The following is a 139892-nucleotide window of genomic DNA, read 5'->3' on the forward strand; positions in this document are numbered from 1 at the left end:
AGAGAGAGAGGGAGAGAGAGAGTGCCAGGCCTCGACCCTGACATTGACGCCGTCGTGCGTTTGGCGTACGCGCACGCAGTGGACGACAGACACACATGACGTGGCGCGTCAGTGTCACCTGCCTTGTTTTTGTTTTTGCAGTCACTCCGATGCCAGACGAATACCAGAGAAAAGGCCGGGCCTCTCTCCCATGTGAGGCACAAACTGCCGTAAAGTGCAATAAAGTCACTGTAAACGCTGTGCGCGGCCCCGGAGACGCAGTGTATCCGCCTGCAGGGATGCTTCCAGAAGATTGCAGCGATCTTTCATCTGGCACTCTTTGCTGCTGTCTTGGGATATTTGCAGCTTGGCACTAGAAACACCAGCAGGGCTCTAACTATTCGCGTTTATGGCGCCTCATTAATTGTAGCTGTAGTTAACAGGGGTTCCCGTGGCACGGGTAGGATCAGGCCATAATATGTCTGATAATATGTAATATAACCGTCACTCCATGAACCTTCCACGCACTTTTCAGCTCGTAATAATCACAGTCACACACACACACACACACACACACACACACACACACACACACACGTGCCTTCACTGGGCAGGAAATAAGTGAAAACACGTCAGTATGAGGAGCCACAAGAGTGAGGGCGGCAGAGAGCGAGGGGGTCTGTGGAGACAGAGACAGAGACGTTGCCTTGTTTGTCAGAGATCAGGTGTAATGGAGCCTCAGCTCTGGCTGTTGTTGCCCTGCTTCAGGATTACAGAGGAAGCCCGAGGTGCACACAAAGCACCTGATCAGGGGAAGAAAAAAACAAAACAAACCAAAAACACATGTGCAGCTGAAAACATGCGTAGGCCTACACGTTTTATTTCTAGTCACATTCCAGCGCTCTGTGGTACCACTGTAATATTCCTACTGGGGATAATACACACGCGTGGCAGTGATTTTGGGGGCTGTCTTGCCCTCCTGGAATGTATTTCAGTCTCTTACATAAGGACCATCACAACACCTCAGCCCCATTATTTGAAATGCAAGTGATGGCCTGGCCTAGATCGGAGTGGCTCTGGGCGCACTCAGTCTTCAATAACAGTTTACCTTCACAGCCCTGGCACTCCACCCTCACAGACCCGTCTTTTTGTATCCTAACATCCCCCGGTCCGGATATCCTCCCCGGGGCCGCCGCCGATGATGCTCCGGCGGCTGCGGCGGCGGCGGCGGCGGCGGAGCTTCTCCTGCTCTTGTGTCCCTTCGCCAGCGTCCTGCAGCACTGGTAACACACCGCCCAAGCCTGCTCCTCATTGATGGGCTGGCTGTAAAGCCTCAGTATCTCCTCCAAGGAGAGACACTCTCCTCCTGCTGCTTCCTCCGCGGGATTCATCGCGTTGTGACGCCGCTTCTCATCCCGGCGAGTCGCTGCAGCAGCATCCGTCAGCCCTCCGTGGTCCCCGCATCGCTGCTCGGCCATCCTTTCATTATCTCAGCGCAGGAGGCCCGATGGTGAGAACAGGTCCAGGCCGGTGATCTGTGAGAGGCAACCTGGAGGCATTGATGCTCCCCTCCTGCTCCCCGGGGCAGCAGCAGCCAGCAGCAGACCGGTGGTCGTTCCCAGGCCGCCCGACGCCTCGTTCAGGTTCAGGGACCAGCAGTCATGAGACGGTGTGTGCGGTTTGTGTGATTACAGCCGTGTGAGTGTGTCTCACATCACAACCCAGCGAGCCAGGCTCCCTCTGTCATCACATGATCTCTCTCTCTCTCTCTCACTCACTCACACACACACACTCACTCACACACACACACACACACACACAGTGTGCCTGCATCTATTTCCGGGCTTTTGAGAGATGGATGGATTGAAAGACTTCTGGTCAGGCATTGATGCAAGGTCCTCTAATTGGAGCGCAGGGTGTGCTTGATTGACATCTCTCTCACTCTCACACAACTCCCATCGTAGCTCCGCCCACCCTCAGCCTGAGCAGAGGTCTTTTACCAACTCTATGTTTTCTTGGAGCTCGCCATTAATATGAAGTATTTAGTTTCTATGACTCTGACAGCCAGCCCAGCCCTGCAGCGATTGGTCCAGTGGATTGACTCGTAATCATGTAGATGACAAACACCTGGGTGATGTGTGTGTGTGTGTGTGTGTGTGTGTGTTCACTAAGACCTTTGCTGGATCAAAACATTGCACTGTTAAATTACATTTTACTGTGAGCAGGACCGTTTGTGGACTTGCGGTATGCATACAACCGCAGCTAAGTACATTCACTCATGTACTGCACTTAAGTGCACTTTTGAGGTACTTGTACTTTTCTTGAGTATTTCCATTTAATACTACTTAATACTTCCCCCCCCCCCCAGTTAGTCACCAGTTACTCTTCAGATTCAGATTTTATGCACGAAACATGTGATCACTTTGTAAAACATGATGCATTCTTGACCAGCAACAACATAAAATAATAATAACCAATAATAATAATAATATAACAACAGCACTGGCAGGGGCACATTGCATAACGAGTACTTCTATAGTTTTACTTCCACTACTGCATACATACAGTATGTGCTGGTTCCTTCACATGCTTACATTTGGATAGCAGCTTGTGCGAGGCAACAGCGGGCACCACAACACTTGCGGACCTCGTCTACAGTGTCTGTTTGGCGCCCTCTGCCGGCGGTTGGTATCCCCGGCTGTCCTCCATGTTGAAGCTGGAGTGTTTTTCTTGCAGCTATGTGGATTCCAAATGGTTTCTGCTTAAAGAGGAACTTTCCTTGAAATGGCCCGCGGCTGTGCATATGATCATGAGTCATCACAAGGCTTCACACAGGATCCCTCTCTTTACTCCGCACACAATGTCTTTTCTTCATTTTCCCTCACAAGCACGTCACCATGCAACACCCCCCACGCCATGTTCAGAAAGTAGTCTGGGTTCTGTTCAATCTAAATACAATCTGAGGAGAAATGATATACATACGGTGGTTATTTATAAATCAAATCACACGCATTTGACGCGATTTTATTCATCCAATCATATTTATTCAATCAATGGCTTACACAGTACTCTGATATAGATCTCTTTCGACACAAATATACACAACATGAGACAACAGCACGCACTCATACAACATCTTTGTTACACAGCGTCTGCAAGGGTGAGCCCACAATCTCAGAAACACATACCAGATCTGGTTGCCGTGGGCACAGTGATAGCATTGCCCGTATGTAAACACAAATCTCTGAACACCAATACAGAAGATGCATCTATCAATGCACACCAGCACATGTGGAATGACACAGTAAATATACAACTCTCCAGAATGATCTCTTTATCCATTTCACATCAAAAAAAACGCTAATTATCTGCGCGGCTCGAGAAGAAAAACAAACTGTAAACAAAAGCAATATTTAAAAGTCTTTTTGTCCCTTGGTTGTAAAAGTGGTGGAAGCTTGCTGATGAGCCTTTTCACCACAAGGAATGAACATGCAGCGTTGTCATTCAAGCAGCTGATGGGAAGAGGGGGGACAGTGGGGAGACGGACAGCGGGGAGGAGGGGGAGGTTTGTGCCGAGAACCTAACTTGATCAACACTCAACACAAAGACAAAATGGGCAAAGTTGTTTAAACTTTAAAGTCAAACAGGTTGCAGTCGATCTTGTAGTAGACGTAAGGATAATACTCCTGCTGGCTCAGGTTTAGGCCTGGGATGTCCATCGCAGACTGAAAGCAGACAGCACAGGCTGTTAGTGTGTGTGTGTGTGTGTGTGTGTGTGTGTGTGTGAGCGGCCGTTTCCAATACTAAGAAGAGAGCACCACCTATATGAGCTCTGAGGGAAACACCACCGCATTGAGTGCTTAGAGGAAAAAACAAAACAAATCAAATTTAATCTTAAAAAAGGCTGCGATATTAATCGATACAGATTTTTACATTCATTATTTGTTCACAGCATAGGCTGCATATAAAGAGGTTGTAGTTGTTGTCTTCATTTGCAGTAACCAGCTATGGCCATGAGAAGGAGCACCTGTTATTCTCTGACACTGATGGAGGAGAAGCAGAGATTGCAGCAGTAGAGACTCATCGGTATGTCCCAAATCTAAATTACTGTACATACTAATTCTATATAGAATGTACTACACATTATCGCCATAGTATACTGTTTTTGCAGTTAGTATACAACAAAAAAATCAACATACTTTACCATCTTATACTAATAGGAAATGATTCAATATGAGTCTTTGGACTGTGACTGTGACTTGGAATGTCAATTCAATGTTTCTTTTCCAGCTGTGAGAAGCTCCCTCCATTACCTTTGTGCATTGCATTGTGGGAGAATAGTGCCCAACGACAGCACACTCAAATCTAAAATAACTGCAAAGGATTGTATTCATGTATATTGGAAAAGCCAAAACACATTAACGTATTTTCGCATAAAGAAGTAAAAGTTTGAGATACTTAATATCATGTTTTTATATAAGTCATGGAGGTATTGTATGTTATAATATGTTGTAGTGTATTTATCATTTCAGTTATGGTTTAAATACTTACTGAGAAAATATATTCTGCCATGATAATCATAGTAGGAGGTTTTTATAGTTGCACACCCTGAAGCAACATAGACGGTGTTTTTCCTGATGCTATGACTTTGCAGTAAATGCAATAGTAAGAACCTTCACACAATATTATCAAAGTACTCACATCAATGATCGCTGCTGCACTGCTGTCCAGATGTTTGTACAGATCATTGAGCACCTCGCGCAGCTTCTTCAGGGTCTTCTTGTTCGGCTGCAGGAGCATGGCCTGAAAGTTCACCGGCAGCCCGTATCTGGAGGAACGCGTTACATAAATACGCTCATGAAAAATCTTTGAAACCACCGCTGCCAACAAAAAGGAGGCAAGCACTGTCAAATGATACTTCAGCTCAAATGCTGTCGTAGGTGTGGTTGATATAAAAACTGTATTTCTGATCACAGTACCTTAAAACAGATTCCACGAAGACCCTTAGTGCTTTGATGTGGATCCACGCGATGAAGGCTTCACTGAAATTCACTTTCAGCCATCGCACGAGTGGGCCCTGCAGAGAAGTGAGGCACGTCACTGTTACAGCAGGAGAGGAATGCGTTTGCGACCAACAAGATAAAAACGTCCGTTTCTTATCAGACAGGTCTTAAAGAAAAGGAAAGAGCTACATTTCTCTTTCTGTGCGAAACAAGTTCGTATTGTGTGACACCACCGAAAGATTTGTGTGTGCTCAGCGTTTTCTGACTGCTGCTGGCTGCACAGCCAACACAGTCTAACTATTCTTCTTGTACACAGCACAGTGTAGGGGGGGTGACCTCCAGTCTGCTAAAAAAAACAACCGTTGTAATTTGAGAAACTTCTAAATGTACGTCATCCTACTGAAAACAGTGCTCGTTCGGTAATTTACCACATGGAAAACCTTTGAAACGGACGCCATTACCATGACAAAAAGGTCATTTTGACAAATAAAAGTAACATCATTAAAAAATAAAGTGACTAAATCCTCCCTGAAATGGATTACCTATCTCAGGCAGGATTTCAATCTTCACAATGTACTCAAAATGAATCCAATGGCTGAGAAAACTACACAGTACCTACTTACATTAAGTACAATACAGTATTCGCAACTTGAAAACAATTTCCTGTTCCATCACTTACAAACTGCTTCTTCTTATCCGTGGAGAGCCGCGTCATCTCCTCTTTGTCGGCCTTCATCTCCTCTTCGTTGTACTGGAAGTCCCTCACGGTGAACCTAGAAATCCGACGTAGCGGGCAGAAGTCAGCTTCACTTGATCAGGAATACTTCTGTTTGTATCGAAGAGAACTGGCTCAGATTCTTCTCACACTTGAAACATGTGAGAAGAATCTGCCCAGTTAATATATTTAGCGAGAGCCTTGCAGTCTGGCTTCTTCTGGAATAAGCTCATCTTCTCTTGGCGCACACGTTTCACACCTCTCGCCTGTGATTCGTTCAGTCCTGTGCAATGATTGTGTGTGTGTGTTAGATCCGTAGAGCAACTCTTACTTGTTCTCTCTGGCTTTGTGTTTGAAGTCATCGATGGCTTTCATAAATAGAGTGACACTGAACAGTCCACTGTCATTGTCTTCAAACAGCAGACTGGAGGGAAACACAGGTACTTGTTATACTGCTGTAATGATGGATAGCAAACTGTAGATGAACCTCAAAGCACAGTGGGAATATAAATACTCAATATAACACGTTTGAAAAACAATACAGATGAAATCAAAATGTGTTTCATCTAACTCTTAATGTGACATGACGACGTCACTTACTTTGAGGATCGAGGCACCACCATCTCAGCCAGGGTTTCGTACGTTTTCTGCCAGTCAGTGTATGCCGTCCTGCAAGAAACAAAGGACGAGGAGATACTAAGACAGCATTTCATTCAACTTTCTCCTGTATTACGCTGCCACTTGTTTCTCAATCCAATAGTTTGCACCCAGACATGCTTGCAACACTTGCCATACCAGAGTAGTAATACTCACTTTGGTACAACTACCAGCAGAGTGATGAGGTACTCTGAGTCAAGTACAAAGTCGTCCTTCTTGACGATGTCAGCCAGGCTCCTGGTCAGCAGGCTCCCCCTGGTGGCACGCGACAGTGTTACAATAACATGGACGCCACGCAGAGGAGGTGCCCACAGCTTTGACAAAGCATTTCAGAGTCACAGTAACTTTTCAGAGCATGCTAACGTGGTCGTGGAAACATGGGCAGCGACCCTTGAAGCTTGACTGACATGAATAAGCACAAACAAACAAACAAACAAAACACCACACACCTCCTGACACACTGCAACACGCTTCCTAAATTACTGGAAAATCTCTCTTTAAGTTCCCTAAACCAATAAAATAAAGATACAAGAGAGGGATAAGTTCAAACCAAGCAGGTTTGTTTGATCAATTCTAGTGTGACAGTGCAGTTACAGGGGGAGCTGCCTGGAATAACCAAAGGGACAAGAAGTTAAAAGAAGTTGATATATTTTGCTAAAAGGCGCTTTGATGAGAGTTGAAAAGGCCGTGGAAGACACATTTTGGTCTAACTTAGATTTTCCAAACTGTTCTTCGTGTTTGGTCATACCTACTACGTTACTGCCTGTGAAAAACTCTTCAGCGTAAATGTAGATTTAGACTTGCACATTTTGTTACATCTTCGTGATTTACTTACGCATTCTTCCTTTCCAAGTTCTGCAGGTTTCCCTTCAAGTTGTTATAAGCTGATGCTCTGGTCTTCAAGTCATTGTCAATCTGGGTTACTTGCTGTAAAAGGTGAAGAGCATGGCTGAAATGATGTATGAATGACAAATAAAATACAGCGTAACGTGCTCTTTAAAGACACAGGGCATATTAGAGTAGCACAGGTGCACAAAGGCTGAACAGGCCCAGTGGGAAATAAAATCCTAAAAGCCCTCTACTGCCCCCCCCTTTGGGCTACACAAATATCGACAATTTACACAAATATGTGTACAAATATTGACAAACACAGTAGAGAGACCTACCTTTGAGATGATTTCAGAGATGTTTTTAAGTGACTGTTTGATGGGATATTTTGCCATGTCCCACTGAAATCTTGTGATGTAGGTGACAAGATCAACTGAAAAAGAGATAACAAAAGAACTGTCAGGCTATTATCTGCGTACTATCCGATTATAGTCAGATAGAAGTGGGGCAAAGCTACAATTTTATTACAGTGATTTGAGATACAGCTAAAATGGTAATTTCAGGCTCATGTTGTGTCCAAAGCACAGCAAAACAGCGTCCCTGTTGGATAATCCACAGATCTCACTGTACAGTATTCATTAGAGAGACGTTCTACTAAACAAATAGTCCCAATGAAAACTGTTGCAACCTGTGTCTCGGACAAATAAAACCGAATTATCTGGTTAGATAACACAAGAGGTAAGTGGGAAAATGTGTTTTTTGGTCATTTGGATTATCCATTTGCTCCATCAACAGTTGTCAGTTCTTTCTCAAGATTGTAAAGAATATTTAACAACATGAGTGTGCATAAAGTTGTTATTAGCATTGCCCAGTCAACCTTGTATTGCACTATCCACCTTACAAAATATAATAATGGGGACACACTGTGTTGTAGCAGTCACCGTACCTCCGTTGGCCAGCAGGTTCTCCTGTACTTTGTCTCGACTGTCTTCCAGCACGTCGGCCATGTACTGAGCAACCTTCTTCACCACACTGTGAACAGCCGGGACACATCAAAACACGCCCCGCCATACACAAACTGCATGCACAAAGCCAGCGCAAACCGCACATTCACCCCGCACACCACCGCGACCTCATCCCCCAAATTTAACACAAACATACACACAGACCAAAAACTTTCACGTGTTCCTGTCAAGGTAATTTCCTGACACAGCAATTCATAATATGGCAGACTTGCAGAGTTCAAGATTTTTTTAACCACACCGTTCAGCAGCACATCAAAGCAGAACTGTGTCTACAGTAGTGAAGGAGAGACCGAGAGCCAGGTCACATCTCATGCCTAAAAAGTTCATCTGACACCTAGGTTTAATTTTGACTACCTATAAAAAATGTTATTGTTCATATAATGACAAAGGACAACAAAATAATCCAATCAAAATTGAAATAAACACAATAAATGCATTCATGGGTGCAATTTTGAAGAATTCAGTAGTTTAGGTGTTCTTTCTTTCCCCAGATATGCTGGACGGAAACTGGATTAAAGGCTGTAGTCAAACAAGTGAAACCGTGTTGCCAGACTGGTCTTTCTCACAGTCTTGGAAATGTCTACAGAGGAAGCAAAGCAGAGCTCAGCCAGTAATGCCTGTGTGTGAGTTTTGGATGTCAATATTTCCAAAAAGACTGCTCAAAACACACTCGCGGCGCATAAGTCATTGGGTATAAATATGACTAAAGAAAGAGCTGCTGGTGTGTCACCCAACTGTAAATTGCCAAGTTTAGACTGCGAGGCCCGTTAGCCTCAGGCCCCTGTGAAATTCCTCATTGTTACAAGGTAAGGGAAGGGATTACGGAACGGTAAACCGGCTACATCAGAGAGTCTGCAGAGCTGCACAGGTTAGAGGAGACGTTTTTTAATGCTCTTTAAAACACAGACTGTACTGACCATGATTATCAGAGCCCTATAGAATAACAATTTAATCACTAAAACAGTAATTCCCCAGAGACATACCTTTCAACAAAGGAGTCTAACTTGGCCAGTTCATCCGACAGCCCAACCAAGACATCTAGTGTCCCCACCTGTTTTCGAACACAAAAAGCAAAACGTCAATCAAATCGGAGTCATCAGTTCTAACATTTGGGTTGTGTTTGAGTGGGGTCAGCAGGGTTGTGTTTAAACAGTGACATCTGGGGTTCAGTCCGCCTACAGTGACACCCAGGGGGCCCTATGTGCTTAGGATGGCGCCTCTTTGTCCAGAGCCGCTCATGCGTCGCTAACAGTTCCAGGAGAACATTACAGCCCCATGTGGCAGCAAGGTCAGCGGGGTTACTTCACCTTCAGCTCAGAGAGGAATCGAACCAGACGAGCTGAGCTGCTCGGCGGGTGAAAACTTCCCCAAACCAACGCTTCAACATGCAGCCGACGGATCCGTGTAGAGACTGCTTCCCGTACACACAGTCAGCTTATTCTTGACAGTGGATACAAAAGGTGAGTCTCCTTTTACATGTCAAACCATCAGATTACTTCTTTTCTTTTTTTTAAATTGATGAAAAATAACTCATGCAAAAAGTCATGCAGGAAAGAAAATGCCGCCCACATTCTACTACTTGAGTCCATCGATGAATCACCGCAAAGTAACGCCTCTGTGCCTGGGAGAAAATATGTGAGATTGTGACAAGCAGGGAAGCCTGTGGATCCATGCTAACCTTGAGGTCTGGGATGTTGAACTTGTGGTTGGTGGAGAGGTTGTTGGTGCGCGTGGTGGCTGCCATCATTTTGTCCCATGTTTGCTGGCAGGTCTTCTCTCCCGGTGCAGAGATCAACCAAAACTCTGTCATGGTTACGGCACTGGTGCAGCTAGAGGAAACTGACAGGGAAACTGTATTTAGACTAATGTGTGCTGCGTTATAATCCAGCTCAACAGTTAATAAACCACTGACAAACACTGGGTCTGACTCTTTATCAATAGCACCACTGAAGTAAAGGCAAAGGCAAAGGTAAAGGTAAGGTAAACCACTGTGTTCACAAACCTCCTGTCTTTAGTTACATTTGAGCTCCACAAAGCTGCTAGTGCTGTTCACTGTTTACCACTTAGCGAGCTAATGAAATGATGCTACACTAGCAACAGGAGCTCATGCAGTGTTTATCACAGGCTGGCGTTACTGTTGTTGCCAACACTGGTTACATGCCTTCATTTCCCTGACTGCTAAATAACGTTACACAGACATAAGTAAGAATTAAACGGCGCTGCATACAAACCGAAGCTGGCAAAAAAGGAAAGATGGTTAAGGTCAGACAGCAGGGATTAGCTACCGTTAGCCAGTTAGCTTTGCTCACAACAACAACACAGAAGTTTATGGCTGTTGTTTAACAATTTCACTCACCTGTGAATACAAAATGTGGCCGTTAACAGTCAAAAATACAGCTGTCAATTGCGTTTCTATGGCTTGGTAATTTTCATAGTTGCCATTCAGAACAGCTGGTGAGGTCTCCTGACAGCAGCATCAGAGTCAGCTGATCTGCCAGAGGAACCGGAAGGCCTCTCTCACACACACTCTGCTCCTCTGCTCACCGAGGAAACTCAGCAGCGGCCACAACTGGTGGACAGCGGGTACTGCAGGGCAAGTCACTTGCAGTGATGGCTGTGTGGTTCTGGTTCTTGTGGCTGAGTTTGATGCCCAGGTTCAAGGACACTTCGGTAGGGCAGATGGTTGCAAACAGATAGAGGCCAGGTCCTCCAGATAAAGGAGGGTCTCGATGACTAGGCCACACTCTACTTAAGTCAAGATTGTTTGAATGTTACGCAACAATACATAGCTCAGTAAGTGGAATGAGTGAGGACTGTATTTTGTAGAATGGGGCTGACATTTCCATGCCACCGTTGATTTTGCCAAGACTTATTTAAGTGAAGTGGAATTTAACCAAATTTTTGGATTTACAAGATGCAATAAGAGCTCCACCCCAGACTTGAGCGTCAGTCAACATTCCAAGCGCATTATTACCTTATTGGAGAAGGAGACAGGCGATCTTGGATGCCAAGTCAGCAGCATGTGAGGCTTTAGAGTTACTAAATTTGGAAAAGCCGGGTCAGGTTTCCTGACATTGGGTGTCTCCTGCACAGAATCTGAGGAAAACGCCCCCAAAGGGACATGTTTATAGTTCAGTGGGTCTGGGGTTCATTGTTTGGGACACAATGCTTGGTCTGCCTGGAGCCAACCCTCGACATCAAACGGCAGGGTGAGCTTGCCCATGGCTGGCTAGAGGCCAGTCTGCCGGGATGTTATCAGGACACACACACACACACACACACACGCCATAATTAGTCAGTCTGCAAAACGGAGACTACCGCTGAGAGTCTGGTCTGATCTCCTCATGTTCAATAAGAGAGTAAAGTGAAGTGTTATTTTAGCAACAAATAGCATAGAATTGATAAATAACTATTTACAAGCTTAATGCCACCCCCTCTCACGCACACCATTCAACACTTTGTCCTTGTATGGATAGCTCTCTGGAAACAACCACCGCTTCTCACGCACATGTCCTGTGACTTGTCTTAAAATTGTGTTTATGGTAACTGACTAAGGCCTGGAAGAGTTAAAGAATTGTAATGGAACAGAAGCCTTAAAATAGTGACCGCTGCCATCACATATCCTATTCCTCCATTTCTTTAGAAAATGCTCCCTGTTGTTCATCTAATACTATGAAGCACAGCACAGGTTTGCCCACTGGTGTGTTCCAGGAATTAAGGTCTGCTTTGTGTACACTGTCTCACTGTGCACTTCACCTGTTTAATCTTTAAACTACCTGTGCTTAGTTCACCTGGATTACAGTGACCTATTGCTTTCAGAAATGCAAGCATGCTCACACACACACACACACACACACACACACACACACACACACACACACACGTTTGTATATAGGAGTGTGGATAGGTTGCAATGTGTAGGCTACATCTGTGCAGGTGCATGTCCACACACATATGCAGATGCGCCGCTAAGGGCATCCTCCAACATGATGTACTCGCAGAATATCATACACACTATACACACAATAACATGAAGTCTCTAGTTTAATTGATGTGGTCTTCCCGATGGTATGATTTTGTCAGAAACAGCATACTTTTACAGTAAACCACATGCGATGATCTCAACTATTGACACAGAGTTTATTAAGAACTTATCATAAATACCTATTCAGCAATCTATCATGGCAGAAAGGAAACAAGGGTGAAATGTGCATCATTTTTTAGATTGTGTCATTGTTTCACCATCATGGTATATCTCGCTGTATCTCTCCAGCTTTGACACTATTGTTGAAAATGACATGTCCTGGGAAAGCCCAGAGATAAACATAGTTCCTTTTAGGAGGCATGTTGTACAACCAAAAATGGAACCATTTTACAATTAATTTTTGAGTGTGTTAAAGAAAACTGCTATTTTCAAAAATATGTATGTAGATAAGCAACTGTCAGAATAGAAATTCTTGGATCAGGTCTTTTAATGACATTGCTTTGGCATATTTGCTATATCCCTGCAGCCTGCTGCTTTATATTTCCCTGCTTAACATTCAGGTCAGCGTGAGGAAAAGTTTGTTTGGAGTTTCCTTTTACTTAGCAACATTCTTTGGCAAAAAAAAGAGCTGCTGAGTGACCTGACAACACGTACAACACTGGAGTCTGTTGCATAAGACCAATTCATGGTGGGTTTAAACAGTCACTCATGTCCATGTAATGAGTGAATAAGTTATTGTCATTCAAATGTGCAGAGATACCGTAGAGTTAGAGATTGATCTGATTGATTGTGTTTGTATATATAGAAAAAAAAACAAAAGAGGGTGATCAATTTAGTTGAATTTGCTATTTTGTTTGATCTTTTTATTGTTGGAATTTGTTGTTTATTCCTCTCTGACTGGAGACTTTTGGTCAGTCAGGGTTAACCTATGCTGGGCCTGTCTAAATCAGTGCGCTGATGTAATCTGTTTGCAATGTTTGCAAATATGAATTCCTGCTGCACAATGCAGCCACTGGAGTATTGGCCCTCACAGTGGGTGGTACACATGTCCCGCTGTCGCATACCCAATGGCTGCGATGGCTATTCTGATCCAAACAATGGAAATCAAACATTGTGCGTTACTGGAAGCCACTTTAGATGCTATGTGTGATTAGCCTTATATATACATAATCTCATTTAGTGTCGGAGAAAACAGGCACAAAACACGGAACAGCTTTTGTGTTGCAGTCCGAGGAAAATACATAGCCTCTGCAGCCTTTACAATGGACTCCAAGCAATAGTTTTATTAGCGAAACAAATGCTGCTATTGTTCATTTTTCCCTGAGGGGTGCTCAAAGCTCATCTAGCACTAAGATTTTCACAGTAATGTGAAGTCATTACTTTTCTGGTTAGTTGATAAATAACAACACATCATGCAATGTTATATTATGTGTGTAAAGATTTGGGTGATCTCGCTTTGTTCTTGGTCAACATATGATCTCCATGGAAGAACAGGGCTTCTGGATGGACTGGAAAAGGTGTATTCCAAGGATACACATTTTGGTGTGTTTATCAGAATCAGAATCAGAATCAGAAACTGTTTATTGCCAAGTAACATACATTACAAGGAATTTGCTGTGGTCTGAAGGTGCTATTGTTTTGATAACAAATAAGTAGAATATAAAAGCTAAAATAAGAATAAAAATAAAAATAAGATAAGATAAATAACAACAGTGCAGTGACCAGAATAAAGTAAAGTGTCCAGATAAAGTGTCCAGTAGGGGGGTGAGTGCGTTAATGTAACGCAGTGGGGACAGGGGTGATGTACGTTAATATAACGTATAGCTTGTGTTTGTGTTCTGGGGGGGGGGTCAGTGAGAGTTTGTCAGGTTATTAGTTAATAACAGACTGTACTGTATGTCCCTGTCACCCTGTAACAATTCAGTGAAAACACTGAGCTAAAAGAACATTGACTGGCCAAAGACTGCACAGTCACTGCTGAAAATGGACTTTGACTCCAGGATACAGACATGAGTGGACCATTACAACAAAGACAGACTCAAAGGCAAACTTGCCGTACATTTTCATAGATATATTTTCTAAAAAAAAAAAAAAATCTGCAAAGAGATTCTATTGATAAAGTTTGCTAACATGCATTAAAACATAAAAAAAAAAAACATGTGACGCTGTGCCATTAGACACATGGAGATTTGAATTAGGGATTTTATGCTCAGGTCTTTGATTCTTCAGACCCAAGATGATGTCAGTATCAACATGGAGTCAGAAAAAAGCCCCAGAGAAAACACTTCCCTTCTGTTTAGCTAACAGTAGCTACGATTTCCTTGGCACCCTCCTCCTCCAGTGTTGAGGAGGGAGACATGCAAATTTATCTCCTTGGGAAAAAACACACTGCCCCAGACCCAGCATTTTCAGAGGCAGGCACAACTTCTCAAAGTCACAACAACATAGGCAAAGGAACGGGAAAGTCCACTCTGAGCTTGAACTGGAGGCAAAGGACATGCATGCATCCACTTATTACTCATGGGACTGATGCTTTGCAACAGTTGACAACAGAAGGAAAATTCTGCAAACTTTATTGGACAGCATTTTGTCCCTATTACTGAGCCATGGGAAACACAATGACGACATAACACAGGTAATTATATGCTGAAGATACATTTGACTGTCACTGCTTCTGGAACATTTCTGAATGATTTTGGAAATTGTATGGAAAAACGAATATGACAACATACCCATCTTCTTCATCTAGACTATTATTGTTAATATTAATATTATCGTCATTGTTTTTGTTTTTGTTGTTGTTATAATTATTATTACTATTAATATTGCAAGTTATTGTTGGGGATCAATTATTGTAGTAATCTATGGCTTTGTAAATAAATGCTCCACATGTCATCTATTATCGTGTTGAAAACCTGAGGTCGTTGTCTTTGGTTTTGACAGCTCTTAACTCCGCCCATCTAAAATGCGTCAAACTCCCCACACTTAGCTGAGGGGAAGCAGACCGAAAATTATGTTTATATGTTTTTTAATTCTTTCCTGAAAGAAACATTTCCTGAAAGATGCCTTTATTAAATCAATATTTCTGGCATAGTTTTTCCCCCCATTGTTGCTTTGTATTACTTCAAAAAAACAAAAAATACGTTGCAATGTGCTCTTTCATGTAGATTTTATTTTGATATTTTAACCGGATATGTGACTGTTAATTAAGGTGTCTTGACGCTACTCGACCTCCACTGATGCCTTCCTCGTAACAAACGATCCGTACTTGCTATCATCTACAAAACCTCGAACGACAACAATCGACCCAATCCACCACGTCCATGGCAGTTAGCCTTTTCTCTTTTAGTAAACCCACCACTCTTTAAAAATTCCGCCTAAAAAGAAAAAGCGTTCTGTCCCCTCTTTTGGGTTTTCAGCAGACGTAAGTAATGTTAGCAACCCGCGTTGTTAGCTCGCTAATTAGCATGTTGTTGAATTAACATACTAACGTAGCGTTTGTTTGCATACATGCTAGATACGAGAGATTAAAGACAACACAATAGTTGGTAGTATTACTACTGAAAGAAATAGTAACTCACTCAAGCAAACAAACAATGTTTGCATTGTATGTTGCTAGGTAGCTAGCGCTAATACCGTATGCGAACGTTACCACTGAATGCAAAAATGACCTGTTACAATAGCAAACTAGGGTCAGGTAACTGAAGTTACACTATGTTAATAATATTAAATGTAGTTTTGAAGTGGTAGCACGCAGCTTGGTATTAGGCCTATCACGTTGGGCAAGATTGTAAAAATACTGTTTGCCGTTGTGACTAAACATAGTAATGTAAGCTAAAACTGTTAGTCATGATTGCGTCAGCTCAGTTTACTTTATTACGAATCAAACTGGTGCAAACTAGCAAAGGGTAACATTTGAAAATATTCAAAAATTGCTATTGCAGAAATCATTCAATCATTTTTTTTTTATTATCCCAATGTGCAACTCTCGTGCTCTCCTTCCATTGCCTTTGAACACTTAACAGTGTGCCTGCTTAACTGCTTAACAATGTTTCCTCTACCACTTCACAGATTAGATTGTACAAACCCTGCATAAATGTTAAGGTAGACTGGCCTCTCTGTCGGGGACTGATTCCTATGTCCCCTGTCCTCATCTGTCTCTTTGCAGGTGTACAACAACTATCCAGAGGATCTAGGGGCAGCTCTATACCGAGAGCCATTTGACTTTAACGCCGAGCCACCTTGGGATCCTAGCTGATAGTGGGCAAGTTCATCCCAGGACTTGTCCATGTGAGTAAATTGAGGAATGAATGTATCCTCTTTGATCGTTTGACTGGGGATATTTTCATACTACAAACATATGCAAAATAAAAACATGTTTGCTTTTGCATTTATGTATGTGTGCTTGTTTCAGTAGAGTGGTATCTTTGTTTGTTAATGCACTGTGACAAATAGTTTCACCAAAACTCTTGACAGAAGGAATAAAAAGGTGCATTTACAAGCTGCATGCCCCAGTTAAATCACAAACAGCCGGTTTTTATTTTTGATCTTGCATTTCAGATCTATTTTCAGCACTTCTATTAAAATAACAGGACTTTTAGCGGCAGTGAATTTCTCTTGCTCTGATTTAGTTGCAATTAAAGAGAGAATGATTTGGTTGTAGATATTAATCCGGCTAATAGTGACTAAATTTTCAATGTAGTTCTGTCTGCAGTGTAATGTGAATATAATGCATTCACTGTAGTAACTGTATGAGCCCATTGCACATTTTGTTCAAGAGGGCAATGTTATGAGTGACATAGCTAAGCATTACCTAACTTACATAAAGTCTTGGTTGATTTTTAAAGAGATGGTAGGGTTGAGCCATTTACCTTTTTTTAACCAGTGTTTCTGCAGGGGACTAGATAATTAAAGCCTACACATTTTTTTTGAATTGCATTAATAACATTTTCCTTCGCAATGAAACAAGGAGGCACTGCAAATCTACCCTCGTCCCTCCGTCTGTCATACACAGTATCTCATGTACAACGGATCACATTTCACAGGGTTTGGGTTACTTCCCCTGCTCCCGTCTGTCAATAACTGCACTTTTTTGGAGCAGTAGTCCCTGCCTTGTCACAGTTGTCAGCAATACAGCAGGCTTTCTAGGCACATTGTTGGTCTCCCTGTTTAACCTCCCAAAGCTACAGCCACGTCACATCTGGTCCAGTCCAGACTACTGTACTGAAAGTAAAGTTGTGACACCAATGCCGCCAGTATTGTACCTTGTTTAATGCCATCAAAAAGAACCTTTACGGGTCACCAGCTCAGGGATTAATGGTGATTGTTGGGAGTAATTGATGGTAAAGTAAATGAACCCTGTGCCCCAGACTCTGTGTTTTCACAGCGGCTTTTCAGAAGAATAGGCCTCTTCCACAAAGCTATCCTGTAACGTGGAGCCTGCTCTGTGCTCTGATTGGATGCTCACTGAAAGTGACTTGTTTGATCGGGAGTCTCATCAGAAAGGTTTAAGTTCCAGCTACTGAATAAACTAGAAAAGAGTTGGACAGCGTAGATGAATATGCCTTATCCAAATATGATTGAATTGTTGTATGTTGCTTCGTGAACTTTGTGTCTTATGTTGACTTTTCTCTTTTTCTTGTACAGTTTGTTGCATAAGTCTAGGACCCCAGGGGCTCGAGAGGGAGCGAGCAAGACCACTTCGGACTAGCCACATTCTTTATGCCTGTCGGATGAGAGGAAAACGTTAGAGAGGATGAAAGGAATCACTGATGAACCGCAGTATTCTGTTGGCCTACTGGAGGGAGGCATGGCCCTCTGTGACGTGATTGACAATCACATTTATGAACAAACTCTGGTAAGGGGTCTCACTGCAACAACATTTACATTTAGTACATACTTATAAACCTGAATTTCTTACCGTTTTTTTAATTTCATGTGGTAAGATTACAAAAGCTTGCGGTGTGTATTTTTTTCTGATTCGTCAACGTATGTTTCCTTCTTTTGCAGTCTGAGAAGAATGCATTCTTTGTAGCGGATCTGGGAGTCATAATGAGGCAGCATGTTCGCTGGCGAACCCACATGGCCCAAATTCGACCATACTATGCTGTCAGATGCAACAGCAGTCCAGCTGTTATTGAAGTTCTTGCTGCCCTCGGCACTGGATTCATTTGTACCAACAAGGTACTCTCTCACAAACGTGTTTGAGCAGAAAATGACTACCCTTATTTGAAATAGAGGCACCACCAAGTGGTCAGTGTACCTCAGTGCCTACCTTTTGATATATTGTTTATCATACATTTTGTCTATAGTAAACCATGCAGACAGGACTTGGCATGATGAAACTAGCCCATATACAGTATATTAATGGAATACCGTTCTGTCTGTGTCTCTTTTGTTCAATATTTCAGTCTGAACTTGAGCTGGTGCACAGCCATGGTATTCCCTCTGAAGATATCATCTACAGCGGTGTTTGCAAACAAGTCTCCCAGATCAAATACGCTGCTAAGAACAGCATTGACCTCCTGGTGTGTGATAATGAAGCGGAACTGCGCAAGATTTCTCGCTGTCACCCCAATGCCAAGTAAGCGCTTGATAAGCATTAGTCCTAGTGCCAGTGATCACATGACAATGAGAGCTGCTATTTCAATGTCAAGTAATTGGCTTGGTGCAGTTGTGCCACTACAAGTCATTCGATACCATCCACCTTACAGGATTTCACTTGAAATACAGTATGTTGTTTCCCGTCATAGGCGGATTAGGATCGCCAATAACAAAAGTCTCAGCTGCAGACATTTTGTGATTTAATGTGCTCATTCTAGTTGTGTGTACCACTTTTATTTAACTCCTCTTGTTTATTTATTTTTCTCTGCAAACCCGTAACCAATCAGGCTGCTGCTACAGGTTTCAACAGAAGCATCCAGCCCGGACGATGAGATGAGCATGACATTTGGATGTTCCCTCAAAGACTGCAGGCATCTGCTGGAGAGGGCTAAGGAGTTGGGTGTGCAGGTGGTTGGGGTCAGGTGAGGCCTACAGAAACGTGTACTGTGACTGGTCATGAAGCACTTTGAGGAAACATACAGATTGTGTATAAGGACCACAGCAGCTCTCCTCTCTTCATTAACCGCCTCTTTTTCCTCACCCCCCACCCCCCAGGTCTCACATTTCCAGCTCTTGTGAGGATGACCAGGTGTACGTTCACGCCATATCTGATGCCCGTTGTGTCTTTGATATGGGAGTAAGTAATGTTAAAAAGTCTTATGTTGCTAGTTGCACTGTTCAGTTCTGTTACAAGCATTTGCATTGCTCTCTATCACACACACCCAATTATGTTTTGCATACTGTAGTGCTTTGGTTACACATTTACAAGCCTTTGTCTGCCTCAGGAGGAAATTGGCTTCAACATGAAAATCCTGGACATTGGAGGCGGCTTCAGTGGCTCTGAGACCCAGCTGGAGCTGGTCAGTATCTTATCTTCTTTTTATATGATATAAGTAAGGACACGGGGGCTATATAACTGTATAAGCAACACTGCTAGAGAAATGTGTCACCATATGGATTTGGCTAGACCCTTTGTCCTGATCTAGAATGGATTTTAACCGTCACAATAAAAGTGTACTGCGAGCATTACCACAATGTAACTTGTACTGCATTTAAATGACATTTTTATGACATGACATTTAAATGAATGGTCATCAATCTTCAAAGGCTGACAATGTGATTAGATTAGTGATGTCTTAAATGTGATTTCTTTTTTTTTTAAAGGTCTACCCATTTGACTTTTTACCACTGTCATCTCTATTGCAGATCAATAGCGCAGTCATGTCTATGGTGGAACTATACTTTCCCCCGTCCACTGGAGTTTCCATCATTGCTGAGCCTGGCAGCTTCTTTGTGTCCTCTGCTTTCACTCTGGCCGTGAACGTCGTCTCCAAGGAGGTGCTGGCACGCGATCGCCAAGACCAGGCACATGGTCAGTGTGCATGACATTCATCTATATTCATATTTATTCGCAGACAAGAAAACAGAAAGGAATATGACAGAAACAATGTTACATTCCAGAAGTAACCAAACTCCAAGGCTGACTCTACATTGGACAAATTTATAAATGTATATGGCATAATGTAGGACCATGAGGAGGACTACCATTTGTATTGTCCAGGAATTGGCAACATCACAACTGACAAACAAACCGTGATGTGACATCGCACATTAACAGCCAGTTTAAAAATGAATCCGTTACACTGATAGATTTTGTCTACCATCTCTTTTAACAGATGATCCATCTGCCGACGATGAGCCAGAGTTCCAGTACTACATGAATGAGGGAGTGTATGGATCATTTGCCAGCAAGCTCTCTGAGACACTGATCGCTGCTCCATCTGTTCACAAGGTGAGTCTCAAAGATTCTCTAGGGGTCAAGATGTCAAGAAACTTCTCTTCCTTCTTTCGTTTCTCAATAGCTCTACACATTTTTCTGTTTGATTAAGTAAACGTTTGTTAGTTAAACATCGCATCCTGACCAGTAGGTGGCTAAATTTACTCACTGTATAATAACTAAATAATCACCTTGATGCCACCTTCTTGTGCTCTGACTAACTAATAATAGGTTATGTAATCAATGGGGCAAGAAACATAAAGTTAGCAATTACACTTTTTATTATAATGAATCAGAGATTTCAGGAACACCATTTTATAGTTTTGCTAATATTGCATTTGACTTGAGGGATTTACTGATGGTGGAATAACTGACTAACAAGGGTAAAGGTTGGGAGTCAAGACAAGTGCTTGAGTTAAACTCAAAATCAAAACATTTTCATTTTGTGGGATTTGTATAGTGAGTTGCATTAAGAATGAACACATTTGACTAAATTGCCTCGTATAATGTCACAGATGTGTGTGATCCTGAATTTCAAGATGTGAAAACCAAAAGTCACTTACTGTTTGATGTTCAGTTAAGAGGTTTACGTGCAACAGAAGTTCATTGAAGTAAAAAGGCCAGTCTGGTGGCCATGTCTGTGTGCTTTTTAACTGGCTATGATAATTAGATCTGGTGACCCAAACCCGATCCCAGTTGAGTAAGTGTTGTTATGATTGTGTATATGGATTACTAAATAAATGATCTCTGCCCTGTGTGTTAGCAGAACACAGTCCTGGATGCTCCAGTGTTCAGCAGCAGCCTGTGGGGTCCCTCTGGGGATGACCTGGACCAGGTAGTGGAGCACTGTCTATTGCCTGAGCTCAACATCGGCGACTGGCTCATGTTCACCCACGCGGGGGCCTACAGTCTGGGTCAGCCACTCTGCACCGCCACTGACTCACCACCACCCCCTGTATACTACGTCATCTCCTCCAGAGACTGGTAAGGAGCTCAGTTGGGGAGTGTTTTTTTAAATTTGGAGGGTGTTGCAAAGCTCAGATTGAGATTTTGTTGTGTGTGTGTGCAAAAATGTGCAGGTTTCACTCATGTTCATTTTCCTCCTTCAGGTTTGAGATGCAGGACACTGGCGTCACCCACGAGGCCACACTGAAGAACTTCTCATTGGTCCCTTATTTCCTCAGTTGCTGCCACACAGAGGCTGCGCTGTCTGTCCCAGCTTAGCAATCATCAGACCAGGAGAACTTTCAACTTGCCTTCACTGGTTCCTGCTGCTAGCTTCCTCTGGCCTACATTCTACTGGGATGAAGTGAGCCGATTGTGCAGATAGTGCTTGAAATTGCTGGGGCCAGACTGAATTCATCCCACAAACCCCAATGTAAAGTGTATTAAGTGATTAGACCCAGGAATCCCAAGTAGATAGTTCATTAGTATGCAACAAAATGGATGACTCCTAAAAGACGGATGCATTCTTCCCTTTGCTTTGGACATCCCACAGCACCACAGTTTACACTCATACAGTAGACATTTAATGATTTTTAAATGATAATATTTGACAAATGTATTATCTATATCTCCATTGCTGTTGCCAGTCTTGTAAAGTAAGATATGTATTCCTGAGTGAAGCAGTGTATTTCAACGGAAACACACTTCTGAGATGTTGTAGGCTGCTTTGCTACAAGATGTGTATTTATGATTTTTAATTGGTTGTATAGTTTATTTTGTGTGATTTTTGATTTCATTATTACATTAAAAAAAAAACAATCTGCTGTCCTTCTGTTTTTGAAATGGGGGGGCTTGCATATGGAGGTGCATTTACTCATCTGTCTGATGCAGTAAATGAAGCCAGTGTGATCAATGTGCCGTGTCTCCACTCCTGGAGGGGAAAAAAACGACGTGCGGTTGGGAAGCTAATGGCTCCGTGTTCGCCTGTAAACTGGTGTTTCAGTGCTGAGTGGCTCGCTTGCAGACTGGTGAGGGTCCGGCAGGTGACATAGCAGATTTCCGCAGGTTTATTAGACAGCATGTGCTGCAGATGGAATAAGGGAAGTGTTGATGGATAACGAATCAGCTGACATGAAATGGGTTCTTTCTTTTTTTTTTTTAAAGCATCATTTATAATGCTAGAACCCTTTTTTGCTATTTTTATTCAATCTGTTTAAAAATGTTTTTTCAACATTTATGACTGTTGAAAGAATATTATTTACCAACCGTGCAGGTGTACTTATCTGTGAAATTGTCTCCCACTCTGTGTCTGAGGCTGATGAATATGCTTGTATCTGTGCTTGTCAACATGAACAGTAATAAACTCCTCATTGACTGGACTGTGAATCACTGTCCCCTTTCTTTTTTCATGAACAGATCATTCATTGCATGTCAATGACAGCGGCACTATTAGGAGATCTGGACCCAACTAAAAAATATATATAAATACCAAGAGAAATACATGTGTTCAAGTTTAATAAAGATTTTTATTTTCCCTTCAAGAAAACAGCATTGTGCAAAATAGTTTTATAACAAATAGATTCACAGAACAACATTCTTTGGTCAAATATCACTGAGAAGTAAACATACATTCAGCATTCATTTGGAAAAGTGTAATGAAAATGACTTGCAGGACAGTATCCTCAGTAGTTTGTAGTGTAAACAGTCTCATTACCTCGTTCAGCAAAGACTTTACATGCAACTTAATTTAGTGTTCGGTTCAACCGTTAGTGAGTGTGTTTCATTTGAGGCTCAGCTACACAAAGCCTCGCATTCAGTGTCACAGTCTCACAGTTTGTACTTTGGTGTCTCATCGGGATGCCTCGCGTAGAGTTTGTTGAAGATTGTGTGTGTGTTGTGGGAGCAGTGGGGTCAGCAGACTGGGTGGGGGCCCCCTAACGTCCAGCAGGGCGTCCTCCTCGCAGCCAGGTGTCGCCGGGCGTGCTTGGCCAGATGGTCGCTGCGCATGAAGCGGCTGAGGCACATGGGGCAGGCAAACCTTTTCTCCCCCGTGTGGGTACGTCGGTGGCGAGACAGCTCGTCGGAGCGAGCGAATCGCCTCTCGCAGCCCTCCCACTTGCATTTGAAGGGCCTCTCACCTGTTGGAACGCAGACAGAGAAAAGGAAACTGAGGCTTTTTGGGGGGGAATTTGGTCCTACTGGGGTGTATAGAAGGTAGAGCTCATTTGTTTTCGTGACAAAAATAAGACCACACTTATGCCACCCCTTTTGCACATGGCATTTGGTTGCTTTCTAAAATGTCTAGGAGTATCTAGAAAAAGGTGTCAAATCTCTTACCTGTATGTGTCCTCATGTGGGCCTTGAGGTGTGAGCTCTTGAAGTAGGTCTTGCTGCAGTCCCCACAGGGACAAACATGACTGCGTACGCGGGACACTTCTGGCCGCGGTGGGCTCGGCCTTTGCTTCACCAAGGCTTGACCAGGCGCGGGGGCGATGGCTGGTAACTTGGTGCCACCAGGGGTTACCAGTGCTGGCTGGACGTAGAACGTGGGAACCGCCGGCTGAGGGACAAAAAACATTACGGGACCTTTTGCCACCTGTCCCCCTAGGAGAAAGACCTGGGTGGGAGAAGCTGCTTGGGTTTGTGGTTGTGCCTGTAGTTGTTTGTGCTGCTGCTGCTGTTGTGGTGGTGGTGGTGATCTGTGCACAGTGGTGGAAGGAGAAGAGACGGGAAGAATCTGGCAGTAGACAGGCACAGGAGAGACCCCGGGGCCACCAGCTGAGTTTGATCTATCCTCTGGGCCTAAAAGACTCATGTGCGTCTGGCTGGCTTCCACGACATTTGGCAAAGTCACAGTGAAAAGTTTCTGTGGCGTGGCTGCAGTAGAGCCACACTGTGTTACAATGTTCCCCTCAGAATCTCTCCCCTTCAGCCCGTCTTCAGACCTCCGATCGGTCTTAGAGTCTTTTGTAGGAACTTGAGTGAACGGGTCTTCCCTGGAGACAGGACGGACGTCACTGGAGAAGTGCTGGCCGTCTGAAGTGTGGCGGATTACGCTGGTGCACTGGAACTGTTGCAGAGAAGCTGCAGTGTGCGTGTTCAGATGAGTCTCTTCTGTTGGCTGCCAGCTTGGACTTCCAGCGGCTGCAGGTTGGTGTAACAAGGCTGCTGCTGCTGGGGGTGAATGGGTGGCCTCAAAGTTGGGTGGACTGTATGGCGGTGTCATACACTGAAAGGAGAGGAGGGGTTCAATTCAAGAGGATGCAAGTAGCAGAGCATAGAAAACCCTACAAAATAATCTTGTCCCTAATGCCATATTCTAGACCAGATTTCGCAAAACCCTCATGCTTGTTCTAAAAATGCTTAATATGACAACTCTCAGCCCATATGGATCACCTACCAAAGGAGAGCCCTGTAGCACAGTAGACCCAAGGGGGGCAGAGTCATCTTCTGAGCAGTCTGAGGACGGAGTCAAGGGTCTGAAGTGTCTGAGCCGAAAGCTCCTGGTCTTCCAGTGCTTCGTCATGGACATCAGAGCCTCCACAGCCTCCATGTCACCTGCACCCAAAGGAGCAGGCTGGATTTCCCCCTGGACGTCCGGGTAGAGCTCCTCAACTTCCATGTTGCAACTCTGGTAAAAGGGCAAAAATGAGTTTAAGACAACACTATTTGATTTTGTTCATACATTTTCAAGATGTGACTCACTGTAGTCTTTCGCTCAACTTTTCTTCCAAACTGTCCAGCTGTAACTTTGCTGGATTTAAGGACAGACACGCACATTAACCATACATTATGTAAGCAGACATACGCAGTCCACTCTCAAGTCCCAGCATGTTCAATCAATGCTTTAAAGCGTATTGATTTGGCCATTCCTCAACACATGCAGAATATGTAAAGGAGCATGTGAAGTGAGCATGATCAACTGCTGCTCTTCAGCACTGGGGCCCTTTCACCTACTTCCCTGGGAGGGGGGGGGCAAAAGCTCCAACTGTGCTGCTTACACAAACAGTCAGACAACACTTAGCAACCCCTCCCTGACCTGCCCAGCACACACACACACACACACACACAGAGGTTTCAGACATTGTCATACTCCTGGATAACCATCGCTGGTGAAGCTGGTGGTAAATGAATGACCTATGACCTAGATATAAGCTGGCATCATCAGAAATAAAACAAACAAAAGCAATTACACTATCTATAATGTGTCGTGTAATTTAGATAAAGCACGTCTCGTTATCAGAAGAATAAATGAATGCCAGAAAAATGTACTTACATCTTATGTGGGTCTGTGTGGGGTGTTCAGGGACCCGGGTTAACTGCTGAGTCCGTTGCGTCTCCTGTGAGCACCTCAAACCACACTTGTGGCTTCTGTTTCCCAGTTTTCTCCTCGGCCTCGTTCCCATTCATCGTTTTCAAACGCGGTGGGGAAACGAGCCCGGCTCCGCGTCTCGCCCAATGGGAGGCAAAGGTGTGTTAGGCGCCGGCCAATGGGGGAGAGAGTCGCTGCGTGATCGGGGGCTGACGGCACCGTGGAGGCGGCGTGGTACACAACAGCATGGGCGTGTGAAAAAACATTCTTGTCTACACTCTCCGCCACCCACCCCCAATACACACACACACACACACACACACACACACTATCGCCTTGGATGAGTCACTTCACCCTCTTCATCAGCCGGAGCAGACACACACACACACACACACACCCTCTTCATGACGAATCAAACTTCGGAGTGAGGAAACTGAAAAACAGATGCTCTGACAATCACTTAGCAAGGTGGAGGTTCCTCCACCAGACTTAATGTAATATTTTTAGCATTGTGATAAAGTTTGAAAATGTAACCATTTCCCCCAGAAACGTAGTATCTAATTGACTGAAATAGAATCTGGAGTGCAGGCAGGACAAACTTTTCCTTCAAGTCTGGTGTGTAATTGATCGCACAGAAATGTGTTGTCACTAGTCATTGCCAGAATTTTGCTTCCAGAAATATTATGAAGTGGTTTGGAAGTTTTGGCTGTAAATGACATTGGATGTTTGCTGAAGGTCTGGAAGAGGCAGCTAGATGTCTTTAAAGTCTTTTATTGCAAGATGGATCACATCTGCTCTGAGGTTATCAGGCTATGTATAAGGCCATTTCTTCAGAGAGATGAAACGCAACAACTTTATTCATTTGGCAAGTTCACAGAAGTCACAATAATATAACAATACTTTAACAACCAAATGACAGCAGACCAAAATAACTACTGTAGGTATGTAAAAACACTACTGTAAGGCAAACAATTGTTAAACTATGTGACATAACAGCAAAAAGAATATATATTTCAAGTGTTCGGAGGGTGGCTCAGCTCTGACATTTTGAACTTATTTAAACCCTAAAAAACACTTCTAGTGAAATTAATATATTAATCAGTTCATGTGAAAGGGACAATGTTTCCTCTTTTGGAATTTCTTCTGAAAATCCATTTCCCATTTGGTGAATTGGAAGGGGCATCGACTAGCTCCAAGTGACCAAATTCTTGAAGTTCCTATGAAAAAGTAATTTGATGGCTGTTTGAGGGCTTCTTGTCCTTTGTGGGAGAAAGAGGTCAGCAGGCAGCAGGAGATGGCCTCGGGCAGCCCTGTGGATTAGGTAAGTGTCAGCTGTCTAGACCGTCCTGCAACAGCACAGAGGACCAGAACAAAAGGCCGGCTGTAGACGCACAATGAATAAATACACACACAGGCACAAGGCACTTTGACTGAGTCTGGCACTGTGGGATGTTCCTCAAAAGCACATCCAGGAATGAGTTGCTGGAGGAGAAGAGAGTCTGAGCGCAAGTGACATAAAGAAAGAATTCAGGGTTTTTTTGTTTTGTTTGTTTTTTAACAATTCATATCTCCTTATTTGTTTGATTTAACTTCTTGGATTCCGGCTTCCAGCAACCTAAGTTTAAACTGAAACCCCTGTTCACACTTGTGTCCTGCTTGCTTGAGGAGGTGCCTCTTATCAAAATACGTAGGCAATTTATCCACTATTCAATATGTACCTGATTAATATTTATAGTGTGCAGTACTGTGCATTGTGCAGAGAGCTTATCTTTTTTTTAATGGAAAAAGTGTGCTTTAATGCCTTTTTTCCACTCCAACAACATAATTTACAATAAATTAAACAATACAAGATCAATCTTTTTGGGAAAAGTTGCACTTTTACCTTTTTTCCTGCTTGGAACATAACCCACGTTTTATAATAGGGCAGCTAATAGTTCACAGTTCATAACTGGAACAATATTACCATTGCTGTTCTGTACCTACTATATGTATAGCTTTCCATTACTTGTATTGTAAAACCAAAAATTAGAAAGGATTTCACATTTTTATAGTAGGGGGTCGTGTAGAGGAGAGGAGGTTGTTCATCTCTTTGGCGACACCTGAAGTGGCTCAACGTCCTCCCGGATCCATATTCATTATGTTTACAACTTTTCTAGAAGTTTGTCATCCTGATTGTCCATAGTGTCATGTATTTTCATGTTGGTCTATTCTGTACACACAACATATATTGCATGTCTGTCCTGGCAGAGGGATCCCTCCTCTTACTGAGCATTCTTTTTCCCTGTTAAAAGGGTTCTCTGGGGGATTCTTTCCTTATCCGGATCAAGGGTCTAAGGATAGAGGGTGTTGGGTACTGTACAGATTGTAAAGACCCTTGAGGCAAATTTGTGATTCGTGATATTGGGCTGTATAAATAGAAAATGACTTGACAAACTGATACTTTAATGGTGGGAATGATGGGAATCATTAAAATGTCAAATGACTTTGTCTCTACTGAAGACAGACTTGACCTGCATTAAAGAATTCTTTTTGGCCACTTGGGGGCAGCAGACCAAGCTGAAAACAAAATATTGACATCTTTTCATCTTGTAAAGGTGCCATGGCAAGTGTTTGCAAAGAACTACCTATTTACACTTCTGGCAGACACAGAGCAACATGAGCATGTGGAGTTCTGTTTCTGGCAACCAAAACAATGATCCAAAGTAGACTAAGGCTCTGCTACCCAGCAGAGTTGGGTGATTATTCTCTGTGGGACTTTGACATTTCAGTTATTTAATCTATATATGTGGTCTGTAGTCAAGCATGGCTCAGTCTTTTATCCATCTCGACATGATTATCCAGCTCCTATAACAGTGCAGAGTGAGAGGTCATGGCACAGAAGAACACATTTTTTGTGGGTCCTGAGGTCCAGTGCCATGTTACTGGTCTTTGGCCAATCAGGTTGCCCTAGTTTTAAAAGCATGATGCAATGGAGACCCAGATTCTTGGCCAGTGTTAACTAGTTACAATGGTCACGCTCTTTAGAGCAGAACTTTACAACATCCTCATGGTGTTGTGCAATGGACAAATGGATTTTGTTAGATTCTAGTGGCAGCATTGCCCCAGATGTTGTAGCTTCCCACACAATATCAGCCAGTTTTCAGGCAGTGTTGGGTGGCTAAGAGAGACTAGGCCAACAAGGGCTCACTGTTCTCTTTTGCTGTTACAGAAGTTGATGTTTGTCTTAAGACAGTGGAATAGCTCCTTACTTCTCTTTATTCCTCATGTGCATGCAGGCCAGCATAGTGTTTGGAGCGGAGGGTTTGCGCCCGAGGCTTGGACTGACCTGTTGTTAACAGGCAGAGTTACCCCCTCATGGTCAGTCCTGCACCGGACCCGTAAAGATATGTCGCAGCCAGCACTAAGAGGAGTTATTTTAAAGTCTTACTCTCCAGCCAGTGATCGTGTTACCTCACTGGGAATAACTTATACTCCTGGTTGGGGCCTGACTGACAGGAGCTGGTGCTGGTCCACTGATCTATGAATGAATGTGGAAGATGGTTCAATAAGTTATCAGTGGTTATGGTTTAGCTTTGGGTCTCTCTTGGGGGATGTAACACATTCAATTCAATGTCATAAAAGCTCAAACACTTTTAAGTTAACTTCATTAAGTTGACTCTATTGGGTCTTTTATGCATGTTAAAGGCCTACTTTAATTAAATGACTATTTTCTGCATGAATTTATTCATTTTCTAAAGCTATAAACCCAATAACCTTTATCTGATGATAGTGCAGTTTCCTGGCTCTGACTCTTTGTACCCTATTTAACAACACCAGAGGCCATTTGATAACCCAGTGCCCAATACCTAAAAATAGCTCTGGAGGTTTCTGGGGTTTTGTTTGACTTTACTCTTGAAAAAGATTACAGGGTTTTTTTTTTTGTAGGGCAATGGAACTGGCTGCATTAACCTCAGTGCTGAAGTCAGTAAACAGATCCTTAACTTGTGTCACTGCTGGTTACATGACATGTGGCATTTGTACCAGAACGTAAGGCCAAATGATCAAATGAAAATATACAGCTGGTATCTGCAGTTTTGTCCATTGTGTTAACATATTATTGATAACATTAACACCATTTTAACATATTATTGATGTTATTAACACTGCTCACCTCACAACAATAACAATGTATAGCACTGAAGTATTGTGTTAGCAAATAATACAAAAATTAAACTATAAATCAATAATAATCTATTAGTGACGTGCAGTTTATGTGACATTTGTCTTGTTTTATTCTAGACGTACACCTGATACTTTACTGATAGTAAATATCTATTCCGTTAAAGTCCTGATGATGCAAACTGCAGACCAGACTAGATGAAAGAATAGTACAAGTCATTTTGGTTAAAACAGGTTCATTTCTATTTGCTAAGTGGGAATTTATGCTACAGATGGCAGATAAATGAGGAACCTCACCTGGGGCAGTGAAAATGTTCCTTCTGTGTCATGCTTCATTTTACATTGTCTTGACGTCTCCAATAGGAAACCTCTCAGTTTCGGTTCAAGTTGTTGAGGACGTTTCTTTAATATCTTATTTTAATACAGAAGTATTGTACAAATGGCCATCCTGGACAGTTATACAGGTCTGGAGCCACCTACCTACAGTACAGCATCTGTGGTCGAGTTCATGGTCTACGGGACAGGGACAAATACTTTGCGGTTTAGTATGGCTTTCTGGGACTAATTCTAATCCCATTATGAAAGGTAAACCCTGCCACCTGCTGGTGTAAAAAGACAAAAGCTTTTATTGGATTAGGCTGTAGATTAGAGAGATAAAACCAATGATTAGTTACATATCCTTTTGATTTTGATATGCATTCAAATGTTCAGTCTACTATCTTTTAAGACTGATTTTATTTGTTTGACAAACTGACCAGGATGAAGGTATTTTTGTAAAGGTTTATCATACTTAAAATGACATATATTTAGCACAAGCAATACAAGATTGATTCTGTATTATCAGTTTATTTGAGCAATCACATGTCATCCTTTGATCCATGCTGTGTGATGATTTCCTCTGCCCCCCCCCCCCCCCCCCCCCCTCCCTAATGTCTGCCATAACTAGGCCAGCTCCCCCTCCTACATCCAGGGCACGGGCCAAGATTCAAGCACTGCCCAAAGTAGACTTCTCTTTTCTTACACAAGGTAAACCTTGAGCCTTCATCTCTCTGTCTCCTGCCTTTTTCTTATTTCTCCAGCTGCTTAAATCATTTCCCAGACTCCACAGGGGTTTAGATGATGTGGGGGAATACACACTAACAAAGTGTTTCATGGGAGGGAGCCCAACATGAACAGACTCCCAGTTCGCTTCCTTTTATAGAGCTCAGTTCTGAGTTGGTTCAGCTTTAAATATAATTCTAGTGTAAGAATAGCAGCTTTAAAGTGGGGGTCCTATATGAATTTTTCCATTCCCTGAGTGATGCCGACAATAAAAGTATAACCACGTTCTTCCCTTAATATTTAGTGACATAATATAGATATTTAAAATAAACTTTTTTTTTGAATGGATTGAAAGTATAATATAATTGTTTATTGTGTAACTATAGAATTTAACTCTGTATTTAGGTCATAGTGTTACTTATCAGGCCTGGAAATGGAGGATTGTAGTTGGAAAAACCAATACAAATTTACTTTGAAGATATCTTGCAAGATTACTTTGTATAGCTACTAACCCTATATTCTTATATCAAACAGAATAAAATTAATCATAAACAAATGTAACCTTCTTGGTGATTTAAATCATAAAGGAAAAAAAAGATGAATAAACACAGAATAGAAATTATTTTAATCTTTGAGATGGCATGTGGGATTATTTACTGCACTGGTTTGTAACTGCACTTTTTCATTTGTTTAGTTTTTCCCCAGTGTTGAGACCCCTAAATGGTCAATCAGGCTTATATTTTGATACCCTACTGTCCTAGCTTTGTGAACGGCATTGTTTTAGCTTGCAGCGAGGTAACATAGCAATACTACAAACCCCTTTCTTTGGCCTTTGTAGTCGAGACATTGACCTAATAATTACTGCAGATGCTTGAAAATGCAAATATACAAAGATGCATTTGCAGAACTGGATGAGAACAAAGACTTTGGAGTGGGAAAGTGTAGTATTTTTTATTACAGTAGTCTTGCCTTTCTTCTTGAGGCCAATCCCGTCCAATTTAACACATTTCCTGTTTGCGCTCAGGGTCCAACCAGCGGAGCGGTTGCATGTGCACAAATCAACACACAGAGAAGAAGCCTGGTAGAGTTAAGATGGCGGCATGTGGGTGAGGAGGCTGGGATCTAAACTCGAGGTTTTTCGCCATTAAACGATTCCTATGAATCCACATACATACAGTAATCGAAAGAATTACAATTTCCACGTCTTTCGCACGTCTGTGTGTGATTTTGGATTGACCCCATGACATCTATACACTTCGTGGTTCACCCGTTGCCCGGGACCGAGGATCAGCTCAATGACAGGTATTTTGTTGCGGCCCGTGGAAAAGAATAATTTAAATTAATATTTATATGCGGGGTGTGGAATATAGTATTCGAGGTTGTATTTACGGACGATGTTGACATTGTCATGCGTGTGCATTCGGGTTTAAATTATTTAAATGACCCCCCAGGGTTGAAACAAGGCCCGGCATCTTGAACAATCCTCGCTAGCCTGCTGCTACCTAAACAGTGCTAGATGCTAGTCCGCTAACTTGCTATCGTACGAATAGCCAGAACGTTAGCAGGCTGTTTCCTTGGTTCTCTGGAAGGATTGGCTCACAGTCAAAGTTGAGATAGACAATGCGGGTTGGGGGATGGGGAAAAGAGAGGGAAATAAAGGTCGTAAAACACAGCGTTGTTGGAAATATACCATATTTCGTTTATAAATTACATATGCACTCTTTTGACGTGTGTCACTGTTTGTTTTGTGGGCGTCTTGTTGATAATCATGATCAATGAAGTAGCTAACGTCAGCTAACTGGTAGCTAGCTGCTAATGCTAGCAAGCAAATTCGCTACCACGCTCTTGACAAAGCCAAATATTTTTGTTTCCATGTCTTTTGCGTCAGGGTATTTTTGAAAGCATAATGGCACAATTTGCTTGCTAACATCGCTGGAAATAATTGCCTAATTTGTCTGTTTTTTACATTGGGCACCGAGATAAATATCTAAAATATGCAGTGAAGCACAGTTGAGTTAGCAACATTGCATTCACATTAATCCTGTTATCTACTTTAGTAATGGGGGACAAGCGAAGGCTTATAAAGTGTGTATTATCGATGCTGGATTCCTCAGTGTTCACATGATCATACAACATTTTATTTCCTTTCACTGTTACCCAAATACTAAGTGGCAACAGCATACACGCACAGTTGATTCCAATTGCACATAATATTGTTAGTAGTGACATGCTGCTGGCATGCATCACACTGCGTTTAATGGGTCCCTTCTCGGAAAGTTCGAATCTTAAGAGATCATTAGTTAGTAGTAGTTGTAAGGAAGGTCCAAGATATTGTGTGTGACCTGTATTTTGGCAGAACATGTGATTTATGATAAATCTATTTTTATCACCCATTGAGATTGAACTGATTAATGAGCTGTTCTACTTAAAGACAAAGAGGTTGAGAAGTGTTTTTAGAATGACCTTGAGATTAAGAAGTGGATATAGGCTCAGAGTATTTGAAGGCTTTTTTTCCAGGTTGGTGTACTATCAAACTCTGGGGGACCAGCTTTGGTCTGACTGACAGGAAATCTCAGTTTACTCTGTTGGTTACCAAGCTTACTGAAAAAGCCTCTCAAGCATCTTGGTGGTATGGACCATCAGTTCCTTAAAGAGGTCATGGCTGTTTCATCCTCAGGCATGCATGCCATTGCATGCTACAGTCACCATGTGCTGTTGGGTGGCCCCCTCCTCTCTCTTCCCCATGAAGGAACTTGCAGTTGTCAAAGCAGATAAGTGCCTCTATCTGAAATAAAAAGGCTTGGTCCAGCTTGGCTCATTAGAAGCGCTTGTCTGGCATGAACATCCTGTCAGATTTCCTCAACCAATTGCCAGTGGTTTGTTTGACCTAGCTGAGATCTGCTTACATACATTAAATAAGCACAGTGTAATTTCAAATAGCATTCCCCTGTAGTGAGATGGATGTTTACAATGTTTTTTCTGTGCTTTAATGAAACTGTCTTAAATGGCTCTTTGAAGCAAGTAGACTTTGTGGTTGTGCTAGTGTGTTGCCATTTGTTTGACCGGTATGTTAGTGAACGACTGACCTGGATGTTTTGGGAATCATTTTCTCTTACCTTCCTGTAGTGTTTGGACTGATGCATGGGCTTTTAATGTGCGTCTGTATTGTGAGGAGACTAGCTTTACCATTTGTGTCTCACTCATTTGTACTTGCCACTGTGGGATTGTCGGCCTGTGTTGGATGTGAGTGTAGAAGGTTTGTCTTCAGGAAATAAATGTCCAATTTACCATTATTCATTGTTTACTGTCCAGATTTCCAAGGAACTGCAATGAACAGCCAGGCAATTAAATTATGTTCACCGCTTTGAAAATTGATAGAGGCAGACCATGTTAAAAGTTGACAGCAATCCTTGAATATATTGTGTTTGGTACATTACTAATTGAGACATTTGTGGCAGGCTTGACACTTGCTTTGCACTCGTAGCGAGGTGGGAGGAAATATTTTTGGTGGCAGGGGTTTGATAAGTAAAAGTCCAATTCATTTTCTACGTGGACAATGTTGGGGTTACTAGCAGATGGGATACTTCCATGGCATAGATGGGCATGAAACTCTCTGGAATGATTCATCAGTACAAAACTGAGACAGCCCTCTGAAAAAAACAATTGGTTAATTGATAAAAAGGCAAGGGGCCTTGCAGGGTGAAACATCCAATAACTGACCATACAATTCTGTTATTCTGATCTTTTTATAACTCTGGAAATACAGTGTTTATTGTTCACTTTAGAATTCTGGATTATGTTTGAATCAGTGCAGCAACTTGATCCTTAATGCAATGACAGTGCAAGTGCTTAAAATATGCTCTGGCTGGCATATTCTCCATAGCAAGAGCCACTGAAGCTCATGGGTACTAAAATATTTGGAGAAAAAATATTACCACCAAAATTGAAATTGTTATAACTGACGCCCAGAACAAAATACACTTTTGTATAGTTTGCTACTTTATTGAATTCAAGTTTCAACACTGGCATCATCAGATTCAAGTCTCACTCACTCAGGACTGACTGTGCTCTGATATCCTGTGTGATGACGGCTTGTGACACAGATGTTCACATGTTCAGCATCAGCAGCAAGCACACTGGCACATGCCACAACTGATGTTGAGTGCAAAATAATCCAAACTTGTATACCATTCTAATCTAGTCACCAGTGGCATCATTAATGTCCTGTGTAGATTTGTTAATGGTCTTTGTAGATTTGTTAATGTGGGACAGATGCTATGATGCACCCAATTTGCCTCATGTTTGTTTGGCAATTGTGTTCAACAGAATTTGTATAAGTGATTATACACTAAATTTTAGAAAAAAGATTTTTATGCTTTCTCAGATAAAGATGCACGGAAGTTGAAGCCATTTGAAATGCACCTAAATTGTCTGTATTAGGGTAAAATGTTGGCAGTTAATATGATGAAATCAACATGATTGATGTGTAATCAGTGGTTCATGTTTTAAAGTTTGTCTCTCAGCATTGCATATTTAATTGCATACAACAACTTGCATTTATTAGGTCTTAAACAGATCTTACTTGCATTAATATAGTCTTTATCTTCTTGTCAGGCTCCGTGAAGTCTCAGAGAAACTCAACAAATACAGCTATAACAGGTGAGTTTGTATCAACATTGTAGCTGCTTTGCTTAATTTGATCAGTTGTTGTAAACAGGATTGTGTTTATTTTCCTTTACATAGTCTCATCTGGCTTTTTTTCTTTTCCAATGCAGTCATCCACACCTTAGTCTGCTGGAGCAGGCCACCCTAAAACAGTGTGTCGTCGGTCCAAACCATGCCGGATTTCTCCTTGAGGTAATGCTAAAAGACATTACATCATTAGCATTAATCAAACATTTAGGGGTCTAGAGTGTATGTGTGTTTGCTGCCCACCAAAAACAGGTCAATATAATGGGAAGATTTCAATTCAAACTGAGTCACTACTGTCAAATGATCACTGACTTTGATATAAAACACCAGAGAATTCGCTTCTGTGTTACTCTCTGGTGCTGTAGAAATTGATTTGATAGATTAGATATGTTGTTTATGTACAGGACACCACCCCAATTATGCTAATCCAGTTTGAGCAGGGCTATAGACGCACTGAAGAGGCATGTAGTAATTGACCTCAGTTTGTTTATTTGTATGCGTATAGACACAGACTACCATATAGGCTCAGGTGTGAAAGGCAAAAGGTTGTTTTATGTTTGACTTGATCTAGTTTTTAATTCCTAATTTGATACATTGAACATGCCTATTACCATCTGATTTTTCCTCCTTTAGGAGTTTTCATTTGTCAAATGCGTGACTCTAAAAACCATGAATGCATCTCTTTTAGGATGGTCGTGTGTGCAGAATCAGCTTTGCTGTTCAGCCTGATCGCCTGGAGCTCAGCAAACCGGATGGCAGCGATGGGTGAGAGACTTCTTTATGATGGGATCTGTCCCGGAAACTGTTTTAGCTTTGGCACCGAGTTGGAAAACAGACTGCTTATGGAGATGTGTAGCACAAGATGCACTGAACATGCTCTGGCTTACCGATGGTGGTTGCTTTGATTTGAATTCGGCACTTGTTCTCCTTTTGGCTGAATATGAAGCATTTGAACATGGTTTCACTTCTAGAATAATACCCTGGCTCTTTGCTACAAAGATTTCCTTCTATCAGGAGTGATGCATATATCTGAATACATCAAATCTGTTCCCAAAAAGTCCTCCAACAGGCAGCTGTTGGAGTGGTTGATGCTTTGGTGTTGTGCTTAATATCTATTAAGTGTTTCTCACTATAGAGAGTTTCCCCCCCAAAGTTACATGCCTTCCAGGGACATATTTTGTTTTGCCAATGTAAAAATACTTCTGCCTTTATTCTAACCTTGACACCAAACAACCGACAGCAAGAAAGTTTCAAAATTGTTTTTGTAACTTTCTGAAAGCCAGTTGCTTTTATGGCTGTCCTACGTGTACGCTACTTAATAAAACCACTTTTTTTTACTAGCTGCTCTGTTTTGTTTTGGCTATGCGCACGTATTTTTGGAGAATGTCTCATTGATAGTTGTCGATATCCTGCCAGCAGAACAACATCCAACAGTGATTTCAGAGTTTTCAAGGCCCCTCTAGCTGCTAAATATGCATGTGAATCCGGCTGTAAAAGGCTGAGGAGCACCCCGTTCCAAACTATTCTGCAGAACACATGTTTTGTTCCATGCCGCAGAAGATGAGATGGTTTCAAATTTTAATAGCTTTTCAGTCAGCACCATTGTGGGCTGCTGTGAAGCCTACGGGAAAGAGTATGGCAGGTTGTCTTTGGCAAGTTTGTCAGCTTACTGAACAGGGCCTTAGATCCTCTGTGATTTTGAAACGTAACATAAGTTACAGATTGTGTCAGCTTGTTGACTGTTGGTTTGAATGTGCTGTTTCTCTGTATTGTATCTGAAGAATCTGAATCCCTGTTTCTGTATTCCTTTGCCCTCCGTTACCTTATGGTACTAAATGTGATTGTATTATTTTGTTGGAAAGTATCTAAATTCAATGTCACTGTAGTCTCTGTTTATATGAAACACTGGAAAAATTGTGATAATTTAGTTCCTTAGCCACAGCAATAGACCATTTATACTAACTGCCTACTTAAAAGACATTGGTTAAGAATACTGCAGTAAACTACTTTTGGTTAAACTTAGAAGGCATCCCACTATAAGAAATCTTGAAATAGGAGAAAGCAGTCGCAGCCCCAAAACCCCAAGAACTTTTAATAAAGGAAAGTCTTGAAGGAGGAATGAGTTGCAGCCAATTCAGATTCCCAAGGGTGTTGCCATGCTAGTCTCCAAAATACCCCCTCCTGTTTCATAGTATAATATTAAAAAGAAAAAGAATCCTGAACCAAGGGGTATAATTTAAGAAATACCTGGGGTAAATTTAGTTTCTGTTAACCCGGGTAATAAAAGAAAGTCTTTTGGTCCTGTGTGGGACTTCTGTAGGTTTGTAACTGATCTCCCATCTTTTGTTTCCAGTTCAAAGTTGAGCAGTGGTTCAGGGACAGGAAGGAGCTCCAGGCCAGGCAGGACTAGTGATCCGCCCTGGTTCCTGTCTGGCTCTGACACACTTGGCAGACTGGCAGGCAACACCCTTGGGTAAGTTGTGGCAGGGTTGACAGAGACAAACGGTCCTGCGAAAGCTCAGTGTTTTAGAGCATAGCACTGACGCTGCAGCGGGTTAAGGGGTGCATTCCCCACAGAACTTTAGGGTGCTGTAAAATGTAATGAATATATGTGTCCACAGAACGGCATACACCAAAAAGCATGGCCATGCTCATCGACTCTGCTAAATTTGCAGTATGCAGTCATTTTCTTAGTGCTTTTGTTATTGGTAACCACTGGAGAATTGATTCCCCCTTCAAAATGTAGTTGTTGTGGGTCCTGATATTGCAGTTGTGCAGAACTGAAAGAGCTGCAGAATAATCCTCTAAACTTGCACCCTTGCAGTTAAATGTTGAACTGAAATAAAACAATAGTGTAAATATCTAAAATATGTACATAATGCATTTGTTATACTATATCAAAGCTTTTTCTCTTACATAGTGATTAAATTAGGAAAATTGCCACCAGTTAATTTCTTCCCTTCTGTAAATGCTGCTGATGCAAACTGCTCTATCTCCGCTGTCACAAAGGCTGAATACCTTCCTACCCCGATGTGTGCGTGTTTTGAGTCTGCTGTTAGTCAGATGGTGTTTTTGGCAGTTGTGTCTGACCCATGGCCTTGCACTGTATGTAACAGGAGTCGCTGGAGCTCTGGTGTAAATGGAGGCAGTGGAGGAGGAGCAGGGGGAGGTGGAGCAGGAGGTGGCAGCAGTGGAGGAGGCGGGGGCGGAGGTGGAGGCGGAGGCGGAGGCACGTCGGGCAGGTCGTCAACAGCCGCCCGTGATTCCCGCCGACAGACCAGGGTGATCCGTACGGGAAGGGATCGTGGCTCTGGCCTTCTAGGTAGCCAGCCTCAGCCTGTCATACCAGCTTCTGTCATCCCCGAAGAACTTATTACTCAGGTACAAACTCCTCAGCATGTATTGGTATTGGTATCTTTGTGTCTGTGCAGTTACAAGTGAGCTTCAATAAAATGTTTTCTGTTGTCTTTGTACCTTTCCCCCAGGCCCAGGTAGTCCTTCAGGGGAAGTCCAGGAGTGTGATCATTAGGGAGCTCCAGAGGACCAACCTGGATGTCAACCTCGCCGTCAACAACCTGCTGAGCCGGGATGATGAAGATGGAGATGATGGAGACGACACGGCCAGCGAGTCCTACCTCCCTGGAGGTTTGTCCCAAAAAAAAAAAAAAAGAAAACAGAAAATAGGGACAGAAAGGACAATGGCTTATATAAAGTGATGTTATTGTGTTATTGAAGTGCAGGCTTAGCAGCAGTTCAACCCATTATAATACAAATAGGCTTGTAATACAGTATTTAATTATGATCATTGTCTAGACAGTATTTGCCAAATTCATGAAAAGAAAGTGTTTTTATATTTCTTAAACTTTGCATTCTTTTGTGCCTTTGTCCCATGCAGAGGACCTGATGTCCCTGTTGGACGCAGACATTCACTCAGCTCATCCCAGTGTGATTATTGATGCTGATGCCATGTTCTCTGAGGATATCAGCTACTTTGGCTACCCCTCTTTTAGACGCTCCTCACTGTCTCGCCTGGGATCCTCCAGAGGTAACTTAACAACTCGCCTCTGACTAGTAAAGGGAAGGCAGGGTGTTGGAGAGGCTTTGATGGCAACACTGGTGATGGCTTTTGTTTGTTGGGAAGGAGCTTTAAATAGCTTATTAAAGATAAGACAACACAGTAGACAAGTCGGGGGGGGGGGGAAAGCAAGGCAGTGTTTTTTTCAGTGTTTGTCTGGAGATGGATTGTAAGAAAATAACTTGCCAGTGGCTTAAGATTTGAATGACAAGCAAAGCAGTATTTTGACAAGACAACTGTAGGGCTAATGTAAAAGAAAACTAAACATTGTTTATAGTAGAGAAAATATTTTCATCTTTGCTAAATGTACACAGGTATAGGTTTTACACAAATTCATGTAAAATAAAATGGTTTTAGCTTGTTTGCTGGGACACTTTCAGTCTATTTAGCTTGATTTACAATATGGGTGTTTGGTGTTACAGGCTATAAATGTTTGGTGTTGTATGCTGCATGGCTGTAGATACTGTGAGCTCTCTGAGAAAGGCCCGCTAGGCCCACCTGTCTTAACAGGGACCCTTTAAGGCAGTCTATTCTAAAAACCTACCTAGCCCACTTTTAGCCCATATGCATGCTTTCTTTCTGTCTATTCACTCTTCTACCTCACATTTTTAACATATGAGCGCGCAAACTGACTCACCCACCAGTATAATTTAGACTCCCACTCAATCTTCAGTACTGCAATTTTGATTTGCATTATAGTGATTCTAAAGAATCTATCTTTCTCTCTCTATTAACAACTATGTTGACGGGTCTTTCCCAGAGAGTGGCTTACTTCTATCCCACTGGTGTGACCTTATTGCATACCAGTTCTCCTTCTTCCCTTAGAGCGCGACTCAGAGCTGTTGCGTGAGCGTGAGTCTGTGTTGAGGTTACGTGAGCGCCGGTGGCTGGATGGGGCCTCGTTCGACACGGAGCGAGGCTCCACCAGCCGTGAGGGCGAGCCCAGTTTGGACAAGAAGAGCATCCCGGTCCAGAGCCCTGTCTCCTTGGGAGAGGAGCTCCAGTGGTGGCCTGACAAGGTAATGTCTTTTTTAAAGAAACAGAAATACAAACCTTCGCTATGGCATTGCAAGTGGCGCTTTGATTTATTCTATGTCCTTTGATTATCTTGAGATGTCTCTACACCTTGATTGGAGTCCACTCGTCGCAATTTCAATTCATTGGACATTTAGAGTTCAGTTTTGCTTTACCTGACATTTATTGAGATCTTATATTCTTTCCAGGATGGTGTGAAGTTTGTGAGCATCGGAGCCATGTTCTCAGAGCTGGTGGCTGTCAGCTCCAAAGGAGAGCTTTATCAGTGGAAGTGGAGCGAACCTGAACCCTACAGGAATGCACAGGTGGAGAATTCAACCTATGTAAATGGAATTACCAAAACACTGTTCTGTATATGTATTTTTCACTGAAAACTGATAATATCACCAAATATTACTAACGTTTCTGTCATTTGTCCCATCAGAATCCTTCCATTCATCACCCACGTGTATCCTTCCTGGGCCTGGCCAATGAGAAGATCACCTTAATGTCTGCCAATAGCATCAGAGCCACTGTGGCTACAGAGACCAACAAGGTAGATTATGGTTGTTCCTCTCTACATAACATAACTCAGAACATATGTGCTCTGCTTTGACCACAGGATAAGTTCGTAACATTAAGATTGTGATTGAGTAAATACAGTGTTCTATAATTACTAGTCAGCTCTCCTAACATTGCACATATATATTTAATGAATTGTTCATTAACTTGTGTTTGTCTTTGTGTGTGCGGTATAGGTGGCAACCTGGGTGGACGACACACTGAGCACAGTGGCCTCTAAGCTGGAGCACAGTGCTCAGGCTTTCCCGGAGCTGCAGGGGGAGCGTATGGTGTCACTGCACTGCTGTGCGCTCTACACATGTGCACAGCTGGAGAATAGCCTCTACTGGTGGTGAGAAGAAAACATGTTTTTCCATGAAGCTACATTGAATGGGATTATAATTCTTTGTTTTTAACAATAACATCACCTGCGGAATGTCACCATAACATTGTTATCCTGCTAAGCGTAACGGCGTTCATCAAAGTCATACGCTAAGCAGTAGGCACATTTCTCTTTCACTGTTGTTGATAATTATCCGTAAATCAAGAGTTGCAATCTAAGCAAATTGTTGATGTTTTGCCATGTGCTGCACATTTTGTCATTACATTTATTAGGTGCTACAAGGCATGCCTATAGCTATTTTCATGTTATTCAAACATAGGAAGAGGACATAGCCAGAGAACAGACACCATACTTAACATGATTTAAGACCTTTTCTGAATTGTAACAGCCCCCTTGAAATGAAAATACACATTTTACACCAAGCAGCCCTTACTTCAAAGAACATGAAGCTGTTGTGACTGTCAGCAGTCTTCTGCCAAAATACACAATGGGGACCTGTAGCAACAATGCAAATCCTCCTTAAGACCTGACATTTAGCAAGGATTACGAAGTGATGCCTTAGTCGATACAAAGTGTGAACGGTATATGTCAAGGAAAGGTATGAATGTCAGGGACGTTTTGACACTTTGCTGCTTGCGCCTGTCTGCAGGGGTGTTGTGCCTTTTAGTCAACGGAAGAAGATGCTTGAAAAGGCCAGAGCCAAGAACAAAAAGCCAAAGTCCAGCGCTGGCATCTCCTCGATACCCAACATCACCGTGGGAACACAGGTGAGACAGAATTTTGAATTCTCATTGTTTTTGTCTGCTTGAGAGAATGTAATCTTTTATGACGGAGGCAGAGTAAGCTCCACTTCTGTTCTGAGACTTCCATGTTTGTCTTTAGACATTTGCTTCAAGAGTCCTGTATGAGCTCAATATCAGCCTTGTACTCCTTCCTTAGGTGTGCTTGAGGAATAACCCCCTCTACCATGCCGGTGCAGTGGCCTTTTCTGTCAGTGCTGGGATTCCCAAAGTGGGCGTCCTGTTGGAGTCTGTGTGGAACATGAACGATAGTTGCAGGTTCCAGCTGCGCTCACCAGAAAGCCTCAAGAACATGGACAAGACCACTAAGACCCAGGAAATCAAGTCAGTTTCTTTTTATGTTGAAGATCTGATTAGTCTTCCATAATTTTGTGTTGGTACACTTCATTTACAATTAGAAGACAGACTTTAGTCCATCTTGCTACAGAATGTAGCTAGGCTAGATATCGCAAGTAAAATTCATCTCACTATCTTGGTCTTGCCCCATAGGACGGAAAGCAAGCCGGAGCTGGTGAAGACTGAGATGGGTCCTCCTCCCTCCCCAGCGTCTACCTGCAGTGATACCTCTTCCATTGCTAGCAGTGCCTCACTGCCCTACAGTACGTCATCTTCTCTCTTGCTATCTCTCCCTCTTAACCTCTAGCTCTCTCTAAAACACTCCAGTCTTGACTTTCCTCTCTATCTCCCAGGCACAGAACCAATTTCTTCCTCACTCTGTGCTCTCATTAGTCCTTTGACTTTGAAACAGATGGTGCACAGGCTTTTATCAGCAAGTTTTTTTCCTCCTGCCTGTTTTCCTGTAAAGGAAGTATGACCAGCTCACAGTATATACTGTGGTGTATTTGGTTTCCTTTTTACCTCCCCTTATCATATGAACCATACGGCTTGCTGATTCGATAATTAATTTCCCCTGCATGGTCATAAGTATATTTTTGCTGTCTTAATCGGGAATATGATGCTAAGCCATTTGCCATTCCTCGATGTAAACAATAACCAAATGTGTTATTTGAATATTTTGTCTCTAAAAGTTAATGTCCTACCACTTGCAGAGCGAAGGCGTTCAACCCCGGCTCCCAAAGAGGAAGAGAAGGTGAACGAGGAGCAGTGGCCTCTCAGGGAGGTGGTGTTTGTGGAGGACGTTAAAAACGTCCCTGTTGGAAAGGTGGGTGCAAGATCAAAGTTTGCAAATGTAGTAATATCTTGGAATAATATGTAATGCGGGTGTTTGAGTCTCTGGCTACACCCTGATCCTGCTGTCAATCATGTGTTCCTGGCCTTTCTATGTCATGACGTCTGTTTCACAACTTGTTACCTTCATATGTCCCAGGTGCTTAAAGTGGATGGCGCGTATGTTGCGGTGAAGTTTCCAGGGACATCAAGCAGCATGAGCAACCAGAGCTCAGCTGCTCCCACTGACTCAGACCCGTCATCATTGTTGCAGGACTGCAGGCTCCTCAGAATAGATGAGTTGCAGGTATGGACATAAATTGATCTAATATTGCTTGTTTCCATCTCAGTATTTGGAGTTCAGAGTTAACATATCTGTCCAGGTGCTCGCATCTCTCCTCCTGACATTTGTATTTATTCATCTTTTGTCTCCTTCAATCTATCTTCAATCTATTACTCACAGGTGGTCAAAACTGGTGGGACTCCTAAAGTTCCTGATTGTTTTCAGCGCACTCCTAAAAAGCTCTGTATCCCAGAAAAAGCAGAGATTCTGGCTGTGAATGTTGACTCCAAAGGTGGGCCTTTGTCTGTGTTTCTGTATGTCAGTGTATGCTTAATCAGTTTGTTTAATATCTGTAGTTTAGTTTTTTTTGGAGATGAGTATCTCCAGCCCTTAAATATCTCTCCATCTTCCAGGAGTCCACGCAGTGCTGAAAACTGGCAACTGGGTTAGGTACTGTATCTTTGACCTGGCCACAGGCAAAGCTGAACAAGAGAATAACTTCCCCACTAGTAACCTGGCCTTCCTGGGGCAGAGTGAGCGCAATGTGGCTATCTTTACTGCAGGACAGGTGAGATAAATCTCCCATATTGGTGACATGTTTTGCACGTGACAGATCATAGAGAGCCTTACTAGATACAAATCTTAAATGTTGAAATCATTTTTCTTCCAGGAATCTCCCATCATCCTCCGAGATGGAAATGGCACAATCTACCCGATGGCCAAAGACTGCATGGGTGGAATTCGAGATCCTGATTGGTTGGACCTGCCACCTATAAACAGCCTGGGAATGGGGGTGCACTCTCTGGCCAATCTCCCCTCTAACTCCACAATTAAAAAGAAAGCTGCTATCATTATAATGGCTGTTGAGGTAAACACGACCTTTTTAAATACAATGTAAACAATTTACAAGTAGAACAAGTAGATGTGTTTAGTGTTGTTCTGTGCCTTTGAAACTCAGTTACAGCGTTACCTTGCAAAAAAACACCACCCCAACAGTTTGTGTGGTGGCTTCAATCACATTTATATACCCATGAATATGCACCAAAGAGCAATGCCGTCTGAGTCACAGTGAAACATCAAAGATATCCAAATGAGTGATACTAATCGGTACTCTGTCATCCTTTTTGTGTCTTTCAGAAACAGACGCTGATGCAGCATGTCCTGCGTTGTGACTACGAGGCATGTCGGCAGTACCTGGTGAACCTTGAGCAGGCTTTCTTGCTGGATCAGGGCAGCCAGGCCCTCGGAGCACTTCTGGATCATCGCTGTGATGGAAATCGCAACATCCTCCACGCCGCCGTCTCTGTCTGCTTCCCTGTTAGTAACAAGGAGACCAAAGAAGAGGAAGGTAAGCTGGCGTTTTAAACAATCTATGTCAGGATCTGTCTGAGAGCTAGAAGTAGTTTATCTTAATGTTCTGGTTACAATTAAATTTTTCTTTACAATGTTTAGTCCCCAATGTCCCAGTTTTGGCAATCTTTATTAGAAAAATGCAAAATGTGTAAGAACAATGCACAATTCTACTTTCAAGTCTGCTCAGCTGTATCAGTTTGATTGCCTGCTTCCCCAAGACTCTCTTCTCCACGATAAGTGGCCGTGCTGTTTCATTTCAGAAGCTGAAAGGTCGGAGAGAAACACATTTGCAGAGCGTCTGTCAGCTGTGGAGGCAATTGCCAATGCCATCTCTGTGGTTTCGAGCAACAGTTCTGGGAATAGGACTGGCTCCTCCAGCAGCAGAGGGTAAATAACTAGTTATACCGTTTCTGCGCTACACAGAATATATAAGGAAAAATAGTCTGTACAGAAAACTTTGAGGTGTCATTTAGAGTACACAAGGCTCCCTATAAGAAAGGAACAGCATCTCCAGTTGTATAAAAACACAAGCAATGTTGTTGATTTCAATTTCTGTGCCATGTTTTATTTCTTGTGTGTTGTTACCAGGCTTCGTCTGAGGGAGATGATGCGGAGGTCTCTAAGAGCGGCAGGTCTCGGCCGTCATGAGTCTGGCCCATCATCCAGCGACCACCAAGACCCTGTGTCCCCACCCATTGCCCCACCAAGTTGGGTCCCTGACCCCCCACCAATGGACCCTGGTCAGTGCACCTATACAAGACTGTATAATTAGGATTATCTTTGTCCGGTCTTGAGAGCCCTTTTGACCGACAGTGTCACTGCAACAAAAAATATTCATTTAAATGAGAATGTGTTTTTATTTTATGAACAGATGGTGACATTGACTTCATTCTAGCACCAGCTGTGGGTTCACTCACCACGGCCTCCACTGGGACCAGCCAGGGACCCAGCACCTCCACCATACCAGGTATGTAACATCTACATCATAGAGGAGGAATGAGGATGAGACAATAGCTTTGTCCCAACTCAATGCTACATACTAACAGAAAACTGCGGCTTTGGAATGTCAATGCCAATTAAACTTTTATTTAAAATAAAGAATATTTGGAGACGTTTCACTACCACCCACAATTTATTTCATCTTTTTCCCAGCTGTGAGCAACTCCTGTTTCCTTGGTGCCTTGCCTTGTGGGAGAATAGTGTTTATCAACAGCACTCTCGAAAGTCGACCGTATTTAGAATGTCTTCTGTCTGCTTTGAGAATACTTTATTTTGTCACTTTTACTTTTACTTGGCAAAAACCTGCTTAGAATCAGTATGTAGTATGGATTTGAGATGCGGTGAATGTTTTTCACTGCAAATCAAGATGTCTAGTCATAACAGGAAGTCCAGTTGTTATTTGCTCTTTGGGTAGGAAATGTTAAACTTGCATTGGTCTGGTATTTCATGTTAGAACGATGACTGACCGTTCCTAAAATGGTGTTATTAAATATATGCTAAGATAACGATATCTTCTCTTAAATTCTCTAAAGGAGAAATAATTCTAAATACGTTTTTGTGGGTAAATATGACATTCGGGTACTTCTCAGTATGATTCCATCAGCTGTATACTGTGTGTGTCTTGTCATCTAATGGATTGTCCTTTCCACATGAGCAGGGCCGTCCACTGAGTCATCTGTGGTTGAATCTAAAGACAGGAAGGCCAACGCCCACCTTATCCTAAAGCTGATGTGTGACAGTGTTGTTCTGAGGCCACACCTACGGGAGCTACTCTCTGCCAAGTACGATTCTATATTCCTACATGATCATACTTGCATACATGCTTACTGAACACAAAGTTCTTGTACAATGGATTGTCCTCATTTATCTGTAACCGTCTAAAGTGCTCATGTATATTGTTGCTCAACAGGGATGCCCGTGGAATGACCCCATTCATGCTGGCAGTCAGTGGGAGAGCCTACCCGGCAGCCATCACTGTGCTGGAGGCTGCTCAGAAAATGGCTAAGGGTAAGTTAATAAGTCATCAGTCTGCTTTCTGTTGTAAACTGGTTTGTCATTTGAAGGGAGACCGTTTGCAAACCTGTACTTAAATGGCAGCCATACATGTGTTGTAATGTGGTGCTGACACAAAGTGAATGGGGTGGGGTGGGGGGAGGGTAAATTAAGTTTGCGTGACCAGACAGCCATCACCTCTGTGAATACATTCTGAGAAAACAGCATACATTTTGTGAATCTGGTGTAATTTTAAGTGGTTAGGTAACAGCTGGAACATTGGAGGTTGTCCACGTGTTATGTGAATCCTGACCTATTTTGCTGTCCCGCTTACAACAGCTAACTACATGTTATAACTGGCGTTCCTCAGTTTCCATATTTTCCTTTAATTCAAATGTCTCGAACACAGTGGGTGACCCGGGCATTGCAGAGAAGGAGGATGCAGATTCTGTGTTCATGGAAATGATTTGCCCCTCCGGGACCAACCCAGATGATTCGCCCCTCTATGTTCTCTGCTGCAACGACACCTGCAGCTTCACATGGACTGGAGCTGAGCACATTAACCAGGTCAGCCCCAGAGGATGACATTTCGAGGAAGAACCCTCATCACCAGAAAGAGTGATGTGTTGTAGGTCTATTAAGGATGGGAATTTCTGTAATAATTTTGATGTTTAAAAAACTGTTATGCAACCGATACTCGATGAGCCTAAAAACTACGTGGCTTTCTGGTACTTATTAAATTACTGCTACTAAAGCAGCAGACTAAAATATTTCCAGAAGGCACCAAAATAGTGAGCACGAACATATTACACATGCCAGGCTAACTTTGGTAGCTTCAGGTAATGCTCCTTTTTTCACTACACAAGTGGAACCTCTCTACTTTTGGAGACAGTGTTTGTTATACTCTTTAATATATAATGTTCAGTTGAAAGTTGGCACTTTGACATTTCTCAACACAATGACTTTGTATTTAGGATATCTTTGAGTGTCGGACCTGTGGTCTGCTCGAGTCCCTCTGCTGCTGCACTGAGTGTGCGAGGGTCTGTCACAAAGGACATGACTGCAAGTAAGTCGGAGTTTTGAGTGTGGCCTTATTTCATCTTTGCAAAGGTTTCAGTCTTCATCACCCATATTTAACATGATGTATGTTGTATGTATGACCATGAATTTGCTTCTATTCGCTCCCAGGCTGAAAAGGACCTCCCCTACAGCATACTGTGACTGTTGGGAGAAATGTAAGTGTAAAACGCTGATCGCTGGCCAGAAGGCTGCTCGCCTGGATCTGCTGTACAGGTTACTCACAACCACCAACCTGGTTACGACACCAAATAGCAGGTAAGACCACCTCACATAGAATAGATTTCTGTGGTACTTACAATTGGCAAGTAACTGTGAATTTCAGGCGTAACCATATTATTTTGGCATACTATTATACTCAGAAGATACTTCATATTGTGCAACCAGGGGGAAAACAATGACATTAATTGACTTTTCGTTTCCATCTGCAGGGGTGAGCATATTTTACTGTTCCTGGTGCAGACTGTTGCTAGGCAGAGTGTTGAGCACTGTCAGTACAGACCACCACGCATCAGAGAAGACAGGAACCGCAAGGCTGCTAATGCAGAAGGTAGGTTCAGGAGCATTCTCACATACTACCCACCTTTAACCAGCAGTGCAGTACTAACAGTGGTCTAGGCTGCAACTTCTTACAACATTATTACTTCAAGGCGCCTGGTGTATGAACGCATTATTCTCCTTTCCCCTATTTCAGACTCTGATATGCCAGACCATGACCTGGAACCTCCCCGCTTTGCTCAGCTGGCTCTGGAGAGGGTCCTGCAGGACTGGAACGCCCTCAAGTCTATGATCATGTTTGGTTCGCAGGAGAATAAAGACCCGTGAGTATCAAAGCAAAACCGCATTAAGAGTTGGTAATTGGAGCTTGACAGACTGCGCTTAGTTGGGTGTGCTCAAAGGCCTGAAAGTAGATATTTTTGCTGTTTTTGAATCAGTCATCCAACCTTATGTTACTTTGCCCCTCCACACAGTGGGGTATACAGATCAGTGTTCAGTAACAGCCAATATTTTGATCTCCTCTGTATTTTTTGTATGTCCTAGACTTAGTGCCAGCAGCAGAATTGCCCACCTCCTGCCTGAAGAGCAGGTCTACTTGAATCAGCAGAGTGGCACCATTCGCCTTGACTGTTTCACCCACTGCCTAATCGTCAAGTGTGCTCCTGACATCACTGTAAGTCCAGTTGTAAGTCTGTCTAAGATGATTGTTTTCCTCCTCAGCGTCTACGCAGTGCTAATGCATTTTCTTTCATAGTTATTGCACTTGGAAGTATTTTGATCATCAGAGGATGTTGTTCTGTTCTGTGCTAGTTCATAGACACCTTACTGGGTACATTAGTAAAGGAGCTGCAGAACAAGTACACTCCTGGCCGGAGAGAGGAGGCAGTCAATGTCACCAGGAGGTTCCTACGCTCTGTCGCCCGGGTGTTTGTCATCCTCAGCGTGGAGATGGCCTCATCCAAGAAGAAAAAGTAAGAACACGCAGCATTAAGGTTTTCAAGTACATTTTTAGACAAAGGCTCTATGAGTTAATTGTAACTCGAGTGTGTGGCAGGACCGAGCCGGTTCATTGATCAGTGTGATTCGATATGGTCTTTTGAATTCATACAAATGCTGTTTTTGTCTTTTCTCAATTTCCTTCACGCAGCAACTTCATCCCCCAGCCCATTGGGAAATGTCGGCGAGTGTTCCAAGCTCTGCTGCCCTACGCCGTGGAGGAGCTGTGCAATGTAGCAGAGTCGCTGATTGTCCCCGTGCGAATGGGTATAGCAAGACCCACTGCTCCTTTCACTTTGGCCAGCACCAGTATTGATGCTGTTCAGGGCAGCGAGGAGCTCTTCTCTGTCGAGCCGCTGCCTCCGAGACCCTCACCGGACCAGTCCAGCAGGTCAGTTGGTTTTGTGTTGTTTTTTATTTTCCTGTTTTTGGCCATTTATTTTCACTGTGTTGAGAAATGTGCTTAAGTTACATCGGTGAGTTGTTATGTGCCAAAGCAGAAAGATATGACTTGACGTCATCCACTAGGTTTTTACTTGGAGAGAAGAAACCAAAAGGAAAAGAAGATGGTTGATGGTGGTGTTGTGCTTAATTTCTCTAGCTCCAGCCAGACAGCTGCCTCTTATATCATCAGGAACCCCCAGCCGCGGCGCAGCAGCCAGTCTCAGCCTGCCAGAGGAAGAGACGAGGAGCAGGACGACATCGTATCAGCAGATGTGGAAGAGGTGGGGAGCCTCATTATAAAATCATTAAGGCCATAATGAACTTTGCATGCAAGGGAAACTGTGCCTGTTGGTGACTAGTTGCAAAGAATGTACGATGCCACCTAGAGGTCCACGCCTTCATTTACACTGCAAGATTTCACTGAGATTTGGATGAATATTTGGTTTACTCCTATTACTGTATAATTTTAGAATAGCTCTGTCCTGCCGCAAAGTTTTCTCTCTTACGACCTGTTGTGTTTGTCTGTTAGGTTGAAGTCGTGGAGGGAGTAGCAGGTGAGGAAGACCATCATGACGACCAAGAGGAGCAGGGAGAGGAAAACGCTGAGGCAGAAGGGCAGCACGACGAGCACGACGAGGATGGTGAGACGCATGTGACTTTTTTTTTTTTATAGGAACGCAAGGGAATTAAGTTGTTCGTAATGCTTTGAATAATTACTTGACTCTGAAACCCCAGCCAACGGTGAGTGAAGAATCCGTTTCGTCTTTGTTCCTGCTTTCAGGAAGCGACATGGAGCTGGATCTGCTGGCAGCAGCTGAAACAGAGAGTGACAGTGAAAGTAACCACAGCAATCAGGATAATGCTAGCGGCCGCAGGAGTGTCGTCACAGCAGCCACCGCTGGCTCTGAAGCAGGTTGGTCAACAGCTGCTTTTAATCTTTCACTTTAGATTTGAGATTTTCCTTTAAATCATGTTACTTTATAAAACATTCTCCTCACTTTTTAAGTACTGTTCCTTTTTAGAGTTTTTTTGTGGAAATGCGGTCACGTGTCTTTCTTTTCTGTTTTTTTTTGTAAGGCTCCAACTGCTTAGAAATTGCGTTACTGTCTTGCTGCACTGTGCATTTTTTTCCCCTTGAATTACAGACTAATTCAGTCCTCACAAAATCATTAGTGCATTGCACTCAGCATTTTGGACTGTGGGGGATTTATGTTTGGAGAGCTAATGATACAGCAGACAAAATGGTCCCTGGCTGAATACCCGATGTATTTCATTTGCAGGCAGTAGGGTGTCCTTGGCATTTCCTATTTTTGGTATGAGCTCCTCTTTACTTCAATGCATATACAGATGTCAGGGCAAGAGTGAATTTGCAAAGTGCATACACAGTTTCCTGCTGAGAGTTCCTTCAGTTCGTCCCTTTTCTCACATTTCACTGTTATTGTGTCATTTTTAACTAATACTGTCCCTCATCACAAGCATAGTCTTGTTGTTCTTTCACCCAAATAACAAACTAATCACCTTGTAGCTTTTCCAAATGGTGTGGTGTTTTTTCTCCTTGGTCATCTCAAAATGTCTATTTTGTACTAATGATGTTGTTGTTTCATTTCCACATAGAATATTCAGTACAATTGAGACATTGCTGTCTTTCTCTCTAATGACATTATCAATAATCTTACAAAATGCAGAAAATGAAGTAGGGCTGCCCCCGACCAAAGATCTTCCTAGTCAACTAGTCATTGCATATATTAATATATAATATTACATTATTATATACAAAAATATAAGTGCACACATGAAGCGAGCGCCTGTTAACGACGATGGTAACGACTAAAGCAGCGATGATTCTGAATGTGTTGGAATAACCAGCAGGGAGACTGAACATTTTGTTCATTCACTTCAACGCAGTATAACATCGTCCCTCTCTTTTCTCCGTCAACTTCCCCCTGGCCGGCACCAAAGATAGACTGGCATTATTCACTGATACTTAGTCTATAGGTAGGTCTAACAGATGATATACATTTACAATCTTCAACTAATAAACACTACCTTAAAAACAGAAAACACTTCCATTTTGTATTTTTTTTTACTTACCGAGCGCCCCCCTGATACTTTTGTCCTGGCCCGAACGAGAAGGTGCAGCTCCTGAATGGAGTTTAAGGCTTTTTTTCTCTGCGACTAACCGACCAATGAAAACTTGGTTGACCAAGACTCTTCTCACCGACTAACGGTTTGGTCGATTATTAGGGGGCAGCCCTAAAATGATGTATATTATTTAGCACAAGTTGATCAACAGAGAGTGCTGCTGTCGTTTTGACTTAAAGCCTCAGTGTTCACCATCATATTAGTGTTGTATGGCCTTGTAGTGGTGTGATTCACTAACCCGCACTCCTGTCTGGATAAATCTGATGTGAAAGGGAGGTGAGATGAATACACAAGCCATTAAACCTGTCTCCTTTTCATGTTTTTTTTTTTCTTCATCCCTTATCCTCCTCCTCTCTAAAGGTGCCAGCAGTGTCCCTGCCTTCTTTTCAGAGGATGACTCCCAGTCCAATGACTCCAGTGACTCCGACAGCAGCAGCAGTCAGAGCGACGACGTCGACCAGGAGACGTTCCTGTTGGATGAGCCGCTGGAAAGGACAACTAGTGCTTCTCACGCCAACAGTGCAGCCCAGGCTCCTCGCTCCATGCAGTGGGCTGTTAGAAACACCCCCAGCCAGAGGGCCACAGGAAGTGCTCCCTCTAGCTCCTCAACACCAGCCGGTCAGTGGAGCTTTGTTTGTTTTTGGGATTGTATTGTAAAATAATGACAAAAACGGTGTATGTTAATCGTTCCTGTTATGGTCCCTGTCTTTTTCACAGCAAGCTCCACCGGCCTAATATATATTGACCCTACCAACCTGCGTCGCTCCAGTGCCATCAGCTCCAGTGCTGCGGCGGCGGCGGCTGCTCTGGAGGCCAGCAACTCCAGCAGCTATCTGACATCTGCCAGCAGCCTGGCCAGGGCCTACAGCATCGTCATCAGACAGATCTCAGACCTCATGAGTCTGATACCCAAGTACAACCATCTAGTCTACTCACAGTACCCTGCCGCTGTCAAGCTCACCTACCAGGATGCAGTCAACCTGCAGGTAAGATGTACTGCCATCCTGTGGCTTTTTTATTTTCTAAAATAAAAACGAAACAAACATTGCATATGATGAGAAAACAAAAAGGTAATCATGATATGGTGGTACTATTTTACCATGACCATCATTTAATTGAGTATCTGATATTATCTCCTCAGCGGCCATCCCATTGTATACTCAGTGTTTTGTTTTCCCATCTTTTTTTTTTCTTCTCCCAGATAGATTTGAAACTTTAACATGTGCTATATAAAATTACACTTGGCTAGACATTTATAGAAGACACAGGCTGAATGTTAGGATCTGGTTCAGAGATCACTCATATTTATCTGGGCATACACTTTGAAGAAACACATTTCAGTTGTTTTGAAAAGACCAATCACAAAATAAGTGTAATATTTAATCTCAGCAGTACAGCACCAGAAATCCTTGAAGATTCACCTTCAGAATCAAAATATTGTTTGAGGAGATCCCTGCCGACTTCCATCTCCTGTCAATTTATATGATTGAATTGCATTGTATTTATCCTAGGCAGTGGACAACTGACTGATCAATATCATGTTTTTATAAAAAATTATGTGATGAACCAGAACTATGTTGAAGAAAAGCTGATTCCTACCTGGAACTGGATGGTGTCCATCATGGATTCCACCGAAGCTCAGCTGCGATACGGCTCAGCCCTGTCGTCTGCCGGAGACCCGGGTCACCCCAGTCACCCGCTCCACGCCTCTCAGCACTCAGCTCGCAGGGAACGCATGACGGCTCGGGAGGAGGCCAGCCTTCGCACCCTGGAAGGACGCAGGTAAAAAAAAAAAACCCAAAATAAATAAATGTATAAGTTCACTTGTAACTGTGCATGCACAAAAGAGTCTTTGTATTGACCTTCGTATTTGTGCATTTCTGCATTAGAACATTTTACAATGTTCTCACTTGTGTTTTTGTATTTGTTTCAGGAGAGCAGCTACCCTGCTGACAGCTCGCCAGGGTATGATGTCGGCGCGGGGCGACTTCCTGAACTACGCCTTATCACTGATGCGCTCCCACAACGATGAGCACTCTGACGTGCTACCTGTGCTGGACGTGTGCTCACTGAAACATGTGGCCTACGTTTTCCAGGCTCTCATCTACTGGGTTAAGGCCATGAACCAGCAGACTACTCTGGACACCCCACAGATGGACAGAAAGAGGTAAATGAAGACAGCAAGGGAAAATGCTCTCTTTATGTTAGAAAGCAGAGTTTAATTCTGCGGCAGCGTTATTGTGTTTGAAACTAAAAAGAAGAAAAATGCCACAATTTATGGGTTTGCAATTGTCATTTCTTGAATTTGTGGTTATGGGTTGAAATCTGCATCACTAGACAACTGAATTATCTGCACATTGTTCACATTATTTTGTCTATTGTCATGCTTGACAAAGCAAACAGCAGGAACAATGGTTATTAAGCCCTTTGTTTAACCATGGCTTTAAGACTTCTTTGATTACATTACACAATACATTACATAACAATTCAATTTAAAGGGGCTTTATTGGCATGGGAAACTGAAGTTTACGTTCCCAAAGCAAGTGTGAAATCAAAATGTGTACATAAACTATTTTTAAGTGTTTTTTATCCACTTTAACTTTTATTTGTAGGAATCGAGAGATTTTGGATCTAGGTTTGGACAATGAGGATTCTGAACACGAGAACGATGAGGACACCAATCAAAGTAAGCCAGGAAACTAATATTTAATGATAGCCAGTGTGTAATAAATATCAAAGAACAGCTTGGTCATTTTAACGTGTGTGCTGACAGTTGATTTGTTTCTGCTTCACCCCAGGTTCAACTCTGCAGGACAAAGATGAGGACCCAGTTCCAGCTGAAACGGGTCAGAACCACCCCTTCTTCCGTCGCTCTGACTCAATGACCTTCCTGGGCTGCATCCCACCCAACCCCTTCGATGTTCCCCTGGCTGAGGCCATTCCACTGGCAGACCAGCCCCACCTCCTGCAGGTTAGAATTGTCGCTCGGTCTCGTCTCTTTGTGCGATTCTCAGGATTCTCCTGAGACAGTGAAGATGGAAGGGTTAAAGATACACGGCGCCCAACCTACTTACACTTAACAGCATGCTAAGTATGCAACACCATGCCATCCAGTGACACTGATGCAATGTACGGATCAATTGACCTGACCTAGGTGCTCGCACTCAACGTAAATATGGATGTTGTGTAGAGCCTGTGTCTGTTTTCACTGTGGTATAAGGAGTAGTGCTAGCCAGCAGTGGATACATCATAGGGCTAGTAGAACACTAGACGGAGCATACAGCCATTAGCTAGACTGACAAAAGCGTTATTACAATTTTATATAATGGCCAAAAGGCATCTTTGGCTTCAACTTAGTTTTGCTTCTTCTCTAACAGCCTAATGCCAGGAAAGAGGATCTGTTCGGTCGTCCCTCTCAGGGCTTGTATTCTTCCTCCTACATGGCAACCAAAGGCCTGGCTGAGGCAAGCATGGACAGGAACTGCCTGGAGGTAAACATGGGCTCCTCTCTACCCTCCCCCTCTCAGGTATACCACCCCTCTTCACTGGACAAACACTCTGGCACCTGTGTTCTAATATCCACGCATAACAAACACCATTGAAATGTTGAAATAACCTTTAACCTTTTAAGTAGAGATCTGTAAAAACTATCCAGGCTTCATTATTTCCTCCTAATTATTTCCAATGGTATTTGAGTGTTGGAGATAATGGACAGCAAGAAATAATGGATATTTTGGATGGCCTTTTTGCTTAACACTGGAATTCAAGTGTGGATATTGGAACACAGCCTGTGTTCTGTGTCGCATTTCCATATTTCCATTCTTTCACCATCACACTGTCACCTCAAGACAACTGTCTACATTACTAAATAACTACTCTGAACCCCTGAAAACAGATCCTGCCCACTAAGATGTCTTACTCGGCCAACCTGAAGAATGTGATGAGTATGGAAACTGGCCAGCGGAGCACTGGGAACCAGTCACTGGCAGAGCAGGAGATGGAGGCTTCAAAACCAGGCCCTTCACCCCATGACCTCGCTGCCCAGCTGAAGAGCAGCCTGCTTGCTGAGATTGGCCTCACTGAGAGTGACGGTCCTCCTCTCCCATCGTTCAGGTACCAAACACTGATCTGTGCCATGTCATGTCGGCCTAGCTACGGTGAAGCCTCCGATCGAAGATACTATCACTTTGTTTTAATATGTTAGTAAAATACAATTACAGCATTACATGTCCTGCCCCTTTCTCCTTTGTCTGTCCAGACCTCACTGTAGCTTCATGGGGATGATGATCTCACATGACATGCTACTAGGCCGCTGGCGTCTGTCACTGGAGCTCTTTGGTCGTGTCTTCATGGAGGATGTTGGAGCCGAGCCTGGATCGGTACATTTTTATCTGAATATTCATTTAAACTCAGTAAACTTGTCCCTTCTATTTATGCTCATATAAATGCTTTTAATTCCCAAACAGACTTTTTTTTTTACTTGAAAATAGATTAAGAGATATCCCAATGAGTCTTACCTCACATAACATACACTCCCAGCAGAAAGTGAGCAACAACCCAATAGAGTGCTCTTTCTTACTACTTGTGGAATATACATCCAATAGTTACCAGTGTGTTTGCCTTGGGTTGGTCTGCTAACTCTGTTAACAATCAGCTTAAAGATGTATAGAGCTGCATATTAACAACTCTAATTATTTGATTCAGTGCTAATATCAGAAATATTTTAGGGGTGATGGTGGCTTAGATGTTGGAGAGCGGCCTCATGATGATTTTTCCTTTTTGCTGTTAATCCCAGATCCTCACAGAGCTGGGTGGCTTTGAGGTGAAGGAATCCAAGTTCCGTCGGGAGATGGAGAAGCTGCGGAACCTGCAGTCCCGTGACCTGGCCCTGGAGGTGGACCGGGATCGTGACCAGTTAATACAGCAGACCATGCGTCAGCTAAATACGCACTTTGGCAGGCGCTGCACAACCACGCCCATGGCTGTGCACCGGGTGAAGGTCACCTTCAAAGATGAGCCGGGCGAGGGCAGCGGCGTGGCCCGCAGCTTCTACACGGCCATCGCCCTGGCCCTCCTCTCCAACGATAAGCTGCCCAATCTGGACTGTGTTCAGAGTGTCAGCAAGGGCATGCAGGCCAGCAGTACGTGTCATCACGATTACAATTCAAGTATGACAATACATAGAAACTATACTGTATTAATGACAATAAACTTGATTTCATTGTTACATTCAATGGTTCTCTTGTGATGCTTGAAGCAGTTATCACGAGTAAAACAATATTTTTTTACATAAAAAATATACACTCAAAGGTGAACTTGTTCTGTTCAATGTGTGTGTTTGTGTCTGTAGATCTAATGCAGCGCTTGAGAAACAGAGACCGGGAAAGGGAGAGGAGAAGTGGAGGGCTTCGAGCGGGATCTCGGAGAGACCGAGACAGGTAAACGCCAACTTGATGCATATATTCCCCTTTTACAATAAACAAATTGCGTTTGTGCTATGTGAGACTGAAACTGTTCTGTGTTCTACAGAGATTCAAGGAGGCAGCTGTCCATAGACACCAGGCCTTTCAGGCCTTCATCAGAGGGAAACCCCAGTGATGAGCCCGACCCCCTGCCTGCACACAGACAAGCCCTGGGTGAAAGGCTTTACCCCCGTGTTCACGCAATGCAACCGGTAATATATCATCTGCATCCGTCAAAGCTCTGTGTAACCAAAACAGATTTTTATTAAATTTCAGAACAGGTCACCACATCTTGACTACTACCAGATATGCATGAAACTACATGCAAACATTCAAACAGCAAGATGGAGAAATCCATTGATTTTAGAGGGCACGTGACCTTTACTTTGCCGTCACTAAGCCACATCAATTTTCAAATGAGTGGAAACATACTTTGACTACTCTACTGTATAACTATATGTATGACTACCAGTCTAACTGGAACAATTGATGGTTTCCTTTGCCATACCACTATACCAGCTGTGTGTTTGTCTCCTCAGGCGTTTGCCAGTAAAATCACGGGCATGTTGCTGGAGCTGTCCCCTGCCCAGCTGCTGCTGCTGCTGGCCAGTGAGGATTCTCTCAGAGCTAGGGTGGAGGAGGCCATGGAGCTTCTCATTGCACATGGAAGGTAACATAACCTGATTTGTCACACAGACATACAGTATATGTTAAACACAGTGACCATTACCAGACAGCAAATTATATCAAAATGAAATGTCCCTGCATCGTGAAGTTTAATAAACTAACTATACACCCTCTGTGTCCGACTCCTCCAGGGAAAATGGAGCTGACAGCATATTGGACCTGGGTCTTTTGGAGGCTCCAGAGAAAGCACAAGTAAATTCAACATCTCTGTTTCCACTCCACTATACTGTCCCAACATGTAGTTATTCATTTAATTTCTGTTAATAATAATAATAATAATCCTGAAACACTTGTGCGGTTGTAGCAGCAGGAGAACCGTAAGCGTCATGGTTCAACCCGCAGTGTGGTCGACATGGAGCTGGACGATCCAGATGATGGGGATGACAACGCTCCTCTCTTCTACCAGCCTGGCAAGCGAGGCTTCTACTCCCCTCGGCCCGGCAAGAATACAGAAGCCAGGCTGAACTGCTTCCGTAACATCGGCAGGTAATGAACTGTCATATTGTTTGGTCACACATGAAGAGAAATTATATTAGGCTAATTTGGTCAAATGGAAACTTGATTTTACCAAAATCTTGAGAAGAGAAAATGACTCGCATCAAGTGAAACTTTGTGTTTTCTCTACAGAATACTGGGGTTATGCCTGCTTCAGAATGAACTCTGTCCAATCACGTTGAACAGACATGTCATCAAAGTGCTGCTCGGGAGGAAGGTAAGAGAAATTATGTTTTGGGTTTTTTTTATAATGTTTTTGCAACTACAGTAAGACGTTGAGACGTGATGTTGGTGCTTTTCAGAATGAAGTTGCTTAATCTAATTTATAATCTGCAGGTGAACTGGCATGACTTTGCATTCTTTGACCCGGTCATGTATGAGAGCCTGCGGCAGCTGATCCGCCATTCTCAGGCTGGTGAAGCAGATGCAGTATTTGCCGCCATGGACCTGGCCTTCGCCATTGACCTCTGCAAAGAGGAAGGGGCTGGACAGGTAAAGGACTACGCTGTCATTTTGTGACCAAATGTAGACTGAAACACTAAATGCTAACAAATGAATTCTTAGCCCGTGTTGGTCAGACTAGAAATAGCACTGCATTAGAAAAAACACAAGAGGTGCAATGACCTGAGCATGCTGCTAGACACACTGGTGAGAACCTAGGCGCAATCATTATAAAATAGATATGTAAAATATAAATATCAGTCATTTATGAGGAAAAACAACCAATGTTTCAGTTATATACATGATTTGCATCACTGAACATTGATATATATGGTAAACGTACAGCATGAGGTTCAGCTTTTGAAAGCAAAATCTGAATACTCTCAATGCCATAGTGGCAAGATGTCTGATAAATATGTTTATGCCATAAATAAAGTGTTTGTTGATGCCTCACTCTTCCTGGTTCAGGTGGAGCTTCTGTCTGGTGGGGTCAACATGCCAGTAACTCCCCTCAACGTGTACGAATATGTGAGGAAGTATGCAGAGCACAGGATGCTGGTGGTGGCTGAGCAACCTCTCCATGTAAGTCAGACACTTTTTTAAAAAATGTTACTCCCTCTCAATTGGCTGTGAATACTCAGATGTTCAGTGTTCCACCAAGCCTTATCTCAATGGCGTCTGCTTTTTGGAACACGGAGAAATGTTTTGTCTGTCACCAAAATGTGTGCGTTCACACCATTGATGACGTGTGTCTGCGTCTTTCATAGGCAATGAGGAAGGGTTTGCTGGATGTACTTCCTAAGAACGCCCTGGAGGACCTGACGGCCGAGGATTTCAGGCTTCTGGTCAACGGCTGTGGGGAAGTCAATGTCCAGATGCTCATTAGCTTCACGTCCTTCAATGATGAATCTGGTACGCTGCACTGTCTGGATTTTCTCTGCTCTGTGTCAGCGTCTGTCCTTTTTCTTGTCTTCTCTTTTCCGGCATTAACACAAAAATGAAAGATTTGCTTTTGTACATTTTCACTGTAACATATTAAACAAAGACTTGTCCTTCATCCAACAGGAGAAAATGCAGACAAACTCCTGCAGTTTAAACGCTGGTTTTGGTCCATAGTGGAGAAGATGAGCATGACTGAGAGGCAAGATCTGGTAAGTCTTTTCTGGTCATAATGATCGTTCAAAACAAAGACTCATCGAGGCTCTCAGCAGTTCAGTGCTTAGCATTGTCAATAATGAGATGAGGTACATTTCTTGAGACTCAGATTAAAATTTACAGCATTCTCTGCCAGGTCCCCTTGAACAAAGTGTCTCTGCTAGCCACATCAGTCTTATATTAAAGCACACTTTTCAAGTCTATTTTTGTGGAACAATTAAATTGTTTGACCTCATTGCATGTGTTTTAGTTTTAGCCCTGCTTGCAGAAGTGTTAGCCAAGAAATTGTTCGGTCAGTTCAAACCACTTAAGTCTGGTTTGGTGGCTTTGAGGGGGCCACTACTTTTACCCTTTTAAGTCTGGGCATGTCACACTGACAACATGTTATTGCACAACCACCTTACACAAGACCCCCACTGCAGTCTGTAATGGTTGCACCTGTTGGAGCTGCTCATTCAAAATGGTAAAACTAACCGGAGCAGTTAGGTGTTAGTTTCATTTCTGTTTCATTTCTGTTTCATTTCTCTCACTCTTTCTTCTGCTTCTTCTGTTTCTCTCCTGTGCCCTTGGTATCACCTACAGCATACATTTATTGTGCGAGCTCTAAAGAATCGGGATATACATTAACTGAAACTCTTTTCATGGGCTACAACCTTATTTTTATGTACGTGCAAGTAAAATATACTCAAATAAATGCCTTTTTAATATGTAATGACGTGCATGTGGCGTAGCAGGAGCATAGGCTTCTACAGAGCCACAGCATTGTTTAAATGACACATTTCTGTTTCAATTGAAGGACATCTTAAGTAGCAGAGTTACATCCTGTGGAGACGAGCCTTTAGTCTGTTCAAAGTTGGTTCAAAGCCTCTCGTTAGCTCTTTTTTTTTTCTCCTACTCATCCCAGGACACCCTTGAACATCATGAAATACAGTGGTCCTTAGAAGGAAATGGCAAATGGACCTAATGGTTTTCCTTGTTCTCAGGTGTACTTCTGGACCTCCAGCCCTTCTCTGCCAGCCAGCGAGGAGGGCTTCCAGCCGATGCCCTCCATCACCATCCGGCCTCCAGACGACCAGCACCTCCCCACAGCCAATACCTGCATCTCACGTCTCTACGTGCCACTCTATTCTTCAAAACAGATACTCAAACAGAAACTCCTGCTAGCCATTAAGACCAAGAATTTTGGTTTTGTGTAGAGGTTCGACAGGAAAGAGTTTAAAAAAAAAAAAGGAAAAAAAGAAAAACATGTTTACTGTTGTGTAATATTTACCTAGCTCCATTTTTGTAGATTTATTTTTTTGTCTATACAATTTTATGAAATTCGACATACTGTCGCTATCTCCCCAGGCGGTAATATTTGTTTGTGTTGTGAACACAAACAGCTTGTTATTTTTATTTCAATTTTTATTGTTTTTCTTTTTTTCTTTTGTGTTTAATGAAGAAGAGGTATACAGTCCAGAACATTCCTGCATTGGCACTGTAAAATGTAAAGCCCACAGCCCTGCTCTATTGGCTTCAACCTTTGCTTCCCAGGAATGTGGTTTGACAGAAAGCTGTCTGCCGAAACCCAGCCAAAGATGACAGCAGTAGAAGTATTTAAAAGAAGAAAAGAAAACACACTGTGATTATACGTTTTTTTCCTTCCCTAGAAAAGTACTATCACTGACAGTTCACTGCTGCCTTTGTGGAAAGTCCTCTTTTTCTTGTACAGGGGGAGTAGGGAATTTCAAAATAAACTTGGATGCAAATAAGTTGTCCGGTCGTGTTTTTTTCCCCCAGTGTTTTATTGTTAAGTGTTGTGAGAATTGAAATTAATGTGACTAAGTGTTGACCTGCTACACACCAGATAGGGTTATTAAATCTGTTGTCTACCCCAGCCCTTCATAGTTTCCTGGGTAATAGGTACTTTAGTATTATTAGTAGTATTTTAATAATTGTGCTTATTAGCTGATTTGCACTAGATTTGTTGTGTATTTGCATTATATAAATAAAACAAAATGTAGAAAAAAAAGTCTTAAAGTTAAGTTTTACAAAATAACCTTTGTATTGCTGGAAATATAAAACTACACAGTTAATGTAATAGTGTTTAACAAAGCATTTGACAAAAGACACCAAAAACAGGCTGGTTTTTGAAGTAGGACTGAGTAGGATTTTTTTTGTTTTTTTTAACAGAAGGCTTTGGCCAATCAGCATGGGAGAAATCGTAGCCCCGCCCATTTCATTGGAGCTGTCACGGCCCATTTGTGTTGCCTTCAAATGGCTTTCTGAAAAAAGTACTTTCGTGTACCCGGTCAATAAACCTGGGGAAAGTCAGATTATATGAATACCAAAACATCGGGATGTGTGTTTTATGGGGTTAAAGCACCTTGTCAACAAGTGATGTCTAATATGATTCAACAAATAACAGAATAAAGCAAAGCTGTGTCTTGAGCATAATCCTCTTCAGTCTGCCACTTAACACACATAGTAAATATGCTATCTTCAAAATAACGATAGCTAGGAAAACAATTATTGTGGTTGTTTAAATTAGTTTTTTGGATATCAATTACAGACGCTTGAAAACCCCACTTTACAAGCGACAGTGAAGGCAACGCTTCTCCTCCAGTCAAAACGGAGCCATATGAGGTGAACCTGCTTTACTCGTGGTCACAGTGGATGCATTGTGGTCAGCTAACGGTGGCATATTATCTTACGATGATATCAGCTAGCTTGCCGGCTAGTTAGCTAACTTAGTTTGTCACCGCAGTCTTTACAAGATTTAGCTAGCTGACTGGCTGTCTGGCAAGGCCGATGTTGCTGGCGGAAGAGGGGATGAAATTATTGTCTTCCATCATGTCGAAGTCGTTCCGTTATTTTTAGCTAGGACTGCAGGCTAGCGCAGCTAATAGCGGCAAGCAAAGCGTGACTAATCGGTCTGTTGTTTGAGAAACAATACAAATGGAGCAGTGGCAGGACGCGGCCTCTCAGCAGGTCAAGCTGCTTACAAATCGTCTGAATGAACTGTTGTCCAGAGGCCTGGAGGTGCTGCGCTCCGAGCTCGGCGTGGATTTGGGACTGAAGCCTGAGCTTATTCCGCCATGGGTGATCCTCTTAGCGGCATGTACCGGGCTGGTGCTGATGGTCGCTCTATGGGCCTCAGCCTGCCGGTCTCTCTTCAAAAAACGACCTGCTGTAAGCCCCGTTGACGACGGCATTGAAATTAAGCGAGGTGTCAGTAAACCTGTCAAACCCGAAGAACCGAAGAAAAAGAAGAAGAAGGCAGAAAAGGCACGTAAATGAAACCCAGTCTACACCTTTTCCTAGCTTGATAGCCGTACCGTTAGCAGGGCTAGCTGTCAAGCTAACACCACAGTGACAGTTGAGTCTCATGTCGTGGCTAAGACCATATCTAGCTTCAAGCTAGTTTTGACCTGGCTGTGCTAGCCTAGGATGGTGTTACATGTTGAATGCTTGGAAGGAATATCGATGAAAATTGTCATGGCCCTCTACATTTCTGTTCTTCCTCATATGTGCCTTCCAGAAAGCCCAGTCAAATGGGAGAGCTGTTGCTGAACCACAGGAAGAAGCCATTGTGTCGGAAGAGATAGTGCCACATCACCAGTCGCCCCCACCAGAAGTCAAGGCTGAGAAGGTTGCAGAGGTAATTTGCTGTACCAAAGACATATAACAACACACACACTGCAGCATGGTGATGTGACCTGAACAGGTTATGTTTGTAGAAATGTTTGCGCGTAGCTGCCGTTGCTTTTAAGTCAAAACCATCATTCATTCGGGTCCTCTTCAGTGAAAATCAGTTGAGAAACTGTCATCCTGTAGTGATGTAACCAGGCCAGCTGCCAGTGTTGGGTTACAGTTTTTAACTCTGCAGATGCAGCAAAGTCCTGGAGGATGGCTCCTGGTTTAGGACAGCACGAGGTGTAGCCTTTCATGGAATTCCACCCTCTGAATACTACAAAATAAAGCAATCTGTGGTCCTAAAGGTGCTGGAGTCAGAAGATGTAATTGTGCATACACTTGAGAGAATAGTGCTTACAGAAAGGGCATGTAACAGATTTAGTGGATGTAGTTTCACTTATAAATAGTCATGTCTTGAGCGTGGTGATTTGATTGAGTGTCCATGGTTGAGTCTGCGTGCTGTTCATACATACATACAAATCATACTGTATGTGCTGCATAGCATCTCCATTTTTGTTTTTGTCAGATACACTGGCTTTCCTTTTCCAAATGCATGCCCACTATTTCTCTTCTTCCAGGTAAAGAAGTCCAAGAAAAAGGCCAAACAGGCTGTAAAGGAGACTAAGACGGTGACTGCAGATGGCAAAGAACCAGAAGAAGGTGAAATATTATGTTTAATTAATATTAAATATTATTATGTTTTTGTTTTTTGTTTTTTTTCAATGTGATTTCGGGTATGTTATCACTTATTTGAGGAGGCCTGTTTTTTGTTTTTTTTATTGAGCCGGCATTTTCAGTAACCAGGCCATTGCACGACATAGGGAATGACTCACTTCTCTGCTGTTTTTTTAATTAATTTAAATGTGGCCTTGGTTAAAACAAAAAAACAACTTGATTTATATCTGTGAAATGGGGTCTGCCTTATACTCTTTTTCTCAGCAAAATATATTAAGTATGTATTTTAATAAAGTCAGCATCTATTCCTTTATCCTGCCTAATCCATACCATATTTCCTCACTAATCCCATAATGAACCCTTGCGGTATTTTGCAACTCAGTTTCACAATGCACTCAATGTTACTTTTTCAGGCACATGGGAGACCAAAGTCAGCAACAAGGAGAAGCGTGAGCAACGCAAGAAGGACAAGAGTTCCAGTGATGGCTCATCCAGTCCTGGAGGAGGGGACACACCTGTGAGCACTCCCCCAGGGCAGCCCAAGGCCTCTGCAGCCACCGCACCTGCCAGCCAGAAGAAGAAAAAAGGTGGCTCTTAAAACCATGTATAGTTTCATTTAGGTTGTGGGTTTTTTTTTTTTTTTGAGTTTTAATAAGGGCAAAAGAAACACAATGCACAAACCCTCCTGGCCATCTTGGATAAACAGCCCATTATGACACGTAGAGAGAGATATTTCTGTCTGTTGTTCTTTATAGGCTGTTGTTGTGTTCGATTGGTCTCTTGTTGATGAGGCAGATTATAAATAGAGGCTTTAGGGGAATTGAACTGAGTCTCGAGTGAGTTTTCCCTGAAGTGTTTGTTCTCTAATAGGCTCTCATGGATAGTGTACCTGACATATATTGACCTTTTTTAACTCTGTCTTTTCAGGAGAATCCACAAAAGCGAAGGTAGAGAAGGCTGAGGCTATTGTGTCTCAAGGTAATTATCAGCAGAAAATTCTTCACCCACTGACTGATTTCCAGCTGAGAAAGACACCCCAAGCACTGGTCTCTCATCTCATCTGTCTATAATCTTTAGTCAACCAAAGGCTTACATGCTTCACTGAGACCTCCTGTATTAGATGTGTGGCCAACCTGATCTGTGATCTTTCTGGCTGAGTACCAAGTGTTTCTGTCTTGGTTTCAGTGAACAGCAGCGAGGTGGCAGCGGTGGCTGCTGGTGTGACTGACGTGGCTGTAAAGGTTCTTGCTCACACAGTCGCTCCGAAGACAGGCCCCTGGACTATAAGCAGAGAAGCGGCGCCGGTGTTGAGAGCGGACATTGATGGTAAAAATGGGCTCTCGGTTGTTGAACGCTACATGCTTCAAAGCTTTATCAAAAAATTTGAAAGCTTTAGAGTAGCCACTAAATGGACCTAGGGATGAGGTTGTTTTCTCAACCACTGTCTACTTAAAGTGAGGACGTGAGGTGTAATGGCAGTCTCGTGTTGCCTTTTACATTGAGAATGACCCCAATCAGTTCCACACAATGAGGTGTGCAGGTTTTAAATGGAAAAAGAAAAAAAGAGAAGATGACTGGTGTCATATTGATGCAGAGTTTAGGGAACAGAATCAGTAACAGCAGAGAAAATGACGCATTGGTGCTTCATGTGATTAATCAACTGAAGATATTTTGGGTTTGGACTGTTGGTCGGGCGAGACCAGACATTTGAAAACAGCCATTTTCACTATTTGCTGACATTTTATAGACAAATTGATTAACTGAGAACATGAATGACTGATTGATTGATAATAAAAAAAAAGAATCACTAGTTGTTGCTAGACTTTATACAGAAAGATTTAACTCCACACCTGTTTTCATTCACCACCTCTCAGTTAATATACAGTAAGAATTTCAGCGAAGTGAAATAACTTTAATGACAACGGTCCTCCACTGAGTCTTAGGTAAGTTAGTTGGTTGTGTTGAACAGTGACATCGTAGCATCTGTAAAATGTGTGTGTGTGTGTGTGTGTGTTTCAGAGTCGTGGACTGTGATTGAGAGGGGGATTCCCACAACAGAGCAAAGTCTGGTGTCTTTAACTGGACTGAGCGCTGGTAAGCGTTCAGCAAGCTGATGATATGACGAGTGGAGGCTTAGCCTGTCTCACTCCCCTATATGGCACAGTTTTCCAAATCATCCCCTGTGGATGGCAGGTTGAGTTATTCTTGTGTCTTTGTAGAGCCCCAACCTGTGAGGGACCTGCCTTGGCTCAGTCAGCCTCGAGTGGACGACGAGTGGTCTGGACTCAGTAAGGACAATATCATGGTTTTCTTTGCTCTGTTTAACTTTGATGTAATACTCCTTTACACTTTACACTAACTATTTTCTGACTGCCTGGTGTGTCTCTCAGATGGTGGTTCAGTCGACCCCAGCTCTGACTGGAACGCCCCCTCTGAAGCCTGGGGCAACTATGAAGAGCCCACTCCTGAGCCCCCTCCCGCTCAGGAGCAGCCCCTCCCTGAGCCCGCCAAGGTTAATCTGCTGATTGGAGCGGCTGTAAGTACACCCGGGCTTGGGGGGAAAAAAAACCCTAAGTATTATGAGAGTTACCTGGAAATTTTCAAAATAAAAACCCAGTAACTGATGAGTCCCCGGGGTGCAGGTCCCAGGGCAGCTTTCCTGGCTTTTTCCCCCCTGACTGTGGCCCTGCTGCTCATAGCAGTGACTCAACATCTGAATACACACACAGCCTTTATTATGCTCTCGTTCTTTATTTAAGAATATTACAACCCCTACAGAGCCATGGTTCACCCAAACAGGTGTGTTCTCTAATTGTGGCGGATCAGACCACTCTGGATGTTTGCAGACTAAGCTCCATGGCAGACATTTTAACTTGCCATAGCATGAGAAACACTGGTGTAATTACGATATGAATAGCACAATTGAATTCTTATAATGACCAGAAGTGTAAATAAAGTGGCATTCATTGCTGTGTCAATGCTGTTTTTGGTACCACCACCAGATGGCGCCAGAGTAACAGCTTTTCAAATCCTGCACTTGCTGGCTTTAACAGAGGGCTCCTCTGATTTAACATTGCACACAGTGATGGACAGTTGCATACAAAAAAGTATCAACATCGATTTAAAAAAAAAAAAAAAAAATCCTTTTCCTTACATACCAGACTTTTGTGTAAAATCACTGGATCCCCTTTAAGTTAACCAACCATACAGCAGCAGTGGTGGTATGGTTACAGGAAACACTCAAGTGTTTACCGTTCCGTCCTTTTGTTCCATACAGTGCATAACAGTGGAACACAGGTCATTGCATCAAACATTTTGATTACATTTTGTTATAGTTACAGTTTTCTCTGTGATTTTGCACGTACTCACCCTGCTGTGTTTTTATTTTGAGCCTCGTCTCTTTTTTTTGTGTTTGTTTCTGAGTTGTGTTTTATCCACATGTGTTTGTCAGGATGATGATGAGGACGAGAAGGACAAAGGAGAGACCGCCGCTGATGGAGCAGCTAAAACGAAAAAGAAGAAAAAGAAGAAGAAGAAGGCTGCTGAGGAGGGAGGAGCAGCTGGCCAGGTCACTACAGTCTTTGACATTTCTCAAGTTGCTTTTTGAATTCACTGCACAGTTTGACGTAAACTTGGCTTGTGTCCTTGTGTCCTGTGAAGGGCGAGGAGCCTGAGAAGGAGGCGCCACCTGCAGCCTCGGTGAAGAAGCAGCCACCTGTTCCGGAGAACACTGCTGCCGTCCAGCCTGTAGAAGCAGCTGCTGTCGAGGTGAGTGGTGCTAACATCTGACACCAGAGCAGATCCTCTAATGGGCCTTTTTCTGCATGATCCATGAACTTCCTGTTATGTCATATTTAACATTAAAAAGCCCAAATTACATTGACATTAGTCATGTAAATGTGAATTTGCCATGTGCAGTATTTTTTGTTTTTTTGGATTTCGACTGCTTCATTCATTCTTCCCTTGCTGATGTGATCGAGACTAACCAGGTTTCCCTTTTTCTTATAGGCCAGAGTGGAGCAACCAGTGAAGGACAACATATCCCAGAAACCCCCTGTCACACAAGTGCCACACAAGCCAACTGATGGAGAGCCCACTGCCAAGCAGAACAACCTTTCTGCTCCACCACAACAAAGTAAGCCCATCAGCCATCAGCCATACTGAATGTAATGTAAAAATAGAGCTTCCTGAGGCAGAGTCAATCAGGGGAAATATCTAAGTGAGACTTTTCTGACTAATATTGCAATGTTTGATTGAGGCCGGTATTGATTGTATGTATATTCACTAGCATGTGCCAAGAAAGCATCTTGTCCAGAGGCTTGTTTCTGTCAGATTATGTAGTCGCTTGATGACTTGTTGGGTTGGTACTAGACCAATCGCGGCTCTCTCTTTCATTCCTGTCAGCTAGAGAAAAGTCTGCTACTTTAAGCTATGAACGATTTACCTCAAAGTTAGTAAGATATTACAATGGTGGCCCTCCTCCTTGTTGCTAGATATCTCAGTGAGACTCGTTGTGTTGGTTAGTGATTTATGGAGGTGGAGGAAGCGATTCAGGCCTGACTATACATCATTTACTGTTATTATTATTATTATTATTATTATTAATATTACAAGATGTCATGTCTGTCATTTTTAAATGCCCCCAATCAGCTTTTTTTTCCCAGTTTAATTTGTTTATCATTTTATATGACATTAGGAAAATCAGTGTGGGATATTACTTACTGATATACTTTATTTCTCCCATTTATTTAATTGACCCGTGAATACTGAGAATGTTTTTCCATATCGGCCAACTTTTACAATGTCCAACCACTTTGCTTTCGTGTCGATGTACAACTTAACACTATGGCATTGTAACAGCTTTCTGAAGCTAAACCTGAAGACTCAGAGTTATTATTCGTATTTAAGCCGACCAGAGGCAGATTTATTTAACTTTCCTGAAGACGGTAATCTGTGCTCAGTTCATGCACATTTCCTGGCCTTGTTGTCCCCGTATCATCATCTTTCATGTTAGATCCACACTTCATAATGGTAAGAACAGAAGTCAGTTCTATCTGTTTTCAGCAGTGAAGCGAATGGATGTGTGATCTTCCCTGACTTGAAACAGCCTGTTTGGCGTCTGTGAAAGCTTGAAAATGTCTAAAAACACGTGAATCACATGTCTAGAGTCAGTGTGACTAAGCTCCCTCTCCCCTTTTCTTTGCGTTTCACCAGAAAAACCTGAGGAGAGCCAAGCACCCAAGCTGGCAAAGAAGAAGAAGGCGAGGAGAGAGACATGAGACAGAGTCCACTCTGCAGACCTCTGTATGCAAAAGACTTCATATCCTGTTTATGCAACACCTTTTGTGACAAGAACTTTGAACTAAGGTCTTCATGATGGATTTAACCTAAAACCTGTCTGGGAATTGAAACATCTTTTATACATGTCGAGTGTCAGTTGATGGATCATTGAAACCTGAACTTAGATGCAGTGCAATCTAATGTAATGCGGTGTTGATGATTTTTAAGTATGAATTTGATACTCTTGATTCTGTCTTCTAATTCCACTGACTCAAATAACTGATTGAAAGAGCTGTATTGTAGTAATTAGACATGTAGAAAATAACTGATCATGTTTAGAAAATTCGATGTTGTGGTGGCTAACGACTGGAGTTTACTGTGTAGAGAACGAAAACGGTGGACATGCACCGGGTCACGCAACACTGGGCCGCGATGTTTGAACTGGCCTTTGCTTTTTTGCAGTCTTTTATTTTGCTCTTGCATATGTGAGCCGTGGTGGTACAGCGAGCGGAGAGATCAAGTGCTTGTTTCGCCGTCGGCCGCTGTGGCTCAGCCGGGTGTGAACGTTTTGTGACACAAAATGAGACATGAGCATCGTCGGGTGCAGAAAAGGGAATCATGTCTCTGCTCTGTATTTCTTGCGTTCTTATCTGTGACTACAACATTTCAACTGACTCAGTCCCATCTGGTTTGTCCCTGGTCTGATGTTGTACTGCGGTGTTTCGAGATGACCGTTTACTTGCTGCTTTTTTTTTTACTTTCCGCGACTGCTTTGTGGCCAGAGCCGCGTGGGAGCCGCTGATCGTAGATGTATCGTTGCAATGTCATCATCTGTCATCTTTCATGATTTTTCCACCTGTGGTTGATTCGAAAGTCTTCAGAACCTTTTGTAAAACCTGTTTGTAATAAAAGAAAAGCTAAAGCCATATGTAAAAAGACTAAATAAAGGCCCGTTTTTCTATATTTGAGCTTCTTTATGTGGTTGTTTGTTTGTTTGTTTGTTTTTAGGTCAGCAGCCCGCTACTGTGTAATGATTTAATGAAACAGGGTGACATGGACGAGGTCATCTGTGCTGTCAAAGAAACGATGGGCAAATGACAAAAGCCATCAGAATAGACAACTTTCCATGAGCCTCAGGGCTGCAGGCTAACCTTTGGGAAATAAATACTGCTACAACACAACAGACTTGTGTGGGGTAATCAGAAAAGACATTTAAGTATGAGTGCTTGATATTTTGGACTGAAATAAATGGACTGCTGGGGTAGATGCCCTGAGAAGTAGGTCCAATTCTTCTTCAGAGGGAGAAAATGCCGCAATGCTGTTGAGAGACACAACCAGTCATTTCTAGATTAAGACCATTTAATTTAAGCTTCCTCTCTGTAACTTTCTGGAACTCACGGGTTACATCACCGGGTTTGATCCCATCTAGTCACCAGCAGGAATCGTTAATGCGCCCTCATCCAGCTGCGTCAAGCTGACCACAGTAAGGCCGGAAGCAGGAGGAGTTTTGCCTGCAAAAATAAAAGCGTAACGTCAAACTTACCAGGCTTTTTCATTGTACACAGAGGGGTTGAGACGGTCTAAAGTCCCTGAGAACAACTGAGGCGCTGACATGGTTTACAGAAATACACATTGCATTACCTCATGTTCATAATCTCAGTTTGCTTACAAATGTTCAAGCACAGATGAGCCTAGCCTTTGGTGGGTGGCCATGCTGGACGTTTTGCATTATGCCTACTGGGTGTTAGACTAGGTGCTATGACTGTACTGTACTTGTATAAAACAGAAGAAGGATTTTAATGTACCTATCTGTACTAGCGGCACTCGTTATTTTTCCTATTATCTACCTGTCAAATAGTTTTTATGGGACTAACTGCATCACAATCCAGCACATCACGTGACGTACAGCTGAATGATAGAAATTAAATAATTGTGGGCTCTTTGATGGTGTTGTGCATGTGGCCTATTTACACGACTATGTTACCGACAAAAACACCGCAGAGGGGAACTAAGTTTTATGGTTCTTTACTGGTTGAATCCAAACTCATCTCCCCACACACAGATCAATACGCGCCTAATAGCGCATGCGACAACGTATTACTAAAACACAAAGTAGTCCCTTATTATAATGTGGGCTACACGGTACAGATGGCAGCATTTTTACTTTTAATTTTAGACTAAACAATCGATTAACTGAGAAAAGAAATGGCAGATTAACAGATAACAGACAGGCTTTGTTCAATATCTAACATAAAGAGCCTAATAGCGAGATATGAACCAACTTATAAACAGCATTCATATAATAATTGAGAGAATGGGAGGTATTAACGTTGTTATACTTAAGAGTAAAAACTTCGTCAACGCGAATTTATGACCGGGGATTTGTTTTGAAACCGGAAGTGATATTGTCCCCCGTGTGCGCGGGCTTGGCGCCAGCCGCTCCGCTCCGTTAAGCCGCTCAACGGTGATAAGTAACGGACAGGTCGGAGGCGGCCGCATCCTGCTCGTCATTCCTCCGCGAGGGACCGACGCTGATAGGACAGCGGCGTCAGCTTCTTTCCACGAACGCCGACATCGTCTGTGGAGGCTCGCGCAGCTGTGACAGAGCAGACGCGACGACGACGACGACGATGATGATGATGATGTCCCCGTGGGACCGCTGGTACTCCACAAGCTGCTGTCTGTGCTGCCATGTCCGCACAGGAACCATCATCCTGGGGGTCTGGTACATGGTGAGCACCGCCTACCGCCTGCCACTCACTGCACCCGTGTAGACATGCAGCATTCACTCTGTGTGCAGGACTGTGTGATGATGCTGGCTGTTAGAGAGTGTGGGGCATTATCATTAAAACCATGAATTTTTACTTCCACAAAGGGATTGAATTTCTTCTCTTATTTAAATCCCAGCAAACTTCAAAGCATATCATTTTGTTACAGTGCAAGTTACTAAGGTGTGCTCGACTTGTAGAGGCCTCTAAAGGAGGGCTCTGTATGTAAAACTGGGCATTAGTCACTGAGTTTGAGGTGGGCTTATCCTCCTCTACATCACTGATTATGCCATGATTATGCTTAAGATTGGGAAGCTTTGCCATAAGCAATAGCTCAACGTGCAGGAGGGGGTTAACTAAACCAAACACCACATGTGGAAAAATCTTCTCTCCGCTCCCTATGAATAAATTAGCACTTGGCCTCTTCAGGTAGCAGGTTTTGTGTCAGGACGACTATTGACTGCAGAGAATTTTCCATTACATTCACCTGATCAATGGGGGAGTATGAGTCATCTGCATAATGAGCCGCGCCGGCCAGACCGAAACAAAGGCTTGTGTATGTGCCTGGACTTAAAGCGGTTACTGTAGATGTGTAATTTGAAACAGGATAGGGTTTAAACATCATTATTTGGGTTTTTTCTTGAGTCACTGTCTGTACATAGTGTATATAAAGAGCACATCAGGATTTCCCTTTGTTACTCTGCAGCTCGTGAAATATAGAAATCTTTACAAGTCAGAATACCTTCAGCGCCTGCCCATTTTCATTCTAACTGTCTCCTGCCCATATTGCCCCCCTACCCCCGCCTGTCCATATTGTTGACTTTATCTACCCATATGTCCTCTGTCCCTAAGCTCATCAATGCCGTGGTGTTACTCATCCTGCTCACAGCGCTCAGTGATCCTGAGCAGTACCACCTGACCAGCGCCGAGTTGGCTAATGACCTGGATGTCATGGATGACGCCAGTAAGTAGCCCAGTAGGCCAGTACTTTACAGTAGAAGTAGTCACGACCAGCTGAATTGTTATGAACTTTTGTATTCCAACATCTTTGCTGTTTGTGTTGCGTATAATTACATTTTATTCAGGTGAGCAGCTTGATAGCATTCTGTAAGAAGACTCCACTGGGCTCTGTAGTGTTTCTGTTCTACCTGAAACAAAATCTCCCACAATTGGCTGTGACAGATGACTTAATCTCTGTCTCTCCCTTAATGGGCTCAATAAGGCTGTCAGCTGACTAATGGAATGATTCAGTGTGTTATTAGAGGGACCTCACACACTTGTCTAGACGACGGTCAGCACTTGTTTTTAAATCAAACACCCGAAAGCCACAGACGTCCATCTGTGCAGAGCATTTGAAAAGCCTTCTTAACAGACCAGGTGTACTCTGGAACAGTCTGACAGGTGGGCCACAGCACACGCTGCTGGTAGCCTCTGGTTGGGAATGACTGTATTGTCCCAGCTCCAAGGGATTAGGGGTGCCCTGTGATCCATTACTGCAGGCTGGAGCAGCCGCTGCCAGCCCTGCCTCAGGAACACACTCAGCCTGAAAAATGACTTCTGCTTGTAGGAACAAGAACACTGTAATGTAGCTTAGTCCTTTTAGCGCGCTTTAATGTTCATTCAATTTGACAAACAACAAGCTGTAGCGGCAGTTGAGTGGTTTTTGATTTTTTCTTTTTTTTAAACTTCTGCCACTCCATATGGGTGGGGAAATGTGCAGCTAATTCCGCTGAATAATAAATCTGATAATTAACTAAAAGTGTTTCAGGATTCTTTCACCCAAATAAGTCAGCGTGTTTGAGACTGTGCTTTTGTTGAGAGAGGCACTGCTCATTATTTTTGGTGCGCCGGCTCCAAATTATAATTCAAAACGGCGTGAAAGCCATTAAATCCTCAAAACAGGACATTAAGCCGTGTATATTACTCTGCTATTTTGTTGTTGATGGTGAGCACTGAAGGGACTGAAGTGTCGGATTTCTTGCACCATGTCACACTAATTCAACTTTTTTGAAATGAGTCGTTTGACATTTTGGGAAATATTGTTGTTGGCATGCTTGCTGAGAGTTAGGTGAGAGGAGCGATGCCACTCTCATGCCTGTGCATTAAGTCAGGAGGCGATTAGCTTAGCTCAGCCAGCGTGAAGACTGGAAGCAGTGGGCGGCTAACAGCTAGCATGTCTCCTTCCAAAGTTCAACACTTCTAAAGCTAACCAATTAACAGCCTCTGTTTGCCAGCATAGTTACAGCACATTACACCCCGTAAAACGACAAAGTTTTGCTTTACATTCCTCTGTGTCCAAATTAAACAAATTAGTTTGTAATTAAATTAGTGGTGTTGGTGGGCAGAACGTGTTATCTTTGCACGGAGCCAAGCTAGCTGTTTCCCACTGCTTCCGATATTTATGCTAAGCCAGGCTAATCTCTCAACACTCCCGGCAGCTTTTGTTGGCGACATAGCTCTAAAAACCTGCAGTAAACTACCTGCTCATCACCAAATGACAGGCCGACAAAGTCAGTGACTAGCTGGTGAACATAGTGGAGCGTTTAGCAGCTAAAGAGCCAGATATTTCCCCAAGAAGCTAAAAGGCGAGTGAATATTGGACTTATGTTCACCAAGTGGCCAGATACCACGTAAATGAAGGACAATGTTGCTCCGTGTTAGATGGATGTGTAAACTGACAACTTTTTGCCAACAAGTTTGCCATATCAACCTAAAAGGCTATTATACTGTGTGCCAGTGTTGTGTTCACGGCTTGCTTCCACTGCCCCGAACGGCATTGCTCAGCGCCATCCTTACGTAACAGAATGATTTGTTCTGTCATGTTGAGTTGATATGAGGCCAGGCTGACACGGAGCGAATGATAGAGTAGAGGTTAATTCCTTGTCTGGTTGACAGATGCGGCTTGTTCATTTATCAGAACCCCCCCTCCAGATCGGCTGAACACGATGTTGTAAACATTTTCACAAAATTTGATTTGGAACTGAGCGTGCCTCAACCAAAGTGACCTTCCACTGACCACGCCTGACTTTTAACCTCACCTCTCTCTGCCTCAGACATGTGCATTGCCTCTGCGATCTCTCTGCTGATGATTCTTATATGTGGGATGGCAACATATGGCGCATACAAGGTAAACAAATGATTCATTCGATTTTTCTTTATGCTGTTATACCTGCACAATGCTTGCGGATTAAAACTAAATGTACTGCGCTCTTACACACTGATTGTGTTAAGACTGCAGAACTCAGACAACCTTCAAGTGTTTATTTCCATAACATACCTGGTTTATTGATGTCGGCAGACTACTGCTGTACACACTTACACTACATCTGTTTTTGAAAACGTAGCAAATCCAAATACCATCCCTCCTGTTTTATTACTTTAAACACACCGCAATCTCCCTGCGACCCAGTTCCAGCTCTGATTTATGTGCGCGGTTGAGCTCGGCTTCATTCTCTGCTCTCAGATACATATATCAGCCTATCCTAAATACCTAAAACACATATTTCTGTTTTCAGCTGCGTGCTGCCTGGATCATCCCATTTTTCTGCTACCAAATATTTGACTTTGCTCTCAATACCCTGGTCGCTGTCAGCATTGTGGTTTACCCAAACACGATACAGGATTACCTGCAGCAACTGGTAAGAAACCTCGAGTGTTTTCCTCAGTGATAGAGCAGGATATTGACTTTTTTTGTGGTTCATAAAGGTTATTGTAAGCATTTGACATGTCATGTATCATTTCACATGTTAGTATTGAATGATGTACAGCTAAAGCTGCCTCTGCAGTCTAATCAGAAGTGCTCCTTCAGCCCCAAAATGAACTCTCTGCTGCTTTGTGACTCCCATGCAGCCTGATAACTTCCCCTACAAAGAGGAGATCGCTGCTCTCAGTAATGTGTGCTTGGTCCTCATCGTGCTGCTCTTCATCGGCTGTATTCTCAGCTTCAAGGTAATGTTTCCTTACCTTCATTTACATCTTTTCTCCATACGTTTAGCAGCACTTATATAGTTCTTCACAGGCTCACCAGGCTTGGTATTTGCAGCACAAACCATTGTCATTATGAGCATGTTAGCATGCAGCTCAAAGCAACGCCGTGTCAAAGTACAGCCTCACAGAGCCGCTAGCATGGCTGTAGACTCCTGGTGTTGATAATCTGTTTGAGGTTTGTGTAACTACAGATGATGATCAAATATGCGGTTGTGGTTATGGTGCAGCTCTTCTGACAACCAATAATAACCAATGTTAAATCTGAGATTATAATACAAACTGCCTTTAATGGCAGCACGTTGATGATATGGTTTGGACTGTGAGAGATAAGGGCCTTTTTAGAATGGAAACCCCATGTAATACCCACAGAATCTGTACTTGGATCAGCATTTTTGTGAAGTCATTTCTGACTGATGGAATCATTTCCTTTGCGCAAGCAGCATCACTATCGCTCTGTCAGTATCATTTGTGGTGAACCGGGAGCTAAAGTGAGTGATCTCTCTGGCTGCAAATAGATCCCCGCAGGTTCCCGTGGAGGCCTTTTCAATAACCTAGCTTTCAGAGCATTAAAGCGGCTTCTTAATTGGGTTATTATAGATGTTAGAGAGCTCAGTCTGGCTTTGTGCTAGCGGATGGCTGCAGCAGATGGTGTTGTGTTTGGCCGGGGAGTTCCAGTAGCAAGCCGCCTGCTGAGAGCCAGATGATTCAGGGATGACAGAGAACAACAGGAACTTGTTTTTGCTGCTACTCTAAAGTGACGTATAACCCTCAGACAGAATCTGAAAACATAGTCTGAACTGAACGGATTACTACCTGTATTTCATGTGAGTTTTCTTCAGTGTCAGTGAGAGTTTCTTTGAATAACTTTTATTACATCCTCCTATGCACTATGAGACATGATGCGCATGTTGTCACATGCAGGAAATACATGACATGTTACACTTTCACCACTGATGACCTAATTATATTTTGGAACACATTTGTGTTTTGAGCTAAATGCTCACAATAACAATGCTAATGTTAACCATGTTCTCCATCTTAGTTTAGCATGTTAGCATGCTAATTAGCTCAAAGTGCAGCTGAGGCTGATGGCAATGTCACTAATTTCTGTGGGTCTCTATTTAAAATGGGATTTTTGACCTCGTGATGGCGCTAGATGGAAAGTAAAGGTTTTCCCAAAGTTAATACAATGAATCCTAAGAGAGACCTGAATGTCTGTACATAATTTCCTGGCAATCCATTAAACAGTTGCTGAGACCGCTAGCGTGGCTAACAACCATTTGTGTGTCGTCATGTTAACTTTCACTAACCACATAATTAATTGCTCACCATAACTCTAAGCAGTATTTCTGATTGAGCTGAACAATACATGATACTGACGGTATGCAGTTCAGGCCTCTGATCTCCTCTTTCTGTCTGATATCAGGCCTACCTGGTAGCGTGCGTGTGGAACTGCTACAGATATGTGAGTGGCCGGGGTGGTTCTGAAATCCTGCTCTACGTCACGACCAACGACACCACGGTAAGTCACCTCTGGTGATCTGTATTCAATCATGAGACCCATGTCCCCATGACGACTTAAAATCAGGGTTATCCTGTATTTTTGTCATTGTCAACTTTGTTAACTTTGTTAGTTACCCTGCCTTTTCGTGGCGCTGACCCCAGGCCCATTGGTTCTTAGTGAAACAACATAAAACTTATATGGGCGGACTAATACACATTTAGTGCACTATTGAGTGTTTAGGGCAGTGGGATGGTGCACTACAATGTCCACCCTCGTAATGACGGAACATGTCACCCAGTGCAACGGTGTGGCTGGTTGGTGATTTTAAACAACAATTTAGCTCTATGGCACAGAACTATAAGATATATCGGGCTTTGGTTACCCAGGCAGCACTTGTTAATAGTATCAAATGTTGTTGCTTTTGATATCGTGAGACAGACAGATCTGAAGAGCTTTGACACTGGGCCGAGTCTATGCTCTGTTTAGCTGTTCAGTTTTCTGGGAAGTCGCGCTATACCGTTAAACAAAACCTGTAGAAACATTTTCTACCTACATTTCTTTTCCTGTCAGACCACCTGCGTGAATGTTAATCACATTTTCCTATGAGCTGTTACAAACACTCAACAATTGCCTGAGCACTCGCACTTCAGAACCAATAATACAGACGTTCCTCGCATGCAGCGTGCAGCTGAACAAATACTCAAATCATCAGCGTTAACGGTAAGAGAAATATTTTAGTCTAACAGATTAAAATCTTTGGCAAGCAAAGCAAATGATTTACAGGTCAACAGATATTAATGAAATGTACAAGTGAAGAGGAGTACATGACTTCACATCTCTGTGCATGTGTGCAATATGTTACCATATTCATCGTCCATTAAACTATCCTTTAGTTCCATATTGTCATCTAGAGATCCGACATAAAACAATATCTGATCTTGATGTGCTGCTTTCTTCCACTTCCAAAGGCAACAAAACATCTCCTGTGGAAAAATTATTTCCTTATTGAATCCAGTCACGTTTTCATCCTCTGCGTGGGTTTCCTCTTTGCTCAGGCCAGTCTGGCAGCTGTAAAGTCATCACGTTGGGGGAGGAAGGAAGTATAAAGTTGGGCTGTGGTAGCAGGTAGTTTTTTGCAGGATAGTATGGATGAATGAACAGACTTTGGACAAGAGAGATGAGGCTCCACGCTGGCAAAGTCATTACGATGGTGGCTGAGGCACAGCAGTAGTGCAGTAAGTGAGCTCTGTCTGGGTGTTTCTGGGTCTCCTGTTGGTGTCCGGTGGCCGGGGCCTGGCTATCTGACCGCTGCAGCCATGCTGCCCACGCACGCATTATAACTACCTATACGCTGACAGAAGGGAGAAGAAAAATGAGGCTGGAGAAACCTCCAACGACCTGTTTTGACTATCACGAAATTCAGAGCAGTTAAAGCTGTGAGAAAATGTATGTTTTCAGCCCCATTACTGACCTTGCAGTATGTTGGGTTTCACAGGTATTTTGAGAAACACTTTACTCCTCAGTCTGCAGCTTAAGGCTCCTCAGAGTGTAACATTCCACACAATTTGAAACAATCCGCCACACTGTGTGGCTTTATGTGATGTTTTGGGGTTTTTAAGACACAGACACGCCCACAGGCTCCTGATGGGTAAAACACCTGAGCTGTAAAGAGAGAAACAGGAGGCCGCTCTCCAGCTCACTGACATCATTAAAAGTGCCAGAAAAACAGCAGCCTGCCCCTTTATTTCCTGACGTTAGCCTCACCTCTGCAGGTGTGCTTTTTCAGTTAGAGCCGGGCGCATTCCATTAGAGCTCCCCACAGACCGCAGGCAGGTCTGTGGCTTTTGGTGAGCAGCTCGCATGGCTGTACCGCAGTTATACAGTGGTCAGGTCAAAGGTCAACTAATGCCTTCCATATGAGCTGAATTCCTGGACGTACAGAACAGTCCCTCACACCCACACAGCCAGGTGCATTACATGGCAAGGAGCACCAATAAGTAACCATGAAATGCATCATAGAACAAAATGAGCACGAGTTATAACCGATGACAGTGGCTAACGTGATGTCCGTCGCTTGCGGATTTTAGCTAATGCTGATGCTAAAACTCCATGAGTTGATTGAAAGCTCTGTCTCCAGCTGTTTTATCTGTTCCATTTTAAAATTAAAAAGCCTGCGAAGCGGTCTTGAAAATGCACGTGGCTATATATACACAATATCGTGCTAAAAGACTGAGGCTAAAGCTACATCCCGTCCTGTCTTAATCTTCACCAGTTGGTCTATAGAAGGCATGTACGTAAAATCAGCAGCATTGTCCGCGAAAAATGCTTTATTAAAATGTGATTTGCTCAAACATAACCCCTGGAAATGATGCTAGGTTACTACTGTAGGGACTGTCATTGACAGGCCTGCCCTGCCAAGTTGCGGTTGCTAAGATATGATTGGACAATCTCTGTTCATGGGCGGTGTGTAGCGAACTGTCTATTAGCCAGCTGCTCTGATGTTTCTGGCTTTCAAAAGTCAATTTCTAGCCAACAGTGGAACAAAAACTTCTTTGTTAGGCTCCTCCGCATCTACTCACATTTTCAACTTCTCAACATCAGTACTGGAAGTGAATGAAGAGCCATGAAAAGCCTCACCCTGAGGCCAAGAAAAGCAAAGGATTAGGAGGTGTAGTTATTATTATTATTATTATTATTTGTGAATGGCTGTATATTCACCCCACAAGATGTTTCTGTCGGCTTCTTATCGATCATGTTTTGAGAATGTGTTTTCGTGGTTTCTGTCAAGTACAGGCCGCCACAGTCTCGAGCGGGCATCGACCCATGTGGGAGGATCTAGTCACCTGGTAGAGGCCGTTAAAGGTTATTGATTACTTAATGTCCATGTCGTCCTTGAAAGATCAGAATGGTTCACCTTCACAAAGGAAAGACAGAGTCCGTCTGTGTGGACTGAAACCCACAATGGCTCATTGTTTATAACCAGGTCAGACACATGGTGTTGTTGTATATGAAGTCAAATGAACCACTGAGAGAGGTGTCAACAGCAAAACCAGAACGCTGCGTCACACTTAAGATGTTCTGACTCATCACAGTCTGAGCTTCGCTTCCCGGTCGATGTCGATTACCTGAGAAAGAGACGAGCAGAGAGGAAGCTTAGATTCACACGTCTGATGGAAGGAAAGGCTTTCTTGTGAATGTCGTAGTGACGTGTGAACAGGTTTATGGCAAACGTGAACCAGTTGGCACAAATTGCTGGACGACATTTTCCACTGACACATTTCTGCTCTTTGGAGGGTGAAGCCAAATGTAGCAGCGGTCACCACTTGCCCTACTTTTACCTTTTGGCTGTGAGGGATGAATAATAGAAGATGAATGAGCAAACCTGCCCTCTCTAGTTAGACAGCTTGTGTACAGCTAAATCTGGATACCAACACCTGCTGTGGGTTTTTTTTTCCTGTGGCAGAGTGTCCTATATCTTATTCATCACCCACATTATTCGGGACACTCTCCATGTGCTTCATTTCCTTTTGGTTGTTCACTGCTTGGCTACACTCCTCCAGACCAAAATGCATCTCTGATCAGTTGCTGCAGCATCCCACACATCATGGAAAATCCCCATCACCATTTCTCAGAGCCCAAGTAGACATATTTAAATCTCTTGTTTTATCTGATCAACTGTCCAAAACCCAAAGACATTCAGTTTACCATCATAGACGACTAAGAAGCCTGCAAGTATCTACACTGGACAAGTTGGAACCAGTACATTTGGGGCATTTTGACAATTAATCCAGTATCAAAAATGTTGCATAATAATTTCCTTTCAATCGACGAATCAATGAATCCATCAATCCTTTGTCTCAAAACCCAAATATAGCGAAGCTGCTTTTAGGTTGTGTGCTGTGCAGGCCGGTCTCAATATCTTGAAACGAAAACCGTCATTTCATTTTATTTATTCTTATGTATGTATTTTTTTCCTCTTCTTTCCTCTTTATCCACCAGGTGCTGCTCCCTCCGTATGATGACAGCGTCAGCGTCCCTCCCAAGCAGGCTCCTCCACCTTACACCACCGCCTCAGCATGAAAAACATTCCCAGCATCCTGCTGACTGGACCCTGCTGTTAATAAAAACCCCAGCAAGATTGATGCACCACACTGCCTCTCCAGCGGACAGTATATTCATGGATATGTTGTCGCTACACTCACACACCTTGCAGTACACCCATGGAACAATCTCACACACATATGCACATGCACAAGCCTCCACCATTGCCGTGACCTCTCATCCCTTCCTGTCACTCACTGATGAAGTGTCGTGTGTCTGTTTTCTGTTTAATTCCAGAAATGATGTGCATTTTTATGCATTTGAAGCTGGGTGTAAAAAGGCACTAGAACGTTTCATAGGTGATAGATTCTATATATTTTTATTCATTCTGTATATGCTGTGTATGTACCTGTAATAGTATTGTATGTGTCCTACCTTTAATAGACTTACTGAACTCATGCACAAATGCAAAAACGACGATCTTGTTGCCCACGGTAATGAGTGGAGAGTCGTCCGGTGTTTCCTGTTTGTCTTGTCTCTGCTCGTGATCAGGGTTGGATTGCCTTTACTCCTAACTTTCTCTCTGATGGGGTGCCCTTTATACATCCATTTGTGAAGTGTCACCTTGACTGGAAGTTGTTTTCCCCCCAAAGAAATGCATCTGCCTGTATTCTGACATGATCAAAGAGCAACCTAGTGTATATCGAACATATCACCTTCTCTTACTGACGTATTCAACCGCAGACAGAATTGTCCTGTGTTATAAAAACCACGAGTGTTGAGCTGTGCTGGCTGACCCCCATAACTTTTTAATGTAACTGTGTGTTTCTACTGATCGACGAGAAATGTCTTGGGCTGCTATTTATCTATTTTGACAGCACAGAAGTAGCACTGATCCGGAATCTGTTTGCCCTTTGAAGTCTATAAATGAGTTGCTCGGGGGAACCCGGTGCAATGACTCTAGATTGGGCCTCTCTGTGTTCAGGAGCTCGATAAATACGGACCGCGAGTCGTGTTTTTTCACTTAAGCCATTGGGAGCTTCTGGACTGCGTAAACACGCAAGTCTCTTCCAGCAGATGCAGCTATTGGCAAGCTGCACAAAATGTCCTGCAAGGACACAAAAGCAAACCCGAGGACTGCTGCTGTATGAAGAATAAAGATGTGACATTTATTTGTCTATTAAAATCTAATTTCACTGACAGATGTTTGTGTTTTGAATGTGAAGTGCATGAACCCACAGGGTAGTTTGTATTATCAACAAATGATTTAGGAAAATGGTTCTGATGGTTTCTGCTGACACTGTATACTCAGCCTAAAGGGCAGATGTGCCCCTGGAAACTATTAGTAAGAGGTGACTGTGTCTAAAAGTGCTCAATGTGGGGCAGGCAGGTACCCCCAGAGTGGAATTACTTACCAGGTCTTTCCATAAACTGCTGCTCAAATGAGGATGAGGAGATTTCATTCAAGCGCCACCACTTACAATACACCTCGCTCACAGCGACTATGACTGCAGGACAACATAAATGAGCAGTATTTTCTCTTGGAGGAAAGACTTCATACATGTTAAACCTCTGGTGCCCCAGTTTTATAACATCACTGCTCACAACATGTAGAAATAAGTGGATGAAATCGAACACTATCTGATCTGATCTTGTAAAACCGTTTAAAAAAGTCGAAGGTGAAACGAAGAAAACAAAAGTGACACCCAATGGATAGTATACAAAGTTGCAAAAAAACGGATTCCAAGTCAGTGCATGATTTGTACACACACCCTTTAAAAATATGTAAAGGATCCCTTAAATCTCTGAATTTGGTGCCTTCAATGTCCCTTGGTCATTAAACCCTTCATTCTTTAATGTGAGAACATGTGGAGCATGAGCAAAGTTTTGGGCTCACTCCATCTAGATCTTAACATGAAATGTGTAAGGACTTTGAAGATGTAAAATGAAGGGGCCCAGCCCCAGCTACATGTTAATGAAAGTATCCACAGAGTTTCTGTTTCACCAACAAGCTGAGCCGAACCACTCCGTGGTTGGAGTCAGAGGGGGAGTAAACAGAAACAGAGTGGATGGAGTAAGGGGCAGAGCAATGCAAGTGCCTGGACAGATACAAAAAGACACAGGGCTGGGATATATGCATGTTCACAGTCTGGAGCTACTAGGCTGACTGACTCTTCCTGCTGGAGCTCCTCTTGACTCAGTGTTGGGATTTATTGAGAAACTTTGATTGCAGGAGTAGAGGAATTGTTGGTTTTGATAACTGGGTAAGTCGTTTTTTTTAAATGTTTTCCTGATGGCATGAGTTGCTGGAGCGCTGCAGGCTTTACTTGCATACTTGGAATATCTTCTTTCTTTCTTTTTTGTAGAAGAACTAATCGTTTTTCTTTAACTTTTTAAAAAACATGGTAAAAAGTGGAATCACCAGCTGCCACCTGTATTCTGTATTTACTTCATCGTCTTGGTTTCCATCAGCTGCATCATGAAAAGCCATCAGAGATGGGGAATGTGCAAAGCAGAGATCAGGTCCCATAAAACACTGTTAGGTACATGCTGTTTTTGTGTTTCAGAGTAAACACGCAGCCTTGGCTCTAATTCATGAGGAAATGTGAGCGGGATTTCTCTGTGATGGAATTCCACCATTTTCAGTCACACACACAATTGTACGTAATCACTGCAATAATTCACATTTAATAGAAAATGTAATGGATATTTTACATGTTTCCGTGCTTTTTTTTTGCCACTGACTGTATCAGTTTGTTTAAATCATAAACAGACTTAATATTTTTGGAAATGTTTTTTTCCAAATGGTAACTGAGGAAACATTTAAGCCTGTGCAGTATGGAGGTCTATGGGACAGATTTGTTATACTGATCAACAGTCGATGAAGACAACACTGTCAGGCCCGTGGCAGACAGACATCAAACAGATGTGAGGTCAGAGGCCAACAGCTCCGTGTGGGATGCAATTTGGATATGTGACCCCTGCAGGTCTCAGGTCAGCTGCTACCGTATACATGCCTGTGTGGGACTGTTCATCTGCCTTGAGCAGCAGACTGAGCACTGAGTCAGCGTCATCACCCTGAATAGAGTGGAGAGCGCTGTTCAGAACTCCATTCAGAAATCCTAAAATTCTAAAAGCTGCCTTAGAACTACGATTTATCTTATATGCCACGTCATTCATTTTTATGAATGTGGACATATTTGCTATTTCTACACCGAACACAGCCAGGTTTCAGACAGCAGTGGAGCCAGCAGAATATGACAGGTAAAGAATGACTCTCCTGGGGACTCGATAGGGAAACAGTCTGCGGTACTTTTCAGCCTCTCTTAAATCACTTTAAACCACCTATGCAGCAAAACACCCAAAAGCTCATTCATATGGAGTTTTGTCAACTTCATATAATGGCAGATGGGCACACACGTGTAGCCCACACTCATTTAGAAACAGAACCCAAAATGGAATGCTGCCATAAATTGATGTGTAAATATATTCACTTTACAATGTGCGCTTTCCCTTGGCTCTACAAAACCTATGCAATGATCTGTGCATTACATCTATACACGCTAAACTGTGAAATCTGAAGCTGAGGAGGTCAAATATGCAGAAGGTGAAAGTTCTCCCTATTTATATCCCTCCTCATCATTAACTTAAATGTAGCACTTCATTAGTCACCTTATCGACACAGTCACTGTGTCTGTTTCCTGCACTAAGGAGGTTATGTTTTCAGTCCTGTATGGTTGTTGCTTGGCAGCATATTTCAACAAATAATTAACAGATTTGGTGGTTTTCTTATGTTTGATGCCATTTCACCATTAGGTCCAGCAACATTAAAAAATATCAAATAATTCAGTGTTGAGAGTCTGACTCCAAACATTTTGCACAATTCATCCATTTACAAATCCTTAAGATTCCCAGACAGGGTTGAGGTGTTCTCCAAAGATTATGACCACCATCAGCCAATCAGCAACACTGTCTTCCACCATGTGTATGAACTGAATCCAGATGAATATTAAGATGCAGATTTTCTTGCTTTTGGATATTTCCTTCTTGCCTTTTTGCCTCTTCCGTCCGTGCAGGCCTCCATTTTTCTTGCACTGCATTGTGGGAGTATTCCTCTGCTCTTATTGTGCCTTCATCTCTCTGTAAAGACTGCAGTTGTCACCTCTTGTCAGAATGAGGTCCCTGGCCCTTGGCTTATTCTGCCTATTGTGCTGTAATGCGGTTCGACTGGACAGCCGGCGTCCCAGACCCATTGCAGCCAGAGGGCGAAATGAGACTACTGCCCAGACCAAAGCAGGGGGTAAGTGAGCAGTTGGTAACACAAATGTGTGTGTTTTTACTAGCTGCACTTGTCGCCTATTTCTATCTAAGATACAAAGTCAAAAAGGTTTCTAGAATCTTGTTTAGATCACCAAACTGAGCTGTGAATTTGGAGTATTTGGTTCACCGATCACAAACCTCCACGTCTTTGATCACAGAGAACCCTTGCAAAGCCATCCCGCTGGATTTCGTCTTTGTCATCGACAGTTCCCGAAGCATCCGCCCCAATGACTACGAGAAGGTCAAGACCTTCATCATCAACCTGCTTCAGTTCCTTGAGGTCGGCTCCGATGCCACTCGCGTCGGTCTGCTCCAGTACGGCAGCGTGGTGCAGCCAGAGTTCTCCCTCAACACCTACACCACCAAGGCTGAGGTGGAGCAGGCGGTGAGGAACATGGAGCACCTTGCCACGGGAACAATGACCGGTCTGGCCATCCAGTACACCATGGAGACAGCCCTCACTGAGGAAGAGGGAGCTCGACCAGCAAACCTGCACATCCCACGAATCGCTATGATCGTGACTGACGGGCGGCCTCAGGACACGGTGGAGGAGATTGCGGCTCAGGCGAGGGAGGCCGGCATCCAGATCTTTGCTATCGGAGTGGGCAGGGTGGATATGAACACTCTGAAGGCCATAGGCAGTGAGCCACACTCTGAGCACGTGCACCTGGTGGCTAACTTCAGCCAGATAGAAACCCTCATCTCTGTGTTCCAGTCCAAACTGTGTGGAGGTGACGAATCCCATCTAGTTTTATTCTGATGTCCCTCCCTATTTATGCATGCATGCATGTTTGCGCCCTTTGTGTTTTGACTATCTGTGTTTGTGTGTGTGTGTTTGTGTGTGTTAGGTTCAGAGATGTGCGAGGTGGTGGACCATCAGTGTCAGCACATCTGTGTGAGCAGCCCTGCCTCATACAGGTGCAAGTGCAGGAAAGGCTTCACCCTCAACCCCGATGGCAAGACATGTAAAGGTGAAGGAACTCCTTTTCTTTCATCTGATTTATTCTTTTTAAAAATGTATTTACCCATCAAAAGATTACTTTTCTTTTTCAACCACAGTCTTTTTTACATTTGCAGTTTTCATCCCTCGAGGCTGCCGAGTGCAACCGCAGTCTTCTTTGTTCACAAAGCAGCCTCACTTTCTCACAGACAACATGAGATTCCATAGTCTGATGTTTTTAGGAATTGTAAATATGTAATAATGCAATTTGAATGCTAATGTTGCTCTGCTGTGTCGGCTGGACGTGTAAACAGGCAAGTCACAAGTTCGCCATATCAACCTAGAAGGTGTTGAATAATATGTCAGTGTTGTTTTTCTCCACTGCCCCCAAATGGCCAAAAAGGTTTCATTCTACAAACTCCCCTGTAGATGACAGTTGGATCTCTCTTCATGTTGTCACTCTGTAGCTGAGGACGCGTGTGCTGTGGTGGATCACGGCTGTGAACACATCTGTGCCAACCTACCTGACGGTTATGAGTGCCGCTGCCGTCCAGGATATCAACTCAACATGGACCTGAAGACATGCAACAGTAATAATACATTTCTTACTTTAGCAGGGACTCTCCCCTTCCTTCTCCATCACTAGTGACCTTGACCTCTTTGTTCACTTCCTACATTTTGATATATTTGTCTGTATGCCAATAACCTTAACTAAACCTAACAAGAATGTTACCCAGTCGCATACACATGTGGATACTTTTCAGCTCCGTCCTTTTTCAGTGTATGGTTATTTAATCCCTTGAAACAGTCTAAATGAGAATTTTAAATTAATTCCTAACACATAATGAAGTGCAAGCCGGTGGGTCCATCAAATTAAAAACATGTTGCACAGCTTTTCTCCAGTACACCACGCTTCACTCTGCAGGTCTTACATATATATATATACAGTATATATACCCTTCCTTCAACAGGGTGGTGTCTGAGGGTGTGCTCTATTGTTTCCTTACACACAGCCTGACACACAGAGTATATTTTCTACTATATTTACTCTTAATGGATAAAGGACCACATCGAGGAATTCGATATCCCATCCCAATGAGAGCCAGCTGTTCTTCCCACCAGTGATGTCCCTCCACCCACTGATCCCTTTTGCTCCTCGGGTGGATGTTAACAGAAAGCAAAGTGGGGGGAGATTTCCTGAAGGAAGTGTGCTTTTGCAATCATCAGAGCAGCTGCTGAAATGCGGAGGTGCACCCGGGGTGTCATAGTCCCACAGAATCAAAACAAGACTGATCGTTTGATCTTTCCTGTCTCGGGTTCACAGATCTACACCTCCACCAGAGTCTTTTTATTTTTAATGAATGAGTTTTCTCTTTTGTGACATTTTTTTTCACACTTTTGTGTAGTGGAATAACTTGTAATGTTAGACACAGCAGTGGTATAGCTGGAAGTAGTAGCATTGTAGTACTGCTGCATTAATAGGAGATTCGTCCTCCTCAGAAATAGACTACTGTGACCTGGGGAACCATGGCTGTGAGCACGACTGTGTCAGCGTTCCAGAGTCCTACTTCTGCAGGTGTAAGAAGGGCTACGTCCTTGATCAGGATGGCAAGACCTGCAGCAGTGAGTGCTCTTAATCTTTGTGGCAATCAGGTGAACTTCCCAGCAGCAACAGCTGAGCAAATGGGTCTAGGCTGAGACAGGTCTCACACACACACACACACACATTTGTGTTCGCTCACAAATGAGAGGAATGTTAAATAGGACACAATGAGATATGCAAGTTATGGTTAATCAGATTTAAAGCTGCACAGCAATGCTTAGACTCAAGCTTGTAATGTCTGAATTGCCCACTATTATATAAGTGATCCATTGTATACTGAAATATAAAGCTAAAATGAATTTAGGCTACATTACACTTTCTTTGCTGCTTGAAAGTAATGCGGTAATGAATCGTCATCTGTTGATAGTGTTGGCACTGCTTCAATCCCTGTTGTGTACTGTTCATGCCACCCAGAGATTGATCACTGCGCTGATGGCACCCACGGGTGCGAACAGGAGTTCATGAACACAGGCGACTCCTGTGCGTGTAGATGCAGAGAAGGCTTCACACTCAGGCCTGATGGGAAAACATGCAAGAGTAAGTGTCCGATGCCCTTTTCTGCACATGAAAACGTGTTGTGTTTAGGTCCGGGCCTCGAGGTGATTTAGCTGTCTGCAGTCTATGTTTGTGCTCACTGAAACAATGGGACGATAGGAAGAATGCAGGAAAGCTCAGCCGCAACATGCAGCAAATGTGCTCAGTCAATTCTATCTGTCCGTGAGATTTTGATATTTCCAATGCACAGCTATTGCTCCTTAATCCTGCCTGTCCTGAAAAACGGACTATTTCTTGCAGAGATCAATCACTGCGCCGATGGCACCCACGGGTGTGAGCAGGAGTTCATGAATACAGAAGATGCCTGTGTGTGTAAATGCAGGAAAGGCTACACACTCAGGCCTGACGGGAAAACATGCAAGAGTAAGCGTCCACTGCTTCTTTCCTCTCATTGCTGTTATTTCAAGAAAGAAAGAAAGCTTTCAGAGTGAGACATTTCCTTCAAAATGATGTCTGACTGATTTGCATCGTGTGTGCTGTAAATGTGTGCTATATACATTAATAACTATTATTAATGTCCTCCAACCTGTTTTTCATTAGTGATGCTGGAACAATTTGCCTTCAGCGTTGAGTTCAACATGACTGGAGGCGCGTTAACTGTAGCACAAGAAGAAACTTGATAATTAACTCATGGTGATAAATGGACACTTTCCATGGGTCAGAGTGGACAGCAGTTAAGTTATTACTCCCTACTCCTTACTGTACTGACAGACTGACTAATTCCCGCAGAGGTAGACCACTGTGCTGATGGGAAACATGGCTGTGAACAGGAGTTCACGAACACAGAAGATTCCTGCGTGTGCAAATGCAGAAATGGATTCACGCTCCGACCTGACGGGAAAACATGTCAAAGTGAGTCCAAGCTCATTCGTTGTCACTAGCATTTAGTGACCTGCCGCCAAAGGATATGAGGTGTGTATTCAAACACACTGATCTGATGGGATACTACAGCACAGAGCTGCCTTAGAATAGATGAGATGCATTAAACGGTTGGCTGCAGTGAGTCTTGTCTTCAGTGTGGAGGCTTCTGGCTCCTTTTCATTCAGTTCTTATAAAACTGTAGATGAGTGAAGAAAAGCCTGACTTTGATGTGGTCTTAACGACACGTTTGACAGTACAAAAAAGGGTCGCATGTTTGTGTGAGGCAAAGTGAAAAAAAAACATTCAGAATATAATCTTTGATCAGCATTCTTTCCAAACGTTGCTGCGGCTGTGTCTGTCCCCCTGTTTCCGGTATTTACCCGTTACATCATTTTGAATGAATTTTGAACGAGTTGTGAGGTCAGCGTTAATCCCCGCGCTCACTGAAAAAGTCTATGTTTTCCCCTTCCGCGGATTAAGGGGATATTCTGTGTTTATGTTTACCACCATGCAGCATTCATGCCTTCAGATAGTTAGCAGTCTAATAATAATGGTGATGATGGAGACAGAGGACTTGCATGCAGATACAATTACGTGCGGTTAAGAATACAAATTTCTGTTGCTTTCACATTATACCATATAAATGAAAATATATTGTGGACACTTAAATGTGCCGCAGCTACATCATACTAATCCTTGTTTCTCTATGATTAAACTCACAGGTCTGGATCTGTGTCAGACAGTGGACCATGGCTGTGAACACCAGTGTGTCAGCACCAGCCACTCCTACATCTGCAGGTGTTTTGAAGGATTTATGTTGGCTGAAGATGGCAAGAGCTGCAAAAGTATGATCTCAGCTTTCTTTGATATAGACCCCCTCCCTCTGAATTTCAGTAAAAAAAAAAAAAAACGTAAAACATGTATTTGATGTCCTTGTTTCTGACAGAGTCCGAGTGTGGCGATGGAGTCATGGACCTGGTTTTTGTAATCGACGGCTCTAAGAGTCTGGGCCCTGCCAACTTTGAGCTGGTCAAGCAGTTCGTAAACGGCATCGTGGACTCGCTGGACATTTCCAGGACGGGCACACATGTTGGCCTTCTTCAGTACTCCACCAAGGTGCGCGCAGAGTTCACCCTGGGCCAGTACACCACCGCGCAGGGCATCAAACAGGCCGTGTCCCGGATGCAGTACATGGGGAGAGGCTCCATGACCGGCTTGGCCTTACGTCACATGTTTGAGTTCAGCTTTTCAGCTAAAGAAGGAGCCAGGCCCAACATCCCACGTGTCAGCATTGTGTTTACCGATGGAAGATCGCAGGACGATGTGTCCGAGTGGGCTAATAAAGCAAAGAACTCTGGTAGACTTATCATCTTGCCATTGCCATTCAGATGCGTGTTTAAGTTTTTTTCGAATAGGAGTTTCCTGTCATTATCCTGTTTTCTGTTACTTTCAGGGGTCACAATATACGCCTTGGGCGTTGGCAAAGCCATTGAACAGGAGCTGAGAGAAATAGCCTCAGAGCCTGATGAGAAGCACCTTTATTACGCTGAAGATTTTGAGAACATGGGAGAAATTACAAAGAAGCTCAAGTCCAGGATATGTAAAGGTACTTTGCACTAACTGAACTAGCAGTTTGTCATAAGAAGCTTCGACACACCAAACAGGGACTCCAACTGTGTTAAAGTGCTCGTAGTTAAAATCTTTAAGAACTTCAGATTACTAACAGAGCTGCTATTTCATCTGAAGCTCAATCCTACAAGCCAGCTTCTTGAAAATGTCCTCCATCAAAGTGGTGCATCACTGCCACCTGCTGCTGTTATGATGATCCCTGATTTGGGAAATTCTCTATATTACATAACCCGTTCGTGATTCATTCTCTACAGGCAGAGACAGCAAGGGAAACCTGCAGGGAAAGATGAGGACAGGACAGGAAGATCTTCTCACCTCATTTGTTCTTTCCCCGCAGACAAACCATCTGATGAAAACATGTGCCAGTGTGACAACGTGATAATGTTTCAAAAGCAGGTCACTGAGAAGCTGAAGACCCTGGTGCAGAATAATATCCTTTTCTCAATAACTGTTACACAGTTACACTAACTTTCAGTGTGGTTTCTTTTGTGGTAATCTTGGGCAAATTCTGTGTGTAACTGTTTAATATCAACCAGTTTATGGTCAATTAATCACAGCTATAGTTTATAGGTAAGGCAATGGCTTATGGCTGGCTAAAGTTTGGGATTGCCTGCCACTAAAGCTTGACTCGGTACAGGCAGATGGCTGAGAGGACAATTCTATATTTTTGAATGGTATTTCATGCTTTTAGGTTGTCAAATATATGTCATTTTGTATGAGGGGTTGGCCAAAAGAGGAATGGTTTGTAGATGGAGAACAAAACCCTGTACAATGGTTCAACCAGTCTGACAACTGAAAGGGCAGAAAGAGACAAAGATACCTCTGAGCAACGGTTAAATAAGAATATAAGAAATCACCAGTCATTGGTAAAAACAAACAAACTGAAAGCTTAGCATCAAAATCTGTTTGTGACGAGGCCTTCTCACATGCACGCGCACCTGAAAAAAGTCACCTTCTGGGGCCAGAAAATGACTTTCAAAGTCTTCGAGGTTATCAAAATGTCAATTCTCTTCAAGATGAGATCCGTATCTGCATCGTTCCTTGACTTGCCCACTTGAAGCCATGTCAAAGAAGCTGGCGGCCCTCGAGAATCAACACGTGCACAAATGAAGCACTGAGACTGGACCCCCCTCCCTCTAACCTGCAGTGCAGCATTCACAGGATCCGTCAGATCCTGCTCAGCGAGCCACACTGAAACATATGCAAATGAAATGCTTTCTGCAGAAGCTATTTATACACTTTTGTATGCAACACAATGTTTGTCTGTTTTGTCTGTAATGTTCTTCTGTCATGTAATGCCAAATCAAATTAAAAACTCTTTGTACAGTACACTGACAAATAAACATTTTACACTTCACGTTTATGGTTTGCTTTTATTGGGCTGTATGATCACTGTAGGGGATATTTAAACAATCTCCACACAAAAAATGAACATATCCAAACTCAAAAACACTACAAGAATAGAATCACTCTATACAAAAATTCATCCATGTGCTGCCCTAAACATCACCAGCAGGTGGTGGATGTCTTCCGGAGGGGGACACTCCTACTAAAGGGGAGGACACTCACTTGGAGCACACATGTTTGCCTCCTCCTCCTGTATGAATAGTGTGACTGTGAGCTGGAGGCAGTCAGGGAACATTCAGCAGTAGTGGCTGCACCGCCTTTAGCTGCGTGCTCACAGCAGATTGTTGTCTGTGGCAAGAGGGCAGCAGGCCATGCATGAACACACAGAGAGACTGGGGGAGATAATGGTGCCCAGCTACTCATAGGAACTGAAGAGCTGTTAGCTGTCCATGCTTTCACTGCCACACAGTCTCCGCCTTTGCTAACAGAGAGCAGTGGGACTTGCGTTTGCTCCTGTAATAGTTTTTCATTCATCTCAAGTCTTTTTTTTATTTTTTTTTATCCCCTATCTTTCCAAAACATGGGGTGCTCCTCATCCAGCGCACAGACTGTCGATCAAGAGAAAAGACCAGGTACAAAGCCAGAGGAGAGCAATGGAGACACAGTGGGTAAGTAGTGATCACCTGTGTAGTTTTTCAAGTGTCATGTATGTTTGCATTGCTGTGTGTTTCACCTGGTGAGTATGAACTGTGTGTGTGTGTGTGTGTGTGTGTGTGTGTGTGTGTGTGTGTGTGTTTTTTTTTTTTAATACACAGTTAACCCTAAAAGTCTCTAACTTTCACTGAGTCAGGTCTTGCTGAGGGGTGTGTGACTCCTGCCGGCTGGTCTGGAACACCGTGTGCTTTCTCACTCTACTCTGCTGCACAGCGTACTACAGTACCTCATGGAGGGAATTATTCATGTTAACCCATTTCCTCATCCCTGCCCAGAAGTGGTCTGTGTTTATTTTTAGCCGGTCCTTTCTATCTTGATGTCCTTCTGACAGTGTGTTGAAAAGTGCATTGCATGGTTTATTGATGAAATGAGACCAGGAGGAGGAGCTGACTCGAATGGTCATGTTTGATTCTTGACCTCATTTCATAAAGCTGACTGGGCATTTAGATGAACGTAGATTGGTGGAACTTAGCTAGGACTGCACACAGCTCCTACAGTAGCACTGTGTGAAAGCCAGCTGGAAGTGTTCAGCAGTCCATCTGCGGCCCGAGGCAAGAGCTGCAACCTAACCTGTTTGCTGCCACTCTGCACTGGTCTGATTTTGAGACTTATATGAGATATTCCACTCACACAAAAGAGCCCTTTTTTCTACAAGACCAAACTGATCCAAAGCGTGGCAATCTTCTTTGTGCTTCCAAAGTTTGTACGCGAGGGTTTTCTCAAAAAGCGAGTCGCTCAGATTATCATCTGTGTGCGCATGATAAGGGCCGGTTGAGAGTCGCTCCAGGAATTTACAGCTCGCACAAACAATGGATGCAGGATCACAAAGGAGAGAGAGAGAGGAGGAGGAGGAGGAGGAGGAGGGGCTGGGAGACTGATGCCCTTTTTGAAAAGGAGAGCCCAAATGTTTTCAGGCTACTCTGGAATTCCTCTGCATGGGGACAGCAAAGCCCGGCTCTGAAACTGTTTTGCATCCAGACATGTTGTCGTGCTCTGTGGCTGATGGCCTTGGTTTGGTTGGGCTTTGCATATGGACTCTGTGTTTGAGCCTGGGCAGGCGCCGACCAAGAGGCCTGACATACTCTGTGATTGTCCATTCATGGGTCCAACCTGCTGGCACATGGCTATGTCATGCCAGGCACGGTGCATGTACAGTATGTTCTCACTGTGCCCCCCCCCCCCCCCCACACACACACACGACATGACAGTTACTGCCCTTGTTAGAAAGTGCTCCTTTGTTCCAAGTGGAGTTAATCCTTTGATTTGAATGAGGTAAAAGATGTGGCTTCTAGTTTTTGAGGAAAGTGAGCAAATGACCAAAGCCTACTAAACAAGTGTTATGTGCTCAGTATACCTGGCACAGTTCCTCTGCTATTTGTGAACAGCATTTCCATCTTCCACTATGTCACTGTGTGATGTTTGTGTCAGGGCATTGTCTCTCCAGCCAGCCAGCCAGCCATGGTCACCTGGAGAAGCTCGAGTCCCTTTCCAGGCTCTTACATCACCCCAGCAAGAAGAAAAAACAGTTATTGTACTCTTTGCCCAGGCAGGCTTCTCCAAATGTGGCTGAATGGGTGGAGGTTCAAATCATACAGTGGTACAGTCTGTCTAACAAACCAGCTGTATGCCATCCAAGCCACCACTGGTCCCATCCCCTGTCCGGGCCCCCCGTCTGTCCCCCCTCCCTCCCCTCTGTGCTCTTGGCTAGCCATGGCACTGTTTTGACTGGGATCTCTGTCATCTCTGGCTGCTAAATCATGTTGACACGCGGGTCATCCATGCCTGGAGAGGCTGTCTCCGTCTCCACCCAAACACACATTCACACTCTTCAACAGCAGTTCTGGCCTGCGCAGACAACAGCTATGTATTCTCTGTGATAGTTGGTGTGTGTGAGGTGGATTTCTGCTTTAAGAACTGGAGACTGATGGAAAACATGTTGGAAATCTATAAAAGGAAAGCGTGTTAAGTCCAAAAGCCATAATATGGTCTCAAAACCTCTGCTTTTACAATTCTACACTCTTAGCTCAAACGTGATTATACACAAATAACACTTTTCCGCGTTACATGTTCTTCCACTGGCTCCATTTTCATTGGAGTTGCCAGGCAGTCACATTCCCTTCCACCCATCACTCTCGGCTCTTTTTACCACCTCTGACAGACAAATAAAATCAGGAAGCTGGGGCGTCCAAACTATCCACCCATTCAGCTCTGTGGACCCTTCTTCATTTGTGAACAGTCCAGCCAGTGTTTTCGCAAAGAAGTTAGCTGTGAAATACTGTTGAGGGAAACTGTGACAAAAGACGCATCGAAAAGCTTCTGTTAGGCTTCTGTTTGTTTCTGTAACTGAGATGTTCACTGCAGTTCCTGACATTCGAGTTTTGCTATTGTTCCTCATCTACTGTATTTTCACCCAATGGTTATAAGAGCAGGGGTCAGGGAATGAGAATAAAGGTAGGGTGCCTCTCCGAAGGCAAGCAAAGCCGTCGTCACGTGTATTTTATTTCCTCTGAGAGTGACTTGCGTGTCCTCGGGGCTTTAGACAAAGGCAGGCTTCAATAAAGGATATTTTCAACTACGGAAATGAAAGGATGTTTTCTCCAGCATGCATTCTGTGTGCCTTATTGCCTTATTTTCTATCTCCTGCCGTCCACGTTGAGTTAAGCTGCTGTTCCGCTGCATTTATGGTTTTAGTTGAATGTGTTTGTTGAAACAGGAATTAAAGTAGTTCACATCTATAAATACTTGTCACACATTCACATAAAAATATATTGCTAATAAGATAGGGTTTATGGATCATGGATGTTGACTGTCTCCGTTAGGATGCATTTTATGAATGTTGAGAAGAATGTTGTCATGACAAATGTGGTCATTTATTAACTAAACCATTCAATTCATAGATTAGCTCAAGGACCCTCCAGGAGGTTTCAAGCTCAATCAAATGAGGAAGCTTAAGGAAAGGCTTTTTTCGTTGCTCAGCGTTGTCATGTAGTTACTGTTACAGATTAACAGGGGATCACTAGCTGAAAGGACTGATGAAGACTAATGATGAGTGCCACATGCTTGCCAGTCGTAAATCCTAATTGAGCTTCTCTTTTGTCATCCCAGCTGTCAGAAACGGTATCATCGCAGAAGATGCACAAACCATCGAGGACCAGATGCAGTTGCCTGTGCAGACTGCCTTACCGGACGATCTTCAGCCAGGAGCTGATGACGGGGCGGAGGCTGTGTTGGTAGCCCTGGAGGCCCAGGAGGATCTTGGGTCTGGGGAGGACCTCCTGGCTGTGCCTGAGACGCAGCCAGAACCTGTCGCACCTGCAGAGTCGGCTCCAGAGGCTGCTGCTCCAGCTGAAGCCGCTACTGAAACTGAGGCTGCTGTAGCGGTGGTGGAGGCGCTACCCCCTGTGGAGGAAGCCCCTGTAGAAACTGTAGTGGCCGAGGCCGCTCCTGAGGTCAAAGCCCTTGTTGAGGCTGCAGAGGAGGCCCCTGCTGTTGAATCTGTTGTAGCTGTGCAGGCAGATGCCCCGGCTGTTGTTGAGGAGGTGGCTGCTCTGCCAGCTGAGGCCTCTCCTGAGGTTGCCACCCCTGCTGTTGAACCTGTTGAACCTGTTGCATCTGAGCCAGCAGAGGCCCCAGTGGTTGTGGAAGAGGTAGTGGCTGTAGCGGCTGAGGCCCCTGCCGAAATGGCCGAGGCCCCTGTCGAAGTGGCTGCTCCTGTGGAGGCAGAGGCACCAACTGACAGTGCTGCACCAGTTACTGCTTCAACAGCACCATGTGAATCCTCAGAACCAGTTGAGGCTTCAGCACCAGCCCCAGTTGAAGCTGCAGCCCCAGTTGAAGCTGCAGCCCCAGTTGAAGTTGCAGCCCCAGTTGAAGCTGCAGCCCCAGTTGAAGCTGCAGCCCCAGTTGAAGCTGCAGCCCCAGGTGAAGTTGTAGTACCAGATGAGGCTTCAGCCCCAGCTGAATCCTCAGCACCTGTAGAGGCAGCAGGGTCTGTAATAGATACAGAGCTTGCTGTAGCAACTATTCCAGAGATGCCTCCATTATCTCCAGTCACAGTTGAGGCCCCAGCTGAACCTCAGCCTGCTGTTGAGGAGGCAACAGTACCCACTGTGGCCCCTGTTGAGGCACCCTGCCCCACAGAAGCCACCCCTGCTCCTGCCCCTGAAGCTGAATCTACTGCTGCTGCGCCGGTCCAGGAGGCAGAGGTTCCAGCATCTACACCAGCAGTTACAGAAACCTCTTCAGAAGCTCCAGCAGCAACTGTGACAGCTCCTGTGGTAGAGCCCACCCCGGCAGGCCCTGAAGCACCCTCAGCTCCAGCCCCTGAGCCCTCACCTGAAGGTATGAAACTCTGACCAACACCTCTAGATTGCTCTCTATCTTTATCTCGTCAGTAACTTTAGATTCGATTACATCAGATTTTCATTTGTATTCTACACGTGACAGTTGACACACTGCAATGTGGCGCGGTCACATTTGCATGACAACATGATTCCAGCTGATGATGGCTGCAATTGTTAAGGAGAGTACTGTATGTCTTGAGGGCGCTTATGACACGTTTTCTGGCTCAATGATTCACTTGATTTTAACACAGAATCCTTTCCTGACAAACCCGTTAAGTTTGACTTAAAGGTAGCATACCTGCTTGGTAAGGCATGATCGACAAATTCTGACATGCTGACGGACTGACCTCCACCCAAAGACATGTCAGCCCTCCAAACAGATCCGCGTTGCCACTGGCTAAAATAGCTGGGAAATCTATGCAAACATGCACTCAGCACTAAGCATGTGCAAACAAGCAGAAAGAGGCGAGCAGAGACAGAAAACACTCAGTGATGTGCACATACTGCTGATAAGAAGACTTTGTTTACATCCAGGTAAACAATAAATGGCCCTTCACCAGTCACACCAGCCAATCCATCTTCTTGCCACACACGCTGCCAAAGTAAGATTGTCCTCCTTTTTTAAACATCACCCCCTCGAAGGTGCTGCCATTGGTAACTAAGCGAGTATCCAACACACGCATGGTTAGCAACACCAAAATCTCAGCAAACCATTCGGCCGTTCTTGTAATAGACAATCCTTTTACATAGATTCCTGTCCGTTCTCCTGTGATTGGTCGGAGCTGACAGGATGAACAGGATATTGTTGGGCCCAACAGATAACGCAGTGTGAGAAACAGAAAGCAGCCACACACACACACACACACACACACACACAAGCGCACACTCTCAGGGCGAGAAATGAAGGCTTGTCTAGAGTGTGTCGATTATAGCAGGAGCATGTTGTCAGCACAACAGCTCCAGTCACGCAACTCTCACTCATTGTACTCTGTTGTGAACTGACTGCAGAATAGTCATGCCCTGCTGCCTCGAATTACATAAGACAATGTAAAACGCTCTGCTAGCCTGACTGTATTCCAGTCATCATGCAAAAAAAAAAGAAAGAAGGAAAAGCCATTTTCAGGGCTCATTTTGAAGACAAATTCAGTCAATCATCATGTGTTCGCGCTGAAGATCTTCAGTTGCTGTTACACCACTGCATCTGTTCAGTTTGATTTGTAGTAGTGCAGACTGGAGTTAATGTCTTTTTAAGACAGATACAGACAAGACATTTTACGTGTCTGGCTACAATATGTGGAACTTTACACCTTTTCATTACAAAGCACAGTCATTGTTGGTTACAGTCTGTGAGATACCCAAAGTATACACTGTGTACAAGTATTGACTTTGTTGGGAAAGAAATGACGACTGAAAGTGTTTAAAATCAGTGTGCCAATTCTCAAGTGTGTTTTCTGCGCCTTAACTAAATTAACTGCACAGTTCCTCCAGTGGTCAGTTGCCTGGCGTGAGGGGCAGAGCTCGCACCCCACTCTTGACTCTCAAAGAACATGCTGTACTTTTTAGGGCAGAGAGGCCCCTCCAGGCAGCACGTGTAGCATACCCGTCTGGTGTGGAAGACATATTGCATAACTTTTATGAGAGTTTCTCTCTGGAGGCTATGCTGTGTGCACGCCAGACCAATTACCATGCAGTATAGCGTGCGTGCGTGTGTGTGTGTGTGTGTGTTAAGAGGCCAGGTGAATCACTAGTTAACCAGTTCAGCACAAGCAGATGTGGTTATGAAGGAACGCTGGCGCTTCACTTCTCCTCTGTGGTGCATTGTGACAGCAGTTATGTCTTTTAATTTGGAGATGGTTAAGTCACATGTCGAACAAGCTCCAAGTGCCCTCAGCATGAAAGAGTGCAATGTGTGCTTGTCTTGAATGAAAATGTCACATATTGATTTCTGTGTGTGTGTGTGTGTGTGTGTGTGTGCGCAGTGGTGTCTGAGGCTGCTCAGGATACGGAGAGTGAGAAAGCCAAAAAGGAGGACTGAGTGGGTAAGAGCACAACCACAAACCACACAAACCCAATGCAAATACTGCAGGATCAGTTTTGGTAAAAAAAAAAAAGAAAAGAAAGAAAGACAAAAGGTTATTAGAATATTGTTTTATATGGTGTTTGCTAACTCTAACAAAACCTACTGCGATTAAAACACTGAATATGAATAGTGGAAGTGTATGTCAAATGTCTTAAGACTGTGTAACTCTTATTTTTTTATCCTCTTTCAGAGAGAAGCCATTCACCCAAATAACAAAAACCCCCAAAGCTACCAACTGGAAGAAACGGAAGACCAAGCAACAAACACTACATTTTCAGTATTGTCTCATCAGCGCTCACCAAACTGTACACCATTAATATGCATGGTGCCTTTAATAACACGTCAGTCAGGAAAGATCAGGATTTTTCCTACATTTGTAAATATAAACCTTTTACGTTTTTCTACTGAGACCTTAAGTGCCTGGAGCCACATACTCTACACGCAGGCCTATGCAAAGGAAATGCTATGACAGAAAAAACAAACCCAAAAACACTTAGGACAGGTTAGATGAGACAAGAGGGTGCAATATTCTGAGAAATCTGTGAACTCCTGTGGCAGTGTGATGAACTAGGGGAGGTGAACTTGACTCCTTGACTATTTAAAATAGCTGCTTCTGAGGAATACAAGCCAAACACAGCTGTGAATGAAGTTCTGCAAAGAGCCCGAGGTGACAGAAACACCAAACAACACGCTGGCTGGGTTTACGCTATCAGCTGAATTTCAATTTTCGTCGCCTATACGAAACTGAATCCACATTTTTGTTTGGTGTTTACACATTATTTAATTGCAGCCTTTCTAATAAGGTTCATCTAATTGAAAGGAATGACAGTACTAAATGTTGAGTAACAGAGTGTACAGTGTCATTACTGATAAGCACTACTGAAAGCCAAATCCGTGTTTCCTTTAAAATCATTTCGATATCACGTTATTGGTTTCCATGGAAAAATCATGAATAAATAAAATGTTTTTTTGTTTTTTTTTGCCTAAGGAATAAAAAAAAGAAAGAAAACAAGCATGCAGATGATCCGATGCACATGCAAAAGATTAGTAATGACATAATGAATCATTGCCGGGTTGAGGATGCAGATGATCCACGTACTGATGTGTCATCTCGCTGTTCCATGAAGCCATTTTGTGCAGCTGTACTGTAGCTGGCAGATGCTCATAAAAGTCTCCTCCTGGAAAATAAAGGCGTTTCCAACTATACATTTTAAAAGGCATCATGGGGCCTTGCTGACGCCTTCCGCACATTGGTTTTTGGTTTGAGTGCATTACATACATGTGGAGCACAGTAAGAGATCACCTAGTGGGCATGGTTTTTACATTATCATCAGTTGTACTTGCTGTCTTAAAATAAAGGTTTAAAGGTCTTAAAAAATATATTTCAATGTCCATTGGGACGTTGAGGGGACAAAAATGCGTTTTGTTTCTTTCTCTGTAATATATTCATTTTCTCATTTCCTTTGTCTATGATTCTGCTAACCTAGTGTACAGAATAAAGGTTTACTCACTAATACATGTGCCTTCTTTTTTTTCTGATGAAATGGGACTGTGCTTTCGTGTGGGGCAGCCACCGTGTTTATAATACCCCAATACATATTTCATGTCAAAAAATACATGGGCACATAAAAAATGCAAACATAGAGGGCTGATGCATACATTACACAGTGCTGAGTGACAGTAGGCCACTTACACTATCCAAAGGTACAGGACTGACGTTTGGAAAGAGTTGTGTTTCATCATATGGTCTGTAGTCTCACAACTGTTTAAAGCCAGATATTAACATAACCCATTCAGGCCTGTTCATTCGGGAACAATTTCAGGTAAACAGCTACATATCTACACGCTACACTTGGCTATGATTTTCTATGCTGTGTGCAGTCCTACCACCCTCACAGAAAAAATGGGAAAGTGGTCCCTGGCAACTTAAATTAGTAATGGTATTATGTGTGCAGAACATGCCCAGACGGCGACCCCCGCATCATTTAAAATGAGCTCATACTGTAGCATACACATAACGCAGTGTGTGACCCTGGCGCATCAGAGTGATCAATCACCTTCAAAAAACGTAACGTTTCTTACTCGACATGCAAATTGAACGATGAAGACTTGACCAACCGCTTTAGACAGAAGGAGCTGATCGTTTTAATAACTCAAACCGTGGCATGTGTTAACCTATTCCAGTTATACAAACATGGTTCCAGAGTGTGAGGGAGACTTTCTGAGATGTGCACAGTGAGAGAGATGGTTTACGTCCTCTGAGAACATTTATAATTGAGTTATATTTGATCGTCCATCATCTGGCATGATGAGAGCGGATACCCTGCCACCGGTGTGGCCGGCAGAGTAATTCAGTAAGAGCAAACAAGCTTAGACACTTTTCGGCTATTGTGAGTGAAATGTGAGCAGGGGGGGAATTTTAAATGCAGTGCTCTCTCCAAACACATCTCATCAATGTTAATGAGAGAGGAGAAAGTGCACTGAGCTAAATCACTTAGAGCCCTACAAAATATGATACATATAAATATGATGCACATTTTGTTTGATCAGTTCTTGACTGGTCGACAAAACAAGGCACAAACTGTATATGTTTGAGTGATCATGGGCTTTTCCAGCTTTTTATTGTTTGATAGGTGTTTTTGTTAGGAAGCATCGGTCAGAGGGCCCAACACGGCAACTGCTTCAATCTCAACCAGCCCACCCTAAAAAAAAAAAGAGCGACGGAAAGAGAACATAAGGTACACAGTTTTCAGTTTAAATCCAGAGTGTAGGTCTTCGTGAAATACTTACTCTGGGAAGAGCAGCAACCTGGTAGGCAGCTCTGGCTGGGTAGTTGGTGCTGAAGACTAGAGAGAGCAGCACATTTAATGGCATTAGGTGACCAACACACACACATATTTAAGCACACTGATATTAAATGAAACAAGACACGTGGCTGAGCTTTGGCAAAGTTTGACAACTGTAGAAGCAGAGTAAGGGTCTCTGGCACGACTTCAGCTACTTCCAAGGTGCATGGAGAAGGAAAAAAAAGGCAATAAGTGACACATAGGTGACACCATATTTGGTACATAAACAGGAAAAGTGTAACTAGAGGGTGGTGCTTCCTCAGAGGGGAAGGGGAATGTGCATAGAAAGTCAAAATGTGCCTGTTTGCTGTGGCATACTTCTTAGACACCATACTTCAAATACTCTTAACAAGAGGGAGACATAGAAAGAGCAACAAGATACATCACAAAAACCACCACCATGTGTGTTATGTGACTTTTATGGTGGTGTCACCTGTGTCTTTTATTGGGCACTCCCTTTGCCTCTCTGCCAGTCTGGGGATGTGATCGGCCTTAAGTCACGTGACCATACGCCCAGCCCATCTGTGTCGTTGCCCCATTGGCTGATATCTGTGTGGATGTATACGATTGGTTGTGCTTCATACCTACCCTATTTAAATGTAATGTCATGTGTTTTTTTCTCATGACCCTGATGAAGGGGTCTTAACATTGAGTGTCAGGTGGGTTTTCATTAAGAGAAATCCTCTTGTACAGAGGAAATGTGTTTTGGGGGCAACACTAACAGCATGTGTGAACAGACAAAATACAAAATCAACATACTGAATCTACGGGGAGACATTTTGCTTTCTCTTTGTGAATGTTAACTGGCTAAAGCTGTCTGAAGTTTAAGTTTTACTGATACACGCACAGTATTCCATCGTTTCCTGCTCACAACACAACAGAAAAGTGATTGATTTTCCTGAAAACACAGTATACTGTTGCACTTATTATATAATAACATACTATTCAAGATTATAGGGTAGTTGGTAACAACCTCATTATTGGACGCACAACGGGCAAGAGATCTCTGGGAAATGTGGTGCAATAAAGCCACAGCAATAAGTGCTTAAAGGCCCACACGTGTCTTCACTTATTTTGCTTGATTAGACCTCTTCATAAGACTGAGGGCATGTCTTTGCTCCTCCTATTAGTTTTGTGGAACCTGTTAGGGAGGGAGAACATAGGTGACATCTTGTAATTCCAGTATGGCTCCACCAGTCTAATTGGCCCAAATAAATGAAAACACCAGTGATACTCACTCTGCGGAAGGCAATTGTGCCAGTAGGTGTATTTTTACCCACAGTTAGACCATATTCATTGAGGGATTTTTATTCTTAACCATCCACTTTAGTGCCTGGAATCAGATTTTTTAAAAACACATCTAACACATCCTCCTTTCTCCCCTCTAATAGCATCAATGAGTGTACAGGTGCTCCTGTTACCATTCCTTTTTGTTGATACAAGACCACTCTGAATGAAACTCCATGTTGAATATTTCTGGGCTCCCATGTGGGCTTTGTAATTAGAGTTAAAGGACTTGTCCGCCATCTGCGGAGCATCAGATGTGGCATGTTGTCTGACATTTAGTTAAAGGATTAATTCACTGGCAGCGGCGGCAGCTCAGGTTTCACTCTGCATTAGTGACTCGGCAAACGCCAGCAGCCCCCGTACCCGCGTGGTGACAAAGTCAGCTGAGTTTCTCAGCATTTGTTTCATGCCTCGCAGTGTATTTGCTCTGGATCTTTCTTGACATATTTACAATACGAAGAGGCCAATTCAAGGGTAACAATTAACAGACATGACAAAGGATGTGCCGGGGCAAATCCAGTGAGATTGATGATTTTATGAAAAGGCATTCCCAACGAATGAATAAAGACTATATAACCACAGATGAGCACTCCTAACTCTGGGTAAGAATGAGACCACGATGCACAGAGGCAGCTTCAAGCCAAGTCAAACATCACCTATTTAGCCTTCTTTAACCAGTATGTCCACCGGGTTAATGCAGGTTCCCTGGGTTGTGGTGACACCTAGTGGCAAAGTCTGTATTACAAGATGCAAATAATGAACTTTTGCCCGAGTTGTCACAAAAAAGGCCTGTTATGACAAGTTCTTTTTTTTCTCTCACCATGGCTTAGCAGTAATCAAAAATCCTTTTGATAAGTGAATCAATGATACTTACACTGCTTGTAAACGTCGTTGACCCTGGCAAAGTCATTCATGTCAGCCAAGAGCACTGTGGTTTTGACAACTGCAGGGGACAATGGCAAAATGTATGTTTATGTCTGTGATATAAGAATTCTCCTCCATGTCAACTTCAAGGCGATCGATTCAAAATGCAGTACTTTTCAGAGAGTAAAGTGTTTCTCACCATTCCCATAGCCACACGCCGCAGCTTTAAGGATTTCACCCATGTTCACAAGAGCCTGTGGAAAAAGAGATTTCCAAACGTAGGTGTTCTTTAGTCTTTTACTTTGATTGGCTCATTCGTGAGGCAAGTTGATAGAAAATGAGAGGAGATGAAGCTCCTAAAGCAGGGATCGATTTAATGTACGTCCAACAATACATTCAAATGATGTACTGCATTTATTCCCAGTGTAGCTGCCTGTTGATGGATTGGATGTGAGAGATTACCACATCATACTCATCAGTACAGTGAACAACTTCAATAATATCTTGGATAGTTTCCCATTTTGCAGTGCTCCTGGTTTACAATGGGAGGGTGTTTCATGGAGGGTCACCTGTCTGGTCTGAGCCTGAACACCCCCTTCCACCAACTGTCCACTGGCAGGATCCATCCCGAGCTGTCCTGAGATGTACATGGTCCGATCTACCACCACTGCTTGGCTGGGAGACACACAAACAGGACCAAAGAGTCATCTACATGGGATTAAAGGCTGGGTTACTGACGCTTTCAGAGAGAGAAGGGGGACGTCTTCTTGTCCTTTCTAGTGTCCTTTACAGCTACAGGAGGGGAGCAGACAGTAAATGCAGAAGCTACTGATCATGCAGTTTGGTATTATCCCTGTTCTACTTGACTATACCTCCATGACTGCAAGTCTAGGTGTTTAAACACACACACACACACACACACACACACACACACCTCTTGTTGCACAGACAAAATATGGATTTAGACAACTTGTCATTGTTTTCCCTTTAAGGTCCACTGACATGCTGAATGTAAAACACAACATTATGCGCACAGCTTGCTGTTAATAGTTTAGCCTTTCAATAGTTCACAAAGCTCAAAGGGCAATCCAAAAAACCTGTACTTTGCTTCTGCACGCTCATCTCATGCAGTCAGCCCGGTGCGATTAAACACAACTGTATGATCATGTTGAGGCAAATACCAACAGCCATAACTCTCTTAACATCTCACCTACGCTGTTAACATATGGCCTATACATGTTGTTTTGACTGCTGCTGTGTGCCAGCTGTGTGCCAGCTCTAACTTTCAGCCTGGTGGTCCGACTTCAGAGCTCTCCTCACCTGTACGGGCCGATGGCAGCGGGAGCTTTTGTGGTGCTGATAATCCTCCTGATTGCTGCGGCCATTTTGCTGGGAATATATGTAATCAACCAGTTCGATTGAATCAAACCATGTGACTGAAACAAGTGGTGTTACAGAGAGCAGCGAGACAAGGGGCAGGAAAAGCTGCAGGGGCACCGGATGACGTATCGACAGCTGCCTTACTGTAAATGACGTTATAGACGCGCAAAAAATATTTATTTTTTATTTTTTTTCATACCAGTACGGATATACAGAAATATTGCATGCTAAAGTCATAACTGGTCGCGAGAAAAGACGATATGTTTTCAGGAGAAATTGGGTTTGTTTGGCATTAAAACTTTTCGTTGCGCCGATACACTACACATCCCATGAACACCACATATCCGGAAGCAAACACTACGTCAACCAGCGTGTGGAAAAGTCACATGGTAGCTAACTGGTAATAGAGAGAGTTTCTGGCATACAAGCATACTGGGGAATCTAGAGGTGAACATATGCGGTGTAACCAGTCTCTACTTTTTACTCTGTTAGTTTTTAGACGTGACGTATTTGTGTTTTTGTTCATTTAAGCAAAAACGCTCCACTTTCCGTGGAGTAACGTAGCTTAGGTAGCTAACGTTAGCAATAGCAGATATTGGCAAGTCATGTTAGGTGTTTGGAGAGTCAGCTTTCCGTTTCGCAACCAGCGAGACTGTCACGGTGTCTGAAACGTGCCTTCTTGTTTTGGTTTAGAAAATGTCTGCGGCTAAAGTGAAGATGCGGGGGAGGAAGATGAAAAACCAGCCCGTCAGTGTGCAGTATCCGTCCTCTCCCCGGAATGAGGAGAGCAGCTCACAGAACGGAGCCGGTAATATGCCTTCACTATGGATCAGATATGGTGCAATATGTCCCTGCCTGTCTTCTAGTGACACTGTATACGCCCTCTTCACGTCTCTTTTTGCTGCTGCATGGTCAGCAGGTTTCAGCCTGCACCCTCTCTGACACCATCCCTTACCCCTGGCAACAATAACACACACGTGCTCTTCCCCTGTCAGCCCTGTCTTCAATGTATCCAGACCTGGGGGTCTGAGGGTCTGAGGGTCCCCAGGACAGTTGCCTGGTTGGTAATCCAGCCTCGGACGCGCTCTCATCTTTACCTGTGGTGTCCCTGAAATGACAAAATAATGATCTTCCCAAAGGTGGAGGTGGTGATGATGGTCCATCTGACGTCCGTCCATCAGAAAATCCAAAGAAGCCTCACCAACAGGGCGGATGGGTCAGTGGGCACCAGAAAGATGGTGGAAGCTACGCCAAGGATATGCCCAAATACATCTCTGGTAAAGCCATTGTCCCCCTCCTACAAATTCACTCTGTACTGCATACTCTAAATGAGCTGTTTTTTGTATTGAAGGGTCCCATAACGACTTCACTACCCAGAGATCCATCTTTCATCATTTATTAAATGATCAGATTTTATTTTTTACATCCATTGCTTTTATGTGGTGCAGATTTGCTGTCGGCCTTAAAGTAAGCATTGAGTTTAGACCAACTTGGGACGTAAAAAGGAAGAAACTGATCATGAGTTAGCTTTGGTACTGCATATGCAGCATCTCCAGTCAGATTGATGACGTTTAAAATTCAGCACCTCAACCCTTCTCCCTCGCTCCCACCCCTACACAGCTGGACCTTTTGCCAGGGCGAGGGCGGCAGAGGTGCGCACCATGTTGAAAGCCGTCACCGTGACAACGGGCAGCTGCCACGTCTTCGGAGCCCTGCCCAAACACATGAGGAGACGGGCCATGAGCCACAACACCAAGCGGCTCCCTCGTAGACTGAGAGACGTGGCCAACAGAATGGTTAAGTCCAGAATGTTAATCTAGATTGTCATCTTAATGTCCCACTTAACGCTTGGGGGCCTGTTTCAATAAGCCTTCTCTGTGCACGTCTGACATATTTACTGACATTTCCGTTTCCGTCCTTCCTCCAGCGGGAGAAGAGCCTCCAGGCCGGCTCAAAGAAGAAGAAGGAACAGGCAAAGAACAAGAGCCGCAAGGCTCGCAGGCGCCATGGAAATCTGCTGCTGGAGTTCAACCGCCGCCAGAGGAAGAACGTGTGGCTGGAAACGCACATTTGGCACGCCAAGCGCTTCCACATGGTTAAAAAGTGGGGCTACTGCCTTGGGGACAGACCCACATACAAATGCTACCGGCCTTGTTACAGGGCAATGAGCAGCCACTGCCTCCTGCAGGTAACCATCACTGACTTGGATGACGTGTGTTGTGTTTTATTTTTGCAACAAAAGTAGGCTCAAGCGATTTCAATGCTAGTAAAATAAGCGTGATGATTTTTTGTTTTTTTCGACACAGGACCTTTCGTACTACTGCTGCCTAGAGCTACAGGGAGAGGAAGACAAGCTGCTGGCTTCTCTGTCACAGCTGACCAGCAAGGAGGCCGGTGAGAATACATCCTACCCCGACCACAAATACATACATTTTGTCTTTATTCACCAAGAGCTCAAAAATACTGAGAATGTGGACTTATTTTTCTCCATGAATCCTTTCTCTGTGAGTTTTGAGTGGTGATCTGTGCGCTGTTTAAGAACCACACAGTCTGATCAAAGATAAGTAGATCAGCACTTGATTCCAAAAAGTTTGGAAAGTTCAGCTCTGCTTTTAATTTGAGTGCTAAAAGTTATAAGTTCCAAGTTTAGTTAGAATAACTGGAGTAATATGCATGTGCTGTGCGTTTCCAGGTCCTACATTTGCTGCAGCACTGTGTCTATCAGGGCGAAGACAGGGCAGTGTGGTGGTGTACAGAGCGGGACAGTACCCCTCGCAGCCCCTGGGCCCTGTCACCTTCCTCTGGAGACCCCGTACTCAGGGCTCGGACCACAGGCAGCTGTGGATTTGGGCTCATCCCACTATTAAACAGGTACGGTGGGTTTTAGGGGTCCAAAGGGTTATTGTTGACTAATGTAAAAGCCTTTGCATTGAATATGAAAATTGAAAACAGAAAACATAGTATTCTGACAAAAAAATGAAAATGAATTTTGTGTTGAAAGGTTAGATTCTAATAGATATGATAGAGAATGGAGAGTCAATGTCAGCAAGGCTGTTAACTCCAGTAACTGTGTGCTCCTTGCAGGACCTTCTCCTCGAGTTACAAACTGTGTGCCAGTGTTCTGAGGCTGTACGTCCTCCAGTTGCTCCAGTGGTGACACCTGCTGAGGTTGTCCCCACCCTAGAACCAAAGCCAAAGCCGCCTGAAAAGACCCCTCAGGCCAAGCAGATAACTGGAACCAAGAGAAAGCGCACCTGTAAGGATGCCTGTGGACCTCCTGCCAAGAAAATCCTGGGAGACGGAACCAGATCTCCCACCACCCCAGTTACCTGGAAGTCCAGCTCGACTGGAATAGTTATGAAGTTAGTGTAGAGTTTCACTGAGATGCAAAATTTAAAAAAAATTTGGATGAATCGTTTTCACTCCAAATTGTGATGGGAATTTATTTTATTTAAAATGTCTGTCTTTCACTCGTGGATCTGTTGCAGTGATCTCACAATGGAGATTGTACGCTATCGCCTGATTGGACCGCAGTCCCACTCTGTTCTGGCGGAAACCTTGGAAGCAGCTACAGACTGTGATGTAAGCATTATGTTGATAGTGGCATTAAAAGCGGAGAGCCTCTGGAGTATATTTGCATTTCATACTTAAGAACTGTGTTTTATTTATTTATTTATTTATTTATGTTTGCTTTAAGGAAATGAACAAGTCCCAGCCCTCTCCCCTCTGGTGGCCTGAGCACTGCAAAGACACGAGCAAGATGAATCTGCATCAACACCAAGCTGATGTCTTTCACATACTGAAGGGTCTGTTGTAGTTGTTTTATTCTCAATGTGAATGGTTTTTTTTGTTACCTGGTCCTTACTTTTTGTCATCTTGGTGTGTGTGTGTGTGTGTGTGTGTGTTTGTTTAACCATGACTGTGTAATTCATCCAGGTGTCTATTCGACTGGAGAGCTCCCACCAGGCACAGTACTGGGTCTGACTGTAGATGACCCCAGGCTGACTTTACCAACAAAGAAGGTTAAAGCTTTGCCCTGTGTAAAGCAGGCACAAGGTAAAATCTGACCTACCAGACAGATAGCAGAGGAGTGTGGACAGTTACTTTACAGATACACACCGTTAAAAGGGCATGAAAATCACAGATTATTTCCCCAGTTATCATATCAGAAGCAGTTTCCTAATGTGGACTGACAGTGTCCAGAAGTAGTGTTCCGTTTCTCGTATATGGCGGCAGAAAACTACTGACCATTAAATAAGACATAGCTATAGCACAAAATCAGCCTGTTGTTTCTGGTCCTGAGGTTGTTTCAGAGAGTACACATCTGGTTCTGTGCCCTGGGGGGCCTCTGCCTGGCCATGCAGATGTTCCAGGTTCAAATCCTGGCAGGATCCTGTCCTCCAAACACACCCTCAGTGACAGACGACAGCTGATTCACTGGCTATACTGAAAAGAGCAGGGGTTGGTTTCAACCACAGCCTTTTGCTGTATTCTGATTTGAGTTTCTCTCTATTTGCACATTTCTAGTTTACAATAACATGAGGCCAAAGAGAATTCAAACTTAAACATATACCTTAATGGCGATATAAGACAGTATTGTGTATGTAATGCTCTGTGAGAAAGCAGCATTTTTTAACCCTATTTAATATTTAGTCTCCCATTGTGAAAGCCAGTAAACGTGGCTGATGTTTTGCTGTGTTTCAGTCTGTATTGTATTTAGGGTTTAGGGTTTGCTGCGCCAAAACATCCAGTCAGGCTTAGAGTCACCACGACTACGTAAATGAAGGTGCATGATATGTAAATGAGGGACTGTTACAGCATGTTCCTGTTTCCACAGCTGAATGTGTTTTTATTGCTGCTCATTTAGATATTGGGTTGTAAATCAGACGCAGAGAGCTTCATATATCTCTCCCGACACTAGTGATGCTGGTCATACAGGAGCATGCCGTGTGTGTGTGTGTGTGTGTGTGTGTGTGTGTGTGTGTGTGTGTGTGTGTGTGTGTGTGTGTGTGTGTGCGTGTGCGTGCTTGTTTCAGAGGTGGACGAGGAGAAGAGGAAGGAGCTGATGTTGCGAGGAGTACCAGAACTCTGCTGTCAGAGTTACCTGTGGGAGCAGTCTGTCCGGGACAACGTCACCGATAACAAGATATCAGAGCAGGTAGTTTATCATTTTCTTACTACCAGAAATGTTGTACTGTTAATCGTGATTATTTATTACTTAGTACTTTAAATGTAGGTGCCTTATTTGCTCTCTTAATGCTTTATTCTACGTCTTCCGCTAACATCTCTATTTCTGAAAGCACAGATAAGCTTAGATGTTGCTCTTACATCCTTCTGTGTATTGCCTGCAGGAGCTGAACCGTATGAGAAGTGAGGTGCTGGTGCCGGGCTCCAGGCTGAGCCCCACTCCCCTGCAGGGCCGAGTCCCCATCCTGCTGGTTCACCAGCCTGGCAAGCAGGTGGGCCACGAGATGAGCTCCTGGGGTGCTGGATGGGACCTGCTGCTTCCTAAAGGCTGGGGCATGGCCCTCTGGGTCCCACTGGTAGGTAGCATGGACAGCACCTTTTATCTGGTTGGAATTCAAGTTATTATCTTTTCACTTTAGCCAGGAAGTACTGGTTTTAGAACAGTATGTTTTCCCCCACAGTAGATTGGTTTAACTGTGCTTTAAACGCTGTTAAAATATCCGCTCAATTTCACATATTCTAATACTGGCTAGACATACACATCACTTATAATATCAGGTTGAGTAATGAGACCTACTTGGATTTTATCAGACTAAAAATATGAAGGTATGCTGGTATTTCACTGAGGGTGCTGTGAGGCTGCATGTATATCGTGTATAATACAGTGGATGTCAGTATGGGAAGCTCTGAAAGATGTTTTCATTATTTGGTTGCCTCATCCATGTTTTGGGGCAGTCCCATTTTGTTTGGACAGGCACTGTAAAAATGTTAAATGTACCTTGAAATTTCAAGGCAGACTGGAAGCCCTCTGGTTTCGCTTTATATGTCTGGTTCTCTAAAATCCAGTGTTTACTCTCTTTTTGCCTCTGCTAGGTGTACAGAGGAGTTCGCGTCGGAGGGCTGAACATGAGCCTGAAACACTCTCAGAATAAAGGAGCCCCCCACTTCCCCCATGATTACCCAGACTGCCCCGCAGGCGCCCGCTTCCAGGAGGAGCAGGAGGCAGAGCTCCTGTGCAAGTTCAAAAGGTCAGCTGGAGACTGAGCGGGAAAGGAACCCAAAATAGTAATGTTGCGTGTGATTATCATTTATTATCAGCAACATGGTAAAAGACTGTTTTCAGTGGGGACATCTTGTGCTGCCAAAGCGTTTGTGTATCTTGTAATGTCATTTTGGCACATAACTAGTGTGTCAGCCTGCTGATAGAAAACAGAATCTGAAGAACTTGCCCAGAATCCTTAAGGTCCATTTTACTGATGGACAAATTTCAACAATATATTTTAATCAACCATTGGCAAACTTAAACTGAACTGAACTAAACTGAAGAAAATGTTTTCAGTTAAATAAACAAAGTAAGGTGATAATGACGCCGTGTTGGAACTAAAGATGCTTTGTAGTGGTCTGTTGCTGTATGACTGTATAATCAGCTGCTGGGAAAAGATAATATTCACTAGCTTACAGCCTAAGTAAGTGGTGAGAATGTCAGTGGATTAGAGGTTTTAATAGAGGGAAGCACTCCAAAGCTCTGACCCCAGTTAATTTCCATTATGCAGATCTTTCCCACCATGCAGATGAGATGGTAATAAGGCTGCATGCTGCTCTTCCCCTACTCTCCGCTGCTCAGCAGTCATGATTTGTTACATAAATTGGCAGGGTTGCCCCCGACAGTTTGACAAGGGTTTGACCTTCTGACCTGTTCTGTAGGCGTCCGCCCGCCAAAAGGACCAATTACATCAAACATGGCTGTCTGGCTCCGTTCCGTTGCCCGTGGCAACAGCTGACCGAGGAGTGGGAGCTTATCTCGAGGGGAGGGGGAGGAGGAGAGGAGAGGAAAAGAGACGGCCAGGCCCAAACCACAACAGAGGCTGACACAGTGATGGAGGAGGAGATGGCATCACATGGAGATGTCGAAGGAACAAAGCCTCAGAGCCGTGTCACTGTGCTGAGGTAAATGTTTCTCTTTACTATTATATTCATGTTTGTGATTTATACTGAAGGTTTGTTTTTTTTATCCTCTCCCTTATCTTATTGTGAAAATAAACTCATATCAGTATTGACTCGAAACACACACACACACACACTCTGCAGGTTTACGCCAAGTTCCCTTCAGATATTTAACATCCTGCACATCTAAATCACACTTCTAACAATATTAATGCAGTTGACTTTTAAAGGTCCCTTGAGCAGAAATGTGCACTGTTTTTGGGGGCTTTGGGCTCCAATCATCACTTTTTCCTTTTCAATTTTTTATTAAGAGACCTTGGCGCAGCTTTTGACAGGTGTGATGCATGGTGCTTCTCCAGTCTACCTCCCTTTCATCATAATGTCCCTGATGAGAATACCCAAAGTACATCCAGCCTTAAATTGCTGCAATACATCACAGAGATTAGTAGAGGGGAAGAGTTGCATCCATCCTCATAAAACCATCACACAAGCTTTGAGTAACGACGGACTTTATGAGAAAAAAATTGGATTGATTTTCGCTGTCCATTGGCTGCCTTTTTGTTTTCAGCATTAGAAATTAAAAAATGTTCTTCGACCGAATTTTATGTCTCTCAGGGTGCTTAATGGGGCCAATGAAAATGCAACTTTTCCTCTGAATATTAATCACGTGTTATACATGGATATTTGTTGTTTTTATGCTTCCTAGGAACAGAAAGTCTTTGAGGCTGCTCTCTGGTTGGTGCAGACCCACGACATCTAAAGGTCAAAGGCCGTGCCGTGTCGGGGCGGTGCCACCTCTCGACCGTTCAGCTGTGACATCGTTTCTCACGGCGCATGGGATGAGTCTGGCGTGGGTGCGTCTGTCACTGCTGTCCAAGGGCAAACCGGAGCTCCACGCCATGCTCTGTGTGCCAACCGCAGAGGACCTACAGCTGCTGAGCAAAGGGCCCGGCAGCAGCGGCCCTCACGAGCCCCCGCACAGAGACCACTTTAAAAGCAGGATTAAACGTAGAAAGCGTGGGCCCAAGAAAGCTGCTACCTCCTCTTTGCCTTCTGGTGAGACTGAGGGCAACAGGTCAGACCTCCCCTCTGCCTCTGAACCAAACCCCACCACGTCTGAAGCCCCCAAATCATCCTCCCAGTCTTCCTCGGACCTCGTCTTCGGGTTGTGGCCGGATCCTCTGCCGAGTGTCACCTCCCACTGCTCCCGGGTGACTCTAGGCTGGGTCACTCAGGGCGACTTCTCCCTGTCTGCAGGCTGTGGGGAGGCTCTGGGGTTTGCCAGCGTTGCCGGCCTCCTCCACACCCTCTTCAACCAGCCGATGGAACACAGAGGAACGTTGCTGCTGCGCAACCCGACCTCCCTGCACTACCGCTTTGCTAAAATCAACATAGAGGTCTGATTGAAACATCGGAGCCTATGCAGAACCAAAAAGCACTGAATTCTTGGTTATTGGAGAAAGATCAATACTACATCTGTCCTGCAGAGGCAGGAAATCATGTCATCAAGTCGCATGATGCTTCATTCCCTAAGTGATCCCTGTTTCTTGATAATTGTGTTAAAGACTTAATGGCATACATGGGGCAAGACTACAAGCTACCTGCTGCTGCTGTTGAAAAGATATTTTTTAGTTGTGCATATTCTACTCTGGGAAGAGACATCCTCATTGTTTCAGCTGAAAAGGACTGGTTGTTTTTGTATTTTTTTCTTGCATCAATGCCTTTTGTCAGAGGGACACTCCACAAAGGGATCAGTTAAGTACTGTAACTGATTGCCAGCCTTGGTTTTAGTTTAGTTTAGTTCAGCCTTTCATCAACTGGGTTTGGGAAATGAATTCATTTTTGGCTTATTTTACATCCCTCTGTATCCGTGTTAATGACGCTGGAGAGTATTTATGTTGGTGGCCCTCTATTATGTTTAAAAAGCGTCCATCCGTTTTAGAAATGCCACTGCATTGAAAAAGTTTGGTTTGAACATACGCTAATAAAATACCCATACTGCACTTGACAGATGAACTGTGGATAATTACTGTCACCTTCTGCTGTGTAAAATCATACGAGTAATAATTGAACCTCCAGCACCAACATTATGGCTTGGCCCTTGTAAGTAAACACATTGAACAACTGATACTTTAACATGCATTCTTTTTATAGTTACACCGGCGTGAACACTGGTGTCCCACACATCCCATAATGTGTAGGTGGCAGATAAGAGTTTTGTTGCCTGGCAACACTAAAGTTTGGTAGCAGTCGATGTAGACTGCGGTTTATTTGAGGTAAAGATGGGCGGGCAGGCTGTGTATTAGTGCTTTTTAGACAAGTGATATTATAGCTCCATGGAAACAGGTTTCAGAGTGATGCATGCTATTCTCATACAAACCAAAACCTTCCATATAAGCGTGAGCAACTTTAACTGATCAGCCGTGAGGGAAGGTTATAACTAGTACTGAACTACCTCTCTGCTCGTCATTTCAAATGAAGTGAATTCACTTCACCCCAGATTAACACGACCCATGTGCAAAGTTGCCTGGTCGTCTGTGAGCTTCCCCCACCATCAGAGGGCAGCAGTGCACTTATTTTGCTGTATGACATGAAATCCTCACATCAGATTTTGTCCTTGTTTATTTACAACTAATGACACAGACCAATTTATTCAATTGATTAACATAATACATATGTTATATTGGAAGGCATTTGTTGCTAGTCGGGCATTTGGCGTTTTCACTGTGAACCTGAGAGTCAATTCGACCAGTTATTCCTGACAACCCTGCAGGAAATACTGTTAACTCAAGAGAAGCACTGATATTCCTCTGAGATGTTGAACGAGAATACTTGCCATTTTGACATAAAATCTAAAGACCAATATGGCCACCAATACTGCCGCTCAGCTGGCACTGGCTTGAATTGATGCCTACCATTTATTTCTATAAACAGAGATATTACTGAAGTCCCCAGGAACAAGCATGCACACTCAAATCCACAAAATGACAGTCCCAACAGATGGAGCAGGTCCTACGAATCGTCCGTTTGGCCAGCTCTGTTACACATGAGTTTGGCTGCCAGCGATCCGTATGCCGGAGTCTTCGCCTCGGGCTGCACTCTGTCTGTGTGCCTTCTCCCTGTGAATGCGGACAGCAGAGCTCATTAGATGGACCCTGCTGCCGGGGCTGCAGACATTAGCAGTCAGATAAATCCAGGGTCACTGCCAGCAGATTCTAACCGTCACTGCTGACTCATAGACACATCATACTCAACATAAATAGGTCAGCGTGTAACATACCGTATGTTGAAGAGAGTTGACCCAAAAACTTACCAGGAATCTTATCCATTGCGATAAAATTGCGATCTTGTTGCTTTATTTTTGGCCTGTTTCGGGCTATCAGGAAAACTCCAAGGAAAGACAGAAGACACCTGGAAAAGAGTTTCAGGAAGGACTGATACCATCTTACAGTGAATGCCACATGTTAAGCTGCAATTACTGGTGTGTTATTCAATACTTACCCAAAAAGAAACATAAAAATGTTCAGCAAAGCCAAGCCTTCAAATTCCTGGTAAAATACTATCCCTGCAAAATGGAGAGAAAAAAAATTCATCACATTAAAATGCTTTTCACTTTTCACAGAATAACATTATCTCAAGTGCTTTGTTTGTGAAACGTAGCCTTGCTAATCCTGAGCACATTGCACTGGGATGATGAGGGAAAAGAGTTTCGTTATTAACTGAATAGTGTAGTCCTTACAGATGAGTAGCAACACACGGGATCACTGATCAACCGTGTATGGAAGTACAAGTGACAAAAAAAATAATCCTGGTGATCCATTTTCTGTGCCTGATCTAAATAGTTCTCCTGTGTTTATAACTTAAGAACATGTGAAAAATGGATAATGGCCAGGATAATCTTTCTAAATTCCTTATATATATTTTTTTTTCATCTGTGAAAAATAGTTTTACTTACTTTTCCATCTGAGAAAAAAAGTTTAAGGAACTTAGAAAGATTATCCTGGCAAAAACTTCTTTTCACCTGTCCTTAAGTCATAAACGCAGGAGAGAAAACCATTTAGATCAGACAGGATTTTTTTTTCCACTCGCCTCCTTCCGTAACCCTCAGAGTATCCAATAAAAAACAATTTCCTCTCAGTGACCGTTTAAATATTCGAAAGTTGACTAAGAACAGTGTATCGTCACTCCACACACAAGTCTACTGCTGTGACCACCACCGGGTTAGAACCAAAAACAATCATTTTCACCAATGTGTTACAAAATAATCCTAAAGGAGGAGAAGTCCTCCCCAGATGTTCTTAAACTGCCAGATATAATACATCAGCAATTTGTTGTTCAATGCAGTCAGTTGTGGGTTATATGTGCAGGCGGAGAGAGCCATAGGAGATTCTCAGAAAAGGTGAGAGTAACTCATATCACCACATGCCTTGTGCGCCCCCCCCCCCATTTAGGGTGTATTTTTCCCTCAAGGCAAAAATGCTTTTGAGAAACCCTTTCTTGATTTTTTTTTTGTTTGTGTCAGATTGAACAAAAACATGATTACTGACAGGATAATAAAGGCCTGACCTGGCAGAATACACATGCTATAAATACAGTGGGGCTTTTGCTGAAGCTGCCTTGACTGTGTGTTATGTTCCACTGTGTTGCTTCATGAAATCGATTTCAACCAGTGCAGCGGGCGCTGGACCACATCTTCCTCAGAGAAAGTGTGTTTCTTAAAGGTTGAGTTTGAGTTGGGATGAAAAATGATCCTCCATACAACTCTTTCAGGATAAGCCTGTTTTTTTCTTACTGCCAACAAAGCCCATCAAACGACCAAAACCAACAATGCATTAGTGTTGCATTACTTTCTGACTTCCGTAAACACTGGTTTCTAGTGAAGACGCGAATCTTTATCTTATGGGTCTGTAATTTAAGACTCATTTCCCAATCATTTCATAGAGTTTTCCTGGAAAGAAAAAAACAGTAGGGAAATTATAAATGTCATTGAAAGACAAGCTAATTTGAATAAAATGTTCATTCCTTATTCACATATAATTGGAAACCTTATCCCACATACATGTTAAATTTCTTTCCTGTAGATACATTTTTGCATTTTCAGGTGACCAGGCTAAAAGACTCTAGTTAATGCGAGCAATTCATTGGAATTCATTAATTGAAAGGGTTACCAATTTGTAATTAGTTCCAAATTACATAATTCTCTCAAGAAAACGTCTTTCCAACTCATAACTAAATAAAACCATTTTTAGCCACACTAGCTGCTTGGCTCTAGGAATGGCAATGTGGATCAGTTTGTCGTCCACCACTGGGTTCAGACTAAATCATCGATACCAGACTATGCAGGAAATACCAGTGTTGGATCAATTCATGGTTGGTTTAGGTCTTTTCATGGAATCTGTTGACAATAAGTCGTATCACTTCTACAGGAACAGAAGGTAGTGAGTAAAACTTAAGGCCACAGAGAGCGACAGCTTTATGGTTGACACACCTGCAACGATGGCACTTGCAGTGAAAAACACAAAGTTGATAGGAACCACCTCCGTGGCATCAAACATTTTCATTGCCTGATTGAGAAATCTAGAGAGAGAGAAGAAAAGAAGATTTGAGATGTGCAGTGAATATAATGACCTTGGTTATAGAGACAATATGTAGCGGCCTATTCATCCATCATAATACTGTGGGTGCTCTGCAGGTACAATGTCACCATTATCCCCCCCCCCCCCCCCCCCCCCCGTTTGTTCGGGAACAGGACAAACAAAATTGCATCTAGCCTGTGGCGAACAGGAGGGGTTTGAGCAATGAAAAAAAAGAGGGAAATATGAAGGTACACAGAGAGAAAACCTCGACTAACTTGATCTGGAAGGCGCAGGAGGCGACCATGACGACAAGCATGACGTAGAAGATGGGGTAGATGAGCTGCAGCTGGCCTTTTATTGACTCTGTGATCATCCCTGACACAGCTTTGACTGAGATGACTGTCAGAGAGGCTGCAGCAACACAGAAGCAACAGAACACTTCAGCATTTAGTCGTATGACAAGCAATAAAGAACTTCCTCACTGGTTCACGCCGAGTTGTAGGGGTGGTTAACTGCCCCCTAAAAGAGTTTTAGTGAATTCTTTTCTTCCGCCGTGCTCTACTCAGCCCTCAACTGAAATGATGGTAGCCAGGCAACGAAGCAACCTCTGACTACCTAAAATGATTTAATCCGTAACCTCTGCCCTCAATCAGGCAGCCTCCATTTGTCCGTACCGAGCAGGGCCACCAGCAGCATCACAATGACGATGTGCTTCACATTCCTCCTCTTGTACAGATAGAGCAGGATGCAAAAGACGATGACCTCTACAAACTGTTGAGAGAGTGTGAGAAAGAGAGAGAGAGAGAGGTTACACGAATCATCAATTTGGGCTCCAGTTTTGATTCCATCCTCAGAAAATGAAAAACTGAATTGCACTAGTGCCGAGCGTCTTATCTATAAAACAAAGTGCTGTATGCAGGCAGTGAGCAGCGCGCTTTAATTGAAACAAATGACTGTGACTGTGTGAAAAATGAAATGAATTCTTTAATGAGAAGGGCCGGGGGCTGTCCTTGCGAGTCCAATAGCTGTTCAACTGTTCAAGGACCTCTGATATAACCGCACAGCTCTAATGGACGGAGAACAAGAAAGGACTACAAAAGAGGAGTGGGGGGGGGGGGGGGGGGGGGGCAAGGTGACCTTTAAATGTCTCTCAAAATCATCCCTGTGTCTCTATAAATGTTAAATAGAGGGCTTATTTCAAGCTGGAAATGGATTTCGACGGACCTGGGTCATTTGTGATAGATATACCATTTAGTGCCTGAAAACTGAGTCCTTTCAGATGAAATCATTTGATAATTGTGTGACCTCTGGAAATAATGAGAAGACAATGATGGATATTTCATTCTCCTCTGATTAATCACCACCTACAGTTAATCCCATACTGCTGGAGGCTTCGACCTCCTCTGCAGGCTGATGAGTATTCACAATACATCGCCAGACATGGAAAACAGCACGAGGCAGTCTCAATTTGAAAACATCCATCCGTCTGTCCATACATCTGTATTTTCCTAATATCTGCCTGAACAGCTCCCTTTTGTTCGTCATCCAATGGCTGCTTCTTTTTTTTATGTCTCTCGAGTGTTTGCATTGGTTCAGCAAAGAGGGCGAGATTCAAGAGCAGAATGTGGAATATTGAGAGAAAGGCTGTGCAGTGAATAATGATGGCACTGCTACCCAGGCCACACATTCACTGTTTATACCAGTGGCTAGCACCCCTGATGAGCTGCCACAGTAGCTGTTATCCTTTTAGGTTCAGCTCCGCCTGGTCGGATGGATTATGTGCAGATAATCGGTTGTTCCACAAACAATATAAGGATTTGGAGAGAGATTTGGTGTGATAATATTCAAGTGTTTAGTTTGTGATCATTTTAAACCTCCCTGATGGCCTAAACAAAATCATCATACACTTCATAGAAGGATTCTTTTTTCTTTTTTTTTTTACCCCAGGGGTGATTTTGCATATATGGTGGTTTATAGCAGCAAATACAGTTTAAAAGGGCTACAGATCCTCTGTGGTGTTCAAGACTTCTATTAGTAGCTTCCTAAAAAAAAAACAGATCAAAGGTGTCACACTTTCTAGCAGGAAATAGTGCTACTCCCCGCTCTTGAATTGCACAAAGCACTGTATTTCTACAAGTTTAACCTGAAAGATGGCAAACACAGAGCTCCCTCTCCCTCTCTGCTGCATCAATGGAAAAAAGCAGCAGGACGCGACCTTCTGCTGCAAACCATCTTTCCTGTAAAAACATCTGAGGTGTTTTCGACCGAGACTGGCGTCAACGTTTTGGAGCCAACGTTTACATTTTTGTGATGAGTAGGTCTTGAGAAAAACACTTTGTTTTCAGCTCTGCGCCAGATCTGTCACTATGGTAACGACTATGTTTATGCCGTGCCTGCCTGAGGCGAAATTGGAACAGGAGAGCACATGGGTGAGTGTTAATGCTCTTGCAGACCATGAGGTGGGGGCAGTATATTTTTTAATACTGAGTGCAAAAACATGGACGCGCTCGCCACTTCACAAAGAACTGAGTTCATCCATATGAGTCAGAAGAACAGGAGATATTTTATGGGGGCAAGGATTAATTACACCATTCTCTGAGGTCAGGGGATTCATCAACTGTACTTCGACTCTTTGCCAGGAGATTAATAAATATTTAATACTTTAATTAACCCCGGAGAGTAGCCCTCCTCTTGCTCCTCTCCACAGCGAGGTTAAAGGTTGGGATGAGCTAACTAACAGCAGGACAGGAGCTGCTATGTCTACAGTGACAACATTCACCTATTCACCCATTTGAACGTACAAACAGTAGCTACGAGGAACCAAGAACATGCTCACACACACACACACACACACACATATTACTGGATACGTTTCAAAGGGTTACACACAAGGTAAAGCAGGAAGTGCCAGCTGACGGCGTAGTACTGGACCAGATGGGCTGTGATGTGCGTGGAAGTGTGGGGGGCAAAGGTCACCAGGAGATACGTTCCTGTTATTGCCAGGGTGCCACCTATGAAAGAAAAGAGAGCATAGAGTGGCGAGTTGGTAGTGAAAAGGGTTTTATATTGGTTTGACAGATCCATTGATGTTACACAAACCCTCTGGATCACCTTAAACTGTAACTACGTCTGCTGGTAATAGTGGCCATCTTTTCTCTACGTGATTGCACAGCTAGTTGCCCATTTTAAAACAGGCACTATTCTCAAATTGTGGGCAGCTGCAAATATACTTTCAGTTGCCAGTTTATTAGGTCCACCTAGCCAAACTAGTGCACTCCAATTCAACAGTCCTGCAATAAATCCTCCCTATACTTTATACTAACAGCTGTTTCTATTATTTGGTCCACCCCCATTTATATCGATGAGGAGATGCTAAATAACACAAACCACCTCCCTGCATAATACAATACAATTCAACAGCACCACGAATCAACACCTCTCTAAAACAGTTTCAACAAAAATGGAGTGCTTCAACCTTCATGGAGGGACAATGTATTGCAAGACTGTTGAATTAGACTGCATTGGTTTTAGCTAGGTGGACCTAATACGCTGGCAGATGAGTTTATTAGTTGGACAGTTGAGGCTGTTCAAAAAGAAGGTGAACCTAAACTGTCACTGAGCCCTTAATACATGGACACCTAAGGCTGTTGGTCACAGTACTTAGACCTGGGCATTGATAAGGCTGTACATTACTGACGCTACATTACACACAAATGCAGACCCAATGGAGCACACGCGTCTTACACTGCAGGTTTTGATTGTATACAGACTATTTAAAGATCCGTCGTCGTCAATCTTAAAACTTTGTCTTAAAGTTTACGTTTCTCAAAACCTCGCACCACAGACAAAGAGCGCGTGTCATTTTAGTCGCTGAATGGTTTTAAATGAATTACACACATTTAAAACATTTTAACACATATATTACACACATACGTCTGGCTACAGGCTGTTGTGTCACATTAATGGCGTGACAAATAAGCATAAACTCAAACTGTTTCATTGAAAAAGACTTGAAAAGACAGCTTGTTGTTACTTTGTACTGTGTGAGAGGAATGACCTTCAGAATCCTCTTGGACTCTTTTATATGTATATTAATTGAAACACGACCACAAGCTGAAGATACGTTTTAGTTGTCACCTCGTTTTGTCACCTTAACTCATCATCTTTTACATCTTATATCCGCGGTTGGTTTGTATAACCCTTTGCAAATGGGGCTCTGCTGGGAAAAAAAAAACAGCTCAGTGATTTCCCCCCTTTATAAATAAAACATTCATACAATTAAACGTTTCCAGTGTTGCGGCTGATAATGTCACTCTGCAATTACAAGACAACAGCAAAACTGGCAAAAAAAACTAAACAAAAAACCCGCCGATGATTTATCCAGGAAACCAACAATATGCCGGGGTGCGTGGCGCTAGTGTTCATTTCCAATCTAGCAGTTGTAATGATTGTCATTGTGGCGACCATCACAATCATGTCATTCAGCAGCAGACTCTACAAATTGTTATGACAAACAATAGCTTTTCATAAAACAATATAATGGGATAGGTCTGCTGAATAGATTGTGCCTTTTCTTCCCACTGGCAGCAACACACGTAGACTTATTAACTAGCGGACAAAATGTTTGATTTCAGTCAAACTGAAATATTCTTCCTCTGTCGCAGGACCTTTTTTTCTTTCACACTGAGATAATCTGTGGAGTCACTTTGATATATCTGAACCCTAAGAGCTGTCCTCGAGTGCTGTGATCCGACTGAGTGTTTGTGCTTACCAACAATGTCAGAGGCGCGCACCGTCTCCTTGAGGAAAACCACGGATATGATGGCGCTGGCTGGGAAGTGAAAAAAAAACAAAACAAAATCAACAAAACGTTGCAGTTAGTTTAACCGCCAATAAATCTTCCCGCAGTTATGATTCAGTCCAGCGGAATAACATAATAATCTGAATGTGCACTGTAAACTAAAAAGCAATCATTTAACACAGTCTAGACACCAAATCATTTGAATTGTAGAGTGAAGGCATCTCGCTCTCTGTTGTTTATCACAATAACAAAGCAATCAATGCTTGTCCCTTGACAATAAAAACATAATTGGTGCCATTTTTTTTTTGGTAACCTCATATTCTGGATTGATTTATTTTTTGATGCAACAAGTCAATTTTATCCCTAGCAAGGTCAGATACTTGATTGAATATTGACTAATACATAATACCACTTACATCAGTAGTGTTGCAAACAGACTACACTGCTGGCTGTATACATGTATGCTGTAATGGCATGAGGAGTAATAAGATTTTACTGTGCAATGTGAGAATATCACTGGAATTTGTCATATATATTGTGTGTGCACACAAATAATACATTAGTTACACATACATACAAGCACACAGTGAGCCTACACTGTATTAATGCATTCCACATAAATAGATTCATGTACACGTAATACACACACACACACACACACACACACACTCATGTGTATATATATATATATATTACTGTTTATATTGATCAGTCTGATCAAATGTGCCAGCTGGCTTGGATAAATGGAGCTCATTAGGACTTCATAACGCCAGCACCAAATTACGGCGAGGTGCTATTCCATGCTACATTTTTCACGAACCCATTCATCAATATCATTGTCAAAAACCGCGACGCCGAAAGGCAATCAGTTTCACATGAGCTAAGCCTCAGATTAGTCTTGTTAATGTTTGTTGTTCCCCGGGATATGCACCGAACCGAGGGAGACGAGTAAACATGCAGCATTTGGCGGCATCACGGAGACAGGATAGCGAGACAGGCAAGACATGCATGCAGACACACGGACGTGCCGATAAACAGGCAGATACACAGATGGATGGCCACACAGGCGGACTAACTGCCTGACACAGAAAAACAAACTGGGAGACAAACAGGCAGTGGACAGACTGACAGGGAGTGCAAATAGATATGCCAGTGACAGCAGCCCGTCACAGTGAGGAGGTCAGTTTACATAACTACACTGTGGCTGATGTGTTGTTGTATATATTCCACCAATGGATCAGCAGAGTCAGCGGTGACAGCTGTGTTTGCTGGGAGATTTTGGACACAACTGCAGTGAGCCACTGCCAGACGGGCGCGCAGGTGATGGCACGAAGACAGAGACAGACTAACTGAACGGGAGAGATTGCTGGAAAATACTAAAAAAAAAAAAAAAGAAAAAAAAAAAGACAGAAAAGAGACAGACAGGCAGTTTGTGTTCAGGCTCTGCCATCATCATAAGGAGATTAGCTACAGAGCATAAACAGCTCAATATGTCGGAGACACGCAGCGTGTCACGCGTGGGATTACTGTGGCAGGGCAGGCTCAGTGTGGATGTTACTCACTGACTGTACAGCACGGTCACAGTTTTATTAGCAAATGTTTCCACCTGAGGGTCGGTTTTAGGCAACACTAATACACCCAAGCCATGAAAAGGTTTGCTATAAACAACCAAAAAATTTAATTCAAGCAAAATGCCCCCTCAAGTATGCTCAATGGCTGTAGCTATCAAAAAAAATCCACGTTGATGGAGTGTCTTTTGGAGGAAATGTGTGAAGCAGGGCGTGGACGTGCACGACGCCGCAGGGACATTACTGTCAAAGTGGACGTTTAAACAGACTCTTGTTGGTTTTCTGATGAAACAGTTGACTGTTAAATATTTCACATTGCAGGCATGTTCGCATACACATTTAGGACTCCTTCTTTGCCTCTGGGACCAGCTGGATCTAACAAGTAACCATAGCAACTCCATACAAAGTGGGATTCACACGGCTCGATAAAATGAGAAATGTGGCAACAGGAACCTCTGGGGTACACAGTCTCTGTCACTGCTCCTGTGTGTTTATGGAGGTGTGTGTGTGTGTGTGTGTGTGTGTGTGTGTGAATCAGATCAGCAGTGCCCCTCTACGTGCTCTCTCTCTGATGTGCAGTAATGGGAACCTCCCTGTGGGAAAACACGCCATGTCAGACATTCTTTCACCGCACTGATCTGACACGAACGGATGAAGGCTGAGCTGTCATCCCCCAGAGAGGCTGAAATATAAGAACTGTTGCCACATTGCACACTACTGTAAGTTCACAACGTCACAAGTGACAGAAAACAGAGACATTTGAAAGCGCTCTTGTCCTGTGAAAACGTGAACGTTAATACCGGCTTTCAGACACTCTTGAACAGTAGACGGATGTTGGAATATAGAGGCTGTACAGGAGTTTTGAAATGTAATATTAGATATCATCAAATCAAAAAGGAACACATTTCTCAATTAAAGCCCAAGATCTATAGAAAAACAAAACAGACTGCTTCACACTGCTGCAGGTCTGACATCTGGGAGCACGGCTGATGCAGCGTGTGAATCAGGTTTTTGGTGTATTTCCACCATGCCACCCTCCCTCTCCTCTTTTTGCATGCGATGACATGGTATCTGATGCTCTGCTCCATACAACAGCATTTGGGATGGCGCTGTCATTCCTAATGGAGACCGGCGGGCTCTGTGGATGGGAACAGTGGTAATTGCTCTCCGTCGAGCGTCAGAGCGCCGGTGTGACATGCGGGGACAGGTGGATGACAGCGGCATCATCAGCCCTTCCCTCTCCTCTGCCCCTGCTTTCCACTCGGTATATATCTCGCTCTTATTTCGCTCATATCCCTATCCTCTCCTCTCCTTTCCCTCTCCTTTCCCTATCCTTCCCATCGCCTCACCATCTTCTCTTCTCTTCTACCCACCCTCTGACCACTTGCCTCCCTCTTTGTTTACTCACCCAGGGCCTCCCGCTGTCTGTCCCCGCCCCCGCCCCCTCCCTCTGAGCCTTTACGCAGCTCTTGGAAAACAGGCACAACAGTGCAGCAGCAGGTGTGTGCTTGAGGAGAATCTCTGGTCGCATAAAATCTGCAAGACCAGGGTGTTTCTACACTACAGTTATGTGCACATTTGTGTGCATTTGCTCATTTGCGTACAGTGTGAGTCAGCGTGAGGTGGAGTCACGACGGCAACCTGCAACCTGCACCCCCCCTCCCCTCGGCTCCACTTGTTAGCTTTGAAGGGGACAGACAGTACCGGCACGGCTGCAGACACCTTCCTCTGCTTTCACCTCTTCATCTCTGGCTTCATTAATTCTTCAAGACGCTCCTTCAAGACACACTTCAGCGGCGTATTATTCATACACACCCCGATGCAACACCGGTGTCGAGCAATCAGTGGTTTTTACAGGGATAACAATGACAGTAGAACGGAAATGAGCACAGTGATTGTTAATACCTGTGGCTTCAAAGAGAGTCGTCATGTCAGCTTTACACACTCTGACACAGCACCGAGAGGTTAATGCTCTCAACAGAACATGGCGCTGAAGTCCTGTTATTATGGTAAAAGCATTTTATAAAGTAATTGCTCGCTGAAGCAAGTACAACACCGTACAAAACTACAACGAAGAGCTTCTTAACAAGATTTGTGGTTTCGTTCAGTGCTTTATTCAAACCATTCATCCACTTGCGAGACGTGCGTATAGGAAAATCGTTTGAAGCGTCGGGGTAATAGCTGTCATTAATATCCATGACTCACCGCCACCTCCAGCGCGGTGAGTGATGGGTGGCGGGAGGTAAGAAGTGAACCTGTTCAATATTTAACCTGCGTTTAGAGTGTTTGCACTGAGCAGCTGTCAGCTGTAGCAACCGGGCAGGCTTTGTTTTGATTGGCTTAGTTCATGACAGCTTTAGTTCACGCTGTGGACTGTAAAAATGATCATTTCTGGAGTGGGCTGTGGGATTTATAATGTCAGAAGTGATTGGACTTCCTGAATCGCCAGTAACATTTTAAGGGTGGAAATGTACATATTCACCTTCTGGGCCCAGTGGAAGAGGAAAATACTACATGCACCTACACACTGACCCGCTGGCCTTGGTCTTCATTTATTCTCAAAGCAACTGCAGAAAGCCTTTTTGGATTTTTATCTCCAATTTTTCCAGCAAATGGTAGAATCCATATCGGCATGGTACTGATATGGAATGGAATCACCCAAAAAAAGGTGATAGAAAAGACAAAATTGAGTTTCTTTTTTGACTAACACTGAGATGGATTGTTGGATCCATCTGCCATTTTTTTTGGAAAAATTGTTAGAAATCCTGACACCTCCATCTGATCCTGATGATGGTTTTAAAGTCAAACTGAAAGCTTAAAACTGCAACAGTGCCTCTGGAGTGACTATATCCATAAAAATAACCGTGTTACTGAGACTTTGTAGGGAAATATTGGAAAGGATTAGTATCTGTACTATACTACAGCTCCCATAATGCATTGGAGTGAGTAAAATCTGCCTTTCAGCACGTAATGTAAGTGCCTGTCACGAACAGCGTTAATGACAAGATCAGAAGAAAAAGAACAGACATCTCATGGCAACGATTCTTGTTGCTCCCAGAGGAAGCAACCTTTCCTCCTGCCTTCACGCATGGATAACGTACGCGGAGGAAATAAAGGTTGCACTTACCTATGACAGACACGCAGCCCAGCGGGGCTATGAGCGATGCTGGGGCAAAGCCGTAGGCAGCAAAGTTCCCCAGCTCCCCAACACCCATGAGAACCACACCGCACCACCACATCACAGACGTGTAGTAGGGCTTGGAGCCACGCTGAGCCTGACGGACGTGGGCATATTTCTGTCAGGGAGAGAGGGAACAGGAGCCCGAGGTAATCAGTCAGATTAAGTAGATCACAAACTCAAACACCACACAGACAACTTTACAGCCTCACACAGCCAAACATATAACGCTTGAAGGTGCAACTGAAGAGATAATACAGCATTACAGAGGCTGCGACACACACTGTAAACACACCATAACACCCTCTGCTGATTAGCATTTCATCTCAGAAGAGGCATGACACCAATTAAGCAAATCAATGAGGTGGGAAGCTGTACAAGGCAAACGCAAATGTACACTTCATAATCATTAACAGTTCTATCTTTGCAAGCCTCCACTGCCTAATAAACAACGGTTATCAGCCGTTTCCAGCACTTTCTCCCACATTTAGTTGAAGCTGTCACGCCCTCTCAATCTGTCTTACACACCCCGCACGCCGCTGCCGCAAACACCCCGGTTTTGCATCAAAAGAGCCTTTGCTAATCAGAGCGTTATTGAGCTACAGGGGGGGGGGGGGAACAATGATCATTTTAGAGCAGTGGTTCCCAATCTTTTTCACCATTGTATTTACACTGACGCCCCCCCACCGCCCCACATAAAAAGGAGGAAAAGTAGCCTACTACTTCTATCTCTTCTATTTCTATATCTCGATGTATGTTTCATTATATTCATTGCATAAAAAACAATAACAGCACAGAACAATCAACTGTTCAATCAACCTAAATAGTGAACTTAACACCTGCCGGACGTTTGTGTAAAACTAGCAATTTGTATAAAATTCTGAACAGTTTTAGGGAACACAGTTCTATGTCCATGTTATGATTTTCTTTACATACTATACATACATTTTAATAGTCCATGCAGCCTGGCTTTATAATAAATAAATAAAGATATAAACTTCTAAAGTAACCCTTAGATTTAGTTGTCTTCTCCACAGAAATGAACTAAATGCATGTATATTATATATATTTTTTATATATAAAAAGTCTTACAATCAAGAGGGACCCCCCTATGGAGCTTTGGCGACTCCTGAGGGTGTATGCTTGAAGTGAATGAATTACATTTGCTCTCTAAATAACTTGATTTAATTTAACAGCATGCAGCTCAAAAACAATTGCTAACACTTCACTTGAAAGAGTGCTGATCAGGATCAGGAAGGCATTATACGCTCACTGTTAGAGCATAATTAGCATCACAATCAGGTCCACACGCAAAGGGCCACAAAACTTGGTTTTGATTACTTAACTGTGCAACTGTATTGCTAATCACAAGATTAAATTGATTTCTATTCACTTCTATTGATTCTAATTCAAACTGGCTTCATTGGCATGAAATACAAAGTCACAATGCCTGCTGTGAATGTGCCAGCAGATCACACAGTCAGCCCGTGTGCGTTCACTAAAATCCTGATGAACACATGGAGAGTCTGCTAAAGAGGGAGCAGGCTGACAGGAGAGAGGCAGGTCTCGCAGAGCTGAGGGAGTGGAAAAGTGAGTTTTTTACAGGCATAACGCGCCTGCTGTGCGCTGAGCGCCTGCTCTACAGCTGGATCTCCAGCGCTTCCTACCTGTATGTTGAGTGAAACGCTGATGAGCACATTCCCACATATGGAGATTATGATTCCCAGGAGGTAGGTCTGTGGGAACAAACAGTAAACAGGCACAAGATTAGGCGACGCTCTACTTGTCACACAACAACTCCAAACACCCCATAATGCTCCCCGCCAGTCTTCCCTCCAGCTGTCACATCTGTCATTTCCATGACAACCACAGAGAGCTTTGTTCCATTGGTGCTCTGTTAAAATTCACTAGTGTGTGTGTGTGTGTGTGTGTGTGTGTGTGTGTGTGTGTGTGTGCAACAGAGGTATCTAGGGTTTCATAATATCAAAACCTTCAATTCTCACACCCTCACATGCAGTAAAAAGAAACACAGACATTAAACACACGCATGCAAAACACTCCCTCACCCTCTCAACTCTCCCACGACATACAACGCCTCACAAAGGTCGTGATGCAGGTTGGTACACACCTTTAGACACACAAACACCCTTGTTATGACCCATATGCAATATTTTGGAAACAGAACTCGGGCACTGTAGCGTGTATTGGTTGTAGAAGTCGGCAATGTGGGCAAGATTGTGGTGTCACAGCAGCACATTATTACGAGCTAACACGCTCAATTTAGCAAAACATTGAGCACGTAAAATAACCGTGTTCACCATCTTAGTGTAGCATGTTATCATGATCTCAATCAGCACAAAGTAAAGCTGAGGCTGATGGGAATGTCATTAGTTTCGCAGGCATTTGGTCATAAACCTAGAGCCTCCACGTAGGCATATAAAGCTCTTGAGAAATGATGTTTCAAGGATACTCCGGGCTACCCCCCCCCCCCCCCAATATGCTTGGAAATTGATTGCCAAGGGGAAATTTAATTTTAGGTCACAAACACACCGGCGGCCGTGGGCGGACAAAGTTTACAAAGAAATGAAAGCGTGCAGTGGGGGGGCGGAATGTGAATGATGAAAACCTAAAAAAAGAAACTCAATCACTGTAAAAGAAGTCACAGCAGCCAAGCACATCCAAGCATTTATCCGTTGAAAGAGCATTATGAGGGAGATGAAGGGTAGAGAGAGAACAGAGAGAGAGAGAGAGAGAGAGGGGATATACAGTGATGGGAGTTAAAACAAAGGAATAGGAGGCAAAGCGAGAGAGAGGAGGGTGCTGGGAAATGACAGCGAGAAAAAGATGATTTAAAAACACTAGATTTCAAAGGAGAGGAGAGACAGTTAAATGTTCAGCTTCAGTGGTCCGTTCTGCAAGATAAGACAGGCAGTGGGTTACTGTCAATAATATCCATCTGATATTGTTGACAATGAGATAACAGCACTGTGGGCAAAAGCTACCACAATGAATGGAGTGTAAATTAATTCCTCTGGTCTCCAAACACAACAGCTGATCACTCTCACACAATCCAGAGGTCGTCTGTCGCTCTGTCACAGCACATTATTAGACATCCTCAGCAAAATATGAAACATCTCTTCGCACCACTGAGGGGAAGGAGCTGTCATTATAGCTTACTCTTAAAGTCGTTCAGCAAAGACCAAAGCCCATTCTCTGGACAAGGAAAATAGCCGTAACCCTCTGGTCTTTCTGTCAGCCTCAGAAACCCGTGAAGCATACAGAGGAACGCCAGACTAACTGATGATGGTACACCCCCCCCCCCCCCTTTATTACAGGGGGAAAATATGACTTTGGAACTGTGTGGTTGTGTAAGATGTGTGCGCAGGTCTGAGACTTAACATCAAAGGTGTTCCAGCTCCAGAACTGTTGTGTACTTTGCACTGATTGTCAGAAACCATCAGGTATTTCCTTACTTTAGATTTACATGTTGTAAAATGATCCCGTGTAGCTCTCTTGGACGGCTCTTTGAGTGTACAAACTTCCACTGGAGACACACAAAGATAACCACATTTCTACTCATAATACATACACAGTGATGTTTCATACAACACCCCAGATGCTATTGTCCAATTTTGTCCAGAAAAATACTCCGACATTGACTGTGACAACGACTCCCACATTTGCATCTCGGTTTGGACTTCACGTCGATGACACCTCAAGTATACTAGGTATATCAATCCGCATGCAAAGATAATAAATCCACATTGATAGCACTGATCAATCAAAACTGACAAAACCCTCAGTGGATTGACTGTTCAACTGCTTGTCTACATTTCTCAACATGACAGGATTACACCGTCACAGTAGCCCAGTGGTTCTTTTTCTGTCACAGCCCCTTCAGAAGCCGAACAAAGTTCATGCCCCCTCCACCCCAGCAAAAGTGGATTTCGTTTTTATCATAGACTGTACGAAAGAAGTGGACGTAGCCACCGTGACGTCACCCATTGGTTTGTGGGCTACTGTTTGGAAGCCTCGAGTTTTGGCAGTCGCCATCTTGGTTTTGGAGCTGGAAGTGACCATACTTGGACGAGAGGGTGGAGCTGGGGATCTGAGAACCCGAAGATAATATGCACACCCACCTATACCGGCAACCTGACTGCAGCTGGCTACAGCGTGCAAAGTAGCTGCTAACAAAGTTAGCTTGTAAATATGCTTACCAGAAAAAACCTTGTCAATCACAAGGTAGCCACACCCTAAAGCACACCCTGCTTTATCATATATTTTACTCTACATGGGACCATAATTTACAAAATGAAAGACATACTGTATTGAAGAAGACTTGAAACTAGCGATTGAGGCCATGAACTCATTAGGAAAATGTTTACTGAGGTAATAAATCTAGAGAGAAGTAGGGTCATTTTCTCATAGACTTCTATACAATCTGACTTTTTTTTGCAAGCAGTGGAGTCGCCCCCTGTAGGCGATTAGAAAGAATGCAGGTTTAAGGAACTCCTGCATTGGCTTCACTCTTCAGACCTGGAGGTTGGTGCTTGGTTTTTATCAATCGTTAACAATACGGGCGAAATAAACAAAAGATTCAGGTTAGCAACATAGCCTTGCTAGCATCGGAGCACTTTCCTTTGATTGAATCACCACATAAATCATATTCATGCAACTTTAGGTCGGCTCTACGCCCACCCCCAGTTTGAGAACCACTGCCTGTGGATGAATGTTTGGTGATGCAGTGATTGATGTAACACTGCCACGGCATCTGTAGTCGGTGCACCAGAAGGAGAGGAAGACAAAAGTCCCCTCCTCACTTCTGAGCGCACAGTAGAGGTGAAGAAATGAGGACTTAGCTGCTGCTTTCCCCAAAACCTACAGCCTGTTCTCAATTAGTTTTGACTTATCTGATCATCACACAACATAATTCCATATCCAACAGCCCCCTGTAAAGTAAAACCACTTGTGTTGTACCATCTTTATTGCATAACACAACTCATCATCTCCTCACCACGCCTGATAAAGAATTCAAGCCAAGTGGATACCTGGGTAATTTTAAATTCAAAACCACAGCATGCATGCACAGTCTTACTCCTCTATTTCACAGCCTGCCTCTATCTTCTCTTCCACCCTCTGCGCCACATTCACCTTGACATCGAGTCTGATGAGACCACTGACCTTAAACACACCTGCAGCACCGATGATACCACACCAGAGGTAAACAGGATTTAGACTCCAGTGTGTGTGTGTGTGTGTGTGTGTTTGTCTATATATGTGTGATGATTGGCGTGTATCTGAGGTAAACAGGATTTGGGAGGAGGCGGTGGGGAGCAGATGGGCGGCTCGATGATGGGATTCCTGGGGGATGGATACCGCATCAAGGCAAAAGGTGTGTGTTTGTGCGATGATAAGACTCCATCCTCAAACGTTGAAGCACACAGACAGAGGGAGAGGGAGAGAGAGGGCGTGTGCTGGGCCTACTGCATGAGAGATGACGTCGCTGTGGCAATTCATGATCAAACAGACGGCGTCATCCGTCAGGACAGCTGTGCTCCGTTCACTAAACTGAGATCGATAACCTTGTCGAGCTTTACAGGACAGAGTGTAAGTGGCCTGCTGCTTGGCTGTTACTGAGCCCATGAGGAGGCTGCTGGTTAATACCGAGAGAGGCCAGGGGGCAGAACGAGATGTATAACTGTTATGTGTGTGTGTGTGTGTGAGAGAGAGAGAGAGAGAGAGAGAGGGAAAAACAGTGTGTTAAGAGTACAAGGTGGTGAATGTACAGCCTGAGGACAGTTTATTCCACTTCACACAGGAGATGTAGCAATTTGAAGTGTGAGGAGGGATTCACCTCACCTTTTATTGGATTCATTCACGTTGGATTAAGCTTGCCAGCAAGTGAATTCGATCCAATTACAGTAAATTATAGTTTGTTTGTTTGTTTGTCTCAGCGTCGGCGGAAGAAGGAAGCGCGCACGTTTACGGCGCAGGCAGCCACAGCGAGAATCACGCACCTCACCCAGGCGGCGGGAGGCTGGCGCTCTCCCCACCGAGGGAAACACATCCACACAAGAGAGTGCGAGAGAGAGGAAGCAGGAGAAAGAGAGAGAGAGAGAGAGACGGAGTATTGCTGTCACAGGAAGAGCAAACAAAGCAGTCGAGGCAGGCGAGGCCGGTACTCTGGGAGTGTCTTTGGCTTGTCAGCTTACTGAGCAAACATTACACACTTTACCCAAGGAAGGCAAGAGACTTCACAGCACGAAGCTCCCTGTGTTGCCCTGTACTTGTGTGTTTACTACTATTGAACACTTTTCTGCTATTAAAAACTTCATTGTGCCGTAGCTGCACGGGAACTATTTCAAGATAAGGCCACTTTATGTACACAAGTACTGAACTTGTGAGCATTTCCATTTTATGCTCCTTCATACTCGTGTTTGCTTCTAGTTACTTCTCACACAAAAACATACGACCAGTTTATAAAATATTACACGTTAGCATGCTGACACACTATCTATAATAGAACTGTTATAAATGAAACTACCCAGAAGTATACAAAGTAGTTGAAATTAACCTCAAAACATTAATGCATCAATCATTATAAATCAATCATATGTAATATAACACTCAACAGTCCTGATAGGGTGAAAGAGATATTCCAGTCACAGAATCAACAGGTTGGTTTCTCAATTAAGGCATGGCTAGAAGTGATCAAGTGGTTCCAGCACACACACACACACACACACACACACACACACACACACACACACACACAGCATTGTATGGCCACAGATACAGGCACCTGACTCATGGCATTACCAGAATTGCATCTAATTGGGAATTTGCACCCCAGTACTCTTACTGGAGGAAATGTGGATCAATTTCATAATAATAATATCCAATAATTGTCCATATATTAAGTTGGGACCTTTAAGGTCAAGGATTCCAAGTTTTAGTATTGATATTCTGATCTCTGCATTATGTGTAATAAAAAGATGACTTACACCATTCGAGTGCAGAAAGGCAAGGGTGAAAAATAGTGGATGAAATGGGATTGTTAGTCTCAGGGAAAAGACACCGAGACACTTAGTGCCTTTTCTAAAAGCAAACGTTATAATATGTGTGTTTGATGAAGTCTTCTGTAATTGCAGGGTTGTTCCGGGCCAGCCACATGAGAAAGCTGATTATACTCCAGCTTTCTTCCAGCTTTGTCAAAATGTAATTCATTTGTTACAAAGGTGGGTTTCACTTGCACAAAATGTCACCAGAGAACAATCGACACTACAGAAGTGACAGCCTAACTGGCAAACAGCACACACAGGACACAATGACGCAGACTCCGAAGAGCGTGGTTAGCTTTAAATCCTGCTGCCAGATTCTTAACAAGAAACGGTAAAATGACTGTGACAATCAGAGAAGGTAATTGGATTCTTTCACCAGACACCGATACCGATGGGGGAGGAAACTAGGCAACAGATCAGAGAAGGATCCTGGTGTGCTTTTACTCAGCAATTAAAAGTCACGATGACGCAAACTCAAACACGAGTCCAGCTGCAGCATTCGAGCGAGTTTGAATGTCAGTGTCAACAAACGCAGAAAAGAAGTCCGCAAAAAAACTGTGGGAACTGCATGAGCACATTCATCACCGAGGCACAATCAAGGACACGTGTCAGACTGTGTTGACTGCAGTTTCTCTGCTTACTCCTGCGGCGGAATTTTTTGCACCTCTGTATCTTTTCAATTAAACTGCAGCCAGTGTATTGTGTAAATTCTATTACATAAATGTCAAGAGATAAAAGTCCATTTGAGTTCCCAGTCATTTCTCACTGGAAGTGTTTCACCCTCAAGGAAGGCACAAACTTTACATGAGGCATGCACCGATGAAAATGATGTTCGGTGTATCATAGGACCGGACTGAGCATCATACAAACAAACATGCACGCACGCACACACACACACACACACACACACACACACACACACACATTAATTGTGTATTCTTGTGGGCTTCATGTGACAAGCAATTTTTCATAAGCGTGTACTCCAACTGTAATCGGACCAGCTGGACCAGAACCTGATCTGAAGTCGGAATCTAAACTAAAGCTGAAGCAACAGAAGCTGAATGGGCCTTGAAGCTGATGGAGGGAGTGACAGCACCGACCCTCCTCCTCCTCGCTCGGACACTGACCCACAGACGGACAGACAGATAGCCAGACAGCATGGCCCTTTGTGTCCACTGACAATGGGGGTCTGTCCCTCCCCGGGATGGGCTGATCTCTGGATGAGGCCCTTCACTTTCTGCTCAGAGGTTGTGGGTACAGAGGCAGCATGGGTGAGAGGAGGACGTCAGCGAGAGAAGGATGGAGATTACGCTTTTTTTTTATGCCAGATTACATAAAAATATACTAATTATTGTCCTGAGTCCCCCATAGATTGCCTCTGTCACTCCTTGCTGTATTTCCTACCACAAACTACATGCTGCCTGAACGAAGACTGTGACCAGACTGTGAGAAAGATCAGCCGATCGACCTACTACCAAGGAACACTGTCAATAAAAGGGTGTCATTTCGTATATTATGTATGCAAGATATTTTGTTTGGCTTGACGATGGCACAATGAGCACTGTCAAGGGGGTCACCACAGTGACAGACATTCTTGAGCCCCACTGTTACCAGGACAAAGACGAAACATTGACTCAGTACAGCGATGTAGCCAAACAGTTATTTTTAGTGGTCACCCACCTTCTTCACCTCGCGTGGAAACTGGCAGTGTAGTCTTTAGTAGTACAGTAGCTTCTGAAGCAAACCCTGCACAAATGTAACTCCACACTGCAACAGAAAAGAACTCAGACTAAAGCACATACCACAATGAAATTATAAACCAGTGAGCTTCAGAGGTGTTTCAACCATTAGAGAGACACCAGAGACAAGAGTTATCTCTTGGGGACATGATGGAGGACTTCTGTCCTATGTTCTCGCCTCGCAACAGGCGATCCAACCAATGGGACAAAATCTCTCAAAAACCTTGGCGTGCTCCCGTAGCATCGACGTTGTCAGTGGCACCACAGTGCAAACACTTTCAACTGTGGGAGGCTGTTAAAGCGCGAGACAGACAGATATTGTCCCCTGGATGTCGGGATGTGCTCTGGGATGGTGGGTAGCATCGGACAGAGGGGGAGCTGGGACCATTAGCCAGCTGTGTTCAGGACTCTTACAGTAGATCTATTCTCTCACAACCCACCCATGGGCCATTACTCATTACTCACGCCTCTCATTCCTCCTCTGGTACTCTCTCTCTCTCTCTCTACCCCCCCCCCCATCGGTAATGTCACACAGAGAAAACATGGCAGAAAAGAGAGGAACACAGTGACAGGGGAAGACGGGCATGAGGAGAATGTGTGTCGGCATAAGAGTAGGAGGGCAGAGGACTCTCACACACACACACACACAGTGGGAGACTTTGCATTGCCATACACAAACAGACATGCACATACTCAACTTAATGCAGAGTCAGGAGAGCCCACTTGCAAAGTTAAAAGTTCAAAAGAAAGAAAAGGCCTTTCAACACAATGATTTAGTCATGATCACTTTAGAAAATAGTTCTGACAGGTGCCAACACCGATAGATCTCCGCCTGGCTTCTCCATCCACACTGAGTGCTCATTACCCAAAGAGCTTTGGAGGCTGAGGTTATGTTTTGACTTCCAAGATTTTTTTTTTTTTTTAGTCTAACTTAATCTCCTCTTGGGCATTAGTGTGCAACTTCCTGCTCCAAATGGAGTTTAGGGGAGGGAAGTTCCTGAGAGTTCAAAAAGGAGACAAGACTTGGAAAGTTTCCTCTTATCACAACCGCCTGCAGCTGAAACAGGTTCAGCGTGTTTCACATCACACACACACACACACACACACACACACACACAGCCAGCAAAGGAGAGGGTCTCTTTGTTTTAAGTTGGTTGGTGTTGTTATAGTCTGCTGCAGCCGAGACCACTGTCCCGCATCACACCACCTGCAGGCCACTCCACTACCTCTTCCACCCGGAACCTGACCAAACAGTGTGAAACTCAAACAAACTCACCCGGAGCGGGTTCTCCAGGATCTCGGCGCGGTGAGCCTGAGCGGAGGTCAGGTGAAGGGTTGCATGCGGGGAACTTGAATTCGCCATTGTTTTCCTTATGGCGTGGTAAGGAAATGATATTTGTTTGCTAGATGCCAAGTCCCTCTCGCTCCACATCT

The 139892-nt window shown here is 43.5% G+C and overlaps 11 protein-coding genes across 13 annotated transcripts in view; 7 read left to right on the top strand and 4 right to left on the bottom strand.

The window, feature by feature from the left end:
• Window positions 1-3001: 3001 nt before the first annotated feature.
• On the bottom strand, window positions 3002-10686 carry atp6v1c1a (ATPase H+ transporting V1 subunit C1a). The gene is made up of 13 exons (XM_070911680.1): window positions 10564-10686; window positions 9886-10046; window positions 9191-9258; window positions 8129-8214; window positions 7521-7615; window positions 7190-7281; window positions 6511-6609; window positions 6298-6366; window positions 6029-6121; window positions 5662-5755; window positions 4959-5056; window positions 4681-4807; window positions 3002-3704 (listed from the first exon to the last, which is right to left on the bottom strand). Exons 2-13 carry the CDS (start codon window positions 10015-10017, stop codon window positions 3606-3608), a joined length of 1152 nt encoding a protein of 383 aa, XP_070767781.1. The 5' UTR covers window positions 10018-10046; window positions 10564-10686; the 3' UTR covers window positions 3002-3605.
• Window positions 10687-15493: 4807 nt separating this feature from the next.
• LOC139289838 (antizyme inhibitor 1-like) lies at window positions 15494-22896 on the top strand. Its single transcript, XM_070911481.1, has 12 exons — window positions 15494-15616; window positions 16361-16482; window positions 17839-18049; window positions 18202-18375; window positions 18603-18775; window positions 19083-19217; window positions 19351-19432; window positions 19581-19655; window positions 20002-20167; window positions 20472-20587; window positions 21339-21556; window positions 21682-22896. Exons 3-12 carry the CDS (start codon window positions 17948-17950, stop codon window positions 21794-21796), a joined length of 1356 nt encoding a protein of 451 aa, XP_070767582.1. The 5' UTR covers window positions 15494-15616; window positions 16361-16482; window positions 17839-17947; the 3' UTR covers window positions 21797-22896.
• Window positions 22897-23061: 165 nt separating this feature from the next.
• LOC139290217 (Krueppel-like factor 10) lies at window positions 23062-25927 on the bottom strand. The gene is made up of 4 exons (XM_070911919.1): window positions 25853-25927; window positions 24918-25148; window positions 23855-24746; window positions 23062-23655 (listed from the first exon to the last, which is right to left on the bottom strand). The coding sequence occupies exons 1-4, from the start codon at window positions 25925-25927 to the stop codon at window positions 23429-23431; spliced, it is 1425 nt and encodes a 474-aa protein (XP_070768020.1). The 3' UTR covers window positions 23062-23428.
• Window positions 25928-32219: 6292 nt separating this feature from the next.
• Window positions 32220-62456, top strand: ubr5 (ubiquitin protein ligase E3 component n-recognin 5). Of its 2 annotated transcripts, none has more exons than XM_070911579.1 (59): window positions 32220-32330; window positions 35643-35687; window positions 35804-35885; window positions 36409-36485; window positions 38074-38193; window positions 38837-38868; window positions 38944-39101; window positions 39206-39365; window positions 39616-39765; window positions 40603-40814; window positions 41019-41135; window positions 41255-41365; window positions 41568-41722; window positions 42363-42480; window positions 42653-42837; window positions 43003-43112; window positions 43563-43675; window positions 43841-43987; window positions 44144-44255; window positions 44377-44531; window positions 44634-44831; window positions 45101-45311; window positions 45577-45703; window positions 45905-46056; window positions 46188-46283; window positions 46974-47097; window positions 47226-47335; window positions 47739-47875; window positions 48283-48374; window positions 48497-48643; window positions 48817-48935; window positions 49080-49206; window positions 49427-49556; window positions 49694-49854; window positions 50031-50270; window positions 50481-50604; window positions 50853-50964; window positions 51105-51236; window positions 52826-53083; window positions 53183-53451; window positions 54036-54247; window positions 54402-54632; window positions 55078-55151; window positions 55264-55436; window positions 55843-55956; window positions 56361-56578; window positions 56724-56844; window positions 57261-57603; window positions 57816-57903; window positions 57995-58139; window positions 58467-58597; window positions 58746-58806; window positions 58922-59100; window positions 59242-59326; window positions 59446-59601; window positions 60019-60132; window positions 60318-60462; window positions 60616-60701; window positions 61689-62456. In XM_070911579.1, the coding sequence occupies exons 1-59, from the start codon at window positions 32269-32271 to the stop codon at window positions 61899-61901; spliced, it is 8376 nt and encodes a 2791-aa protein (XP_070767680.1). In that variant the 5' UTR covers window positions 32220-32268; the 3' UTR covers window positions 61902-62456. The 2 variants fall into 2 exon arrangements, with proteins under 2 accessions (XP_070767680.1, XP_070767681.1); XM_070911580.1 differs by having other exon boundaries at window positions 58925-59100.
• An 876-nt stretch (window positions 62457-63332) lies between these two features.
• On the top strand, window positions 63333-71298 carry LOC139290123 (protein LYRIC-like). Its single transcript, XM_070911816.1, has 13 exons — window positions 63333-63972; window positions 64226-64345; window positions 64959-65040; window positions 65469-65642; window positions 65983-66033; window positions 66241-66381; window positions 67075-67149; window positions 67275-67343; window positions 67446-67591; window positions 68507-68623; window positions 68716-68823; window positions 69064-69190; window positions 70270-71298. Exons 1-13 carry the CDS (start codon window positions 63643-63645, stop codon window positions 70332-70334), a joined length of 1605 nt encoding a protein of 534 aa, XP_070767917.1. The 5' UTR covers window positions 63333-63642; the 3' UTR covers window positions 70335-71298.
• A 1670-nt stretch (window positions 71299-72968) lies between these two features.
• LOC139290720 (lysosomal-associated transmembrane protein 4B-like) lies at window positions 72969-82674 on the top strand. Its single transcript, XM_070912570.1, has 7 exons — window positions 72969-73067; window positions 73956-74067; window positions 76157-76230; window positions 76619-76741; window positions 76953-77051; window positions 78517-78612; window positions 82594-82674. Exons 1-7 carry the CDS (start codon window positions 72969-72971, stop codon window positions 82672-82674), a joined length of 684 nt encoding a protein of 227 aa, XP_070768671.1.
• Window positions 82675-86808: 4134 nt separating this feature from the next.
• On the top strand, window positions 86809-93653 carry LOC139290234 (matrilin-2-like). The gene is made up of 13 exons (XM_070911945.1): window positions 86809-86935; window positions 87114-87686; window positions 87804-87926; window positions 88363-88485; window positions 89396-89518; window positions 89913-90035; window positions 90294-90416; window positions 90783-90905; window positions 91637-91759; window positions 91861-92271; window positions 92368-92520; window positions 92881-92973; window positions 93598-93653. The coding sequence occupies exons 1-13, from the start codon at window positions 86809-86811 to the stop codon at window positions 93651-93653; spliced, it is 2274 nt and encodes a 757-aa protein (XP_070768046.1).
• An 817-nt stretch (window positions 93654-94470) lies between these two features.
• Window positions 94471-101423, top strand: LOC139290218 (skin secretory protein xP2-like). The gene is made up of 4 exons (XM_070911920.1): window positions 94471-94562; window positions 97717-98945; window positions 100927-100986; window positions 101218-101423. The coding sequence occupies exons 1-3, from the start codon at window positions 94471-94473 to the stop codon at window positions 100980-100982; spliced, it is 1377 nt and encodes a 458-aa protein (XP_070768021.1). The 3' UTR covers window positions 100983-100986; window positions 101218-101423.
• A 2190-nt stretch (window positions 101424-103613) lies between these two features.
• LOC139290190 (2-iminobutanoate/2-iminopropanoate deaminase-like) lies at window positions 103614-107482 on the bottom strand. 2 transcript variants are annotated; one of them, XR_011597532.1, is made up of 7 exons: window positions 107345-107482; window positions 106594-106699; window positions 106224-106278; window positions 106035-106103; window positions 104307-104422; window positions 103818-103873; window positions 103614-103729 (listed from the first exon to the last, which is right to left on the bottom strand). XR_011597532.1 is itself a non-coding variant. In XM_070911884.1 (6 exons), the coding sequence occupies exons 1-6, from the start codon at window positions 107407-107409 to the stop codon at window positions 103670-103672; spliced, it is 411 nt and encodes a 136-aa protein (XP_070767985.1). In that variant the 5' UTR covers window positions 107410-107482; the 3' UTR covers window positions 103614-103669. The 2 variants fall into 2 exon arrangements, 1 of the variants encoding a protein (XP_070767985.1); XM_070911884.1 differs by lacking the exon at window positions 104307-104422.
• A 612-nt stretch (window positions 107483-108094) lies between these two features.
• pop1 (POP1 homolog, ribonuclease P/MRP subunit) lies at window positions 108095-116543 on the top strand. Its single transcript, XM_070912052.1, has 15 exons — window positions 108095-108251; window positions 108550-108681; window positions 109025-109200; window positions 109332-109592; window positions 109711-109798; window positions 110097-110275; window positions 110489-110766; window positions 110893-110986; window positions 111102-111210; window positions 111341-111460; window positions 112441-112562; window positions 112756-112947; window positions 113465-113619; window positions 114296-114538; window positions 115242-116543. The coding sequence occupies exons 1-15, from the start codon at window positions 108101-108103 to the stop codon at window positions 115936-115938; spliced, it is 2997 nt and encodes a 998-aa protein (XP_070768153.1). The 5' UTR covers window positions 108095-108100; the 3' UTR covers window positions 115939-116543.
• A 120-nt stretch (window positions 116544-116663) lies between these two features.
• The window catches only part of LOC139290313 (NIPA-like protein 2), a 23321-nt gene continuing 92 nt past the window's right edge, over window positions 116664-139892 (bottom strand). Inside the window, exons 1-11 of the mRNA XM_070912053.1 lie at window positions 139735-139892; window positions 131326-131394; window positions 129608-129776; window positions 124883-124942; window positions 123001-123122; window positions 120786-120882; window positions 120387-120522; window positions 120024-120112; window positions 118037-118100; window positions 117849-117946; window positions 116664-117654 (exon numbers count right to left, since the gene is read on the bottom strand). The exon at window positions 139735-139892 is cut by the window's right edge and continues 92 nt beyond it. Of these exons, the coding sequence (XP_070768154.1) occupies window positions 117548-117654; window positions 117849-117946; window positions 118037-118100; window positions 120024-120112; window positions 120387-120522; window positions 120786-120882; window positions 123001-123122; window positions 124883-124942; window positions 129608-129776; window positions 131326-131394; window positions 139735-139890 (1167 nt within the window). The 5' untranslated portion in view covers window positions 139891-139892 and the 3' untranslated portion in view covers window positions 116664-117547. The remainder of the gene's footprint in view (window positions 117655-117848; window positions 117947-118036; window positions 118101-120023; window positions 120113-120386; window positions 120523-120785; window positions 120883-123000; window positions 123123-124882; window positions 124943-129607; window positions 129777-131325; window positions 131395-139734) is intronic.

Source organism: Enoplosus armatus, chromosome 9 (assembly GCF_043641665.1).
Source record: "Enoplosus armatus isolate fEnoArm2 chromosome 9, fEnoArm2.hap1, whole genome shotgun sequence".
Classification (NCBI taxonomy): Eukaryota; Metazoa; Chordata; class Actinopteri; order Centrarchiformes; family Enoplosidae; genus Enoplosus; species Enoplosus armatus.

What these genes read in the sequence shown, in the direction of transcription:
- LOC139290123 (XM_070911816.1), top strand. Translation starts at nt 63,643, where the DNA reads ATGGAGCAGTGGCAGGACGCGGCCTCTCAGCAGGTCAAGCTGCTTACA. An exon ending in AGAAGAAGAAGGCAGAAAAG is followed by an intron (nt 63,973 to 64,225) that starts GCACGTAAATGA and finishes TGTGCCTTCCAG; the next exon opens with AAAGCCCAGTCAAATGGGAG. An exon ending in AGGCTGAGAAGGTTGCAGAG is followed by an intron (nt 64,346 to 64,958) that starts GTAATTTGCTGT and finishes CTCTTCTTCCAG; the next exon opens with GTAAAGAAGTCCAAGAAAAA.
- LOC139290218 (XM_070911920.1), top strand. Translation starts at nt 94,471, where the DNA reads ATGGGGTGCTCCTCATCCAGCGCACAGACTGTCGATCAAGAGAAAAGA. An exon ending in AATGGAGACACAGTGGGTAA is followed by an intron (nt 94,563 to 97,716) that starts GTAGTGATCACC and finishes CCCAGCTGTCAG; the next exon opens with AAACGGTATCATCGCAGAAG. An exon ending in CCCTGAGCCCTCACCTGAAG is followed by an intron (nt 98,946 to 100,926) that starts GTATGAAACTCT and finishes GTGTGTGCGCAG; the next exon opens with TGGTGTCTGAGGCTGCTCAG.
- LOC139290720 (XM_070912570.1), top strand. Translation starts at nt 72,969, where the DNA reads ATGATGATGATGTCCCCGTGGGACCGCTGGTACTCCACAAGCTGCTGT. An exon ending in AGGATTACCTGCAGCAACTG is followed by an intron (nt 76,742 to 76,952) that starts GTAAGAAACCTC and finishes ACTCCCATGCAG; the next exon opens with CCTGATAACTTCCCCTACAA. An exon ending in TCACGACCAACGACACCACG is followed by an intron (nt 78,613 to 82,593) that starts GTAAGTCACCTC and finishes TTTATCCACCAG; the next exon opens with GTGCTGCTCCCTCCGTATGA.
- LOC139290217 (XM_070911919.1), bottom strand. Translation starts at nt 25,927, where the DNA reads ATGAATGGGAACGAGGCCGAGGAGAAAACTGGGAAACAGAAGCCACAA. An exon ending in TTGAGGTGCTCACAGGAGAC is followed by an intron (nt 25,149 to 25,852) that starts GCAACGGACTCA and finishes CCCTTTTACCAG; the next exon opens with AGTTGCAACATGGAAGTTGA. An exon ending in TGCTACAGGGCTCTCCTTTG is followed by an intron (nt 24,747 to 24,917) that starts GTAGGTGATCCA and finishes CTCTCCTTTCAG; the next exon opens with TGTATGACACCGCCATACAG.
- pop1 (XM_070912052.1), top strand. Translation starts at nt 108,101, where the DNA reads ATGTCTGCGGCTAAAGTGAAGATGCGGGGGAGGAAGATGAAAAACCAG. An exon ending in GATCAGATATGGTGCAATAT is followed by an intron (nt 108,252 to 108,549) that starts GTCCCTGCCTGT and finishes CCAAAGGTGGAG; the next exon opens with GTGGTGATGATGGTCCATCT. An exon ending in TATGCCCAAATACATCTCTG is followed by an intron (nt 108,682 to 109,024) that starts GTAAAGCCATTG and finishes ACCCCTACACAG; the next exon opens with CTGGACCTTTTGCCAGGGCG.
- LOC139290234 (XM_070911945.1), top strand. Translation starts at nt 86,809, where the DNA reads ATGAGGTCCCTGGCCCTTGGCTTATTCTGCCTATTGTGCTGTAATGCG. An exon ending in GGACCTGAAGACATGCAACA is followed by an intron (nt 88,486 to 89,395) that starts GTAATAATACAT and finishes CGTCCTCCTCAG; the next exon opens with AAATAGACTACTGTGACCTG. An exon ending in CAAGTCCAGGATATGTAAAG is followed by an intron (nt 92,521 to 92,880) that starts GTACTTTGCACT and finishes CTTTCCCCGCAG; the next exon opens with ACAAACCATCTGATGAAAAC.
- LOC139290190 (XM_070911884.1), bottom strand. Translation starts at nt 107,409, where the DNA reads ATGGCCGCAGCAATCAGGAGGATTATCAGCACCACAAAAGCTCCCGCT. An exon ending in GCTGCCATCGGCCCGTACAG is followed by an intron (nt 106,700 to 107,344) that starts GTGAGGAGAGCT and finishes TGTGTCTCCCAG; the next exon opens with CCAAGCAGTGGTGGTAGATC. An exon ending in CAACGACGTTTACAAGCAGT is followed by an intron (nt 103,874 to 106,034) that starts GTAAGTATCATT and finishes TGCTCTCTCTAG; the next exon opens with TCTTCAGCACCAACTACCCA.
- atp6v1c1a (XM_070911680.1), bottom strand. Translation starts at nt 10,017, where the DNA reads ATGACAGAGTTTTGGTTGATCTCTGCACCGGGAGAGAAGACCTGCCAG. An exon ending in TCAACATCCCAGACCTCAAG is followed by an intron (nt 9,259 to 9,885) that starts GTTAGCATGGAT and finishes GTTCGAAAACAG; the next exon opens with GTGGGGACACTAGATGTCTT. An exon ending in CTGCTGGTAGTTGTACCAAA is followed by an intron (nt 6,367 to 6,510) that starts GTGAGTATTACT and finishes TGTTTCTTGCAG; the next exon opens with GACGGCATACACTGACTGGC.
- LOC139289838 (XM_070911481.1), top strand. Translation starts at nt 17,948, where the DNA reads ATGAAAGGAATCACTGATGAACCGCAGTATTCTGTTGGCCTACTGGAG. An exon ending in CGCTGTCACCCCAATGCCAA is followed by an intron (nt 18,776 to 19,082) that starts GTAAGCGCTTGA and finishes GTAACCAATCAG; the next exon opens with GCTGCTGCTACAGGTTTCAA. An exon ending in GTGCAGGTGGTTGGGGTCAG is followed by an intron (nt 19,218 to 19,350) that starts GTGAGGCCTACA and finishes CCCACCCCCCAG; the next exon opens with GTCTCACATTTCCAGCTCTT.
- ubr5 (XM_070911579.1), top strand. Translation starts at nt 32,269, where the DNA reads ATGACATCTATACACTTCGTGGTTCACCCGTTGCCCGGGACCGAGGAT. An exon ending in CAGTGCCTCACTGCCCTACA is followed by an intron (nt 43,113 to 43,562) that starts GTACGTCATCTT and finishes TACCACTTGCAG; the next exon opens with AGCGAAGGCGTTCAACCCCG. An exon ending in TAGCTCCTCAACACCAGCCG is followed by an intron (nt 53,084 to 53,182) that starts GTCAGTGGAGCT and finishes TCTTTTTCACAG; the next exon opens with CAAGCTCCACCGGCCTAATA.